Genomic DNA, 144,179 nt, shown 5'->3' with positions numbered 1-144,179 from the left:
CCAGGGCCTTCTGCACATACTATCTTGTGACTGCTCCATGTGGTGGTGTCCACAGATTCACACTTCCCCACACAAGGAATGCCATCACAGGGCTTCAGAGATGCTTGCCCTCTCCCTGAGCTGTTGAGGTAATCCAGGAAGCCAAAGGAGAGCTGCTCTCCTCCAAAAGCCATGTGGCAAGCTGTCTAGGACTGTCACTGTCACTGTCACTGCCACTGTCACTGTCACTACTCTGTCCACCTGCTCTTTTCAAATGAGAAGAGAACCAGTGTTGGCAACCACACAATGCTCATTTCCCTTCAACTAAGAATCCCCAAATATCCACTGTGGCTTGAATTACACACTTTCATCACCTACAGAAATGACACCAAACAGGAATTTCAGCCTCTTCTTATTTCCAAAGAAGCACAAGCAGAGAAAGGTGAGGCCATCTTCCTAAAGTCACAGACTTCACCACTGTTTCGAGTAAAGACCAGGGGCTTAAACATTTCTTTAGCTTCAGAGTTTCAGCACAGATGCTTCTGCCTGAAAGGCTGGTGTTTCAGTTCTTTTATGCTAAGCTCTATTTCAGCATTCCTCCTGATGTATGGCCCAAATTCTGCTTCAGTGGGTCTTGCTCAAAACTCATTTCTTTGGTGAACCATCCTCTAATCTCATATGACCACAGGCTCTCCTTAGACCAAAGCTTGCGGACATGGTCTTTGAAAAATGACATCATAATCCTAAAAAGAAATGAAGGAAATTGAAACCAATCTTTGCAACGTACTATTTTTATTTGGTTGCTTGTGCTATTTAGATGGAGAGGGCACTGGCTAAGGACTATATCTTTTCCATGTTTTAAACCATGCCTGATAAGTTCTCAGAATATAATAAATGTTTCACAGGCCAATGAAAAATTCCAAAGCACATAACCTACTGGGGAGGTTGTAAAATTATTCATGGCTGACAGTGAAGAGGGCACCAGAGCTTTACTCTACAGGGAAAAGACACCCAGACGCCTGGAGTCATTCTTGGGAAAGCCATAGTATAGAGTATTAAAAGAAACTTTCCCTAGGATGAATGTAAATAAGGCATTTAAAATGTATATATTGACAATGTCGTAATGTATGCCACTCTATAATAAAACTCATAGTTGGCACTGGTTATTTATCATCAGGTATATTGATTTTTAATATGGATCTTACAAGAAGGCCTTTAGAATTGCATATTGTTCATTGAGTGGGAGGCTATATACCCAGGAAATCATATGTGTATTAAGTATTATACATCTAAATTATCATTCTGAATCATGGAATTGTCAGCTGTCTAGACACAAAAAATGGGTTTGCAGAATTCTTAGAAAATAAAAATGCAAAGTTGTTGGACATATAAAATTTGAAATCTCACAATGTACATTGTAACTGTATGGCAGTTACATGGGCTATTGGAGAAAGATGGTCTGAGACTGGGAGGGGAGAAAGTTCTTTAGAAATGTACATATAAATTCACACCAACCATTTTTGGGCAGTTGCTTCTTACTTTTTTTCTTTTCTTTTGATGGTTTTGAATAAATCTGGGCTACACTCAGGGCTGGTATAAGTGTTCTGCAACCAGCATGATCCCAGTCTGACCTTTGCTTCTTTAGCTTTTGAGTTGTAGTGCCCACAAACATATCAATTTCCATTGTGATGAGACCACTTATTAATTTGTACATGTGGAAGCAAGCATATCTATCAAATCAAAGTGAGTACAAGGAGCTTTTTGGGTCAGATGAAGATGAAATTTCCAAGATCCCCAAGACAGAGCCGTGGAATGTGCTTTGAGTTGCGATCTGTGAACACAGGTGACCTGGGAGGTGGCAGGAGAGTGCCCACTTGCACTCTATTCTCATGTGTTCTCTGGACCATCATGTGTGTAACTCCTGTGATCTGAGAAGAATAGCCACACCCAGTGTGAAGGCATTCCGTGGGGCTATCCTGGCCTATTGCAGGAATTCTGCATGAGAAGTAATGTCCACTCTGAGAAGCCATACATTTTTGGGGTTGTTTATGTGAGGGAAGGGACAGATGTAATTGCATCGTATCATTGCGTATTGTTTTACCTTGGACTCCATTGGAAAATATTTTCATTATTAGATTCCCATCCTACTGTTACAGCCCTTATCTCACATTTACTGTAAATTTCCTCTGAACATCCGTACAAAGTACTAGAATGAAATGACTTTGGACAATAAATTACTACTGCTTACAAACCGAGTGGGGGATTTCAGGTGAGAGTTGGAGACGAAAACAGATGATTCTATTAAACTACTGTATGGTTAATACTTTGTATGACATACCCAAGGTGCTATTTCTCCCCATGGCTTGCAATTTGTCCATCTCTTTTAACTAGCTATGATATACTCTACACTTTTCTTAACATCACTAATTTATGACCCTAATTTTCAAGCAACATGGCACATTCATATTCATTAGGAATAAGCTTCGTAAAAAGTGACACGTGGGTTAAAACCATGAACCTTCTGGAATTGCTCCTCTTTTTAAAGGGAGTGTTTCCACAGCACTGCTAGACCTCACAGTTTGCATTCATTAAAATGTGCATTAACACACTTCACTGAAACTAGAATTTCAATGTCACACAGTTTTGGATGGTATAAGAAGGTTGGACCAAGACTTGCAAATTTGGATCTGTTTCTTGCTTAGAATCTGCTGTCAGTTTAGTTTCTCAAAAAGACATCTCTAGAATTCAGGGGGCAGATGCGTCATCAGTTACCTGGTGACTGAGATGAGAAGCTGGCCTGGACCAGGGACTGAGTTTTCACAAGCTTCTGTTCATTGTGTGATTTAGAAAGCATGAGGGTCGGGTGTTTGCTGATTTGCGGGTCATTTTCATTTGACCTAGAGGAATGCAATAATATGCTAATTTTTTCATATGAGAAAGCTCCTCTCCCGTGAAACAGAAAAGGTTGTCACAGGTATTCTGAGTCTTTGCCAAGGCCGCTTTTGCTCTGTAACGTGATTCAAGGGTGCTGGGCTCTGCACAAAGCCATGCACATACATCTTGTGATTACCCAAAAAGGCAAAGGCATGGTTGCCTCCCACAGTCACAGTGGCTGCAAGAGCAGCCTGGGTCTGACTCCCTCTGTGCTCTCTTCTTCAGATTTGCTCAGTTCCTTGCACTGAGACCTCCTTTCGCTTAGCCTCTTATTCTTTTTTCCTTCCTTCTGCTGCACTCAGCTTGACTTCCATTTCCAGGCTATCCCTGCCCTGTAGTTCTTGGGGAAGAGAAACAGGGTACATGTTATAAACTTTTCCGGGCAGAGAGATACTCTCTGAGTGTCCTTTCGCAGCACTCTGACTGAGTGGTTTGCTTAGGCTTGTTTGAATATTTCCACTGTGGCTATGCAGGTCCTATAACCTTGCTTCAGTAAGCAACTCTCTCAAAAGAAGAGGTAAAAACAAATGCGAATGGTACGGCTTATCCTGACAAAACAATTTAGCACCAGGCTCTTTTGTCTAATGTATATCTTACAGCAATATACAAAGGTCTAAATTATATAGTAAGATAATTATAGATTAAATATTGCTCCTCGGAGATAATACATGCAAAGCAAAGTGGAATAAAGAGCGATTCACTTGAGAGGGGAATCACACCATTACCGGAAAAATGGAATTCTGAGTGTTAGGTTTAGGTTTCCCTTGTGGGGTTCATCCTGCGTGCACTTTTTGTTGTCTGGTTGGTTTTCCTTCCCTGCTCTCTGTCTTCTGAGAAATCAGCATCTTCAGGTAACTGCTGGCAGAGGCACTGGTGGAAGCGGGAAGTCACAGGCAGACACAGAAACTTGGGTACCAAACATGGAGCTGGTCAGTGGTGACTTTAGAGCCACCTTCAGTCAGCTTTCTTTCAGTTATGTAGATACATTTCTTGTCTATAACACTGTATTTTTCTCTTCATTTCCCTAGTTTCTGTCCTAGTCCTAGTCTCAGGTGTGTGTCACCATCTTCAAGGTGGTTCTAAATCCAGTCAAAATGACGATCCAAACCAGCCATCATGTTTGCGAAGTCACCATCTTTACCAGTTTAGTGTGTACCAGGACAACAGAATTACATATTCTTTTAAATAACTTGTACATGTTTTCCTTTCCATTCTATGTTTTGGTCATGATTTGTATTTACTGAGCACAACCTACCTGAAGTTGGGCCAACGTGGGTCAGGGTTGTGTGGATATAATAAGAAAAAAATTTTCTGGAGGCTGGAGAGACTGCTCAGTGGTTAAAGTACTTGCTGCAAAAACATAAGATCCAGACTCAGGGTCTCCAGTAAATTCCATATAAATGCCGAAGGGATATTACAGCCTTCCTGTCACTCCAGTCTTGGAAGACTAAAACAAGATCCCCAAGCAAACTGGTCAGCAAGACTTTCCACATCAGTGACCTCTAGGTTTGATTGAGAGACGCTGCCTCAGTGAACAAAGTGGGAGATTGGTGGAAGATGGTTCCTGAAGTCTATATCACATCTCCACATGCACACATATACACATGCACACGCACCCACACACAAATGTGTCCATATACAAGCAAAAACATGCTGTCACAGGAAAAATGCGTTTGAACAGAGACTTACTTGTTAATCTTTTTTTTTTTTAATGTGTATCACAGGCTGGCCTCGAACTCCAGATCCTGCTGCCTCTGCCTCCTTCAGCAAATTCTACCGGTCTGCACCACCACAGCTGGCTTACTCTTTTTTCTTTATGGTAGTCAAAAGTGAACCAAGGTACAGTACTGTGGGCCCACTGATAGCTTCTTTTTTTTTTTTTTTTAAATATGTATTCACCTTGTATCTCAATTTTTAAAAAATTGGCAAATCATGGAATTACTTTTCTGGTTTTACTATGAGAACATTCACAATTCATTTTCAGCAACCTTCTTTTTCCTATAAAAATAACCTACACATCCCAAAACTTACTTCAGTTTAGAAACACTAGAAAAGACGCTGTGTCATGCATTACGTGTAGCTATCCAGTGGGAGGGACCACCAATGCAGTAATTTTATCTTATGATTCCTTCAGAGAAAAGCAACAGTTGCATTTTTAAAAAATGTGGTTTCATTAGGTCTAGTGAGAGGAAACTGTAAGATGCTTGCAAATGAAGTAAACAACTCTCTGAGAAATCTAGAAAGGAAACGCCCCCTCGTGTCTCACGCTCTCTTTTCTTTTTAAAGGACCAAGCTGAAAATGGTACATACATTGATCAACTCAAAAGGCTGCCCTAGAGTTTGATTGTATAAGAAGAGCCGTCGAGCTTACAGCAGAGAATTATGAAAGATGTGTGCACTGATGAATTTTTTCTTTTAACTTTAATCACCTGTTTTGACAGTGCATCCTTAACTTTCTTACCGCCCATTTTCATTTAATGATAGATAGCCATAATTTAGATATTTCTGAAAAAAAAAACCCACTTTGTTGCTTCTGTCCATATCCTGGACTTTGAATTTTTTTAAAATAAAAAGTAAACATTTTGCTGTGAGGAGGTACGTGAAGATTCACACCCAGAGGGGAGAGATAGCAGGCAAGGATCCCTTCTTGAGCCTGTCTTCTGGTTTCTCATAACAGACAACTGTCCTGAGCCTTCCAGGGATGTGTGGTGAAATCTCAGGGCCGGGATGTGGTCTGTAGGGCAGAGACAACTTTCATCTCACAGAAGTGCTCCCATGTCGTCTTCCAGTCATACCCACAGCCTTCACGCTTCTCTCCTCCCTAACATGAGCTAAGCTCTGATCTCTCCTCACTCCTTACCATTTTAAGAACATTCTATAAGTGCAGCAATACAGCACGCAACCTTTTGGGATTGGCTTTTTGTATTCAGCATAGTTTCTCATGTGCTCTTTACATAACAGAATAATAATAGAAAATAAAGAAAAATGATGTTTTGTTTCTCTCTCTGTTTCTGTCTCTGTCTCTCTTTCTGTCTTGTCTCTCTGTCTGTCTCTGTCTGTCTGTCTGTCTCTGTCTGTCTCTGTCTATCTCTGTCTGTCTGTCTGTCTGTCTGTCTGTCTGTCTGTCTGTCTCTGTCTGTCTGTCTGTCTGTCTGTCTGTCTCTGTCTGTCTGTCTCTGTCTGTCTGTCTGTCTGTCTCTCTCTCGTACCCCATGGTTTGAATATGCTCCAGTATCACTCATCTATTGATGGAAGTGGTTACGATTTCAGTACTAGGTTATTACGAATAAAGCTGGTATAAAATGTACATACAGGTGTCATGTGAAGGTACGTTTTCTCCACCTCCTCTCGTGTTTGTTTTCTTGAGACAAGACTCTCTATGTGTCCCAGGCTGGTCTGATCTTGCCATTCTCCTGCCTCAGATCCCCAAGAGCTGAGGTCGAATAGCCATGTTCGTTTCCCTACAATAGATGGTCAAGAGTGTATATGTTGGAGTAAATTGTTTCATACTTAGATTTTGAATAAAATTCCCAACTTTTCCAGGATGTATTAATTTATAATCTTACCAACAGTGTGGGTCTAACTCACAGTCTTACTATTCACATTCCATTTTAGCTGCTGCGAAAGGTGTGTAGTGTTGGCTTAGCATGATTTAAATTTAATTTTTCTAATGGATAGTAAGATTGAGTCTCTTTCAATTTGCTTATTGATACCTTATATTTTCTTCAAGTAACTGTCTTTTTCTTATTTTTTAGCTATGTTATCTGTGTTTCTATTATTGACTCTTGATAGTTCTTTAATGTAGATTCCACTTCTGTATTTGATATGGGATCTGCAAATATTTCCTCCTGGTCTATAGCTCTCTTTTTAAACAATATTAAAGTTTGCTTATTTTTATTTTATGCGTATGCATGTTTTATCTGCATATTGTGTCTGTGCAACACATGCATGCAGTGACTGTGGAGGCCAGAAGAGGGCATCAGATCCCCTGGAACTGGAATTATAGATGTGGGGCGCAGAGAACTGAACCCAGGTCCTCCAGAAGGGGAGTCACTGTCCTCCAGAAGAGGAGCCAGTGTCCTCCAGAAGAAGAGCCAGTGTCCTCCAAAAGAGGAGCCAGTGTCCTCCAGAAAAGGAGCCAGTATCCTCCAGAAGAGGAGCCAGTGTCCTCTAGAAGAGGAGCCAGTGTCCTCCAGAAGAGGAGCCAGTGCTCAACCTCCGAACCGTCTCTCTAGCCTGCTCCGTAGCTCTCTTGTCCATCTTAGCAGAGATACTCACAGAGCAGAAAGGTTTTGCTTTTCTGATGTAGAGACAATCCACTCCTGAGTGTATCTCATTTAAGGCCATGAACAAATTCTGAGTTAATATTTGGATAAGCCGTGACTTTGAGCTCGTTTTCTTGTTAACCTCTAGTGTTAGGTAACTCCAGCTTTCAGTCTCTCTGCAAGGTGACTGAGCATGTATGCCATTCCTACAAGTCCCCTAGTTTGCTTCCTTGACCCGTGTTTATTTTTCTGTGTTCATTACTGTGGAAATATAACAAATCAGGTGAAACTGTGGCTTGGATGTAATACATGAAATGGGAACAAGCAATCATCGACAATAAAAATTCCCAAATCAGGCGGCTTGACCCTCCTGGTTTGTTCTTTCCTGTAAATTAGTCTGTTATTCTACCTCATTTGTCTATTATGTAATGTTTACAATCATCTTATCTATGCCTATAATCAATGCTGGGATTCTAAAAACTCGTCTTTCTCATTAAGTATTTGAGAGTTTCATGTAATGTATTTTGATCACATTCACCCCCATATTCTCTGTCCTAATCCTGGGATTTTGATAGGAATTGTGATCAACTGATATGTTATTTGGGGAATGAATTGCTGTTTGTACCACCTAGAGGTTATTGACCCAAGAATATACTATTTATTTAATGTTTAGGTAATTGATTTCTTTCACTTGTATTTTGTAGTTTTTAAGCCTGTATGTGCTTTATTTTGTTTTGTTTTGCTTTTTTCAAGACAAGGTTTCTCTGTGTAGCCTTGGCTGTCCTGGAATCGCTTTGTAGACCAGGCTGATCTCAAACTCACAGAGATCCACCTGCCTCTGACTCCTGAGTGATGGGATTAAAGGCGTGCGCTGCCATTGCCCAGACTCCATTTTATTTTTTAAGTATATGAGTATATACTTATAGGTATAAGTATATAATTTCTAGAAGTACATTAACAGTAGTCAGAGTGTGTAGCAAGCATGCTGTACAAGCTAGACTTTCAAGTGAAGGCTCTTTTTTCTTTGGATTGTATGTCTAAATTGGTCAAATAGAATATTATGGGTCTCAATGGGAATCTTTTTTACAAATTAAAGATGTGCCATTGGGTTTAATTTTAAATATTCACTCAACCTGTAAATTTCAATGCAAATGTATGGATGAGAACCTGTGTATTGCGACAATTGGACTTGCTACCAGTTTACAGAATGCTCAAAAGAAATTCTATAACAGTTGGGCACGGTGGCGCACACCTGTAATTCCAGCACTTAGAGGGGCAGAGGCAGGCGGATCTCTGTAAATTCAAGGTCAGCCTGGTCTACAAAGCATGTCCAGCATAGCCACAGCTACACAGAAAAACCCTGTCCCAAAACACCAACTAAATAAACAAAAACCAAAAAACCAAACCAACCAACCAAAGGAAAAAAACAACAACAACAAATTTTGTAGCATTCCTGAAGATCCATTTCAAGATCAATTTTCTGTGTGGGAATTGCTTACTAATTTCCAGCAATAGTTTTTTTTTTTAATGTTTTTTTCATGATAACCCATTTTATTTATTTATTTTTTCTTTTTTATTGTAATTTATTTGCATCATTACATCTCAATTGTAATCCCCTCGCTCTTCCTGTGCCTCTTCGGCCCTATTCCCCTCCCTTAGACTTCTGACCAGTGGGGTTCTCCTCCCCCGCCGTCTGACCATAGGATCCAGTGACAGGCAACGGAGTCAGAGACAGCTCCTACTCTGGTCTTTAGGCAACCCACATGTTGACCACACAGCACATCTGCTATATACGTGTAGGGGGTGTCTAGATTCAGCCCATGCATACTCTTTGGTTGGTGGTTCAGTCTCTGTGTACCCCCATTGGCACAGGTTAGCTGACTCTGTAGGTCTTTTTATGGTGTCCTTGACCTCTCCACCTCCCTCTCTAGTTCCCCACTCTTCCAGAGAACTCCCCCAGCTCAGCCTACTGTTTGTCTATGGGTCTCTGCACCTGTTTCCATCAGCTGCAGGGTGAAGCCTCTCAAAGACAGTTGTGCTAGGTTCCTGTCCCCAGTCATAGCACAGTATCATTAATAGTGACAGGTGTTGGCTCTCTCCTATGGGGTGGTTCTCAATTGAGCCAGTCATTGGTTTGCCGTCCCCTCAATCTCTGCTCCATCTTTACCCCTAAACTTCTTGTAGGCAAGATACATTTTGGGTTGAAGGTTTTATGAGTGGGTTGGTGTCCCCCTCCTCCACTGGAAGTCCCACCTAGCTACAGGAGGTGGCCACTTCAGGCTCCTTAGCTAGAAGTCTGAACCAGGGTCATCTCCATAGATTCACAGGAGCCTCCCCTGTCCCAGAGATTTCCTCCCACCAGTTTTAGTTCTCCCTCCAGATCCTTCCCCCATCCCTGTTCTCCACACACCCGATCCCCATGTCATTACCCTCTCCACCTCCCTTCCCACCCAGTTCTCTCACTCCATCTATAATACATTTTTAAAAGTAAAATTGAATTACACCACTTTATCTTTTTTCCTTTTCATCCTCCATAACCTCCTGGTTACCTTCTCTCCAAGCCTCTAATGCCCACCCCAAATTGATATTCTCTTTTTCTTTTATTATTACTGTTTTATACATACAACACACACACACACACACTCACACATGAACAAATATATAAATACAACATGATGAGTCCATTTTTTTTCATTTGTATGTGTATGGTATTAAGACTGACCACTTGGTACCACTTGGTGACCAACAAAGGGCTCAACCCTTGAGAGGTTAAATCTCCCCCTTTCAGCGGTCATTAGTTGCCAATTGTTTTTTGTCTGGGCATGGGAACCCACGAAATTTTCTCTTTTCTATTTGTACCATTGTTCCAGTTTTGTTTATGCAGTTATTTCTAGGAAATATTTTCTTTTTTCTTTCTTTCTTTCTTTCTTTCTTTTTTCTTTCCTTCTCCTCCTCCTCCTCCTCCTTCTTCTTCCTTCTGTCTGTCTCTGTCTCTGTCTCTCTGTCTCTCTCTCTCTTTTTCGGATACAATGTTTCTCTGTGTAGCCCTGGCTGTCCTGTACTCACTTTGTATACCAGGCTGGCCTTGAACTCACAGTAATCCACCTACCCCTGCCTCCTGAGTGCTGGGATTAAAGGCGTGTGCCACAATGCCTGGCTACTCTGGGGAATATTTTCACACAGACTACCTAGTGTTCTAGTTCCTACAGCTCCTTCCTCATTTTTCACCAATGTTCCCTGAGCCTTCGATTGCAGGAGTTACGCTGTAGATGTATTCATTGTGGCTGGCTCCCCTCAATCCTTTGATCTCTGCACTGTGTCCAGTTGGGGTTTTCTGTGATAGTCTCTGTTTTCTGTAAAGAGAGCCTCCCTTGATGAAGGGTGACAGCTACCCTTACCGATGGGCATAAGGAGGAGATTTAGACCGTAGTAAGTAACTATGCTGGTCCAGCAACATGATGACGTAGATTCTTTTCTAAGGTCCCTGGTCTCACTAGCCCCAGGAAGGTGGTTAGGTTTCTAGTACCAGGCCTGATGTCCCTCCTGTTCAGCGGGCCTTAAGTCCATCAGACAGCTACTGCTGCCACCCACATATGAGTGACACTTCTTGTACCTTGTTGTATATGTTGCCATGCTGGTAGCTGTGGTTCCTAGGTGTGGCTGCTGAGCACGGCTGTTTAGTTGCTTCCCTCCCTTGGCAGCTTCTGTGGTATTTTCTGGAACCAGTAAAGAGCCTTTCAGGTCATATCCATCTTAGGACATCTGAATCATGTGTCTTAAATGTGTGATATCTTCAGTGATAGTGGTGTACCCTTAACCCTGGAGAGGCAACCAAGGGCTAGATTGATAATCTATATTGCTTTATAAATCACTTGCACTTCCTTGACCAAACCTTCAAGAGGACATTCTTGTGTCTGATACTAATAACCATGAGTTACTTATGAGTTATCATGAGTTATTACGAGTTATTGTTAGTCTATGATTCTTGTGGGGGAATGCTGTCAGCCCAAGTGGCTTAACTTCCTTCAAGATATTATACATGTTTATATGTGTGTATGTGTACACATGTATGGACACACTCTTATCTTTTGTGTATAATTTTAGGTACATATAAAATAATATGATTTTGGGGGCTTTATCAAATAATCTTGTTTTGTTGTTTGTCCCTCCTCCCCAGTTGGAACCCTTTCCCCATTTTTCTGTTTCTTTTGTTGTAACACCTGTACCTTTCTTTTCTCCCAAACCCCAACCACACCTATGATCCTTTTGTATTTACCTGGTTTCTGTGGATATTGACATCGGAGGGTTTTGGAGCTAGGAACCACAGATGACAGAGCACGTTCAGCATTTGTCTTTTTGGGTCTGGGTAACCTCACTCAGTGTAATCTTTTCTAGGTCCATGCATTCACCTGCAAATTTTGATTTCACTTTTGTTTATGAGTAGTACGCCACTGTATATGTTTACTACATTTTCACTATTAATCTGTTAAATGACGCCTCCTTGGTTCAGGTTGTTTATCTTTACCAGCTATTGTGAAAGAATATAGCTGAACAGGCACCCGTGGAGCAGGATGTCCAGTCCTTTGGGCGTATGCCAAGTGGTGGTGCGACTGGGTCATACTATAAATTTATTCTTTAGATCTTTACGGATTCCCTTAAAATATTCTGTGGTTATTTGGTGTCTGTTGTACTGTTTCCCCGCTCATTTCTGACTCTGTTAATTAGGGTCATCTCTTCCTTTTGTTTGGTTAGCTGGTCCAAGTGTCTGCCCACCGTATTCATCTTATTAAAGAAACAGCTCCACGAATCACTGGCTCTTTGTGCTGTTTGTTTTGCTTCTATTTCATTAATTTCTGCTTAGATTTTTGTTGTTTCTTGCCACATACTTGGTTTAACTTTTGTTTGTGTTTATTTTTCCAAATTCTTGATATGCATCATTAAATAATTTATTTGCACTCTTTTTAAACTTATAATGTACCACTTAAGTCTGTAACTGTTTTTAATGTGTTCCTGAGGTCTTTTGTGTTATGTTTTCATTTTCATTTAGTTCCATATATATTTTCATTTGTTTTTTTTTCTGATTTCTTCTCTGACTCATTTATCATTCAATAATGAGCTGTTTAATTTCCATAAGTTTGCACACTATTGAAGTTTTGTTTGCTATAGGATATAAATTTTAGTGCATAACAATTGAACAGGATACATGGACTTATTTACATATTCCTTTGTTTATAACATTTGCCTTGTCACACAGCATGTGGTCTATTTTAGAGAAGCTTCCATGTACTACTGATAGAATGTATGTGCTTTGGTGTTTGGGTGGAATATTCTGTAGGTACCACTAAATGTAGGATGTCATTTAGCTCTGAGTTTCCTGTTAACTCTTCTGTCCAGATGACTTATTTATCGAAAAAAGTTGGGTGTTGAAACCACCTACAATGCGTATGGAGAGTGGGTTCAGGACCTCTGTGGTCTGTTGCTTAACCCTGGGCCAGGCCTGCTGGTGGTCTGCGCTGTGTGGGACCCCACTCACCTAAAGTTCTCTAGATTGGGCAGTCTGTGGCTCCATTCAAGTCCCTGGACTCCGTGCTACAGTGCTTGCTGGGCACTGAAGAATATTATGACAGACGTTTCTGGGCCCAGGGGTCTTGGTCAAACTATGGCACCAGCCAAGGCCTATACATGCAGTAAACATCGAACCCCTACCCAGAACTAGCCAATGGACAAGACATTCTCCACAGTTGAGTGGAGAGTGAGGACTGACTTGCACACGAACTCTGATGCCCCATATTTGACCATGTCCCCTTGATGGGGAGGCCTGGTGGCACTCAGAGGAAGGTTAGCAAGCTACCAAGAAGAGTCTTGATACCCTATGAGCATATACAGGGAGAGGAGGTCCCCCTCAGTCACACATAGGGGAGGGGAGTAAGGGGGAAGTGGGAGGGAGGAATGGGAGGATACAACAGATGGGATAACTATTGACATGAAATATGAATGAATTAATAAAAAATAAATTAAAAAATAAAGAAATTACCTACAATGATTAAGTTTGTATTGATCTGTCTTTAATTTCTTCAGTATGCCTTTAATGTAATTGAGTGCACAAGAATTTGGTGCATATATGTTTAGTATTGTGATATAAATGGTTAATTTATTTCTTGCTTAGCATGAAGTATTTTTTTTAGTCTCTTCTGATTAGTCTTAGTTTGAAGTACACTTTGTCAGATATCAATAAGGCAAGGCCTGTTTGCTTCTTGATCATGTTTGCTTAGAATATTTTTTCCATTCTTTTCACTTTAATGCCACCTCTATCTTCAAAGCTAAAGTGAGTTTCTTGTAGACAACAGATGGCTGGATTTTGTTTCTTAATTCTTTCAACTAGCCTGTGTCTTTTAGTTAGAGAGTTGATGCCATTAATATTAACATTATTTTTGGTTGTGAACCTAGCCTTTAACGGCTGAGCCATCTCTCCAGCCAGGCCACAGGCAAAAAGTACAAACTCAGTCCTGATGTGACTTGATGAGCCAGGGTGGGTAGGTGGGTAGGGGGTTCCTCTCTTTTGAGGAATAGGGGAGCGAGGTTGGGGGTGGGAAGGTAGAACTGTGAGTAGAGGAAGGAGGGGGCTATGTCTGGGATGTAAGATAAATAAATAAATAAATTTTAAAAATATTCTTTAAAAAATTCAGTATTTAGACAAATATTGAAAGGTGTGTGTAGCTTTCAGTCATTTTGATATCTTTGTTTGTGCTTTGTATTTCATTAAATTGGCTGTATTCTTAGTTGTGCAGTGTATTTCATTAAACTATAATTTCATTTGTTTTCTTTATAGAGCCTCTCGTATGTGCTTACTCCTTTCTTGAGATTGAAGTATTTTTTCAAGTGTCTTTTTCTTGTTATTTGTTAGGATACGGATTTTTTTTAGGTGGTGTGTATCATAGAACAATTTTCTTTCTCCTTCAACTGCGGTGGATATGTTGCTGGGTATAGTAGGCTGGGTTAGCAGTTATGGTCTTTTAAAACTGAAGGTGTATTATTCCTGGCTCTTCGGGCTTTCAGAGTTTCTGCTGAAAAATCAGATGCCATTCTGATGGGTTTTCCTTTGTATATCACTTGTATTTTTTCTCTTGCATCTTTCAATATTTTTATTTAGTATGTATACTTAAAGTTTAACTGTAATATGCTGTGGAATGTTTCTCTTTAGGTCTTGTCTAGTTGGAGTTCTGTCTGCAGTTTCAAATACTGAACAAATTTTAATTTGGGATGATAGAAAAACTTCACCTAACATTCTGGTATATAGGCTGTAGATTCGCATTTTGCAACATTTAATACAATGCTAGATTCTTAAAACCAAAACATCATCACCATCACTGTCATCACCATCATCATCATCATCATTGTTACCATCATCATTTTTGTGTGTGTGTAGGCTTGAAGCAACAAAACATTTGAAAACAAATTATTTTGGTTTTGACTCCTGGGGGAATTCCCTAGCTTTGTAGCTTACCTTACTTGAATAAATAGAAACAGCACAACACTAGAAAAGGATTTATTTGAGACCGGGAGGCCAGCTTTACAATTCATAGATTTATTTTTTTTTCCTTTACTAACAATGGCCTTGAAAGCTTCCCTTCATCTCCCCACATGTGAAAAATACAAAACGATTTGATTAGACCAAGAGCAAAGCCCTGCCATTCCCGTTTTGTAAGTGATGACACCGAGGTTGAGAAAGAAGACTTTATCTAGGCCAAGTCAACCCATCGAGGGCACGACTGGATCAAAGCTGGAGAGAAATATTGGTGGCTGTGAACTCTTTGTTCTTTCCTTCTGTTTAGAGCCATATCTGGTAATCTTTACAGCATTTCTAATAATTAATTTTATGGACCTATACTCTTGGAATTAAAAAATAACACTTTGTCTAAACCCATATTTTAACCATGCCTAGATATTTTCTATTAGAGATTGCAATCACCTTATTGGACAATCTTGGTTTATTTTTCATTGGCTGCTTTACTGAGCCTCATCAAATGTATTTGCTTTGCAGAGCTACAGTGGATTAATCCTGAATAAGTAATTTGGAAATGTTTTTATTCATTTCTATGGAAACCATCTATTTGGATTTTCAAATATCAAGATCATGGAGATTTGTTGCAGTCCAATAGCAATCCTAGTTACAGCAGTGTCGGCTTACATATTAAGGGCACAGTCTTGCTTGGGTGACCCTTCAGAAATCCGTAATTGGTGTGGAACACTGACACTCAGAGAATGAACGGGGCCGCTGCAGATTAACAGCGTCCTGGTGCAACGGGCCCCTTGGAGCTTGTTAGCACTCTCTGCTTCCGCATTAACCTCTCATATCACCGCTTACCCCCTTCGATCTGCCTCTGCTGGCACTGAAAGGGTCAACGTTGAATGTGAAGGGCTCATAGATAGACCAACTGATATGTTTCTTGACCTTTCCCCCATGACCAACCCTCTTTTTAATTTTAAAAAAGAAACCACGCTTGTTTTCCTACAGCCAAACCTTCATCTTTTCATTCTGAGAGCGCACGCTTGTGTCTCCAACATCTCTTCACTCTCACTCTGGCGACTTCTGGAGTTCTTTGGATTGTGGTTGCTTTTCTCAAGGTGGATGAGAGAGTTGCATGTGTGTGAAAGGTGGGCACTGGGACTTATGTGGTATTTATGTCCTGGGTGCTTTAAACATGTTTGTAAAAAAAAAAGTACCATGAACATAGTCTAAAAGGCGAAGAAAACACACACACACACACACACACACACACACACACACACACACACACTGCATCTGTTTTTCTTCGTTTTCGCATTCCAATCCATAATCTCTTTTAATATTATGCATTTTATGTCAATCTTACGTATGTGTGGGTATTTGGGTGTCAGTGAAGGTGCTGGTGGAGGTTGGAGGAAGGTGTCGGATTCTGTGCGGCTAGACTAGCAGGTGGATTCTCAAACTGTAGGTGTTGTGTAAGATCAGTATGTGCTTTTGACTGCTGAGCTATCGCTATCCCCATAGTCAAATGATGTTTGATCCAAAGTAGTTTCTGAAAACATCAGTTAAGTACAAGTGATGCATAATATGTAAAACAGCATCTAGTAACACTGACGTATTATGCCATTGCCCTGTGAGGGTCATAGTGTATTTAAAATGTCAACCTCAAGGCTATCGAAAAAGGACAGAGTCACACTCGTTGTGAAGAACTCTTTATGTTGACTTCACGCTGTGGCTGATGATATGTCTACAGGAGCTGTCGTTGGCATGTCACTGTCTGTCCCCTGTGAGCAACAGATAAAGAGCTTTTACTTGGAAAACTTAATCCATTTGTCTTTAATGAGATTAGTACTGTACACTTCCATCATATGACTTCCTTCCTATTTAAGGTATTTCATGTTTTCTATTCTTTCTTTTTCTTGAGTAATTAATTACATTTTCCATTTTATTACTTATTTATTAATTTTTCATGTTATTACTCTATTAGTGGTTAACCTAAAAACCACAATGTATATCTTTGACATTACAAATGATCATTTTAGGCCTTTTCTTAAAACTTAACAAATCACTAGTTTAGTGTTTCTAGAAACGTATCCACCTGTATTGTTCTTTCTGGCTTTGAGGATGACTCATACATTTTAGCTGTTGATCCATTTTAAGTGCTGCAAAGACTCATAACTACAGACCCCAAACTCACGTTTGGTCATGCACGCATTGTTTCTTCCTTTGTTCTTCATCCCCTGGCATTCTTTTCCTTCTGTGATTATTTTGGTTTGTCTGAAAGTCTCCCTTTGCTGTTTCTTGGAGTGTAGGCCAGCTGCTAAGGAAGCATCTTTCTTTTTGTTTCTCTGTCTTTTGTTTGGTTTTAGTTAGAAGAATAGATGATCACCAGATACAGAATTCTGGGATGCCCTTTTTTTTTTCTTTCAGCATTTTAATAATATTATTCTGACATGTCTGGCTTCTATTATTTCCTTCAAGAAATAAATTAAGAGTCACATTGTTTCTCCTTTGACAATGCTGTAATTTTTTTCTCTTTCTATTTTTAAGACTCATTTCTTCTGTTTTCGGGAATTTAACTACTTTTAGCACATTGCCTCTCAGGACAGCGCTATGTGGCTTTGTCTTAATCCTGCTTTGAACTTCTTTAATCAGTCTTGGTACCCTTTAATAGATTTGGCAAACTCTTGTCATTCTTTTTTCCTTTTATATATTTTTTTATTGTTTTGCATATACATTTATATTAACACACACACATATAATAAACTACGTATAGCAAGAAGAATCATGAAACAATCAGGAATTATATTAATGTTCCATTCGTTGTTTTGGCTATTTGTAAGCTGTTGCCATTCTAAGAGTACCTTTTTCCTATCGCTTCTCCGTCTTTTGGCTTGGGCCAGAAGTGGAATACGCCTTTCCTAGGACCTGTCTTCTCATTCAAAGTAGAATGACACATTTTGAGCAGGTTTCCTCAGTCCCTTTCACTTTAACACACTTACCTGGTTGTTCCTCTCTCAGCGTATCAGTTTCCATCTCTTCTGTTAGTCTCTCCTCCAGCTTGCCAGCTCAGGTTCCTCTGCTGGATCTAGTTTGTAGTTAATGCCATTGATGATTGTTCATCTCGGTTGTCAACTTGACGTGATGTAGACTCATGCAGGAGACATGTCCCTGGGCACCCCTGTCAGGCACCCTGAATGTGGATGGTACCATTCCAAGGCCTGAGGTCCCAAACCAAAGGAAAAGGAGGAAGTAAGCTAAGCACCAACATTGGTTGTTCTGCTTCCTGGCTGTCGATGCGATGCGACCAGATGCCTTGGGCTCCTTCGTGACTCCCCTACCGTCAGGCTATAAGCACAAACACCCACTTCCTCTATGCATTCATTGCCTTGTCAGATATTTCATTGCAGCAGCAAGGAATGTGATTAATTCGGGGTCTTAGGCTGACAGTTTAAGAGGTTACATTATTAGCTGTAGGATCCTAATCATTTTAAAAAGGAGATTCTAATGCCACAGCACAATTCTACTCTCTTTTATTTTGCTCATTTCCCCTGTGTTTTCTAATGCGTTTATTATGCTTATATACTTCTTTCCTTCAAAGTCTGTATCAGAAGTTAGTCTTCTTCTATATTCTGCTTTATTCTGTTGGCTCTAAATCATGAAATTAATTTTTCTAAACTTTAATAAATTCTGTCTGGAGTGATGCTCTGGGTTTTATGACTTGATTTTCTGTGACGCAGGCTGAGTGAAGAGGCAAGCATCTCACTTCGTGAGCTACCAAGGGCTGAGTCTGGTAGGTCCACTCAGCCTGTTTCTGGGTTGACCCTGCCCTGAGGGCAAGTGCTTAGCTTTCGGCTGAGTTTGACCCTCATCACCTCAGCCCTCAAGCAGGTGCTATCCTGCTTGTGTACTGGAGAAAGATTTCACAGCAGAGTTAAAACTCTCGCTATCAGGACCGTTAAATAGTGGAAAACCATTGAGTATGACAAAGGCATTAGGTTTTAGCTAGCTACATACCTTTGTATGAAAAACTATTGTAGGAATTGTGGCAGATTTTTCCCTTCAGTAATGTTTAGCTCAATCTTTTATCTCCCCAATTACATGGCTTTAAAATACTCATTGTCTTTGTTTGCTTGGCTGGTTTGGGGCGTAGCTGGGCTTGAACTCATAATGTCATATTTGACAGGCAAGTGTGCGGCCACGGAGCCATAGCTTCAGCCCCAGATTTATGCGTCTTGAGGTGATGAGCAGCTGTGCTCACCCAAAATGCTGCACCACCGCGACACTGTAGTTCTCTCTCTTCTGCTTTCTAAACATTTTTGGTGTAGCCCTTCATCTTTTTACAGATCTCTGTACCCCCAAACTCCAGGTTTCTTTTGAGAAGATTGGTTATGTGGCCCAGGCTCTCGAAGACTTGATTCTTCCGCTGTGTTTCTCAGTGGCAGCTCCCAGGCTCCTGCTTTTCCTTTCCCATATCATTGGTCTTTGTCCTGAAACAAAGTTCGTCCACCTGGAAGGAAAACTGGACAACGACCTCAGGTTAAAAGATTAGCTCATGCTGGAATTTGTTCTTATGAAGAATTTTAATAAACCTAATTCTAATTTATTTTCACAACTCTCTAGGAAGGCCGTGTGGTTTTGTTGGCCCGCTGTGGGCCGTATGAGCTCATGTAGAGTTGGAACCCCTGGTCCTCATGCTCTCTTTACCAGTTATGCTACCATTTAGTACACTAATCTGGAGTTGATGGTAATAATATATCTTTGACCTCATGCTTTCATATATGAACATGCCTTGGTTGTGCTTATTTCATGTATTTTCAAGGACTAGATTGCAAACATTAATAGAAAGAAAAAAGTCAATGTTTTCCTATGTATTTTCTGAAGTGATGTCACATGAACCCCCGATCCTCTCTCTTCTAAAGCCTTTCTGTTTGGAGCACCCACAATACCCATTTGTATGTTTTTATGCACATGGACCATGTATATGGTTACTTATGCATATTCATATTCTATATAATATACATCAGAGAGATTTGGGCAGTGGGCAGAAGGAATAAATAAAAGCTTGTCAGTGTCATACTGGGGATCCCAAGAGAGTAAGCTCAGACTCATCCTCACTGTTTGCAAAGAAAGCATCTCGAACAGTACTTTCTGAGGTGGGACCAGAACTACCCTGGTGCTATCCCGTTTGTCTACTGGAGAAAAATTTCACAGCAGGGTTAAAACTCTCGCTATCAGGACCATTAAATAGCAGAAAACTATTAACTGTGACATAGGCAATTAGGCTGCAGCTAGTTACATACCTTTGTATCAAAAACTATTGTAGGAATGGTGACAGTCACAACTGAGAAATTCTGTGTATATCTTATGAGTTCAAAATAGTAGGTATAACATGTTTTTAGTCAGAAAATAGTCTACTGTAACAAGTATCCTCATACCTCAGCTGCTCCCCTGTATTTGGTGGTACTATTAAGACCCTGTGAGAAGACGTATTTCAGGCATTGCCTATTCTATATGATGAAGCTTGACTGAAACAAGGCATATATACATACATGTATATGTAATACATATATAATAAAGATATATCTTACCATCAACATAAGAAAGTACCTTCCAGAAGTTATGTGAATAATACAGATAGTAGATATTCTAATGTTTTGAGAAGATGTCCATTCCGAGAGTGGTCTAGCTAAAGGCCTAGATTCTATCTTGTCTTTGGACCACACGTAGGTCATGCCTTTGGACTTAATTTATCCCCCAGGGAATTTTGACTTCAATGTCTTTTCTTTCTTTTCTCTGTGTTAGATTAATATGGCCATTCATACTGAATGAGACACGGATTAATTTAACAAGGCATCTCATTTCCGATGGCTTTAACAGTCGAGTTGCTTTTAGGGAACACTTGTAAGACAAGTAAAGAATTTCCTGTGAGAAGCAGAAAGAGACAAAAGGTCTCACTTATATCTGGGCACTAGCCCAAGGGGCATGTCCCATTAATGTCTTCACTTATTAGGAAAGTGAGACAGAGGGGAGGACATTCTATTGGGACTCTAGGTGAGAGAAGCATGGGAGAATGGGGAAATAGAAAGATCCAAAGAGTCCTAGAAACCAACAAGAAGAACATTATGACGGGAGGATCTGGGCCCAGGGGTTCTGCTCAAACTATGGCACCAGCCAAGGACAATACATGCAGTAAACTTCGAATCCCTACCCACATTTACCCAACGGACAGGACATTCTCCACCGTTGAGTGGAGAGTGGGGTCTGACTTTCACACGAACTCTAGTGCCCCATATTTGACCAAGCCCCCTTGATGGGGAGGCCTGGTGGCACTCAGAGGAAGGAAAGCAGGCTACCAAGAAGAGTCTTGATACCCTATGAGCATATACAGGGGGAGGAAATCCCCCTCAGTCACAGTCATAGGGGAAGGGAGTAAGGGGAAAATGGGAGGGAGGAGGAATGGGAGGATACAAGGGATGGGATAACAACTGAAATGTAATATGAATAAATTAATAAAATATATTTAAAAAAGAATTTCCTGTGAACTGTATGGGTGTCATCTGGCTTCAAGTGGGGTCTTGGTCTAGGTCCATTCACGAGGAAAGCATAGTTTACCACAACAGCTCTGGAGAGGCCTGGAAGCAGGGAAGGGCTGCAGCCTGTCTCACCAGAAATGCTAAATGAGGAAAAGAGTCAGAGATGAGCTGAATGAGCCATGCCAGTTTCCCAGCAGAGTAATTTCCTATTGGTTCCTAGTTATGTAGTTTCTTATAAGTAACTGGTAGTAGTAAACTGGTGGGAATCACAAATCACCCTGGTGCCAGGGTACTGTTTGAAAACTCTGACGTGACCATATCCATAAGAGTTTGCTAGTGTTAATTCATTCTGTATGGTAGGGAACGGTTAAAAATCACCATACGTACCACCTCATGACATGGAGACGTGTGGTAAAATGCCAAAAACTTAGGCTATAAAAGTACATGTTCACAGCTAGTAGGGCAGCTGTTTGATGCTCTCCTTTGGGGTTTTGTATGGCATCTTCTGGTACTATGAATGCTAGTCCTCAGGGAAGAGATTTTCAGGTCAGATCTGGCTCAGGGCCTCTGGGTTCTGGGTCAGAAAGGCATGGTGTCTTCAGCAATAGGACTTACCTCCCACCTCTGGGTGGAACAGCAACAGCCTGCAGTGTTTTATGAGTCTCTTGGAAAACTCTGGCCAAGAACTCAAAAACAATTCTCATTCCTGGTGTTGGGGCCTATGAACAACAGCAGTGACCAGCATGATATGATAACGCTAAGGGTTTAGTAGTGGCATGCATACCTTGGTGGTACCCAACACCTCTCTAATTGGACTTAAGGCCCACTCAACCTGATGGGACTATGCTTGGTACTAGAAACCTAGCCAAGTACCCAGGGATAATGAAATCATGCATTCTGGAAGAGAACCTACATTATAAATGTTTCTTCTTATACCTACAGGTAAGGGTGGCTTTCACCCCTCACCAAAGAAACGTTGCAACAGATGTGAGCCATTTCAGAAAACCACAACACAGCAAAATGCAGGTAAGGAGAGAGTGTGTGGTGCTCAGTCCAATATGACAGATTTACAACACAACTCTTGCATCTAAAGGCCAGGGATAATCGCAGAAGAGGGAGCAGAAAGACTGTCAGAGCTAGGGCAACAGGAAGTTGGCTGTGAGATTGTGTCTTTTAGAAATGTCATAAAAGCTACACCTATCGTCTTAGTTTGGGTTTTATTGCTGTGACGATACATCATGACCACAGCATTTATTCAAACCACCACACCTGCAAAGTCTGATCAACATGACTACCTAAGTAAGACCTGTACAAGGATGACAGCAATGGACATGCTAACATGGAAGGGGAATGATCATGGGGCCTCAATTCTAGAAAAAGAACTATAAAAAAAAAAACTATGCAATATTTAGAGTGGGAAAAGTTGTCCTTTTCAGTGAAGATCCTCTCAATGGGTTATTCAGTACCAATTGTTCAGCCCTAAGATTGTATATATATAAGTAACATTATATGAAATTAGCAGGTTGTATTTATGTATTTGGCAATATATATTTATGCACATGTATATATGATGTATGTAACAACAGTTAAAGTAAAAGAGGCCATTGTTTTGAGAGAGAGCCAAAGAGTTGCATGGGAGAAGTTTGAAGGAGGAAAGGAAAGTGGGTAATGATGTAATTATAATTAAAAAATATAGAATTCTTAGTTGGGTATAGTGGCACATGCCTTTAATCCCAGCACTTGGGGAGGCAGAGGCAGACAACTTGCTGTGAATTCAAGGCCAGCCTGGTCTCCAGAGTGAGTCCAGGCCAGCCCAGGCTACACTGAGAAACCCTACCTTAAAAGAAAAAAAGAAAAAAAAAAGGAAAAAGAAAAGAAAAAAATAAAAAATAAAATTCTTATAAAAAGTATATATTTGGTTGTTATAGACTGCATAAACGTATAAACCTTTTGTAAAAAGGCCAAGGAGAGCTCAGATTCCAAAAGATAAGAGCTATCTTGGATCATGCATTAAAAGTAATTTAATTTCTTTCCCTTGTCCTTGCCAACATTTCCACAATTAAAACATATTAATAATTGCTAGGATTTTACTTTTATTTAACAAATATCTTGTGGCTCAGTGGAATGGCTCACACACAATTACACTTCATCACTAACTTCAGAGAACCCGAAATCTAGTAAAGGGGTCAGATGTATTAGCCCTTGCAAATTGCATAGAGTGAAAAAAGTTAGAGAAGCTTTTGGTTAGAAGAAAGTGTGATGGAAAGATCACAAAAGCTTATTGAAAAGGTAGACTTTGAACTGGTCCTTGAAGGACAGGCCTTTCCTATATCATATTAGGCATGGAATGATGTTCTTTTGGAGAAAAATCACAAGTAAGGGAAAAGATGGAGGAACAGAGCTGTATGTGTAGAACATCCAAAATTCACATTGCTCAATGAACTAATAAAAGAAAAAGGAACGTGAGAGCGAGGCTGAGGGGCAGGCAGGAAGGTGCCTTGCATGCTAGGCTGACCGTTGTGCTTGGTCACTGCACTGAAGAGCTGGTGTGTGCATTCTACAAGGTACTTACATCTCTTTCTCATAGCTGTGTGTCCAGGAACAGATTATTACTTGTATGTGAACAGTATAACTGAGGCTGAGAAAATACAGCCTTCCAAGGCCATGAAGATCGCATCCTCTCTGCCCTGATATACTTCCCAGCATTGCACTCACACCACAATAGCCCTTGCCATGTGGATCATAGTTGCCCACTTTATTCAACAGCACTTAGTACTTATGTGGGAAAAAAAACCAGTCCCCATGAAATTCCATGATAGCCAAGGTACTGGTAGAAGACATTTCTTGTAGGCAGTTGGGCATGGTGGTTAGGAAACGACCTCAAGGTCTTGCTTTGAGTGCAAGCTCTGCTCTTGACCAGGTGTCAAACCTTATCAAGCTGCGTGAGCATAAGTGTCCTCACTTTCAATATATAGGATGATAGAACAAGGCTCTTTTATTTATTATTTTTTTGTAGCCAGATGTCACCTCTTTGATATTAGACGTCTTAAACTCTAGATCTATGAGCCACTGCGTTAAAATATTTGTCTCATGGCTTTGACAAAATACCTGACAAATCAACTTAGGGAAAGAAGGGTTTATTTTGGGCCATGGTCTCCGTGGACGCAGTCCATCGTGATGGGAATGGCATTGAGGAGGTTATTATATTATAATGTGCTCATAGTCGGTAAACAGAGGGACATCAATGCTCCTGCTCGTGTGACTCTCTTCATCCTTTTCATTCAGTCTTGGACCAAGGCAATGGGATGGCGCTGCTCACATGCCAGGTAGGTCTTCTTTCCTCAGTTAAACCTCTCTGGAGAAACATTCACAGACACGCCTATAAGTGTGTCTCCTAGGTGATTCTCAGTGTCAGTTTGAGAATTAACCATCACAGCCACTGATTCTGTTCGCTGTATGCCAACATACTCTGTTATGGAGACACTAAGTGGACTAAATATCAACAAAGGGACTCAACTAGTAATGAGTAACTCTTTGTTGTGCTGTTCAGACCAGCACTCTCTAGCTATGGCTGTATAAACCAGCACTCTCTAGCTATGGCTGTATAAACCAGCACTCTCTAGCTATGGCTGTATAAACCAGCACTCTCTAGCTATGGCTGTATAAACCAGCACTCTCTAGCTATGGCTGTATAAACCAGCACTCTCTAGCTATGGCTGTACAAACCAGCACTCTCTAGCTATGGCTGTATAAACCAGCACTCTCTAGCTATGGCTGTATAAACCAGCACTCTCTAGCTATGGCTGTATAAACCAGCACTCTCTAGCTATGACTGTATAAACCAGCACTCTCTAGCTATGTCTGTACAAACCAGCACTCTCTAGCTATGTCTGTATAAACCAGCACTCTCTAGCTATGGCTGTACAAACCAGCACTCTCTAGCTATGGCTGTACAAACCAGCACTCTCTAGCTATGGCTGTACAAACCAGCACTCTGCAGCTATAGCTATATATAGCAGCACTCTATATGTATGGCTATATAAACCAGCACATTCTAAATCTATGGCTGTACAAACCAGCACTCTGCAGCCATGGCTATATAAACCAGCATTCTCTATAGCTATGGCTATATAAATCAGCACTCTACAGCCATGGCTATGTAAACCAGCATTCTACAGCTATGGCTATGTAAACCAGCATTCTACAGCTATGGCTATGTAAACCAGCACTCTACAGCCATGGCTATGTAAACCAGCATTCTACAGCTATGGCTATGTAAGCCAGCACTCTGCAGCTATGGCTATGTAAACCAGCATTCTACAGCCATGGCTATGTAAACCAGCATTCTACAGCCATGGCTATGTAAACCAGCACTCTACAGCCATGGCTATGTAAACCAGCACTCTACAGCTATGGCTGTATAAACCAGCACTCTACAGCTATGGCTGTGTAAACCAGCACTCTGCAGCTATGGCTGTGTAAACCAGCACTCTGCAGCTATGGCTGTGTAAACCAGCACTCTGCAGCTATGGCTGTATAAACCAGCACTCTGCAGCTATGGCTGTATAAACCAGCACTCTACAGCTACGGCTGTAACCATGCTGCTGAGGTGAGTTGCTTCTCATACACACTTTTATCCTTCTCTCATTTCATTCTCTACCAAACTTTCAAGGTATTATTGTGTTGGGAGTTGTGTGAGTGAGTGAGTGTGTGTGTGTGTGTGTGTGTGTGTGTGTGTGTGTAGTTTTAAGTACACATGTCCCTGGATTTTGATTTGAGATAGTGTAAAGACAAGATGTATTCAGAAAAACCCTTATACTTCAAATTTTTAATTTTGATCTTTTTTTTTCAGATTAGTGACACATGGTATAATATTTAAAAATGAGCCATGGCTACCAGACAGCCCACTGACATTAGAGTGATTTTCTACAGTGAATTATATTGCTAGGATATTTCAGTAAGGTGAGTGAGGCACACTTTCAAGTTACAATATTTTCAACCTACAATTCTCTGCCAGGGCATAAATGTGTCATCAGCTGAGAACACCTACAATTTAATTAAACAGGGGCTGCTGTTATTCCTTAGGAAGCATGCAGCTTTTTAAAATACACATCTGTGTGCCCTGTTTGTTCCAAAGGTGTTTATAAGAATGCCCATAAACATCTAGTTACTAAATCTTGGATAAACTCTGTCTTACTGTAATGTACTTGTGCTAGAAAACTTAGATTCACTCACACAATTTTCATTTCATAACAGCTTTCTAGAAGCACTGCCTAATTTTTTTCTGTTGTCTATGCCGAATACTTTTACATTCCACAAGGATGTGAAATACAACTGTAAGGCATATCTGCAGGATGAAAGCACTTAGGCATTTGTATATTATAAATCTTGAAACAATCCAGTCTATACATATGCTTCAGAAGGAGGCATGTGAGAGACAGATGCATTAGTACATAAAGTTTTTATTTAAACTCCTCCCCTTCCAGGCAAGCTGCATTTACATTCTAGTGCTGTACAAAATTTACATTCTCTGTGACTTTTTATTCATTTTTCACTCCCTAAAAGCTTGTACCTCTCTGAAATACAGAAAGCTTTACTTAGAGTTTTCATAAATGCTTTTACTTAATTTGGCTAGTGATAAAAAATAAAGTGAAGAAAACAAAAATCTAAGGAAAGCTGATACCCTTGTATAAACAGCAACTTTCAGAAGAAACAGTGACAGCTGAGAATACAGTTTCTGAAATAGTAGGTGCTCCCCAGGATGTTCTTACTTCTATATATCTGTATGTTTTCAAGGAAAAGGAAATGAAAGCTGATCGCACTTGTTATGTATATATATTCACATATATATTTTTTTTACAACGGGTCCTTTGGATCTGAACATACAAATAAATACAAAAACAACAAAGATTGCACTTTTCTGTAGAAACATTGTTGGCTTCTGGTGTGTATGCCCAGCCATTCCGAGTGCCCGCGAAAGCTTCCCATGAAGGCATTTGTCCTCATCTGTGGCTTCCCCTACTTGGTATTTTGAATATCACATTTGTTGAAGGGGTCAACATTTCTTGGTTATTAAAAAATTACTTAGGCTCTTATAAGTGCCTAGCAGTTGTTAGTCAAACAACCCAGATGACCTTGACAGTCAAGTTCATGTTTCTGATAGTTTTGGATTTCTGATTGGCCATAGAGAGACTATGTCACGCTCTCCTGATCTTTTCTCAGCTCCTAAAAGCAAGGACCAGTTGCTCATTTAACCCAGTTCAGGCATCTCCGGGGATAACAAACATTGGGATGAGTGGAGGAATAACGAGGATCGAGTTTGTAGAGCCAGCTAAAGGTGATCAAGCAAGTGTGCTGCCAGGTACTGTGAGCTTGTTAAATCCTTAAAAAAAATAATTACTTTAAAAGATTTATGTATTTTATTTTACTTGTTCAAGACTTTTGTTTACACGTATGTAAGTGCCTTGCATGCATACCTGGTGTGATGCATGCCCTGGAACGGGAGTTAGGGATGGTTGTAAGCTGCCATGTAAGTGCTGAGAACCAGACCCAGGTCCTCTGCCTGAGACAAAGTGCTTTTACCCACCGAGCCATCTCTTAAGCTGGAAATCATGTGTTTTAAGAGTCCGAAAGACAATTGGGTTGTACTTGAGTGCAAGTTTTCCTTGTGTAGCTGAATTTCTGTAAGTAATTTCTCAGGTTTTTGTTATGGATTGAATTTGGAACAAGTTGCTATCCAATGGAATTTCTGAGATATTCTGTGATGGGGTAGTTGGTCTTATCCTGTGAGGCAAATTGTCTTTATGTTCGCTACTTAAAATGCTATAAGAAATGAGGAAGCATAAGCCCCTGGGAGCTGAAAAGTGACAGGGTGCACTTGGCTGTAATTTTCAAGGAGAATCAAAGACACACAATTAGGACTGTGGCAGAGAACAACTTCTGAAGAGGCAGACAACTTACATTCCCCCCGAGCTCATGGGAAGCTGTAAGGGATAGAAAGTATGATTGTGTAGAAACAAAGATGCCTGTCTTCCCTCTTCTGTGGTTTTCCGTTGCTGTGCTACCTATGGAGTTGGTGAAGAAGCCAAGCATTTACCAACACAGAGTCAAGTGGCGATTTCTGGAATGCAGGGTAAGCATTTTGGTAGGTTGGATTTTGAATCATTCATGTACAAAATATCCTCCAAATGTCCACATCTATCACATGCAGTTAGGAAACAATGCACAATACAGATCTTAGGTCTCTGGGGCCAGGCTTCGGACGTTTAGCTTTCCCTTTTTTGAAAGTTTGTCTCCATGTGAGTTTGTGTAAAAGTGGAACAAGTTCAAACCAGCCTGATACGGAAGAATCTGTCACCACAGCAGGTTGGGTGTGACCTGGGTTGCAGACAACAGTCTCTGCTCAAGGCCACGCCTTCTTCTGCAGTTACTTCTAAGTCATCAGAAACCAAAGGTGGATTTGGGCAATTATACCATTGGAATGCGTGGTCCATGCAGGACAGCATGTCACCTGTCACTGCGTCCTAGATGTGGCACTGTGCCGGGGGTTCCTGCTGTCATTTGTTGTAGGGCACACAGGCTGGCAGGATGACTGTTGCACAGGCTGGGCCTGCCAGAGGTTCAGCCACATCGCCTTCAAGTTCTGTCCAGGTTCCTTTCTCTGGACAATAGCAGATGGTAGATGACTTGTAGGCACCCTGGAATGGTAGAACAGTACTTAGGATAGGGACTCAGAGCAGCCACAGCTACGTCACTCCTCACAGCTACACTGGGAAGACCTCTGCTCAGCGGAAAACTCTTCGAGTGAACTCGATGGCCTTTCAGCTGTTGTATTCTACAGACATATGTGAAACTGACATTTCAAAGTCTTGTTGGTGTGTGTGTGTGTGTGTGTGTGTGTGTGTGTGTGTGTGTGTGTGTGTAAGTGAGCATGCTTGCATGCATGTATTTGTGGAGGACAGTAGACAACCTCTACTGTTGCCCCTCACAAGTGTCCAAGACAGTATCACTCTTGGGCTTGGGACTTGCCAAACAGGCTAGTGTCTGCCTTGTCTGCCTCCCCAACACTTACATTCAAATTATGAGCCATCACATCTAGTGTTTTTTTTTCTTTAATTTTTACAAAGGTCTAGAGATTAAACTGAGGTTCTCATGCTAGTAAAACAGGATTTTAAAGACCAACCCACCTCCCCGGCCCTTGTGTTGTATTTTTGATGGCTAGCGATCAAACTCAAATAAATACCTAGGAAGTCCACAGTGCTCAGCAGTCACTTTCAAACAATTAGCCCCAAGTGGGAATTTTCCAGTAGGTTTAAATTAAGGGAAAAAAGAGAGACAAATTTACATTTCTATTTAAATATTTGAATTAAAGTGGATGCTAGATTGTTGCCTCATTTCTTTGCCTTTATTTTTATTTTTTATTTTTACTGTGGAGAAGGGAGCCAAGATAGCAAGGCATTTTAAAATAGACTGAAACATGTCCACATATTGATTTATTCGTTTTCAAGAGGCCACACAGCAAATGAAAAAGGGTTTTAATTTTAGTGTCTTTGTCAACTTTAAGGCTAATGCTTGAGTAAAATTCTCCTTTCCAAATCAAAGCACAGGAAACAAAGGCCCCAACAGGACTTACTGCATTTTCTGAATGTATATTCTTGATTTCTCCTTGGATGCATCTACTCTGTAGTGAACAGTCTGCTCCAGATAGCAGACACATGTGTGAAAATTTAGGTTTATATGCCAACTTATATTTGCCTTTATATAACTAACTTTTAAAAGTTCCTCCCAAATTTATATCATACTCTTGCTTGATGCAAAATAAATGAACTAATGTTATTAGAATTCTAAATTGACCTCATAAAACTAAAAGAGATAAGTAAATCAATATAAATAGTCATCACTGTGAGAGAAGTGAATTGGCCCCGAGGCCTGAGACCTGTCCTGATCTGATATAACACATTGTCACCCACTTTTTTCAGATATTGAGTTTTTCTTTTATTTTATTTTTTACAGAAACATAGCATAAACAAAACATAAAAATATAAATAAATATTAAAAAGCTTAAACCTAATCAATTCCTGACTAGCCATTCCCACAATGTGAGGTATTTCTGGGTGACAAATGAAGTTATTTTGTCAGCAAGTTAGGGAACAAAAAGTGGGGCAGAGGTAACTTTCTAGACTTCAGGAGGCCTATGACACATGATAACCAAATATGTGTGCGCCTGACTGCCTAATTTGACTGCAACTTTTTCTTTCTTTCTTTCTTTCTTTCTTTCTTTCTTTCTTTCTTTCTTTCTTTCTTTTTTCTGGAAGCCAGTAAAAAAAAATTGAGTTTGGATTGGTCATAAAGCAAGTATTGTAACTTTTTGTGTGTGATCAATTATAGTGTGTTTATATAAGTGAATAACTTTTTAATAAGATAAACACAAAAAAATTTGGTTCACATTTTTTCAGTCAAACTATTGAAGAATGGTGTCGCTGGATGATTGGGGAGAGGAAAGTCGCTGCCATTTTAAGTTTTGTTTATGTTTGGGAATTTTTAATATGGAAGGTAGGGTGAAAAGCAAATCTCATGCCTTAAATAGCATCCACTGACATTGAAGAATTAACATGTTTTCCCCCTTCTGGTCAGAAACTTTTTCAGATTTTCCTATTCAATCTCTACAGAATGCTTGGAAAATCATTCTGTTTTGGCGTTGAGTAGGAAAACTAGATTGACAAACATGCGGATATAGGAACAAGCTGGAGCTGTGACACCTGCTGTGGGGTGGGTGGTGGGTTAACAGGCCGTGTGCACTGTACCCTTACCTGTTCTGTCTCCCTGCTCACTGTGCATGCACCCAGTAGTCTTTTTTTGGGGGGGAAGGGGTTCAAGACAGGGCTTCTTTGTGTAGTCCTGGGTGTCCTGGACTTTGTAGACCAGGTTGGCTTTGAACTCACAGAGATTTGCTTGCCTCTGCCTCCCCAGTGCTGGGATTACAGTCATGCCCAGCTGAACCCAGTATGCTACACCTGTGGAAGCAAACATAAGTGAGCGCGCGCAGGAAGAGGGTGGAGAAACAGGAACACATACCATACTCCAGCTGTAGCCCCCCACTAGATAAATGCTGTCGTCAAGCACCGCACAGCCAGGGCCACTTCGACCCTCCAGGATGGGAGTTTGCAGAATATTCCACTGGTCGCCTTTTGGGTCATAGCACTCCACAAGCATGACATCAAGGTGGGAGAAACCTAAGCGACAAGGAAGGCAAGCATGGAGAAAAGAGTGACTTTCAGTCCAGTTAAGGCTACTTCTTTTTATAAACAGTGTTGGAGTTAAGAAGTCATTTGGAAGACAACGCAATTGTGTTTCTGAAGTCACAAATGCACGAGTTCATGAGTGAAATTGGGAGATGTCAAAATTTCTTAAAGCAAATATAAATGAATGAACAAACAAACAAACAAATAAAAAACTCAATGGAATTTGGGTGCTTTGGATGAACACAAACCAAGAATTCCTGAACAGGTGTCATAAGGTTGACTACACAGGGGCCAGACCTCTTATCATAACATTATTTTAAAATATTTGAGACAATAGCGGTCAACACAACTAGCTAAATAGGGGCTGAGCTTGTGTTTTTATAAAAGCAACATCTGCATGTATGTGAATGGGCATCGGTGCTCTGAGTTCTGCAGACTAAACTATACTGCTTTTCCTGAATATTTAACTCTCTCAAGATAGTTTACTCAATTAAAATTCATTGATCAGGATCATAAGCCTTTCATAGAATCTGAATATATATATACACACACACACATATATATAGTCGGCTTTTTTATATATATAAACGGCTTTAATGATGAGTGGAGTATTTCTCAAGGATCAATGTTTGGACTTGAGGCTGTAGCTCTCAGGGTCTTATTTCCCTCCACTGCGCCCCCTCACCCCACCCCACGTGTGCATGGGTGTATCTATGATATACATATCATATCTATGATATATGTGATATGTATATATGTGTGTGTGTGTATGAGTATATGTGAGTGTATGTGAGTATGAGTGAACGTGTATATGAGTGTCTGCGTGTGTATATTTGCATCTTTGTGTATATATGTGTGTATGTGTAAATGAGTATATGTGAATGTGTGTGTGACTGTGAGTGTATGTGTGTGTGAGTGCGTATATGAATATATGTGAGTGTGTGTATGTATATGGGGTGTGTGTGTATGTGTGAGTATGTGTAAGAGTGTGTGTGTGTGTGTGTGTGAGTATGTGTAAGAGTGTGTGTGTGTGTGTGAGTATGTGTAAGAGTGTGTGTGTGTGTGTGTGTGTGTGAATATGTGTAAGAGTGTGTGTGAGTATGTGTAAGAGTGTGTGTGTGTGTGAGTATGTGTAAGAGTGTGTGTGTGTGTGTGTGTGTGTGTGAGTATGTGTAAGAGTGCGTGTGTATGTGAGTATGTGTAAGAGAGTGTGTGTGTGTGAGTATGTGTAAGAGTGTGTGTGTGTGTGTGTGTGTGTGAGTATGTGTAAGAGTATGTGTGTGTGTGTGAGTATGTGTAAGAGAGTGTGTGTGTGTGTGTGTATGTGTAAGAGTGTGTGTGTGTGTGTGTGTGTGAGTATGTGTAAGAGTGTGTGTGTGTGTGTGAGTATGTGTAAGAGTGTGTGTGTGTGTGTGTGTGTGTGAGTATGTGTAAGAGTGCGTGTGTGTGAGTATGTGTAAGAGAGTGTGTGCGTGTGTATGTGTAAGAGTGTGTGTGTGTGAGTATGTGTAAGAGTGTGTGTGTGTGTGTGTGTGAGTATGTGTAAGAGTGTGTATGTGTGAGTATGTGTAAGAGTGTGTGTGTGTGTGTGAGTATGTATAAGAGAGTGTGTGTGTGTGTGTGTGTGTGTGTGTGTGTGTGTGTGTGTAAAGGTTAGAGCGTAACCTCCAATATCATTTTTCAAGTGCTATTCACTCTATTTTTTGAGACGGGCTCTGCCAGGCGACCGTGAAGATTCCACCAGGGCCCAGAATCTACATTGTTCTTGGTGACCTTGTCACTACCTCAGCTATGGAAAAAAAATCTAAGAAGTAGAAGGCAGAGCACAAGGATGTATCTTATCACTGAGGAAACTGAGGCAGGGGGATCATGGTTTCAGGGCAAATTTTTGACTACATAGAAAGAGGGGGCAATAAAAATGATATTTTGTTCACTTAAATGCATGCTATGAATTTTTAGCTGACAATCTACATGCATAATTGATGTCCTGATTCTTCAAACCTGGCTAAAAAGGCAAATTCAAAGGAATCATTTTCATTCCTGAGAAATCAGACAGGCATTTCAGGCCACTAATTTATAATACAAAATAGATCAGATAGGTGGTATTACAATAGAGCAATGTGCCCACTCCAAATTTTGTATCTACTTAAAATGAGCATAAGGGAAAAATGTAGATCCTGAGGTTCTCAGGCATTGTTTAGGGGCACATGAACCTTCTCTATGCCTAGTTCCATATGCACGATAGATGTTGAGCACAAGGCTCACAAAAGGACACTGTCATTGTCTCTCTTTTATAGATAAGGCTGCAATATAGTTCTTGAATGGGATGACATATAATTTAATTTATTTCAAATTAGGATTCCAACAACAACTTTCCTTTGTCATTACACCTATATGTATATCTCTCTATATCTATCTATCTATCTATCTATCTATCTATCTATCTATCATCTATCTATCTATCATCTATCTATCTAATCTCTCTATATTTATCTATCTCTATCTCTATATCTATATAGAAAGACAGGGTCTCCTGTAGCCCATCCTGGCCACAAACTTGTTATGTAGCCAAGGATGGTGCTAAACTTTTTATTCTTTTGCCTCCACCTCCTCAGTGCTGGGGTTACAGATGCACACCATCATGTCCATTTTCTATAGTGCTGGGCTTTGAGTTCAGGGCTTTATGCATCATAGCTGGACAAACACCAGCACCTGAGCTATGTCCTCAGCCCTCTCCTTTGACGTATGCATGTCCATGCTCATGTGTGTGCATTCAGATTTCTTACTTAGTCTATTATTTTGCAATCTTTCTGTCCAACCATAACTTTGAATATAAAAGTCACTAAGAAATATAGATAACAGCTTATGAAAATGAAATGGGAAGAAATCACACTTTATTTCAGAAGCCACAAAATTAATATAAAACGTTGAGGTGAGGGGATTAAGTGTGCATTGAAATGGAAAGGATCAACAACAATTCTTTCCCATTGTGAGGACGAAGGGCACAGGATTAGCAGCAGGCACACACTAGGGCTTCAGATTTTCTGGGTGAACATGAACTCAAAATACAGACATAAAAGTTAACCTGTGCATTTTAAAATTCTATTTATGGGTAACTATGCATTAGAAACCTTTCCACGTCTACCCTTCTCTTAGGTTTATGTCTAGTGGGATTAGTAAGCCCATTGGCTTCACTATTAACAACACAGGCTTGCCTGTTTCTGTTGAGCTCAGGAGCTGGAAGAGATTTGAGAGTTCAATTTAGACTGGTGTCCTTGTTTTTGAAAGGATTGGAAACTGAGGCCCCAAAGTAGGTCAGGCAAATTTCAGCATCATAAATCTGTTTCTTAGCACATGTAGTGTTAGACACACTTACTATTTTATAAAGTGACATAAACTACAAAAGGTTGCAGTTACAAATGTGTTTAGAGAAGGAAAATAGCCAGTGATGGCTCTACAAATACTGTGCTTTTGTTTTAAATCCAAAATAGCAATTCAATTTGAGAATCATAGATCATTTGATATTCAATACTTAAAAGAAGTGATTCTAAATTTAGATACCAAGTTATTGCTTTAAGAAAAAATCCAAACATTAGCTCTGTGAGCCTTTGAGTACAGTTCTTTATGATCACAGCAGAAAACAATTTTCTGGAGGACAATTCATTACTACAACTTTGGAGATAAGGAATAATTTATTTCACTGGCTTCACTGTTAGGACAAATTGTGCTTTTTCAGTTATTAATACTCCAGTTTTTCCCCTTAGACATCATTATTCATTTCTTTAATGTGTATGGTAACTTAAACATAATCCTATCTGCAGAATTAAAACACAAAAAATGCTTGCTCCAGGGTACTGCTAATTCACACACAGTAGATTGTATTTAGTCAACATGGTTTTTTTCCCACATAATTAACTATGATTATATAACAAGAAACCCCTTAGCAAGAAGCATGTGACACAAATGTTACCAGCATAGGAAAAAACAAACAAACAAACAAAAAAACCAAAATGACCACAAGCAAGCAAGCAAGCAAACAAACAAACAAACAAACAAGAAAACACCTTTCAAATGGTTCCCTCCAATTGCATACAAGCGATCGTTCATCACAGCCAAAGTGTGGATGGCACGTTTTGTGTTCATGTCTTGTTTGCGGGCCCAGACATCCATGACCGGGTCATAGCAATACAACCATGGGACATATTCTCCATTGTGCACGCCCCCTGTGAAGGGCAGACACAGCTGGGTCAAGTAAGTGCCTTGGACAGTGAACTTTGCAAAGGAAAAAAAAACAACAGAGGAATGGCTTGCCTGAAATGTATATTTTTCCATTGTGCACTGCTCCTGCGTGGGCTGCCAGAGGCTGAGGCAAAGAGGACACGTAGCGCCACTCATTTGTGTCCAGGTTGTAGCACTCCACACTGGACAGGTAGCCGGCTTCGTTCCTCCCTCCAATCACATAGAGATGCTTGTCCAAGCGGCATGCATAGAAACTGGCTCTTCTACAATCAAAACAACAGCTCTCAGTTAACCTGTGGACTGTCACATTTGAAATGTGGTAAGGGGTACTTGATCAGCCGGTTAAAGTGGGGAGGGTATGTCTTCAGAGAGGGCTGTGAACCTCTGGCCATTACTCATCTGACTTCTACATCCAAGACCGTGCATAGCAATCTTGTGCACTGCTCACCCCAGTTAACACTTTTGGTGTTCAAATGCTACGAGAGAGGAAAGGCACCAAAGCTTTGTGTCTGCTCTTTTCTTCTTGCCTTCTACACACTGATAAAATGTTCATTAATGTTAGGGATGTTTGGTACTTTCTAAGGATACCGTAGTTCAATAAGACAAAGTGAAAAATGAGGTAGATAATGTAACAATAATAAATTATCTTGACATTCACTTTCTTTATGGTCCTTCAAGGGTCATTGTTCCCAATTTATTAGAAAACTGCATCATCAAAATTTCTCTTCAATTATCATTTTCCCCTCCTAGTACAACTGCAAATAGAATAACTTTTGTGAACTTTGTGTTGTGGTTCTATATATTTGGCTTCTAACATTATATATATATATATTCTTCTAATACCAGTTACATGAAATTTTGCCTAGGGAGCCTTTGGTATTGATTCTAATGAGGCTTCTGAATGACTTTAGTTCTTGGTTCAAGAGAGGCTACTGACAGTATTTGCCAGCTACCCTTTGAAAGGTTAAATGTATGAAATTTGTAGAAAAGATAGGTGACCAATTGTGAGGTAAACTACGATTTAGGAAGGAGATATTGAGAAGCTGGATTTAGACGTTCAGTGGAAGAAATGGAAAGAAGTAATATGAAAACTCTGCTGATGGATGAAGATGGAAGGCATAAGTAGTAAGACCTGAGAAGTAGTAAGACAAGAAAGATGGAAGGCTCAGAGGTCTAAGACCTTCAGAGTTATGATGGCTGGGCCTATGATGACCAGAATGGCAAGGGCCAAGGCCCGGAAGGACATGATTTACACTGGATTAATTAATAGACTGTATAAAACTTGACGATGAGATTTTTGTGTAGCGTCAGCTGCCATATGGAGAGTGCTAGAAATGTTTATCAGGTAACCTATATTATTTGGGGATTTCCCAAGTTGTGTGTATGAAATACTGAAACATCTGGGAGTGAGTGGGTGAAACCTTGATGAACCACGTGACTTACAAAATGAGACTATTATCTGGTGTGCTTTACTAGGCATGTGACCTTTGGCCTGGCACACAACTTCTGTCAGGCTCAGAGTGCTCTCCAGGGACATGGGGACAGTAAGAGAGCATTCCCATGGCATGTGTGCAGATGATTCCATGTGCTTGTATCACTGTTCACCATCAATTTATTCTCAGAAACTGTCAGTCAGGTCATCTTTACCTGGATAAAAAGTTTTTTAAAGTTGGCTCTTATGAACTCTTTCTAGTGTAGTCCAAGGCTCTCATATTAATGCTCAGGGCCAAAAATGTTTTAGATTTCAGGAGTTTTTGTATTTAGAAATACTTATTTAGATAAAATGGGGGAAGGGATCCAAATCTAAACATAAAATACATTTCAGCTTTACTTGAACTTTATGCACTTACTCTTCATTCAATCTTTAGTTACATGCACAAAATATTGTTTCTTATAGTATCCACTGGATCTAATTAGTGCTGTCCTTATGTGCATGAGTATGAGCCCCATGCACTTGAATGTGGGCCACATGCCTAAAAATGTGACAGCTACCAATAGCTCTTTAGCTAGGGTTGGGGTTTTGAAAACCCTCTCCATCCATGCTTGAGTTTTAACTGGCTTGATCTTGCTCAGCTTTTCAGTAGATACCTACAGCTACTGAGAGCTGGTACATGACAGTCACACCACGTTCAGATAACATTCACAACATTCTTCCCCATGCTCCAGTTCTTACAACCCCCAGCCCTGCCCACACCTGTAGCAACATTTCCTGAGCTTTTGTGGAAGGGAGGTTGATATAGATGTCATTTATATGGCTGGGTACTTATTTATTCTCAGCACTTTACCAGTTATGATTGTCCATATAGGTGATTTTTATACAATACTTGCAGTGTGCTTGTGTTTCACTGTAAGTATGTCACCTGTAAATCACAGCGGCTGAATTTCAGATCACAGAGGCTCAGCTTGTGATACTGAAGAGAAGGCCAAAGTGTCATGTTTGCTCAGATGATTTCTCACTACTTAGGTGTAAGACTGTTTGGGGATGACACTGTGTTCAGCTTTTGTGATAGTCCTACATTGTCCTGATAGCTATTATTGATCATTTTAGGATGATATTTTTTACTGTGTTATCTTTTCTATATCTCATTGATGTTTTTGAAAGAAGTGTATGCTCTGGAGGGTTTGGAACTTGATAAAGAACAATAACAATAGAAATAATTAGAAGGAGAAAATGTGACAAAATTAAAAGGTGAGTCATATTTCTTAAAGTGAAGGCTACTTTTTGGCTTCTGAAACTTTAATATTGGTGTGTGTGTGTATGTGTGTGTGTGTGTGTGTGTGTGTGTGAGAGAGAGAGAGACAGACAGAGAGAGAGAGAGAGAGAGAGAGAGAGAGAGAGAGAGAGAGAGAGAGAGAGAGAGAGAGACTCTCATCTGAACATAAAAATTTTAAAGTTGCAAAATAAGGTTCAAAGACCTGGTCCACTGACTTCTTCCACTTGAATAGACAAATTCCAATTGCTTTCTAATGAATACGACCTGTCAAAATTATTTAATGCTCTTCTCTTTTCCAGTTAAAAATGTTGACGATAGCGACACAGGTCTTCGAAAGACACACATCTCATTGCATCATGGACACAAGACAGGCAGGTCAGTGTAGTTCTTCCAGATGATTCTGTGATGAGTGCAGAGGTCTCTGAAAGGATACATTTACTGATTGCACTACGAGTCATTAGTGTGTAATTGGACTACTGATTGTAAGCTGGGAACAGTGAGTTTGTCTCAGGACTGATCCAGGAGATGACGATTCACTCTGATGGGTGTGGAGATCCCTTTGGCAGTTTTCTCATTTTGCTTTGACTGGTGTCTTGCCCCTCTGGCACCAAGTCAGCCTGTTAGAACTGGTTTGATGATCCAACTGTATTCCCAGCCCTATGTACACAGTGGATTTAGGATCTAAACAGGAAACTATCGCAGGCTTTACTTCCTGACTCAGAGTGAAATTTTTGTGTAGAAAGTCCTACAGTGATGGTGCTGAGTCCCCTGGTCTCCTCTCATGGCTCACCTGTGTATTCCTGAAATGCTTTATAGAAACAAGGACTTGGTGCTCTGGTGACACTCAGTTCTTGCTCCAGACCCAGATATGAGTCTGCTTTTCCCTCTTCTCCGTGGAAGGAACACAGTTGGCTTGTGTTATTTATTTATTTTTAAAGTAAGTTCAAGACTGTTAAATAGTCCATAGTGGACTCACACTGTCATAAGTTCAAATTGTTTGTTTCTTCCTCCTCTCACTTCTCATTCCTCTCACTGCCAGAAGCAACATTTAGCAATGTTTCTGAGATAAGATTTGAAAGGCTAACAAATAACATTTACAAATATACTTTAAAATTGCTTATTTTTAGATCTTTAAAATTCCTTACTAACCCTCAGAGTGAACTATTAATGTACTCTATCTATCTATCTATCTATCTATCTATCTATCTATCTATTTATCTACCACCTACCTATCATTTATATATCTATTATCTACCTACTCATCTGTCATCTTTAATTTTTAAATACTTTATCTGCCCAAGTACAGCCTATTTATGTATTTATATGTTGATCATCTAGCTGTAGTAAATTATATTTATCCTGAAGCATGAGACTGAATTTCTGTAATCTTAACCTAGATTAAATTGTTGACTTGCATCAACAAGTTAGAAACAACAGATTTTCATGTGGAATACTGTCTCCCACAGTTTCTCCAATAATATTTAAGTTTGGGAATGTTTTGGGCATGTTAGCATCTAGTTTCTTACTCAGTCAAACAAAGAGCGTATATTGCTTCCCAAACACTTTTACACACATATTTTAGACTATATAGGGATGAACAATTCTGCTTTATTACTAAATATAAAATGTCTATTTTATCTTAAAAAAGAAATAGAAGCTACCGAAGCATTTCTCTTGTTCTAAGCGTTCACTTTTTCCCTCTCTTGAGACAGAATCAAATCTTAAATCTAAGACTCAAATAGTTCATCAGCACCCATTTTTGTTATTACGATTTTTATTAAATGTATCCAATGACAATTTAATGCATGTATATGATACATTCTGGTTACTCTCACCTCCAACCTTTCCCTTTCTCCCTCCCCACCCCTTCCTCCTCCTTTTAAATCCCTTTTCAAATTCCCACCCTTTTGTTGTATTTTGTGGCCCTCTGTATTTAACCAGGGCACTCCGTGTGAGGATGAATTTGGAACTGTCCATTGGAGTCTGGTGGGTGCACATGAGGGTACACCACTGGACCTGCCACCATCATAACACAATGCGGCTCCTGGGCTTTAGCCTTTCTTGTTGAACTCTTGGCTACTGGAGGATGCTGGGTGGAGTAGTCATTGACTTCCACTGTGTAAATCTAAAATTGTATTTCCATTTAATCGTTTGCTTATAAATTCATAGTTAGAAACAAACATAGTCTGTGAGCTCACCCACTGTTGAGTAAGCCTAGAGGCCATATGTCTAACTCCCTGCTGAACAGGGAGGCTACTGAACAGTTTTATTCGACCCCACAGGAATATCTGACTAGGTGAAATAGGCTAGGAATCTGTTCCCAGCTCTGTAAAGGCGATTTGCCCCTGGGAGGACTTAAAACACAGTTCTCTTATCTGGTAACATCTCAGCACGTTGGCAGAAGAATGCAAGAAACAGGCAGGTGAGGAACTTCTGGTTTGATTCACGATCTACGTCTTGTAAAATTAACTTAAATGTCTCAATAAGTATCTCTGAGCCAGAGCTTCTTATCTATCTTGGGTTTCTTCCTCCTATGTTTAACCATCATGCAGAGCACCAGTGGCCATTGCTGTTTTGAATAGAAGCCTGGAAATGGCAGAAGACACATTTCATTTGAAGTGATGAGTTGCTGCCTGGGCCAACCAGCCTACAGGAGAGATGATGCTAGAAGGCTCCTGGGCTAGAGGGCCATGTTTTCCTACTCAGCTCTGGAAGGAGTAATTTGTTCTATCAGGTTGATTGTTCTAAATCTTGAAACAAAAGAAAGAAAAGGAAAAAAAAAAGGAAAGAAAGAAAACTTCTTTTACTGAGGACCTGACATGATATACCATAATGACTTCGAAAGAGATGCTAAACAGTCCATTCTGTCAACGGTGGCTGCCGGGTGCTGACAGACCGTAGCAGGTCTTTTTGTCAGGTCAATGAGCTGCTAAAAACTGTCTAAGTAGGACCTTGCCATGATAGGCCACCCTGCCTCAGAGGAAGTCATTACAGACTATTAAGTCAACAATACAGAGTCTAAAAAAATTACTAATTAGGTTTTGTAGCAATACTTTCCATCCTTAGGGGCTCTATAGTGAGATAATTGACCACGACGTGAGTTATGCCTCCCACGCTGAAGGCATGAAGGTTAATTATCATGGTGTACAGCCCCCAGCAAAGGGGATAGTGGTGATGAGAGAATGACATTTCAAACAAGTGTTGATGATGCTTTTGTAGATAGAACTTTCTAGAATGGTCTTGATTAAAGGGCAACGTGAGACAGTTACTATAACAGGCACCAGGAACTCAACCCTCCCGCAAAAAGCGATGGAGTGTGCTGGAGAAAGACAGCAGGAAAACCCGTGGCTCATGAAGTTTGTCAGAATAGTGATTGATTTGGAAGTATTTCTTGATATACAGTAGAGAGGCTGAGAGAGGTTTTCCTAAGTGAGCTCATGGCGCTTAACATACTGTCTGGATATTGTTGGCTGATAGTGTGTAGTTCCTCAAAGAGTCTCATCTTTTCTCTTATTATTGTGGATAACTGTTTATGTAATTGAGACAGGGTCTCATAGTTCAGCCCAGGCTGGTCTCCAAGTCATAACCCTTCTGCGTGCTGAGATTGTAGACATGTGCTGCTGTGCACATCTAAGAGAGCTTTAATTCCCTTATACAGGGTGGCAAGATACCGAGTATCTTAATACACTTAAATAGATTCATAGTGTCTTTCTGCAGAAACATCCATTTTGGAATAAATGCTATTTCATGAAGATTACCTTTAACGTGAAATTTATGCTAAGGATCTAATTTGATCTCAGTGCAATCTACTTGAATGATGAAATAGATGTGAAGGGAGTTCATTTTTGAAAAAGGAAAGAAAAAGGATGCAGCCGATCACTACTTCCCTAATTCTTAATGATGAGGAGGAAGTAAGTTGTAGTTTATTGTCATTTATCTTATTGTACGGTTTACTTAAAAGGTTGTAAAAAGAGTTAAGTCCTTGAAATCTAACATGCATCTACATTATCATATGCATACAAAGATATGACATCATGATTGAACATAGCCAGGAGAAATAAAATATCCATATATAGTACCAATGCTATCCCATGGTAGCTAAGGGACTAGGGCGAGATAAATATTCTGTGTATGACAAAATAGGATGGCATTTTTTTTTTGTCTTGTTTTGGGATACAGGGTCTCATATAACCAGACTGCAGCTTGCTGTGTCCTTGAGCCCAGCCTTTTAAAATTTGGATTATTGGGCTGGAGAGATGGCTCAGTGGTTAAGAGCACTGTCTGCTCTTCCAAAGGACCCGGGTTCAATTCCCAGCACCCATATGGCAGCTGGCGACTGTCTGTAACTCCAAGATCTGATACACTCTCACACCAATGCACATAAATTAAACTAAATTAAAAAGATACTATTAAAAAAATTTTGGATTATCTTTTCTCCAGCTTCCAAGTGCTGGGATTATAGGAATGTGTCAGCACGGCCAGCTAGAGCTATTTTTAAAAGCTAATACATGAACTATTCTTGAAGAGGCACATACAAATGACCCAAGTTCTTGCAATATTAAACTTATACAGTTTTAAATGTTAAATTCCAAGTTTTGATGGTAAATATTAAACCAAATATCAAATACCTCAATATTTAATACAGAAGCTTTTGCCTTGGCATGGAGACTGTTGTGAGGGTTGCAGTCTATGTTTTGAGGACTTAGATACATTACTGATAAGAACCATAGAACCAGTGGCTACACAGTATGTTCCAAGATGTCATCACTATGGTCAAAGAAGATATGCTGCATAATTTTTTTATCTTCACATTAGGACAAATAATTGCCAATAATTAGCAAGCTAGCTCGGGTAAGCCAAGGTTAGTACTTTGTCTTGTGTGCCTGTCGTGGACTCTGCCCAGCAGTCCTTATGATGTATCACCTACGGTTCTGTGCAGCATTCCTACATGTCTTAGATAAATAGAAATAAACACTTACCTTTCTTGCATGGGTGGAAGCTGGATCCAACTATTAAATCGGGGATCATACCGGCTGACAAAATTTGTACTATGTTTTCCTGTAAAAATACATTTGAGACATTTAGAACTTCGATCCCTTTGCTGATTTGCACATTTATCAGTTTTTTAAAATCTCTGTTGTCACATTTAACAAGCATGAATTCACTTAAGGGAGCCTCCAGCACCGCATGGGAGGCAGGGAGGCACTTCCTCAAATGGGCTTCCCTCTTGCTCGTTCTCTTTATTGTTGTGGAATGACACAACCCAATCAACCATACCAAAAGCAAGCATGTTTGCTAAACTATCAGCACATTTGGATACTTTTTTTTCTGTGTTTTGATATTTTCATGTTTTAAAAAGAAGTTATTGCCCCCAGATTCTCCATTTTAGAGAATTCCTTGTATGATATTTCTGGGCAGTCTTTTTTAGTAATACGTTTTTATCCTACAAACATTAAAGTCTATTTTCTAGAGAAGTAATAATAACAGCAAACTTAAGAAAAAAGTAAAATACTTTCCATATATTCAAGCCCCATGCATGCCTAATTCCCCATTAGAAGCATTTATTTTTAGTAACCCAAGAACCCTATTTGTAGAAAAGACTTTTGTCTCCCCATGGAAATAGCAGCAGTCATGACAATCAGTCTTGTATCACGCTTATCACAGAAAGTCTGTGTGTGTGTTTGGGAGATGCACCATGGCCATGACGTAAACACAAGTGCATTTGCTGAATCGGGAAGCAAGCATGAGTCTGCTGAGCTGCTTAGCCAGCTTATCCCCTCTGTTGAGCTTAAAAAGCACATTAGCGCTTCCAAGGTATTAAAATGAATCTTATTTTGCATACATATTGACATCAAAGTGAGAAATACAAGTTGAAAGAGCACACTAAGCTTTCCATGTAGCACTAGAGGTGGCATACCCAAAGGCTCAACCCTAAGCACTGCCTTTGTTCGTGATTTGTATCTAGGCAATGGGTACCAGATTTCACCCTAGGAATAAATAGAATGTGCACACATGTGTGCTCAGATGGCTGAGACATGGCCAGGTTTGAAATCCATCATACAGGTTCAGCCAAACATCTCTTTTTGTACAAGAGAAAGTGCATCATTAAGGATGACTGTCCGGTTTTTAGCCTGAGTGACTGACTGGAAGGTCACACAGTTTGTTGGATTAACAAAGTCTAAGTAGGAATTGAGTAGAAACTAATGAGAGAAATTATGGGCTTAGTCTTGTGCTTAACCCAGAGAAACCTACAGGATATCAGAAGGAGGTGGCTGCTAAGCCTGTGGCTGAATAATTGTTACCACTACAGATTTGGAAGGCATGAGTTCAGAGTTACTATTTACATGTATAGTGGATGAAGCCACTTAAGAAAAAGAGGTTGGAGTGGGAAGATGAAGGGTCTAAAGACTGGTCTCTGGGATAGGAAAAAAATGAAAACAACAAAGGAAAAATGATATTTTGAAAGCCAATTTAGTGTTTGTGAAAGAAAGGAGGAAGCAGCTGAGACTCTGAAGAGCATGGGCGGCCCTGACAAGTGCTGCCTCAGTGAACTGAGGTGAGGAAAAGCCAATGGGGACAACTCAGGGGAATCTAAGATATAAAGACACAGAGGTGAGAGGCAGCACAAGGCATCCCAGGACTTCTGAAACCAATAGAAGACTAAACTAGAAGACACGGCATGTGCGGAGTGTTTTGTGGTCATTTTAAAAATTTTAAGTTCAAGAACATTGCAATTGGGACCAAGGAACAGACCTTAGATCTGTAAATAGAAAGAGCAACAAGAAGAAAATATGTAGTATTACTGAGAGAATCTGAATTGTCCTCAGAAGTCTATGTGATGAGTTGAAGGCTTAGTCCCTAGCGCTGTTGGGAGAAGATTGGATCTTGAGTGTGTTGATGTCATCAGTGGGTTAATCTAGTGACACATTCATCACTGAGGAGCTAGTAGTATATGGAAGGGAGAAGCCAGACCCTTACTAGAAATGGTGTCTGTGAAAGTGGTCTTCTCAAAAGATGTCCTAGTTTTGAGTAGATGGGAAATTGATGAAACCACTCAAAGGAGATGTCAAGTGATCTTAGGGATTGTGTTGATGTGACGTCAGGAGTTTCTTCCCATGTGGAAGTGTTGGCCATTCATGACAGGTGATGATAAGTTGAATTATGTCTGGTGATCCACAGGAAGATATAAAAAATAAGGATGACCCAGAAAATTCAAATAGGGGGGCTCCAATTACAGTAAGGACTATGTCCACAGCAGGTCTTTTGAGTGATTTTTTTGGAGGGTAAATTTCTCAGTAGGAAAATATATTGTCTTTGGTGCTCAAATTTCGAGGCTAATTCCCAACTGCATCTGAAGACTAGCAATTCCCACATAAGTCAGAACCTATCCACCATGGGTAAGATTGTTTCTCTATGAAGTTTAGTTCAAAGTTTCTGTTTGGAAGAAGGAACCTGCCACTTCTGCTAATGGGATGGAGAGTGGTTTCATGTGCTGAGCAGTAGTGGTACAAGCCAGAAATTGTCATTTCTTGTAGAATGGAAGTGGAGTTGACTCAGAGAAAAGGCTTAGCAGAGCCTGGTTTGAAAAAGTTTGAGATTAGAGGCTATATCGAGATGCAGGGATAGTGGTGTACAAGAGGAACAGGTGGGAGCCTGGGAAGATAAAAAGGATGGAGCTCTGGGGTAGCAGGGGAGAAGCAGGGGAGAAAATGAGCCCTGGAAGAAATGAAAGTGAGTTAAGGTGGCCTTATTATTTGCTGTCCTAGGGCTAACTTACTATTGAGACTCTTCCAGGGACTTGAGGGTGGTGCCCAAATATGACAGAACTTTGGAGAATAGTTTCCATTTCTCACATTTTCCTTCCCCTCTTCTCTACCCTCTACCCATCTTTCTCCTCTCCTCTTCCATCTTTTCCTATAATTACTCATCTCTCTCCTCTGCTCTTCTCTCCTCTCTCCCCCCTTCTCCTCCCCTTGACTCTCCTCTCTTTTCCTTCCCTCCTCCCCCTTCCCCTTCCCTCTCATCCTCTAACCCATTTCCCCTTCTCTACTGTTTTCTTCTATAATTTCCAGTTTCCTTTCCTTCCCCACTTATTTCCACTTTATTTTCTCTTCTCACTCTTTACTTGGGATTAATTGAAATTTCAGCAATTTTTTTCTGCCTGAAACAGTGAGTTCTCACCAACTATTATTGCTAATACTACCAGAGTCCACTGTGGTTGACCAGATGAACAGAAGTTGTAGATAATTTCAATTTATGGTGTTGTGGTAGATAGTTATGGCACATACATCAGTTCTCTTAGAAATAGATGCAGCCCATTTCTTAACTGTAATGTTGGCTGATCATGGCCACAGATACAGCCCTCATTGAAGAGAAGATAAGGCCTTCTGCTCTTATCTTCCACCTGGAGAAGATGCCAGTCCACAACTTTTTAGAGTGTTTTTAATTAACATACAATTGTAATTGGCAGAGGGAACCAAAGGCTAACTTACTTGCCTCTGATATAACCAGCTCCCTCTGTTTAAAGATTGTAAATTTTCATATGGAGGTTTCCAAGAGTTTAAAATGAAATTTTTAAAGAAAGGGAGAGCTGCTAGGCTTGTAACTGAGGGTAATAGTGAAGTTAACAGACAATACATAAAGCTTTATAAAAACTTTGCTCTGGGCTTCCTAGCAGCAAAAACAGAGAAGAGATGTTGATAGGCATGCTCAGCGATGCTGATCACATGCACACAGGCACATCATGCCGTGGCACTCTTGGAGGACAAGAAACTGCCATGTGAGTCTCTGTATGATGTGCACTGAGCTTCCAGTGAAGTGACTCTAGCACTAAGTGTGATTGTGGATTGATAGCCAGAGTGTGTTCATGCATGGCTTTAATCCTGGTTGCTCTTTGCTTCAGGTGTAGGGAGAGAGAACTCAAGATAGTCAAATGGTGTAGTATGGGTCTCAGAATTAATTCAAAGAAAAAAAAACCTCGATCCTCTTGACTAGAGGTAGGAAAGTCTTCCAAGTTCTCCCCAACTTCCTGTCTTGTTCTCTGGGATTCATTTTTTTTTTAATTTGAAGTTGAAAAGGAAGCAGATAAGAATTATATTTTCCATGGGAGGATACAAGGGATGGGCTAACCATTGAGATGCAACAAGAATAAATTAATTTTAAAAACAGGAAAAAACATTTTCCACAGAAGGTTTGTGCATGTGTGCATGTGTACGTGTGTGTGTGTGTGTTCAGGTGTGCCGAAGCCAGAAGTGAAGCTTAGGTATTGTTACCAGGTGCCCTTCATCTTGTGACAGGCTGGTGACAGGCTTGAACAAGCTAGGCTGGCTGACTGGAGAGCCCCAGAGATCCACCTGTCCCCAACCCAACCTCAGCACTAGAATCAAAAGCATATACCATCAGGCCTAGCCTTTTTTTGTGTGTCCTGAGGACCAAACTCAGGTCTTCCTACTTGTTCGACAAGCAGTTTATCATCCCAGTCCCTAGGAGCTGATTTTATCAGTGGCTGCCTAGGCTAACACTCGGACTGTGATTGTACTCTGGTAAAGTGCTTCCACGGCACAAGCAAGGCCTGGGTTTAATCCCCAGCACTGCAAATACAAAATAAATCAGGTGCCATGGCTCACGCCTGCCATCCCAGCATTTGGCAAACCGAGGCAGGACAACCACCAGTTTGAGGATAGCCTGCACTACATTGTGAAAATGTTTTGTTTTTTTTTTAAAGGGAAGGCTCATATGTGTGGAAAGTTTTACTTTTTGTTTCGTTTTTGAAAGCTGAGCTGTGTGGGAGATTGATCATTTTAACAGAGGCCTGCCGAAGAGTGGCCAGGAAGTGCACTGCAGTCTGAAATAGGACTTCCTAAGCTTTTCTCTTCATGCTTTAGGTTTTTTTTATTCAACATTTATTTATTTGTGTGTGGGGGGTGTATTTGTATTTATTTGTGTGTGTATGTGTGTGTGTTTGTACATGTGGTTCTATGTGTTTGTATGTGTGTATCTGTGTGTTTGTGTGTAGGTGTGTATGTGTTTGTGTGCATGTGTATGTTTGTGTGTATTTGTGTATATGTGTGTATGTGTGTGTTTACATGTATTTGTGTGTGGGTATGTATGTGTGTATGTGTATACACTTGCATGTGGATGTCAAAGGACAAGCTCCACTGTTATTCCTCTGGCACTGTCCACCTTAATCTTTCAAGTGGAATCTCACTGGGCTAGAACTTACCAGGCAGGCTAGGCTGACTGTCCAAGGACCCCACCTGTCTCCTTATCCTCAGTGCTTGGGTTGCAGGAACACCCCACCCTCCCTACCCTTAAAGGAATTTTTTGTTTTTTAATTTTTTAAATCTGGTTTCTGGGGATTGAATCTGGTTCTCATGCTTGCAAGGCAAAATCTTTATTGAACAAGGTGTCTTCCCCAGCCTTCTGCCTTTCTCATGAGTGGGCAGCTTGGCTTGTTTTCCTTTACAGTTTTAGAGGGAGCAGATGTTGTGATTTGTACACAATTTGACTTGGTGCATTCACAAGGAAATATGTGCAGTACATGTGATTTCAGCGGGATGTTCTGAGTTTTTTTAAAAAGTAAAAATGTGTACCTGCAGGCTGTTTTATGGCTTCTCAGTCATAATTATCTTTGAAACACAAAGGCTACAAACGTGACTCCCCCCCCCCCTTAACTAGCAAGCTTTCTAAAAACACCATGATCAGTTTTGCATATTCTGTAAGCCACTTCTCTTGTGTTTGGTTTGGGATGTGTGTCAAAAGGTTTCATTTCACTTAGGAAGGAATCACACTTAGGGGGAAGATGGCAGACCACCTATGGAAGACACACTTAAAAAGGCTGAGGACAGTGCGTGTGCTGGGTCTGAGGTCCTACCTGCTGCAAAGGAGCTTGAACTGGAGTTCCACGCTGCGTGAGTGAGGGAATGCTTATCCCAACCTTGTTCTCATATAGACAGAATGGAAGGAGTAGTGGGTGAAGATCTGAACAGCTGCAGCTGACTCTACTTTCCCCTGGGGAGTCCTTCCTTCCGCTTGTGGCATTTCTCAGGGGATGGATAAGGACAAGGGCCGGGCATCACTGTGAGGCTAAGTCCCTAGAGAACTGATGCTTGAATGCTCTGTTACACATGTCCTCAGCTGGCTCCACGAGCATCCTCCCCCCTCCTTCAGCCAACCCCATGCATGACCTCCTCACTGGCCTGTGTTACTCAGAAGTGTATTTTCAGCACTAAGAATAAAAGGGATGGGCAGACATCCTTTTCACAGTGTGTGCGCTTGTTCTATGCATGGGTGGTTCCACCCAAAACTCTTCTGCATGGTAAAGGTTTGGTTCACAAGATGACAGTGTTAGCGGATGGGAAGTCTGGGAGGTAGACCTTATGGGAGGTCCTAAGTTCACCATGTCCTCAGAAGGTACCTGTGGGACCCTGTGGCTCCACTGATGGCATAACCTTTCTTTGTTCATTCTTTTCATGGTGGGCCACCATCCACTGACCCCATCAAACCTGGACAGTTGTGTACCTTGAAAACTATGAGCCCGATGAATCTTTTCTCTTCAAAGTCACTTGCCTCTGGTATTTTGTTGTAGTAACAGAAAGCTGAATTGTACAAAGGAGCCACAGTTGAAGCTATTCAATAGTTACCATTTGGATTCCATTGGTCCTCTCCACCCAACACGAACAGGAAGTTTTCCACCTCTACAACGCAGTGGTGGGCGCTGTTGTAAGGCATAACTGGAATCAAGAAGAAGAAAAAAGAAAAGGACATATGAAAGTTTCTAATACCTCAGCTTACCAGGTATGTACTTCACCAGAGTGTGTACAAAACACGAGCCTCCATCAACAAGCAGCAGCATGGCGACCCGAGGCTCCCGTGATCCACACACCCTGGCTCAGTGGTGCGTTCCCAGCAGTTTCAAGCCCGACCCCTTTTGATTCGTTTTGCCTCATGTTGTTCTGGGCATTAGCCAAGAATGACCTGCGCGCTGCTGCTTTCCATCCCTGAGTTCTCCTCATCAGCCCGATGGTGGGGGGTGCAGTGTCTATGGCAATGAGTGACACTCCCAGAGGGTCAGAGCTGGCAGCTACTTCCTGAGAGAAGCAACTCTGAGTAACGTGGAACCGTTTGCTGGCAATCTTTCTACAATCAGACCGGGATGCTGGTTGGCTTTCTACTCCACAGCATTGAGCAGGCTGAATTTCCATACAGTTTTAAGTTTTTAAATTAGGGTCCTGCCGATTTAATGCCTCCTCCAAATGTATACACTTAATTTCCTGTACAATGTCATTAGCAGCACAATCACACATTTCCCATCTATCTGCATCAGAGCTCTTCTGTAACAGAGATGAAAACCGTTAGGGATGTCATAGATTTCCATTCTCCTCCACTTGCTTTTCTCTGCACCCAGCTGCAGATGCTGCTCAGAGGGGTGTTATTCACAAACCCACCAAAGCCAGGTTTCTCTGCCATTTGCATCTCCTGTGTAAAATCAGGATGTACCAAGTGTCACCGCTGGTGTTGTGCAGTGTTGGTCCCTGCTGGTGTAATACCATCGGGTGATTGTAGATGCATGAGGCATTAGCTATCATATGACAAGCAGTGGCTTGGGCCCAGTGACACCAGTAGGAAAAATGATGTCCTTGTTCAGCTCATCATATGGGCACCTTAAATCTAGGTGAGGACAAACGGGGAGGTGATGTGCCTGTTCAGGCAGGGAACTTATTGCTTGACACGGATCAACAGAGCACTTAAGAAACCAGTGCAGTGGGAAATCAATATGAATCCTAGCCAATTCTTACTCTGAGCTCCTTTGCCAATGCAGAGAGAGAGAGAGAGAGAGAGAGAGAGAGAGAGAGAGAGAGAGAGAGAGAGAGAGAGAGAGAGAATGCTTATTACATATCTATCTTATACCTGACTTACTTTTTTTTGAGGGATATACATACATCTCTGATTTCACTGTGGCTTAATTATCTCCTAGCTTTCTCAGAGATGACTTATACTGCTAATATATAAAAATAAAAGTAGAAAGAACCAGGCATGGCTTTGAGAAAGAAATCTCAGTATATAGCTCTATAAGTGCATCCTTTAAGCTCTTACTAAAGTGCCAAAAGGTGGTAAGAATTCTGATTCATTAACTGCTGTGACTATTCATTTCTTTTGAAGATATAGCAACTAGAGGAAAGATATTCATATGTATATGCCTGATTTAGGGGGTGAAGAAAGCAGTCTAAAATGGCGTGGGCACTGTATGAATTACATTAAGGGTCTTTGTCCTCTTAAGAACATCCTTAAACTCCCAATCCTCACTTTAATCTTTGGAGAACGCTCTTAACTGATAAGTCTTGTTGAGCCATGACTCTGAATTCCTTGGTGTAGGTCTCTCTGCTAGCTTCATTGAGCAACTAACTCTGATTATGTTTTGAAGCTGTATTTTAAAAATCAAACCAATTAAATCACTGCAGTCTGAATGATGATACCTTTTTCCAAACTACTGAGAAGAAAACTTAGGCTGCCCCATCATTGGCTGTGACTGGCTGCTTCCGGCTGATGTGCTGTCCTGTGTGGACCTGCACAGCCTTAGCTGCCATTGCATACAACTAGCTACCTGTGACACTGGGCAGAAGCCAAAGCCAGCAGCTCAGTTAGTTCACTCCACAGCCAGCCGTCATGCGTCGCAGTCTTATTTTAAAATGTTGATGAGCTCAGTGTCCAAATCGTTTTTAAAACATGAAGAGTTTGTATTTTCTTCCCCTCTGACTTGAGTCCAGTCTCATAATCAAACAAGATCTCTGGAAGTGTATCAACCCTTGTGTTTGCTCCTGCTGCGCTTTTCCTCCAATGCAGGCAAAAATAGAGTGAAGGAAACAATATGCGGTTTATTCCTAAGCCTTGTCTCATTCGACTACCCCTGTTGTTATGCTTTGTGCAGACAAATGAAGCTATCGCTCTAAGCTAACTGCCGAACTCTTCAAAGTCAGGGCAAAGAAGTTCTTCAACATCCTGATGCAACCGGTTTGTGGGGGGTATTCTTATTTCTCCACATTTTTTTTTTGCTTACAGTCTTGTATATTATATTTCTTGGTTGGGCAATTCCAGCATTCACATTCTTGAAGTTTTATCCTTTCTGATTTCTTACCATGAAGTGAAAGGCTATAAGTACACGCAAATGACAGTTTGAGATTATTGCTGACTATAAAACGCTCCCAAATTTATTACAAATATTATAACATATTTGATCAATGTTTATATGTGCATAAGGGCTCTAATTCCTTTGACTTCTGATCAAACCTGAAGGAAAGCGAAGGTAAGTAGGGCCAGGAACAAGAGCCCCAATCCATTTAAAAGGGCACTCCCCCCTGCACACACCCTTTCTCTTTGAAGTCACCCCAAGGCCACCCCTTCTCCTTTGCAGACTTCTCTAGCGGGGGACACCTGTGCGTGTGCACGAGCAGGTGGTGGAGGAGGTTGGCCCTCACGTCACGCACAGCCTGCTCAGAGTTTTTAGCGTGTCAGTCAGTGAGTTAGAGGGAAAGGGGACAGAGAAGCTAATCAGGATGAAATGAGATTAAAGGCTGTCTAATTTTACAGCAACTGTGATCCATCAGCCACTGTGAAAATGACAGTGGAAATGAATGATGGAAACAGACAGGTGGGGCTGTACATTTCACTGATTTATCCTCAAATGCACTGGGCCTTATTTTATTGAGTGAGCACGACCGCATTTATCAAGTCTGTCATCCAAAGCCACTTCCTCCATTTAAAAAGGTCACTTTACTCGGAGGGAGCAGGCGAGAGGCACTTTCAAATCAGATTTAAAATCGAATAACACATGTTTATAAGGCCCTTTGTGAGGAGCCTCAACTTCATCTCACACAAATGAGTTGTGCTAGAAGGAAAAATGGGGTAGAAGTTAGAAAAAAAAATCACAGAAGAAAATGCTCTGGTCACCTGAGGGGAGCACTTCAGTGGGCCTCTAAATCTGACGCAGTTTATGCCACTTTTTTTTTAGTTTTTCCACCCCATGCGCTTGAGGCTTTATTCCGATCTGAGGAATTCAATCAAACATTTGCTAATAGTTAATATTTTAAATTAAATAAGCAGAAAGCAGTAGGGTGATGCTATGAACTTGTAAACCCGGAAAGAACTAATCAGAGTATTGACCCTGCTGATCATCACACGTAAAACAGCTGTCAGCAACTGCTACAAGCTGGCTCTCTGCTACGATGAGCTCTTATACCTGTTAATTGTTTTCCCACGATTTTAAAGCCATATAAATCGCAGACACACAGCCTTTCACCCTCCCTGCACCACTGCAATAAAATGCTTCAGGACGCTGTGCACAAAACCGCACTTGGTTGAGAAGCGAGCTTTGAATCCTTATTGTGTAATGTGTTGCTTTTTGTGGTAATAACCACCATTTACCGCTGACCATGTGCTGCATGTTAAATTGAATACGTAATAGTGCTTATGTGATTATCAGCATTGTATCTCTGAAAATACATGCACTTAGCCCTTGCTATTAATTTGCCCATGTTTGGAAAAAAAATAACAGAAAAAAGAAAAAAACATTCATATGAATTGACTAATTCATGGTAGTAAAATTACAGTATATGGTAAAAATATATGGTAAAATAGATAATGTCTCTACCTATATTTATTTACATGTTTCATTTTATACATTTAACTGGGGATCAGATATAGCTCAACCGCTTTATTTCTAGGAGACATTCTGAGGCCTTGGGAGGTTAAGTCACTTGTTGAAGGTCATACTCAGCTAATGAATACTGTGGCTCTACTGCAAACATGGGACTGTCCGGACCCCGACCCACGCTCTTATGCATTTCACTCTGCTGACTTCCAATAGGTATGTTCAGCCAACCAGAAAATAATTGCTAAGTACCTGAGTGTTCAATGATAGTGTCCCTGAAATCCATATATAATTCTTATACTGCATCATACTTTAAATGTTCTTATTACTTCGATATTTAAGATGCAAGTGCTATTTCAAACGCTTTGCTGTACATACAAATATTAAAGTGACTTGTTTTCTTAGAGCAAGATGCATTTTGGTTAGCATTCACTGATGGTGCAAAGTAAAGGGTTTCATTATGATGTGTAATAAATGCACATAGTATATTGTGATCCTATTTGTGCCCTGTATTATGTGTTCTTTCCTACCCTCCCTCCTCCCCTTTCTGTTTCCATATCCTAAATATCCCTTCTGTTACTGTAATGTCAATTCTTCCGTACCCTTCCAGGATTCCACATATGAAAGAAAACACTTGATAGTTGTTTTATACGTCTAGCCCCTTTCCCTTAACGTGGTGATTCCCAGTTCTATGGGTTTTTTTCTTGCAAGTTACACAATTTGTCTTTTTGAATGAATAATACTCCACTGTGTATATACACTATATCTTCTTTGTCCATTGTCTACTGTTGGGTGCATGGGAGATTCCATGTTTTGGCTACCATTGCTTTAGTAAATATGGCTGGTACTGGTATCTCAAGCTCATGGGGCCTTTGATTATTTGAGGGTGAGTATCTGGATCTTATGGACATACTATTTCGTGGAAGGAGACGGAGTTCCATAGTGGCTAGACTAAGTCACATCCTTATAGGGGGTGTATAATTATTCCTCCCACATCCCCATTCCTTACCCCTAGCACCCTCAGGACATTTGTTGCCTCTTGTTTAGTTATGAAAGGCAATCTGACTGGAGGGAGAAAGAATCCCAATTTCATCCTAACTTGTATTTGCCTGATGGCCAAGCATTGAACATTTTTTAAAAATATGTTTATTGGCTGCTGTATTTCTTCATGCAAAGAGACAATTCAATTAATTTGCCTACTAAAATGGAGTACACTTGCTTTATGGAGTCAGAAAAAAATATACCGGTCCATTAAGATATGTACAATCTACTGACAATGGGTTATGACTATTTTTAAATAGGGAATGCCTGTTTCAACTCTGGATGTAGAGGCATAGGGATCCTATGCTGGCATAGCACAGGTCCAGATGGCTCGCTTCTGTCTATGAAGGCCTGAGTCTCCTAGAGGTGCACATGATTAGTCCCCTCCCATATTCTATCTACAGGAAATATTATTATTTTCTAATGGAAAGTAGAGACATCTTAGAACTGACAACATTCATGAGCATGTGTGTGTGTGTGTGTGTGTGTGTGTGTGTGTGTGTGTGTGTGTATCATGTGTTCCTGAGCCTTAGGCAGTCAGTTTTCTGTCATGGAGGGCATTACTGGAACTGTTTGCTTGGCTTTTCCTTTCAGAAAGATTACACCTATTGGGTTTACTTATTTATATATTTATTTAATGGTCATTGAACCTAGGACAGATTGCATGCCAGGCAAGCATTCTGCCACTAGGCTATGTCCAGGCCATTTTCCAGTTCTTACCTTTTGTTTTTAGGCAGGGTTTCACTAAGTTTCCTGAAGTGGCCCTAAATGTGTTAACTTCCCGCCATGGTCTGTCCAGTAGCTGGGGTCACATGTCTGTGTCTGGGAGCATTTACTCTAGCACAAACAGAAGCATTATCCTAAAGATGCACTCGTTCACATTTTGGCATTTTGTACTAAGGAGTGTGTCTACACAGACTTCATTCGCTGTGTGTCTCCTCCACAAGGTACAGACCTGTACCTGCTGGGAGTCTTGGGAACAGTGTCAGGAAGATGTCTATCCAGAAAACACGTGTGATAACAAGGACCTTTTGTCTCAAAAGTTAAGTGCAGTGAAGATATGGAAAGCAAGGCTGAGGAGAGTGGATGACGAAGGTAGGGAGTTCTGACAAAGGCTGGAAAATGGCCTCCTTCTGAATGGCCTCCAAGGTGAGAAGTAACCGTGTAGGAAGCAGTAACGGGAACAGCAAGGGCAGAGGTCTCAGGGCACTGGCCGGGGATGCCTTCACAGGAATAGGAGAGCAGCATGGTGGAATGCGAGGCCAGGCAGAGGAAGGGGACACAGAGCAGACCCCTGGACATTGGAAAGCACTATCAGGAGATGACTCTGCGCCCGCCTTCCCTGCAACATACAGATCCAAGCTTTATTAATGATTTTGCTCGTTACTGGTAGCTGTTTATTAATGTTTTCAACAAGCTTTTACTACATAGTCTTTATGTGCAGATGCTTTTCTACTGGAAATGTGGCAATGAATGAAGCCCCGAATGCCCCTCCTTTCAGAGTACATCCTGCCTTACAGGGAGAACGGACACAAACAAATATAGAAATGAAGACAAGCAGGCCGGGCGATGACTCCAGTGATGGCCCTAATTGGGTTGTCAGGGAAGGTCTTTCTAAGGGAGTGATAGTTAAAGAGTGGGAAGAAGCTATCTGCCAAAATGCAATGGGGAAAGGACCAGATATGGGGTGAGATGAACGGTGAGAACACAGGGAGAAAACCATGTGTAGGGACTACCTAGAATAATGTCAGCCAGAGACCAAGCACGGGGGAGGGGAGGCACTGGGGAGGAGGGCGGTCATGATGAGCTAGGGAAAACTCTATAGATCTTGTTCTAAGAATGACGGAATGATCTCTGAGGAATTCAGGGGGAAGGGTGACACACTCCTTTAGTTTCTAAAACGTCGCATAGGCTATTATGGGTTAGAAAGAATAGAAGAAGAAAATCTCCCAAGGACCATCCGAACGATGATGCAGACACATCCATGGAGGGGGAGGGAGGACGTGTGTTGATAATGCTGAAAATAGATGAAGAGACAAGGACAACTGGGAGCCATGACTTCATAGGCCTAGGACAGAAGGCCGAAAGCCAGCACAAGGAATTTAATCCTACCCTCTGCCATGATTTTCTAGCATTTTCATTCACCTAAAATTGCAAGGTCCATGAAGGCAAGGGCTATGGTGCTTTATATTAAAAAAAATAATAAAGTAATTGATCCTGGCTGAATGATGAAATCAGTGCAGTGTTATTGTGAATGTGTCAGAAAGAGAATAAGTTACAGAGAGGCCAAGAAAGGTGCAGGCCCTTTACTGATGGGGAATGGAGGAGGGAGGACGGGGGGGGGGGGCGGGGTAGAGGGAAGGACCGGTAAGAGAGGACGCCTTACCTAGTGAATCTGTGAGCCCCATGCCTCCGCTTTCCTGTTACTATACCATGTTAGCTTGGAAACCATTTTTATACTACCTGGCTTTCTTAAATAATTTCATAGTCTAGTACATTTGAATAAAACAACCACATAGCCAGCCTATGCTGGTTGTGATGTATACCACGTACGGCATATAAAGTATATATATAACGACATATAAGTATATATTATATGTTAATATAATATATAAATTTATATCAGCATTATATATATACATATATATGCATATATGTGTATATATATATATATATATATTAAGATTCATTGGGTCCTCCACGGAATAGGGTAGGGGCATGAGGGAGGGATGGAAGGAGTTACAGTCAAGATGTAAAGTGAATAGATAAATAAAAATTTCAAAAGATATTATTAAAATATTTGATGGTATTATTGTATGGTGTGTATACAGCACTGTGTTGAGGACCTTGCACACACACACACACACACACACACACACACGCTCACATACACAAGAACTTATGTGGAGGGATGAATTCCTCTAAATGGAACTTTGAGTGAAAGAATGTGTGCCGTTTTAATCTTGACAGACCTGTGACATTGTACTGCACTTTATAGGACTGGTTGGATGGTAGTGAATAGTTGGGATCTAGTTAAAATTCAAATCTGCATTCGTTTATTAAGGCTGAGAAAGAGAATATTGTCACACATTTAAAATCCATTTGTATTCTATACATTCTTCTATTGGGTTTATATTTCCTGATACAATTTTATATATATATATATATATATATATATATATATATATATATATATATATATATACACACACATGATTTTTGTTTTAAGGTGTTTTTCCCTAGGGAGTTATCTAAACAGGAAAAAATAAATGATATTTTGGAAGCACAGCATTGCAAAAATATGTATGTATTGCAAAATATTTATTCATTGAAGCAAACTCAAATAGCAATTACATGCTGCCGAAAACAACTGTAACTTGAAAGGAAGATGCCTCACCTTCACAATAGTGGATGAATAATCCTTGTCATCAGATCCTGAAGGGTGTAAAAAAAACCCTCAGTTCTTCAATTTTATGGTAAACACATTTGAAAAACAAGTGTTGTAAAGTTTGCTAGTTAGTTTCATCATGCAATTTAATCTATCTGAAAAGGTTTAGCAAGTTGGCCAATGTTTTTGGAAGTAGAATGTATACAAAGCAAAACATGTTACATTTTAGCAGGTACATCGTATGTTTTGTTGAATAATTAACATATACTTATTTACGTATTTTTAAAAAATGTTGTATGTGTTGTATGTGTCTATGTGTATGTGTATGTTGTATATGTGATGTGTGGTGTGTGTGTGTGTGTGTGTGTGTGTGTGTGTGTGTGGTGTGTGTGTGTGGTGTAGTGTGTGTGTGTGTGGTGTGGTGTGTGTGTGTGTGTGGTGTGGTGTGTGTGTGTGTGGTGTGTATGTGTGTGTGTGTGTGTGTGTGTGTGTGTGTGTAGGTCAGAGGTAGATGTTGGGATATGTTCCTCAAATGTTGTTTATTTTGTTCTTTGAGCCAAGGTTTCTTTCTTAGGACTTGGCACTCATGACTGGCTAGCCTGGCTGTCTGGGCAAGCCCCTTCATGCTCCGATCTATGCCTCCCAACTCCAGGATTACAGGCACACACCAACTAGACCATTTCTGGCTTTCTAAGCGGTGTTCAGAATCTGCACTCACGCCTGCACAAAACGTTCTTCACACACTGAGCCACCGCCCCAGCCATACTCTTCTACATTTTTTCTGTTATTTTAGTTTGTGCTACATCTGGAAACTACAAATAAATGGACGAATTTTGTATATCTGAAGGTACTTTAATTAGTATAAACAGTCTGAAGACCAACCTCTTAGAAGGTCCACATGGTCTGAACCTGGAGGATGCCTGGCATGGGGGAAGGTGTCTCTAAGCAGCCCAGTACGTTCCCACACCTTCTCTCTCAACCCCAGTTTGTTTTGCACTCAGTGAGCCAGGGTCTCCCTTACTACAGTTTTAGTTAAGTGGCTTCAAAATGCATAAATCCAAAAAAAAGCATACATTAGATTTAGGGGGCGTGTGAGAACTGAGAATAGTTTGTTCTCTTTCTCAGTTCAAGGCTATGTCTACAGGCATCTTCTTGACTATAGGGATTGCTTTATAGCCCCCATCCTCTGCGAGCATCAACATAAATGCATGCCATTACTGTGGCATTTCCTATAGGAAAAGACAGTATATGAAACATCTTTTGCTTGTCAAGGGATCTCTGGGCTCCTTGAAACAGGACTGTATCATCTTAGGAACTTCATGATTAGCTTGGAACCACAAGACATGGTACTCGACAAATCTCTGGAATCCCTCTAGCTGCTACACTTGACAAAATATTCAGAATATTAATGAATCTATAAATAGCAGTGGCATGAATGAGTGAATGTTTGTGATAAAGAAAGACTGTGTGATTTACTTCTTTGGAAATTATACAAAGTATGTGCTTGAGAGATGATGGCTTGGGAGTTAAGAATAGTTGCAGATCTCCTGAAAGATCTGAGACCTGTATGTGGTGACTTGTGGGCACTTGTAGCTACAGCTCCAAGGGATCAGATGCTCTCTATTGGTCTCCACTGGCACTGTACTCACATGTACAAACTCACACACACTGACACATGCACGTAATTCAAAATAAGATAAATAAAAAGGTGAGGTATATTAGAGGTCTTGAAGGGAGAGAAGAAGAAGAAAAAAAGGTGAGACATGTCTTAGAACAGAGTCCAGTGATTTCCAGTGATTACCCCAAGGAACACGAATGTCTGCTTTAAGCACAGAGGGCTCATCAGTTCTTCAAAGGATGGTCATAGATTTCTTCCAAGAATTATCATAGCACCTACTTGTGCCAAGATTGGATGTTTCCAATATATTCTTATTGGTGTAATTTTACTCTGATTGTTATTATAATTTTACAATAGTATTATATATAATAGCACAATCTAATATAGTATAGTATAGTATATATAATAGTATTATAATGTTATAGTATAATACTATTTTTACTGGCATTATTTATTTATTTATTTATTATAATTTATTCATCTTAATCCCGACTTTTATTCTCCCACTTGTGTCTTCTTGTTCCCACCCTCCTTCCCTCTTCTATTTTATTCCCCCCTAGATCTTACAGAGGAGGTCCTCCTCCCCCACTGCCTGACCACAGCCTATCAGGTCTCATCTGGATAGCCTGCTTCCCCTTCCTCTGTGTGCCTGCAGGGCCTCCCTGCCAAGAAGAAGTGACCAAATTGCAGGCAGCAGAGTTCATGTCAGAGGCAGTCCCCGCTCTAAACACAACCTTGGAGAATGAGCTGTGCATTGGCTGCATCTGTACAGGGGGTCTAGGTCCTTGGTTAGTACGTATATTATTATTATTATTATTATTATTATTATTATTATTATTATTATTATTACTATTACTACTACTTTGGAGAAGTGCTAATAACCACAAGACTAAAGCAACTTCAAATAGGAAAACAGGGCTTTTGTTTCGTTTTGTTACTACTGGAGACTGAACCTAGAATCTCATGCATGCAGAGCAAGTGCTCTATTGCTGAGCTACACTCATCAGTAGTTTCAAGTAGGATTTTGTTAGTCATTTAAAGGAAGCTGGCTTCCAGAGCCTTATTTTTATTTCAGTTACAGCACTTATATCAGCATGTTTCCAAATTTTAGTTGCATTATTACAATATCAGCTATTTTACTTTGGACACATCTTGCAGTGCTAGTTATAACATAAATATATTTAATAATTTCTTTTACTTTGTTTTTATGTGCATGATTGTTTTGCCTGTATGTGTCTGCACCTCGTATGTGTCTGTACAGGCCAGAGGAGGATGGCAGTTCCAGATGGCAGATCCCTGGGAACTGTAATTGCAGGTGGTTGTTAGCCATTATGTGGGTGCTGGGGGTTGAACCTGGGTCCTTTGTTAGAGTATCAAGTACTCTTAACTGTTGGACCAAATCTCCACCCCCCACAGGTGTTTTTTTGTTTTTGTTTTTGTTTTGTTTTGTTGCTTAGAGGGTTAAAAAAGTCTGAGAAGCAAAGCAGAAAAGCTTTTCAAAGATAAACTTTATTCTTGTCTTGCTGTGCATCTCTCTCATTACATGTTTCAGAGACATGTTGAAGAAGAGTGTTAGTGCTTGGCTGTCTGTGTTTTCCCACAGCATAATGGCTTGCTGGCCACATTTTCCTGGAGGAGTCAGAAATGGCAGGTATTTTTTCTCTACATAAATAAAATGACTAAGTGTCTCAATGAATTTAGTAGCAAACATATTGTTTAAACAAACCCCAAGAGAATAGGGTGAGTTTTCGCTGTGGATAGCTTGTCGGCAGGATAACAGAAGTGATTGTTAGGCAGTTTAAATTCTCTTGCTGAGACCAGAGGAGGGGGAGGGGCCAGCCCATGTGATAGACACCTTCTGATGCTCACGGGTCCTTAGCGTTGCAAAGTGAGCACCAGTGGTTTGCATGGAAACCCGTGAGGTATCAGATGGTCCATTCGTGCACTGTGCTCAAAAGCTTTATTAACTATTGGCTATTGGGCTGCACTCTGAGTGTTTACGTAGTAATTGGACACAACTCCTGTACTTTGCAGCTTATGGAGGGAGGGGAAGAGGAAGAAAGCGGGGGAGGGGGGAGGCGAATACAGACAGACAAACAGACACACAGAGTGAGAGACACAGAGAGAATGTAAATGAGAACACAAGCTAAGAGAAGGGCTCAGGGAAAGAAATGAAGAAATGTCCAGGGAGAAAGTGGCTTTAAGTCAAGTCATAGATATTTTTACAGACAGTGATAGGAGAAAAGAAATCATTATTAGAAAAGGCAACACTGCTTCGACAAAATATTCAACAAATATTAATTTGTTGACATTTATTTAATATTAATAACTGACACTATTATTAATATTAATGTATTGATACTCCTAGCATGTGCCAGGCTTGGGCTAAGCTATATAAATATTACTTTGATTTTAATTGGTTCACTTCTAAAAATGTTCACGGCTAAAGTGAAATTCATTAAAACACTCTCATATTGTAATCATATTTTTTCCTGCCATAGTAATAGCGTAATTATAATATTAATTTTTATGTGGGGGTGAGAAAATGTGTTTGGAGAGAGGAGCAAAATAAAGGGATGGATTTTGTGGTGTCTTTGAAGACAGAAGTTCTTCCTCCCTACTCATATTCTCTCCTAGAACAATCCAGTGGGCAGTGTCTCTGCACATTTCTCTTGTCATGGAGAGCCACCATGTTCTTCTAGAAGCAGTTGGTACCACTACAGAAACTGTAACACTTTTAATTCCTTTTGTTCTACCAGTCACTACATCTATCTCATCCTGACTTGGCGTATTAGTGGTGCCTTTGCATTTATTTGATTTTTTAAGAAATTTCACTGCGAGGCTTCCGGAGGATTGGTTCCACGGTCCTCTGTTGGCAATCTCAAGGCGCACACATGTGCATGTGTCTACAAGAAGGGCCAGGCCAGGAGATCAGGGTTATCCCAAGTCAACAGCTTGTCCACACAAGGCAGATGAGCTGCAGGTGCTGGTTGTGGCTGTGGTAGCAGCGAGACAACTGCCTTTTGAGTTTGTTCTGTGGTCTCTATGGCTCTGAAGGGATCAGATGGCAGAAATATGGAAGCAATGTGATGAATCCACGTTCTCATTTTTGGCATTGTTTTTCAGTGGCAAAACTAGATTCCATTGCATTTTACGTGATGCTTGTTTATGAATGTAGTCACGAAGGTGTACAAGTATGTGGCAATTTTCCAGCCTTAGAACATAAGTAAAAACCCTAATTCTTCAGGTATGTATCAAACTCTACGTCTTGCTAGAAGTGTCCCCCAGACTGGTCCTGATTGCATAGGTATTAAGCTTATATATTCAATGATGCGAAAGACAGTGAATTAGTTTTTCTTTAAGAGAATGGCTGTGTGAAATGGGAACACTGCTTTTTTTTTTTACTCCACAAGAAGAAAAAAGAATGCTGCTCCCACCCTCCACACAAAGGGACGAGGCAGATAATTCTTGTGCCAGATGGTCTCGTGCTTCCTGGAACTTGCGAGGCTGGTGTGAGGCACCACACGAGAGTGGTGGGGACTGACTGTGGGGGAGGGGAGTGTAAAAGGAGAGCAGGGGCAGAGGTGGCCTTTATGTCTGGATTCCAAAGAGTGATGGTACCCGGGACTTCTGGGGGCTAGGATTTTCATGGAACCTGGGAGCTGTCTTAGAGCTTTCAGGGCGGTAAGATTTATCAGCGTAAGTGACACCGCAGGCCACTTTGTTTCTTTGGGACACTTACTTCTCTGTTTGAAACACTCCTGTAGACATATATGAGAGCATTTGGATGTAGCATTTCAATGGCACAGGGTTTTATGTCAAAGAAATCTAGAGAAAAGAGAAGGCATTGGTGCGTGCCTTAGGTAGCTTGTGGCTTCTTCAGTCTGTCCCCAGCCATTACTTCTTTCTTCTGCCCTCACTGGGTCTATTGATTTATTTAAACAAAACAAAACGAAATGAAAAGCTTCTTCTTTCCTGCTGTCCTTTCTGCCAACCACTGGAGTGTCCCATTTTCTAGGACCCCAAACCGGACCCAAATACACAGCAGGAGACATGGCCCATTATCCAGCAGAGCTTTCCATGGGGCTGCCATGCCAGCCATGAAGGCTTTCTTTTCACATGTCCTGGATATATCGTGACAATGACCTGGACAAAGGAGGAGCTCATGGTGGGAGGAACAGTGGAGCCCACAGAGAGAGAAAGTCCAGGTGGGACTTTCAAATGTTCCTTTGTCATAAAGACCAGCACGGCCCCACACTCTCCTTTTATGCTTCCCTCTGACCTGGGCTGTAGCCCTTTCTGGCTCTCCTTGCTTTCAGGTTGGTTTGGGCTTATTCTTCACAAAGTGCTAAGAATAGCTCTTCTTATTTTTCCTTTTCATTCATTACAGATGCTGCTAGGCTACATAAGGACATTTTCACACTAGAATACAATATGCTTTGGGTCCTCCATGTTGCCTTCCTTTCTTTCTCTGCTTCATTCTCCTGTTAGCTCTCTTTGTTATCTTTAGGGTTAATGCAGTCCATGTGGATGTAAACTGCATCTTCTTTTGCTGACTGACGGACGCCTTAGCTGGGTTCCTTGATTTGCCTATGGTGGGTGCTGGTGCTGCAATAGACGTTGATGCACACATTTCTCTGTAATGTGCTCACCAGGAATCGCTCAGGTAAATATGCAAGAGTGGCACATGTGTGCCATGTGGTAGATTTATTCTTAGATTTCTGAGGAAACTCCTTGCTGTAGTTTCTGGACTCACCAGCGTTTCTACCAGCAGTGTGTGAGGGCTCACTTTTCTCTGCAGCCTCACTAGCATTTGTGCTCCTTGGTTTATACTGGAATTCCGACTAGCAGAATGTGGAATCTCAGTGTACTTTCACTTTGTATTCTTATGATGGCTAGTGAAATTGGACAGTTTTACATATGTTTATTAGCTATTTGTACTTTGTCTCTTGAGAAATTTCTGTTTATTTCATGATGCCATTTACTAACTGGATTGTGTGATTTCTTGTTATTTTATTTTATTTTTTGGTTCTTTGTATACTTAACCTGAGTCGGTTGGTGACAATCAATTCAATTCATGTCGTGCTTTACTTCTTGTTATTGTGGCATTCACTTTAAAGTTTTAGACTGCCCTGTGTAAGCCACATTGGTATCAACCTTCTGTGTACCAATTCCTTGCCTAATGGAGATCCAGTCACTCAGAGCTCTCTGTTTTTGACAACCCCGGATACCTTCCTCTTTCAGGCTTGCTAATTGCTTTTCTTATATATCCCAATGGTTTTCTCTATCTCTTATTCAAGTTTCTGCTAGAAGGAGCCTGGCCCTGACACTTCCACCTAGAAGGGTCTCTTCTGACATTGTCACTCTTTTACTTGCTTGGAGTTTTCTTAATAGCACTTGATAACACCTACAGTTATAAAGATGTTTCCTCTGCACTATCTATTTCTCTATTAGCCTATGAATTAACTACTTTTCTGTGACTGTCATAAAACACCCTGGCCAAATCAAGCTATAGAGGGAGGAGTTTATTTGAGCCTATGGTTTCAGAAGGTTAGAATCCATGAGCAAAGGCATGGTGGCAGGAGCAGGAAGCTGAAGGCTCACATGTTGAACTGTAAACACCAAGCAGGAGCAAACTGTGACAGATATGTAGCGTTGAAACCACAGAGCTCACCCCTAGTGATATACTTACTTGAACCAGACTATAGTCTAAAGCTACCCAAACCATGCAATCGACTGGGCATCGAGTGTTCCAACATTGGTGCTTATGGGGGCATCTCCATCAGACCACCACAACCTGTTGACAGAGTGAGTAGAATGGGTCTATCTTGCTCACTGCTCAATCTCTGGTGCCTAGAAAAAAACATGGTCTTGGATGGATACTAATTAGATATCTAATTAGAGTCTTATGTAGAACCAATCATTTAAAATTTCAAATAAAGTAAGCGGTTTAGTTAAGATGAAGTACTAATTTGATAAATACATGGTTTTAGTATTTGTGGCTCAATATTAGAGATGTGCGTATATCTTTATTTTAGTAGTGGGGTTTGTGTGTGTGTGTGTGTGTGCGTGCACGTGTGTGTGTCTGCATGAGTGCTGAATATTAAACTCAAGGCCTTAAACATGTTAAGCATATTCCGAGGTTCACCTTACTTCAAGATCATGTCTAACATAATTTAACTATGACTTAAGGATTCTTTATTCTCTTCATCAGTAAGATGTAGATTATAATATCCACCACATGAGGCTCTTGTGAGAAAACAATTAAACTAGGCAACTTAAAGCACAAGGCTCATTACAGACAAACCACAAAAGGTGGCTCTTCTGTTGCGCTCTGCCTCTAGTTCCTCCACCAAGTATTCTTATCTCGTTTAATTTTATAAGGGAAAGCATTTCCAAACAAACAAGAATATTTTACTTAAGACACTAAGTATGTGCTAACGATACACAAATACTCAACAGTGTATTGATATTCAGCCATGGGTTTTGGAGTAGAATTGAACAAAATGCAATATTTACTTATTGGAGCAGGAATAGAGTCTCCAGGAGATCATATCTGGATTCATGGTGTGTGTGTGTGTGTGTGTGTGTGTGTGTGTGTGTGTGTGTGTGTGTGTGAGAGAGAGAGAGAGAGAGAGAGAGAGAGAGAGAGAGAGAGAGTTTTAAATATTCAGGATTTACATAGACAGTGTCAGGGTGGTTTAAAGTCACCTCTTGCATTACAAAAGAAGGAAGGGTATTTCGTTTAACTAAATCTATTAGACACTGACTAAGTGCTGTATGTGAAACACTGCACATAACATTATCAAAGTCCAATGCGCAGAGAATGACGAAGGACAAGACTAACATTCTAGTTACTGTAGTGGCTCGGATAAGACAGCCTCATATTCTCCATCCCCATTGATGGTGCTGTTCATGGAGTCTTTGGAAGCATGATCGTGTTGGAGGAAGTATTTGGGGCCAGGGTTTGAGCTTTCAAAAACCTGTGCTGTTTCCAGTGGAGCTCTTTCTGCTTCCTGATTTAATGTTAATGATAAGCGCTCTCAGCCTGCTCCTCCACTCACCTGGCCTGCCTGCTGCCATGCTTCCCCACCATGACAGTGATGAACTCTCATTCCTCTAGAAGTGTAAGGCCACGTGAACCCTTCCTCTTGTAGATTGCCTTGGTCGTAGTGTTCTATTCCCGCAGTGGGTAAGCAGTCATTTTGGAAAACTATAGCTAAGGTGGATTTGTGCTGGGATTTGAAGGGAGAACAGCATATGACAGGCAGAGCCTTGAGAGATCTGGCTTCTGTCAGTGCACGTGAAGGCTTTGTGCCTGAGGAAGTGTTGGGGATCTTTTCAGGGCTGCAGTACAAATGAAGAGCAATGCAACGAAAGGTAAAAAGTGTCATGAGGCAAGCCGCGGAGGCTCCTGAGTACCATATGCCCCACTGCTCTCAGTAGATTGGTCTGGAAAGCAGAGAGGAGTTGGAAGTGGATAAAACACAGCCATGCCAACAGGGACTAGGAATGTCCCTTAGATCTTGCTAACACTCTTCTATCACTGGGGCATGCTTCCACAAAATAAAAGAGTCATCATTTTAAAATTCAGAAGTCCAGCAACAGAAAGAAAAGCCTCTGTGAGGAAAAAGAGGAAGAGTATCCAAACAAAACAAAACAAAACAAAACAAAACAAAACAAAACAGAACATAACAAAACCCTTAGATGTTGGCCCCAAGGAAAATATAGCCATATGCAAAGACTAAGTAAGTGGTGAAGAAATGAGAAGGTGAGATAGGCAGCAAGCAGGCAGGCAGACAGATGGACACGTAGTAGACAGATATATAACACACAACAATGGGTTTATATAATGTTTGAGGAGAAATATCAAGCAAACATTTCCATGCAATAAAAAGAAAAATGAGTGTTGTTGATAACTAAGCAACAGATATTACGGTAAACAATGCCAATTCAGATATCACTTCCAGCTCCATTCGGTGTCTCGCCCTGACAAATGAGGAGTCACACGGTATCTACTGTGCTACACGCATTGCCACCCGACGATGTAGGAATTGCTACTTAGCACTCAGTCTTTAATAAAACAGCTAATGAACTGTCCTTTTTCCTCTTGAGAAGGATCTCGGCATCAAGGCGGCAGCGAAGCTCAGGCCCATCAGGCCTGGCTCCTTTGCACTGTTGCTCACAGCTGATTACCCCCTCGTGCCCTTACTTGCCTCGTAACTCAGTTTAGACTCCATAGCTTTTCCTTAGAGTAATTTTCTGGTACACACACTTCACCCTCGTGTCCCTCCCCATACTCTACGTGGCTATACGATGAAGTGAAATGGCGCTCCTGCCCCCACACAGCTGGAGGCAGCTGGAGGAGGCTGCACCACTGGGGTTTGTGGACTTGGTTGTCAATTTGGTTGGGGTGAGAGGCTCCTAGGAGATTAGTAAAGCCTGGTGCTTGGTATGTCTGTGAGGGTGCTTCCAGAGAGGACTAAGTGACTGAACCATCCTATTGGCTGGGGGCTCTGGGTGGAAAAGAGAGGGGGGCACGAGGAAGCCCTTCAGCCCAAGCTCTCTGCCTCTGCTTCCTGTGTGCTAGAAGGACTTTACTCCATCGTGCCCGCATGCTAAATTAAAACTTCTGAAACTGTGAGCCTAAGTAAGCCTTTCCTATCCTAAGCCGTTTTCCCCCCTCAGGTCTGTAGTCACAGTGGTGAAAAAACAAAAGAAAAGAAAAGAAAGGAAAAGAAAAGAAAAGAAAAGAAAAGAAAACTGAACACTGTGTGAATGAACGACAGCTATGGTTCAGGCGACCCAACTCCCATTTTGTTCTCATAAGTTCTGCTAATAGCCACACTCAATAGCTTTTGTAGCCCATGTCTCCTTTTGTGCCACCATGGAAGAGCTGATTAACTTCCGTGCAGGCTTAATGTCTCACAAAGTCTAAAACATTTTCTACTGTTTGTTTTTCACACAAAAAGAAAACCACTGCCTTTGGTCTCCTTACTCTCACACCTTTGCTCTTTCCTCACCTTTGTAACATCTGCTCCCTGGCTTACTTCTGTTTGAAAGCCTGGCTTTCTGTCTCTCTACAGAGATAGACAGACACTGCCACAGGTTCCCAGCCTTAACAACGACACGCGGTCACTGCTATCGTTGTACAACACAGCCTTGTCTTTTGTTACTGTGGACGGGGCGTCCATGTTTACCCCACAGTCAAGCCTTCCACCGTGCGTCCGGCCCTATTTCTTCTCAGACACTCAAGGGTATTTTTTCCCACCAATTTTATCACGTCTTGCATCATTAACTTTCCCCTCTTTATCAGCTCCCTCCTGGCAGCACCGAAGCGCGCTGCTACACCTCACCTCAAAGAAGGACGAGTCTTCAGCCAGTTCTCTCTTCTTCCTACCTAGTTCATTGTTCCTCTTTTTGTTACTTAAATGACAAAAAGTTGCCTTTATTTAAGGCACCGAGCTTCCTGGGCCTCCTTTTCATTCTTTTCTGATTAGATGCTTAGCTCCATTATTCTACGGAAACAATCGCTGATACACTAATCTTCAGGTTTCTAAGCCTAGTGCATGTGGTGTGATCAGATCACATGATCATGATCTGAAACACCAGACATAGGAGATTATTTCTTTCACTTTCTCTGCATCTTTTTACCCGGCAGGTGTTCTCTGTGTTTATGTCTTTAAATCCCTTTACACTACAATTGGTTGTTTTCTTTTTTTTTTATTTATTGTGTACGTGTGTCTATCTATGTGGGTGGATATGCCATAATACATGCGTTGGAGGACAGAGCACAACCTGTGGGAGCTCTCTTTCAACCGTGGAGATCACAGGCTTGGCCCTATGCGCCTTTACCCATGGAGACATCTCACTGGCTCGCCATCTCCACTTCACATCTTACTGAGTGTTCCTTTTGTCCTTGGTTGGTGAGATCTGGCTTTCCCTTAAGATTTTGGTTGCCTCCATCTATACACCGGGGTCAGCACGGATACTCTTGTCTGACAGGTGATGTAGGGTTCTCCGACACACAGTACTCTCAAACATCCCCTGGCTTTCTCAGTGCTTTCAAATGCTCTTCTGGTAAAATAAATCACTTTAGACTTTTTATGTTTATTCACAAATGCCTGAAATAGACCATGTTATCTATGCTTTTGTTTTCTGTCACCATGGATACATGGTGAACTTTTATTTTAATAAATATAGATCTTTGTTAGCTTTGGAACAGCATGATGCTACCTTTTGTATGGCTAAACTTATTAGGCAGTCTCATGATAGGCAAATTAGGACTGAAATCTTGCTGCCACAAACAATTCCGAGAGGATTATCTTGTAACACGTGAATAATTATGTCCTTAGCGATACCTCAAAGTGAAGTTGTAGAAATCAAGACCACCAAAACTATTGCAAGCCTTAAAACACACCCTCACTGTATTTAAATATGCTTAAATATGGATAAATACATGTATGCACATTGCTGGATGAGTGGTGAAAATGATACAACAAATAACATATAGGTGGTTTAGAACTGCTCTGTTGCTAATGACACTGAAAACAGCGGTCAGGAGTTCAGCTTCTGTAGAGACATTGCATCGTCAGTCTATACAGCATGGACCTATCCCAAGCTTTCTGCTCTAAGGAAGTCTTCAGTGTTTACTCCATGGCCCGTAGGAGCTTATAGACTGACAGCCACCACTTTGGTGCTAAAGATCCCACTTAGCACGTGATCACAAAAGAAACCGTTGTCTCTTTCATCCAACTCCCTCGCTGCGTGATACGGCAACATACTACCCTGGCAGCATTAATGTTGGTGCTAGCAGAGCAATTATAGATCCGTGGTGGAAACGAAGTGGGATTCTTAACCTCATTCCCTGGATGCTGGGAATCATGACAAGTACCTCAGCTTTTCTCAGCTATCAGGAGAAATGCTGAAGGAAGAAATAAGCTTGTTCATCACCAGGGCTGCAGACAGACACCCATGTTGGTTTAGGCTCAAGTACACTTTCTCACTGCAGTTCTCCTCTGAGCCACTAGATGGTGGACACTCTTCTTCACTGGCCCCGCAGGAAACAGCATCCAGAACCATGCTCAGCCATGCAGTCCTAAAACCACAGCCAACAACAATGAAAGATGCGAAACTTCTCCAGGAAGGCAGGGCTTAAGGGGTGTAGTGGAAAGACTCCTGTTTACCTATTTTTATGTGTATTATGTTGAGTTGGGGATTGCTGTTAACAATTATTATCCCAAAAATTTCATTTGAGTAGAACCAAAAGCTACCTCTGATTCTTTAGGTCCCCACGGCAGCCTGATTTTAAATATCATAGTTCTGAAGTCAACGTAAGATAGTTATTTTTCTTTTTCTAAAGCTTATATGCACAGATCCTTAGCATGGGTGCCCTATGTTAAATTGTTAAGGATAGATTTTAAAAAGTAGGCTGCTTTTTCCAGTGTCTTGGAAGATCTTGAGATTAAGTCCTATGATACCTACATTGCCAAGATGAAACAAGGTAGAATGAAATCTGACATCCAGTCCACAAGCAACTGTAATCCATGTTTCAATATAAATCTGCCTTTCTGTGTTAGTATGTAATTGTGTGAGCAGTGATTCTTTGGTTGGCTTTAATTTGGTTGTTCGTTTACTTTCTTAGTCAATAATTTCATTCAGGAGCTAACTATTATTAAGTCCAGTTTTTAAAACGGCAATTTGATTTTACTTAAGAAACAAACATCTTAGAAAAGTTGGCAGAACAAAGTCCTATTATTTACCTTAAAAGTACCTTTTATAATTTTACACATGCACAGACATTTACCTGTAGATGCTATGCTTTTATTGACATTGGGATATCATTTATGTTTTACTGACTTCACGTCTTTATATGGCGAGTTACAGTTTTATGGCATTGAAAGTGGCCACGTTTCCATTTCCTTCTTTATCTAAAGACATCCTCTCACAGCTTTTTGCCAGTTCACATATTCTCTCTCTCTCCCCCCTCCCCCCCCCCCCCCCCCGCGTGTGCGTGTGTGTGTGTGTGTGTGTGTGTGTGTGTGTGTGTGTGTGTGTGTGTGTTGGAACTGGTAGAGGATGTCAGGTCTGCAGCAGGGTTCTAGGTGTCTCTGAGCCATGTGATGTGGGGGATGGGAGCTATACTCCAGTCCTCTGAAAGAGCAACAAATGCTCTTAACAATTTCACGATCTTTGCTACCCCAATATTTTTTGATCAAGTAACTTAAGTGTGCATTTTACTCTTTTCTTGCCACCTCAACCTAGATCTTTATGGATTGCATACATCTCCCATCTGAAGCCACAAGCAATTTTCTGAGCCTTTAATTGTCAGAGATGACTATGGCGAATCAGTGTACATGTTCTTCTTGGAGAAAACCTTCTTAAGCCAATCAGAGCACGTGGGCTGGCAAGAGATGCTCCAAGCCTGTCTTCAGTGTACATTGGTGAGAGGAGAGGTGATGCTTGTAGGTGGACCTTCAATTGCAAAGATCTGAAAAGTCAGCAAGATTACCAAAAAGGCCATAATGGGTCTCCTGAAAGCAGATGCTAATTGTATACTTTCACCCTCGGCAGTGCATTCATCTGACATTAGACATCCTTTTTAAGGGGACATTTTTATTAACTGAGAAACAAGATTTCTCACAGGATAATGATGAATGATGACTGTGTTTTAAAAATACAGTCAACTTATGAGGATTCGATGACCGGCCAGTGGTCAGCTTCATCTGTTCCTCATTCATTAGTGTTTCTTCTGCTGCCTTCTTCTGCCACACTCTTTGGTAATCTAATTCCTCAGAGAGTGGACAGAGGCAAAGGGCAATGGTTAATGTAAATATCTTGGACAGATAGCAGCTATGAATACTTTTGGTTTTTATTTTGTGTACAGAAAGAATGCTATGGCTAAGGTTAAAAGTCTCATAAATTATGGTTAGTTTTAAAACTTTTCGATTGACTTCACCTCTTTATCTACCTTTGAAAAATTGATATTCATTCATTCTTTCACTCATATGTTCACAGAATTTATGGATCCACTCTTTATGTCAGACAATGGACCTTCATAATCCTGATTTAAAGGTGAACCATTACCTCTCCTTTCTGCCCAACTCTTTTCCCCAGATATCGTCCACTTACATACTGACTTCTGAATTTGTGTCTCTAAGCCTTTTTTGCTGAATAAACATATTTTCTGAACCCATCTAGAAGGTACATAAACCAAATATTTATTGAATGGCTCCCAAAACTTCATGCACAAGGATGAATATATATATTCCACCCCTCTATGGGTTCAATATCAAACTCATTCTCCCTACCTTTAAACATGCTCTAGTTTTTGCTCTTTGCCTCAATGGTATCAGCTCCATCTGGTCAACCAAAGCTTCTCACCTTGTGTTGCCTAGCAGTTAACAAGTGGTGCTTTAACTCCACTTATGAAATTACCTTTAAATTCTCCAGTCTTAGCTTCTGAAGCCATCATTGTAAATCAGGCCCTCATTAGCCCCTGCCTGGGTTATGCAATAAATGGTTATCCTGGCTCCAATCTCTTCTCTTCCAATTCATCCCAAATTAGCTTCTTAAACACAAACTTAATTATGTTATTTTCCTGCTCAAAGATATTTGGTGGCTCCCTACTGACTGCAGTATAAGATCCAAATGTGCTTTCATATAATCCATTACACCTGATCTCAACTCACCTTTTAACAGTTCCCAACTCTGCCATTTCCTAAATTGAAAACGCAATGTCACAATCTGCCTGTGTTTAGGCGGTCCTCTCTTGCTGGATACAGTAAGACTGCATCACACTTGTGGGGCCCTTCACAGTGTAGAAAGAAGAAACTTCCTTCCTTGGAATTTAGAGCTGGTAAAACTTGAGGTTCTGAATATGCACATGGCCTCTCTAGATAGCTAATGATATTGATATTTAGCAGGAAAGTCCAGAGACTAAACACCAGTGGGCAGCGGAAACCAAACCAAGCACAAACTACCAACACTAGCACCCATCACCACCACCACCACCACCACCACTACCACGCCACCACCACTGTCACCACCACCACCACTGCCACCACGCAGATGGGGATGGAGAAAGTGAACTCAGAACACAGGTTTCCGTCAATATTTAACATCACACATTGTAATCTAAGGAATTCTTTCATATAGACAGACAACTTTTAAGTCACGTACTTTTGATTAAAAAGAGGTTTGAAACATAATTCCAACGTTTCATTCATAGCCTCTATGGTCTCTCCATCCTATTTTTACAAGTTCATAGTGATCTGCTGAAAATAGGGGTCCAATCTAGATTCCCAAACACTTCGTAAAAACAGTACCTTTCAAAATGCACCGTAATTTGATGCTGAGCGCATGGGCTTTCAACAGTTGTTTAATCCCTTCTCTGAGAAATGATGGTGGGAACCGACTGAAGGGTTCACAGGGACATTTCAGCTTTTACCTACAAGTTTCAAACGTCAACATTCAGTTTCTCCATATCTCATGAACCCCCGCAAAGCACCAAAGATCAGGATAAACTCCTGCTATTTCTCTCACTGCTGATAACATTTTGAACCTCCCTGGGTAACATTTCACGTAGATGGGACGGTTCGATGTAAGGCTCATCGACAGTCCCCACTGTGTAAGTAATATGTTGGGGTGAGATGACTTTGATGTCAGTTTATTGATTGCTGCAGTCACTGCTTAGGGACTGCTTGTTCTTTTTTTTTTTTTTTCAATAATTACTACATGCACCTGACACAGAATGGCTATAAGGGGTAAAACGCACAATACCCTCTCTTTCAGTATAGGAAGGAAGGCAGACACTTGAGTAACTGTGGCAGCAGACATTAATCTTTCCAAGCTAAGTACAGGCAGAACATATGGCAGAACCGAAGAGGTTGAAGTTATGTTGTTAGAGGTTAGGTAAGGAGTTCCCTGGCTCCTAGGTAGAATGAAATTTAATGCACATCCTTTCCTAACACCCTGCACCTACTTTTATCTTGGTGTTCTAGAAAGCAAGTTGTTTGTGAAGATTGTAGAGATCTTAATCTGAAGTTAAATAGACAAAATGCTCTACACAGAGAAGAAGCTGTGGACGGTGGCCTGGTACATTGGGAGGGCTCCCTTTCAGGAATCTGTAGGAATCAGAAAGCTGAAGGAAAGTACTCGAAGGAGCGGAGATATTCGAAAATGAATCTGAGGAAGTTGAGATGCCCTGAGAAGAAGGTGGATTTTTGTCACGAGTGAATGTCTTGCACGTTCATTGATAGCTTCCGCCTTTGGCCTTGGCAGTGTGAATGGAGCCGAAACGGTGGATCTGAACGGATATAGAGGGTAACAGTGACAGCACTTGTTGACAGGCCGTGGAAGGAGTTAGAGAAGAGGAGGCTTCAGGGATGACACAAGTTTTCAGGATGGGCAAAAGAAGACGCCATTTCCTTGATAGAGAGCAAGGGAAACAGAATGGATCTGAAGGCTTGCTACCAATATTAAGGCCAAATGGACATATTCAGGAACAACTAATGCAGCAGTATGTCTCAAGAGAGAAGGATTGGACAGAAAAAAATATTTTTCTGGCACTGGCTGAGTATGCAGAGGGAAGAGGGCTAGGGATGACATTTTGCTAAACACTAGAACTTTAAAGTAGGGAAGGATACCCAAGGAAGCATAGATTTCCCAAAGCCACCTTCTCATTAATGACTGTTACCAAGATGAAGGATGCACAGTCAGTCCTATAGAGTGCTGAATAGCTTCTCTCTGGACCAGAAGTCATGGCCACCTGACACCCTGTTCCACCTATCTTCCGTGCTACGCCTACCATGTTTCTCACATATGTTCAAAAGGGCTGTTACTCTCTTTTTCCTTACGTTCTTCAGCTCATCCTCTGGAAACATGAGGAATTCAAGACTGGACATATGGGCACCTGACAAGATGGAGGATCGGCAGGAGGGAAAGTGCCAGTGTGAGCAAAGCTGGTTCTAGATAGCGAGGCTCTTCTTTCCTTTAAGTGAGGGCACGCTGGAGTACCAAGGTTGGCTGCTTTTGAGCGTTTGACAATGATACCACTGTTTCTAAGTCTCTGGGCACTTAAATTACATGAGCAGGAAGAGGAGAACAATGTAACAAAATCCACTCTTGAAATCCTGCCCAGAGGAATCCTGGGCATGTATGGTTGTCTGTAGAGCAATACTTACCTGTGGACAGGGTGAGATCAGCTGGCAGCATATGAAAGGGTTTCCCTGGTGCCCTAGTGCCTGGCATCAGAAGAAAATGTTCTTGGCAAGGGTAAATGCATCTGAAAGGAGCCATCTATTTAAAGGGGAAGAGAATAACTTTCAGAAGCACGTGTGGTGTTGCATGCCTGTGTCTCAGCATGAAAGAGGCTGAGGCAGGAAAATGATGTATTTGAGACCAGCCTGGGCTACATAGTTTCATGCCATCTTGAGCTACATAGTGAGATGAAGCTTCAAATGATGACTTTGATGTTTTATTTTATTTATTTAGTGTGCATGCCAAAACAAATCCCATGTATATTGACACCCTTGAACATCAGTCATTTGTTTTCTGATTCCCCAAGGGAAGCAATCCTCATAACCTTAACACACTTCTTTTCTAAAGTCAAGCAAAGCCAAAGGTCATTCAAAGCGAAAGCAATATGAAAAGAAGGAGATTTCTCAGGATAGAGTGGGAAGATACAAACCTGTAGTCCCATTTTGGACACCAGATGATATGAGGAAAAAGTAGAATCCCCTTGGGGTTTTCAGCCTCATAATAAAATAACTTAAAAATGGAATTAAACAGAAATTGGAGGACAATTTTATTGGACCTTAGAAGAAAAACTCCAGGGCAGGGAACCTATAAATCATAGCAGCTGCCAGAGGAGGAGATCAGAGAAGAGAAGGGAAAAAATAGCTATGAATTTGAGTTAAAACAGCATGGATGTCAGCCACACAGAGACAGCCAGCCAGTGGGGGGAGGGGTGAGATCTAGAGTGTGTGCTGGTTGGAAGGACAATGGCGCCCATAGGATCATATATTTGAATCCTTAGTCATCAGGAAATTGATGTGTGTGAGAAGGATTAGAAGGATTAGAAGGTGTGGCCTTGTTGGAGGGAAGTGTGTCATTGAGGGTGGGCTTTGAAGTTCCAATTGGCCAGCCAGGCCCAGTGTCTTTTTTGTTGCCTGCAGACCAGGATGTAAAGCTAAGGCTCCGTTGTCATGCCTGTCTGCTTTGTCCCGTGGTGATCATGGACTAAGTCTCTAAAACTGTAACCAAGGCCCCAACTAAATAGTGTCTCTTCACAGCAGTAGAACAGTAATTAAGACAGAGAAAGAGAGTTTGAGGCCAGCCTGATCTACAAAGTGAGTCCAGGGCAGTCAAGGCAACACAGAGAAACCCTGTCTCAAACAAAACAAAACAAAACAAAACCCAAAAAACAAACAAACAAAAGACAGAGAAAGAGAAAGGAAGCCCAGAGTGCCAGAAAAGCATACTCATGCTTTGTCCAGATCAGAAAGAAAGTGAGAAAAAAGCAAAAGGGAAAGCTATGCATCCCCGAGTCACAAAAGTGAGCAGATCCTGCAAACCTCAAGGTGGCTTGTAGGGACTGTACTAGGGGGCAGGAAATTCTGGGACCTAAAAAGCCATTATGTCATTAAGTGGATAACTATTATGCCTTGGGTCAGTGTAAGCCCACTTTCCTAGCAGTGGCCCCTCCTTCCCGAAGGATAGTCCCTTAAGCAGCTGACTAATGAGCTCTACTGGGATGTGCCAATTAGAAAGTTAGGTTTCCATCCAGGCCAGAGATTCGTGCCCAGAACAAAGTAGTTTCCCTTTACTGGGCCTTCACTGATACTACTGTAATTATTGTAATACCTAATTTATCAACTTTTCTTTAAGCCCTTTCTTTTCACATGACCGAGTTTCCTCAGTTACCAATGGGAAAAAAATATCTCCGTGGGAAAGGAGTTCCTCAATTCTCAGTTCTCTATGTAAAAAAGTTTGGGGCAGTGTTGTCCCAAACCTCCCTGCCTTCAGATCACAACCTAGGAACTACCTACCTGTTGATATCCGCAAATACTCATGTGACCAAAAATGAAGGCACCGTGTCTCTCCCTGGGAGTGTTCCAATGCCCTGACTTTTCCTTCAGTATTTGATAGTTCTCACAAGCTCTCTGCTCCAGCTTGTACCATCCCTCAGATATGCTGCCTTTTCTTTGGTCAGCAACTGCCTGGAGTCTAATATGAGCAACAGTGTGAGCAGAGAGAAGAGAACTTGAATCAATGGAGCTGTATCCTGGGCAGGCCGTGCTCTGCAAAATAAAAGATAAGAGGCCAACCAGCAACTTCTGGCCCCTGCTGTAGACCCAGGGGCATCAGATGCACTGCTCACGCCATGACGGATTCTGTAAAAGCGAATGCTGTGTGTGGACTCGGTAAAGCAGAAGCGAACCACTGAGTTTTCAGTTGGATGGGGGAGGGCCACCGCACCCTCCTTGCTGCAGCCCTCTCAGTAAGTAGCTCTATTGCCACTACAGGATATTGTCTGCTTCCTGCTAGAACCTAAGTTATAAACCACTGGGGTGCCTGAATTTTGAAAGAACACTACTCATGTTCACCTCTGCATTTGCAAGCTGGGGGTCATTTTCCATTCACAATGGCTATGGTGATAATTTTATTTTATGATGTTTTGGGGACACGGTCCCATTGTGCAGCTGTGGCTAGACTAGAACTCACTACCTTAGTAAACCAATCTGGCCTTGAGCTTGCAGCTATCCACCTGCCTCTGCCTCCCCAGTGCTATACCAGTGTGTACCACAGTACCTGACTTAGCTATGGTGATTTAAAAAGTTCTGATATAGAAATAGTTTTCTAAATAATCTGGTTGGAAAAAAATTTCATGTTAGAGAGAGATCAAATGGTGTCAGTTCCAGGTCACAGAATTCCTAATAAGGTTTTACAGAACTTGGCTTAATAGAAAGAACACTGAACCAAATTAGGTCAGAAGCCAAGGGCTTGAGCCACAGATTCATCAATTATTGTGTGACCTTGACAAGTCACTTAACCACTCTGAACTTTAGTTTCCACAAATGTCAAATAAGGGTAACAAATGGTGACCTGTTTATCTCATGGGATATTAAGGGGTGCCCATGAAATAATAGCCCTGGAAGAGCTTTGTTACTGAGAAGTTAAAGCAACATCACCTGCCAGAGTTATTAGAAAGATTAACTTCATGCAATAAATAAACATGCACACCTCCAGGGGGCCCATAATACCTGTCCACCTGGCGAGAAGGTTCAATGAACAAAGCCGCTAGTGGCCAAGTCTGATGATATGATGTGGTCATTCTAATCCAAAGGACCCACATGGTAGAGGTAACGAGGCCACGCCCCCAAGTTGTCCTCTGACCTCTACCCAGTCACTGCGGCGTGTGAGCGCACAAGCGTGTACACATGTGCGCACATAGGCACAAGCATTACGTAAATAAACAATAATTGCAAGTTTTAAAGTCTTGAAAAAAATCCTAAATTTGATGTAAGAGTGATGGTGTAGAGGACAGAGGCAGGCTCTGCACTCGGTCACCTGAGCTGCTCAGCTAGCTCACCAGAAAACAGTGATGGCCACATTACTAATTTTCTCATCAGTAAGATGGAAGGGTAGAGACTGGACCTCACAGTTGCTCAGTACTCAGTGAGATAACATACAGAGGTAGCGAGCTGCAGTTAAAGGTTCTCGATCTGCATTGCTTTGAGGCACTGGAAAAAGAGGGCGCCCAGGAAGCATATTGTGCAGGTCTAAGCATGGGTTTTATGCCATCTTAGAACATAAATCACACTTGTGCTAGGTTTGGGCAGTTTATGGGGTGTCCCTATGCGTATGTTTTTCTCATACACATCTTCTTATGAGAAGTAAATAGGAAGAGAAGATGTTTGTAATGAGTTTAACACAATGCCAGACATGTAACTGTTCGATTAACTGTTCCTTACCCATTTTGGCACTGCAAAAATAAAAATTCCCCTTCTTTGATTTTTCACCCCTTACTTCTTTTTCACATTTAACCCTCCAATAGGCCTGGGTTCATGTAATAGACATTGGCAAGTTCAAGCGTGGAATGATAATTCATGTAAGCATGAAGTAACTTCATCTATTGAGATGCTGGACTTACTGTCAGAAGGCTGGAGCCGCAGTACAACCTCCCTTTGGCCTCCTGGGAGCTCCATGCCTTCGGAAGCTCCCTTTGCTTGCTTCCGGTATTTCAGCATGAGACCTAATCCTCTGATTCAACTGCCGGGTGTGTATGAGCCAGGCATGGGGAAGTGAAGTCAGCCAGTGAGAGACTCAGTATCTGTCCTCACGTTGCTGGCAAAGAAATCATTTTGTTTGCACTCACAACGGTTTCTGCCTCTGATGCTGAAAACGAAGGTCAGCAAATTCGTTGAGAGTCACTAGCGCGTGTGGTTTATGGACGGAACTCGGGAACATTACCTGAACTCAGAATATGCCTGTGCTTCGGGCTTGTGTCCACCAGGGTCCTCGCCTGACCTTTGCTCTGGAGTTTCCCTCCTTCTAGAAAACGGGAGTCATTGAACTGACACCCAACTGTGGTGTGAGCATGAAATGAATTAATACATGCACAGGACTTGGGCACTGTAATAAGCATTGGTTATTAATGTATTACAATAACCATTGTTTCGTTACCAAGTGGTATGATTTGTGAACAAATTAATAGCTGTTTTGGCTAGGACAGTGGTTCTCAACCTTCCTAACCCTTTCAGACAGTTCCTCATGTTGTGGTGACCCACCCCGCAACCAGAAAGTTATTTTTGTTGCTGCTTTCTAACTGCAATTTTGCTACTGTTATGAATCGTAATGTATATATCTGTGTTTTCCAATGGTCTTAGGCGACCCCTGTGAAAGGGTTGTTCTACCCCCAGGGGAGTCAAGGCAGAGGCTGAGAACTGCTGGTCTAGAGAGTAGGAGCATGCCACACCCTGCTAGCCAAATCCTGCCCCATGCGCTACATTGCTGATGAAGTTCTAGTGGAACACAGCTCTGCTTACCCACTGATTGTTTGCGTCGGCTTTTATGCTACAAGGACAAAGTTGAGTGGCTGCTACAGGGACCTTATGGCTGCAAAGCCCCAAATATTTACTAGCTGGCTCTTTACAGACAATCTTTGCTGACAACTGAATAAACAATGACTGCTAACACATTTTTTTTTTCCCCTCAGAAGGAAAAGTTGGCGGTGGAATTAGTTTTCCTGGGAAATATGTTTATACGCATGCGTTTGCTATTCGCATTCTTTCAAGTGACACGCTGTATTCTGCAAACGAGGAAAACAGACACCGTGGCAGAGCCCTGGACTCTCTCTGTCCCCATCAGTTCTGCTTAACCAATTAGCATGCATGAGGACGATGCTAGGGAGCCACTGTCAGCAGAAGAGGTGTCCTGTTATTTTCCAGTGGCATCAATGGATTTGTGCCGTTCTTCCTGTCTTTCAGTAGACTACCACTATCAACAGCCTCATTTACTCATAAGGGGCTGGTTGGAGTGCACACAGCCTATGGCTTGCAGTTCTGTTTTTTCCTGTGGAGGAAGCCAGCTGAGCTGAAAAAGGAATTGAACTCTCATCACTGGCTTTATGCAGTCCATCAGCTCCCATATTTATAAATGACTGAATCATAGTCAGTATTAGGAACAAAAGCAACTTCTTTAAAATACGCATTTTGTTCCTGTTTTTATAATATATTCCATCAGCTTTCATAAATTGATTTTTGTGCATGCACACGATGTACTTGGAACACATCCCCCCAAAACCCTTTATCTTCTTCCATCTCAACTTTGACCTGCAAGTGATAGAAAACATGCAATATTGCTCTTTCTGAGACTGATTTAATTTCCTTAAAATGATTATTTCATCACACCCTGCTTTAGCTTCATTTAAAAAAAAAATTAAGAGAGAATAGGAAACCTAACTATTTCTAAAGGTCAACAAAAGTTATTCAGTGTAGCGACAGGGTTTGGTGGCCCAGTCGGCTGGCTCTGTATTGTACGTGTGTCTACTGATACTTTGAGTTTAGGGCTGAAGCCAACTAGAGGAAGGAGGCATGGATGATGGAGCTGCAGTGGGATTCACAACCGAGCTGGACATTAGCGATTCAAGTCAATTATGAGAGCCAGCCGGGATTGTTGCCTGGGTTATATTTAGAAACCTATTTGCATGTATTTGTGACAGTCACAATATGGCATATCAAACCTCTGTAAATCTCATGATATAATTGAAAGCAAACAACCATTGCACAGCTCCTTAATTCACCTGCTCCTATCTTTTGATTATTGCTCAGGTGAGGAGAATGACTCAGGTTTTTGACAAGAATAAAGACTAAAGGGATGTCTTATTATTTAAAAAACCCTGAAGACTCTAAAGTGGAAGAAGGCATTCTATCCCATGGAATATTTATGCACACATAAGAGCAGGTCCTGATACGTGGCGAAGTTAATGGCTATAGTAATGAAAAACTTCAAACAAACTCTTGAAGGGACAGAAAGCAAAGGTCTGAAGTCTGGTAGCCTGTCACTGACAACACATGCCTTTGTGTCATTAATACATCCTGAGATAGATTGTCTTTTCCTTTCTTTTTTACGACACAGGACATCACCATATAACCTGGCTGGCCTGCAGCTCATCTGCCTGCCTCTGCTTCCCAGGTGCTGAGCTTAAAGGTAGTCACCATCACCCAGGCTGAGGCATATTTTCCTTAAAGGTCTTGGCACATAGACCTTGCAGTTAGGAGTTTTGAATGGGAAGAAGTCCACAAAGAAAACGATGGTGGAAACCTTCAGTGTTTTGGGATAAAGAACATATTATGATAAAATAACTTTCACCAGAAAATAACACAAAAGCCCCTCTTTTCCTTCCTTCCTTCCTTCCTTCCTTCCTTCCTTCCTTCCCTCCTTCCTTCATTTTAAAACTACTTTATGATTTAATTTATTCTAGGGAAGCAATGAAATTATAACATGTACAACTAAGCTGAAAAAAAAAAAAACCTCATAACATTAGCAGAATAATTCAGAAAACGATACAATACATATGACCAAATCAAAAGAGATGGAAAAGGCGTTTGCCAGAATTCGTTGCTGTATTCTTTTTTCAGTCTTCAATTAAAACACACAGGAGAGCAGGGGATGGCTCAGCAGGTCAGCATGTCCGCGATGCAGCGTGCTCTGCCTGTGCGGGGCATCCTCGGTTTTCTTCCACAGGCACCCATGGAGGAGCTCATCGACTGTTGTTCTAGCTCTCACTTCTCCTACAGCATGTGCTCTGCTATTACCAGAGTAATGAGGAGCAGCAAGGGTGCAGGCTCTGGGGCTTTATTTGGTGTACATTCTGGCTTTGCCATTTACCATCTGTGTGACCTTGAGTAAACCAGTCCACGTCCCCATGCCTCCATATAGACATCCGAAACATAAATAAAATTAATGCCTATTGCTGCAGAGGGCTGTTGTGACTACTAAATGGATAAATATGAGTGAAGCGAGTAGAATTTTGGGTTTTTCCTTTCATATGTGTCGTTATTTTGGTGCAAAGAAGTTGATTGTGCCCCCAAGAAAAGAAAGGTCAAATTCTTATACCTAGGACCAGCAAAGGTGACCTGATTTGGAAACAGCATCTTTAGAGATGAAAATCAAGGGAAGATGAGGGCATACTGGGCTAGGGTTGTCCCTAAACAACGGGCATTCATGTGTATAAAGAGGTGAGGAAAGCCTCAGTTATTGAGGAGTGATGGGGGGAAATGCCATGACGGAAGCAGACGCGGTGGAAGGCAAGGCTGCAAGCTGTAGCCCACCACTGCTTGTAGCGGATGTGCTCCCAAATGTGGGATGGGAAACAGACTTGTGAGAGGTCAGGTGATACTTATCCATTAGAAGATGAACCACCTCATGCGTGGGCTTGGTTTTTGCCAGATGAAACACATCTTAGTACAGACTTTAAGAGGATATATATGAGCCCAAAACAAGAGGCTGGGACTTTTTAGGGTCTTGGTATTATTTGGCTGTTCATCACTCCACTTCAAGATGCTCCTAAAGGGAACCATGCCAGAGAACGCTTCGGGGCTCCGGGTTCCAGCTACTGGTACGGGTTCCAGCAGCAACTTTGGTTGAATTGCTGGTCTGCTGAAATCCTGCTGACTACGCCAGGGGAATCTCTCCCAGGAACTGAGTCCAAAAAGGTCTACTTCTCCTGTTCCCATTAACCACTTTTCTTTCCTATCTAGGGTAGGAGGGTTGGAAGTGAGGTATAAACATTAATAAAGTTCATTAATAAAAAACCTCTACACAGTTTAGTGGAGAGTGGGGTCTGACTTTCACACGTACTCTGGTGTTCCATATTTGACCACGTCCCCTGGATGGGGAGGCCTAGTGGCACTCAGAGGAAGGATAGCAGGTTACCAAGAAGAGACTTGATACCCTATGAGCATATACAGGGGAAGGTGGTCCCCCTCAGTCACAGTCATAGGGGAGGGGAGTAAGGGGAAAATGGGAGGGAAGGAGGAATGGGAGGATACAAAGGATGGGATAACAATTGAGATGTAATAAGAATAAATTAATAAAATATATTAAAATATAAAATTAAAAACCCCTAATAAAGTCTGTTAGGAAATGGTCAAAGCCTACAAAGGGTTGCTGGGAATCACTAGGAGATAGTGCATATCAGATATTTACTTCATGATTCATAACAATAACCTAATTACAGTCGAGAAATGGCAACTAAAATAGTTTTATGGTTGCAGGTCTTCACCACATGAATGTATTACTGCAACATTAGGAAGGTTGAGAACCACTGATCTAAGGTAAAATCAGATTCCCCTTTACCGTTTGGCTTGTCAGTCTATTTTTTGTGAACTCCTGTGAACTTGCCTATAGCCTTTTTGGTGTTGTCTTTTAAAAAAGCTAGTATATACTCAGGATAGCTCTTGGCAATGAATGGATCAGGTAATGCAGATGAAAACACGAGGGTTCATGAAATTAGCACGAGAAACCAAAAGGCGAAGTCCTAGAACAGGACCATGGAGCAAACAGGTTATTCATGCTTTTTAGTTTAGATTATATACATGGAGCTCACGGGGATGGTGAGTTTTAAACGGTCAGTGTTCCACAACCCACAATCACCCAAGCAGAGAGCATTGATTGAAGGTTGTCTAGGTCAGGTTGGCCTGTGGACTGTGAGGGTGGCAGTCTTGAGTGTTAATGACCTGATCCAGCCCACCGTGGGCAGAACCATCTTGTGGTCTTGGCCCTGATCTGTATATGAGTAAAGAAAGCTGGATGAGAGCAAGCAAGCAAGCAAACAAGCAAGCAAGCAAGCAAGCAAGCATGCATGCATCCGATCTTGACTGAGGATGTGATGTTTCTGCATTGACACCCCCAAAACAATGATCTGTAACCTGGAAGCCGGATAAACCCTAGGTTGTTCTCTGTCTGGACATTTCCTCATAGCAACAGAGATAAAACTACAGCAATCACTTTCCCGCCCTCAGTGCCTTCAAGGGGAATGGATTGGGGTGAGCTTGTGGGTAGTCGCACCACCCAGCTGCCCCTACCTAGAACTGTGCTATTGATAGAGGAGCCCCTTGCTATAAGAGAGTGGCTTAAACCTAAATTCATTATGGTAAAGTGAAAATAATAAAGGAGATTTTTCAGTCATAATAGCCTCAGTAAAGTGTCCAGAAGCCACTTGTAGCCAGTAGTGCTCGTGTAAGATTACACAGATGATAGATATCTCCATGACTGCACCAAGTGCTTTTGGGCTGTGCTGGGAGGTGATCCTACTGGAAAAGGATTTACTTGGGATACAAGTAAATCAAGCACACAGGCTGTGGGAAGGAAGGAAGGAAGGAAGGAAGGAAGGAAGGAAGGAAGGAAGGAAGGGCGGACCATTCCTTGATATTACAGACCCATCTCTACCATTTATCAGGTAGAGAGGAAAACATGACTGTGGTGGAACCAGTTCTCCAGTGGCTGTTCACAAGGGTGGTCTCTCATGCTGAACGCTCTATTGTTTCCTTCTTCAAATGATCTATCCTCACTTTTATGCAAATGGGACAACTGGTATCTAGCTTATACAATTGTCTTAGGTTGCAAATTGATATGAGGAAACATTAGCCTGTATCTAAGTCCAAGCATCAACTGGGTATGCTGTCACCTGCTGTCTCTGACCTGGTGGGCATATGCTCCTGGGATAGAACTGGTTAATATTTCGGTCTCTTTACACTGTGAAGGAGGTGAATGCTTCCGAGCAACAAATGCGATCAAGAAATCCACGCACTCCAATCTCTCTCCTCCTCCTCAGATCTCATCATACAGATGAATAAATTGCTATAAAAATACCCAAAATAAAACTAAAAACAATGACTGAATCATTTTTTTTTAATCTCATGCACTGTGTGTTCAGGTAGCAAGAAATTTAATTCCAGTCGGACCAGTCTCCTGTGATTTTTTTTCCCTTTCATCTAAGATATTTTTAATGCTCAGAGGCATTATAATGGAAAAGCATGTATTTGTGCCTGGTTTATACCCATCATCCCTACCATTACAACAAGACAAAAGCATTAAAGTAAAATTAATCATGTCAGAAGATTTTAGCAAAAACAAGTGAGCCCATGCATAAAGCATCGCTTTGTCTAGTGTGAAGTCACGCTCTGATTAAAAACATATAATGAAAGTAGAAGTGATACATCATTGCCTTAGCAGTAGGGTTTTCCGAAAGTGCTTTAGCAGTTCTCAACATAGGAATGTGGCAGCATTTTCATCTTTGAAGCCCACGGTGATTTTCATTCTCGTTAAATAACTGGAATTCAATCTTAATTTTCTTCTGTAACAAATTAAGACTTTAATGACTGAACAAGGATTAAGAATTAGAGGGCCCTGATGAGAAACAGGTATTCTGCCTTGTTTGCTAGGCATAAATGTGAAGACATGTCTGTTCCCCTTTTCATAAAAATAACCTTTATGTCAGCTAAGTCCGATCTTCTCATATCTGTTTTACGTGCAAACAATGTGTATTGCCATAAATACAAATTATACAGACGCGCATGATTCCTGTGGCTCTTAGAGCATCACAGCAGCTCATAGCATTCAAAACAGTTAATGAGAATGGAGGCATGGTGATGTAATGGCCGTGCGTTCTCAGGAATGAGAGTCAGTATGCCTATGATACAGAAAACCTCAAATTCTAAACAGCTAGATTTTTCAACTGGATTTTCAAAAGATATGTTTGATAACCGGCATCACCATAGGGTCATCTTATGGATTTGAAAAGCAGCTGTATCCCTCGGAGAACTTTGCTTTTGTTATTTCTCACTGGGCAGCCCAGGCTGTCCTCAAGCATATGCAATCCTCCTGCCTCAGCCTGCCAAGGGGATTAGAGGCATGATTAACCTTGTGTGGAACTTCTACTTCTTCTTACTCAGACAATTGAAAATAATATTCACTTATCATCAAAACCATCTTTTTTTTTTAAAAAAATCATTCTTGGTGGTTGTTGTTAAAGTTAGTTCTATTGTCATCTTATATTGGGGGTAGAGGATCTCACTTTGTAGCCCAGGCTTGTTTCAAGCTCACTCTGTAGCCTATGCTGGCCACAAACTCTTAATCTTCAAGCCTTAGCCTATTGAGTGCTGTGGTTACCATGTCCACCGCCATGCCTGGCTCCGGTTAGTTTAAATAAGACCTTTCTGATTCTAAAGAATTGTGCATATCTGTGTATTTTGTATCTACAGCATATATATATATATATATATATATATATATATATATGTGTGTGTGTGTGTGTGTGTGTGTGTGTGTGTGTATACATACATACATACATACATACATACATGTGTGTGTGACTATAGTATACATGAACATTTAGACATAATAAATGGTAAAAATGGGGACAGATATAAACTTAAGCACATTTAGATTGTTTGAAAATGTATATCTGCAAACCATTATAATATAAAAAGAATACTTGGAATGTACTGCTAAACTTCTTCTTTGCTAGAGAGGCATTTGGGGCCAATCAGCACCAGCCCTGACAACAGTCGTTCTGAGCCAGGAAATGCAGAAATCATACAAGACAGGTATCTGTCTTTACTAGAATATTTCATTGAATGAGTGATGTTATTTTGCATGTTACAAGAGTGAGCCCAATGTATGCAGAATATAAGATGCTGTTTTGTATTGGCTTGGGTTTGAAGATGGCTTGCTTCCTCCAACGTTTACACTGAAAGTTAATACCCACTGTGGGACATCAAGAGTATAGGACCTTAGTCTCTCCATGGAACATGAAGAGGGGACCATTGGAAAGGAATGGGTTGGGATAAGGCTGTCAGAGATGGAGCTCCATGGTACTCTACAGAGGATGAAGGGGCAGAGCACATTGTGATGCTTTGTGCTACTTTGGGACTCTGCCAAGAAGAAGCCCCCCAGCACGATCGGTCTTCTGATTTCGGACAGGAATTTGAGCTACAGTAAACTCTACAGAACTTACCCGGTGTCTAGTATCAAGTTATTAGCCATTAAAAATAGATAAGACAGGGTAGTAAATATTATGGGATTGCAGATATATCCCCGGAATGGTGTCCTTGCTAGAGTATGTAAAGCACGATGTTTATTCTCTAGTGCCGCAGAACAAGCAAACATTGCAACCCCCCATATTAGATAAAACTTGTGTAGTGGGGCTGGTGCGAATGATGGTCAGTTTGATGAGACCTAGGATCAGCTAGGAGAAACAGCTCTGGGGACACCTGTGAGAGACTACCTTGATTAGACTAACTGAGATGGAAAGATCACCCCCACGTGGGCAGTGCTGACCCTGAGCTTTGAACTTGGACTGCATAAAAAGTTGTCTAGTGAACACCAGCTCACATCACTTTCTGTATCCGAGTGTGAATTCAATAGAAACCAGAGAGACTAAAGCATGGTATAGAGGAAAGTAGACTAAAAACAAAACAGAACAAAACATATTTTGATTCTTCTCTGACATCTTGGGAGAACAGTCCTTCTTGAGGCATGTCGGAATTAGGTGTGGCCTTGTAATTTGGGGGGGGGAGGAGGGGGCGGGGGACTGTGATACCGTAGGGATGAGGAGCTTTACCCTGTGAGCATATACAGGGGGAGGAGGTCACCCTCAGTCACAGTCATAGGGGAGGGGAGTAGGGGGAAAGCGGGAGGGAGGGAGGAATGGGAGGATACAAGGGATGGGATAACAATTGAGATGTAATATGAATAAATTTTAAAAAAAGGAATCAATGTGAAATTCTCCTCTCCCCTGACATGGGGGCGGGATGGCAGGATCCTGCATCTGCTTTCCTAGTGCTGGGATTAAAGGCTTGCGCCACCTTGCCTGCCCCCTTAATTAGTTATTGATGTTAAATGTATCCAGGAGATTATTTTGCTCCCAGAAAAAGTGCATCCCAGAAGCACCTTCCTCAGCCGCACTTCAGGCCAAAGAGGGGAATGGGGAAAAAAATGATCTGTGTGGAGTTGAACCTATGGCTGCAAAGAACAAGGGTCTAAAGCCGAGTTGAAGGGGGCCCAGAAGGGCGGATACAGCCTTCCCTTGACATGTCTCCCACCAAGCCTTTCATTTTGTGTCCAAGTCAAAAAGAATCTCAAAGAAGCTGGATGGTGAGACGATGCACCATCGCTCAGAGCTCTCCACATGAGGAGACTGGAGGGCTGCGGTGACGTCTCTTGGGGATACGGCTTAGGCTACTCTGAGCATAAGCTAAGGAGCATGAGCGATTGTAGGAAAGGTCACAGCAGGAGCAGTGCCTGCTTTGTCCAGGTGGTTGTTTCTTCTGACCCCTATGAAGTGATGTGTCGTCATGTGATAGAGAAGAACTGAAACTCTAGCTCGGCTCCAGCACAAATCCTGGCGCCACATCCTTCCCTCTGTGTGTCTGAAGCCCATGGGCCTGGACCCTGAATGACCCCTTGGGGTAGAGGCTCCCGGCCCACCTGCGTCCACTGTGCAGCTGGAGTGAGGAACTGACCTTTTGTTATTCTTGGTTTCTGAAATGTTAGCTCTTTATTGCCAGAGTGTAGCCAAACCCCCAATGAGGGAAGCACTGAAACTTCATGGATCGATTATGGTGCATCTTATTTCCCAAACCTTTGTGAGCACTTTTAATTTCTTCTATTTGGTTATGAAAGAATATAAACTGTGTTAGAGAGATGGCTCAGTGGTTAAGAGTCCTGGATGCTCTTCCAAAAGACCTGTGTTTGATTCCTGGACCACATATGAAGTCTCACATCTGTATCTCTCCTCTCAGGGGATCTAACGCTTTATTCTGACATCCAGGGACCTCAGGCACACACATAGTGCACAGACATACATACAGGGCAAGCAAAACATTCATATACAAAAAGCTCATTTTTAATTTAAAGAATATAAATTACACTAAAACAGGATAAAAATTGATTGAGAACAACTCCAGTCTACATATTGAACCTGGAGATTTATTTGAATTGTTTGATTCCAGTAAGAATCCTGTGAAGTGAGTATAATTGGCTTCAATTTGCAAATGAGAGACAGGAAAAAAAAAAAAAGACCTGAGAGTAAGAAACTCACAGCACAGGCAATAAATGTCTGGAGATATGTTTCAACTTAGATTTACCTGTTTCTAAAGATGGTTAGTCTCTGTGTATGTATGTGTGCACATGTTCAAGTGTTCACATGTGTGCATAGCTTCCGAGATACAGGTAAATTGCATTGAATTACAACTTGCCAGAAATCATGTATGTAAACCCCGCAGCTCACACATCAGGATGTGCACTTTACTCCATAAACCTAGATAATATTCTTGACCCCTAGGCGTCAGTTGCTTTGGTTCATTTAACCTGTATTTGCTCTATTTTGTGAATATGGTGCTACACCAGGAACATTGGACCCACATAGATTTTCATGGCTACAGTGGGTCAGCACAGATTAAATCTCATGTGCTTGGACTTGGGTGACTAATAGCACTTTGCGGTCAGATGGACTGACATACCATGGTTTGATGGAGACCCAGAGGCCATTGTGCTCATTTCTGCTCTGCAGGGAAAACGTGACTCTCTGCATGTGAAGGCTGAAACTGTGGGCTTGCCACAGGAGCCCCTGTGTGGCTGGATTCTTTCCTACCTCTTTGAGTTTAGCCATGCATCTTACTTTCCAAATGTTGTGTGTGTGTGTGTGTGTGTGTGTGTGTGTGTGTGTGTGTGTATGCGTGCACATGTGCATGTGGATGCAGATGTGCATGTGTGGTTTTGCTGGTAAGTGTTCACATGTATGTGAGTGCATGTGGCCAGAGATTAACCTTAGGTGCCTTTCCTCCTGTCCATCTTTCTTTCTGAAGCAGGCTATCTCACTGGGACTTGGGCCTTACTACTTTCAGGTTGGGCTGGCTGCTCAGTGAGCCCAGGGATCTTCCTGCCTTGTTGCTGAACTAACAATGTGTACCACTTGTGTGTCTTCTTTAGGCACGAGCTTGGATAGAACTCTGATCTTTCTGGCTGCACAGTGAGCACTGTCCTGACCACGCCATCTCCCCAGCCCCAGAATCTTTTTTCTGAAGGATCTTTGTACTTACTCTTAATGACTTGAGCCACGTCCCTTCCCAGCTCTACCAGAATCTCTACCTGCCTCTAATTCTCAGCTCCAATACTTCTTTCCTTGGTGATATTCTCCACAACTCCTAAACTGAACTGTGTCCCTCTATTCTGAGATTTTCTATACTATCCATCTTCTAAGGCACGCCAGGCTTTGATACCTTGGTTAATGCTGAACTTGTTAAGGGCACAGCAATCTCTGTTTTAGCTTCAGTGTAACAGAGGAGATGTCAATTATATTTGGTAAGGGAATAAAGTTGGTTAGATGAGGACTTCAATAAGTCAGTGCTTTTATTTAAGAGATTCCCAGACTCATTTATACTTTACCTTCAAATAGTACAGGTCATGTTTAAGGAGCCCTCATGACTCGCACCTCCAAGCCACACTCAATAGCAAAGCGTTGAAATTATTTGTACACATGCTACTCTCTGGAGGAAAAGCAATTACTATATTTAAGGGAAGTATAAGCCAGAAATAAGAAAGAGAGAGTCAAAACAAGTCTCCCGGCTTCCCGAGGCACCCCACTTACTTGAAACGCAGGACTGGGAGTGACCACCACACATACATTTTAAAAAATCTATGAGAAATCCACTAATGCATTGGTGCGTGAATCTTCAGCAGCAAATAATTCAAGATACATAGCAATGCGCAGCCGTGCATTTCAAATTAGAATGAGCTCATTGAAGGTAAAATTAGATGGTAACATATTTAAAAAGTCAAGACACAATTTCTCCTCCTCTCGTCCCCGCCCCCCGCCCAAGCTATGGGAACAATTGCTTCATGATCTAAAATCCCAAGCTGTGAGACAACTACCACACTGAGATATAAATTCCTTAGATCACTATGTTTCCACTAACCCATAAATCAAAATTTTAGAAAGGTAGCCATAATCAAAGAACTGGCTTGTTTTCATTCCTCCTTGTGTATCCGGGGACCCAGTGGCCTTGCACATGCTAGGTGCGTACCCTTCTAGTGAACCAACTCCAGTCCTCAAGTCTTAATTCTTGAACCAGTCTGGATAATTCCTCGATGGAATACTAATGTGATCTACTTCTTAGCCTCCTCAGGTCTGTCACACACTACCTAGACGAAGCTCAGACTCTCCTATAACATTAAGTTCATTTTGGTGCCCAAAACTGCTCCCTTTTCCACTTCCTCCAAATTAAGGGTCACTTTAAGAGACCTCCCATAATGCCTCTGTTTAGGTGAGGGGCCTCCCACTTTGTATTCCCATGGCAATGTGGTGTTTTCTAATCCACTCTGTAGCGCACAGTATATTGTAGTGACTCCCTTAAGTTACTGAGAGGAGAAGGTGCTTTCATGGTTCACCTGGTCATCCAACAAGGTGGGTATTACTATGTGCATGGGGGAGGGCTGCTAGTCAGCCTAAATTCTTCCTGGGCATTTCCCAAATGATTCTGGAAGCGTCTCACTATTTTCTCAGTTTCTCCTGAAGTGCGATATTCATTATCTATGGATTATCTTCCTGTCTAGTGGTTTGATTATTTTAAATAATTTTTAGTTTGGGCTCTCTAATAAGAAAGATAATACGAATAAAAGGAACCACAGATACAAAAGCCAAACCACAACACAACAACTGGCCTTACTTCTTTTCTTGAAAATAGGTAATCATAAGAATCGATTATTGGGCAGGTAAAGATGTTTGCTGCCAAGCCTGCCACCCTGAGTGGATCCTTGGGACCCACAAAATACAAGAGAACTGACACCCACAAGATGTACTCTGAGCACACTGTACACTATACACAGGTGAAAACACACACACACACACACACACACACACACACACACACACACACTCACTCACTCATATACAATAAACAAATAATTAAAATCTAAAATTTTTATGATTATTAGCTTTTTAACTAACTTTATTCGCAATAGACTCAAAGGACATAAGCTGACTGGGCACAAGAAATAAAAGAATCAGAGAAGATGCCCTACTAGATGTGTTGGTGCAGAGTTAGTGCTGCTCCAACAGAGCAGCGTGTGCACTATTCTCCATCATTACAGAGTGTGATCAAACCTGCATCTATCTGTGGGAACCAAAGTTCAGCGCCATATATAGTTATTTAGGTTCTTTTCCTTATGGACATTCATTTGCTACTTACATAAAAGTGCGCACGCGCGCGCGAGCGTGTGTGTGTGTGTGTGTGTGTGTGTGTGTGTGTGTGTGTGTGTGATGAAAATGGAGAGAGAACCATTTCATAGAGAAGATAGAGAGAAAAGGAGGAAAAAAGGGTAATGAACTGCCTATGACATGAGATCAGAAGTGGCTGTTTGAAGGAGGGAAGGGTTCAGCAAAAAGAGGCGGGAGGGGCCCAGTAGCACAGAGGGACAGAGGTAGATGGATAAGAACAAAGTGTAGTAGGATATATTATGAAAGTGCCATAATAAAATCCATTTCTTTGAATGCTAAAGTAAAAATTAACTTAAAAAATATAAAAAGAAGGCAGAAGCTCAGCTCTATTATTTTCATACTCATTTTAGAAAGGGGAGACCTCTTTCTTCACACTCAAACATAAATCTGTACTCTGACATCATTTTGTCTGTAGTTAAAAAAAAAAAAAGAAAAAGAAAAAAGAAAAAACCCACCACATAATAAAATTATTTATTTATTTTATGTGTATGCTTTGCCTGCCTGAATGTCTGTTCACCACATGCATGTATGGTGCCATGAAGGCCAGAAGACACCAGACCATCTGTAGCTGGAGTAATAGACAGTGTTTGCCCCCATGCGGGCACTGGAAGTCGAAACTGGGTCCTCTGGCAGTTAAGCGCTCTTACCTGCTGAACCTCTCTGGCCCCTCCTTTTTGTTCTTTTTTTTTTTTCTCGGTTTTTCAAGACAGGCTTTCTCTGTGTAGCCTTGACTGTCTTGGACTCACTTTGTAGACCAGGCTGGCCTTGAACTCACAGAGATCCGCCTGCCTCTACCTCCCAAGTGCTGGGATTATAGGCGTGCACCGCCACCACCTGGTCCTCATATTTGTTCTAAATGGGCAAAGGAACCAACAATGCCCAATTTTACTGCTATCACTCAACATCCCATAGTTACAAAAGAGCTGCATCGTCACTTTCAGATGTTATTTCTAATACTTCATGGACAGAGACTGGAGAGCTTCGTCAGTGTTGTTAGACACCAACTCCATAATTTTATAATTAATAATGGCTCCAAAAGGGATAAAAAGTGCAGTCTCTTTTAGCACAGTATCAAGGTAGTCTTGGGTGGGGGTGGGGGAGCAACTATCTCCTTTGCTATTTGGATCAAGATCCTAGTCCTCTATTTATTGACTGATTTTGTAATGCTGGGATTTGGATTTAGGAGTTTATGCATTCTAGGCAAGCGCTCTGTTGTTGGGATACATCCATAACATTTGAAGTTTTCTTTCGGTGTACACTGATGCTCTTTTCCTCCTGCAACTCATCTGTACTCTTCAGTTTATTATTTCTTAGGGATTAGTATCCCTAAGTCCGGTCATGTTCTCGCTGTTATGTAAAGTATGCAAATAATGTAGCTCCCACAAGGCTGTGTGTGTGTGTGTGTGTGTGTGTGTGTGTGTGTGTGTGTGTTGCTGCCTGGGTAGCAGTCTCTTTGGAGGAAGGATGAGTGTGTCTGCAAGACACATAGAGAAATGTTTGCTCCAGCTAAGTAAGAAAAATACTCTAAGGCTCAGAAACTCTAGCTAACCTCAGGAGCCTGGTGGCTGACTCCTTAGTTTGCATGAAGAGAGTCTTTCAATGAGCAAACAGACCCTGAGCTAGAAGACTGTTACCCACCCTGAGGGGTCATCCTGCCCTCTCTGAAAATTAGCTTAGTGCTTCTAGGTTGAAAGAATGGCCTTGGAAATTCTACAATCCCTAATGGATCAATGGATTTGGGGAGAATTTGGATATTTTTGTTTACTAGTGAGAGACTTTTTTTTCCCACTTATGGTTTCACATCCCAAGTAACATGGGACCCTGCAAAGGTTATGATTTATTTTTTTTTCAGATTTGGATAAAATTTAAATTTAGCTTAAAAAATACAAACTAACAGAAATCACCCATACTAAGTTACTATGATTTCTTTCACAAATGTGAAAGCTATACTGTCATTGGGGTCACTGGGCCCCAGCCTAGGCAGGAAATAAAGTATGTTTTTTAATGCACAAATCTCAGGGACATAAAGAGTATTAGGAAACCAGGATTTCATTTCAGAGCTCTGAGAGAGCCTCGGGATAGAAGGAAGGTTCAAAATCCTTAAGCACATTCTCACTGTAGGAACTTGTTTATGTCATGTGTGTACCTTTATCTCATTCCAAATGAGTTGTGTTGCTAGGCGGCCATCCAATAATATTTCTTGGTCTGTACTTCCATCTTATGTATGAAAACAATGGAGAATGGGCTCTCTGGAGGAGCAGGGTCAAGTGTTATTTTTCTACTCTTTGCATGGAGAAGTTGCAATGACTGACACACATCCAGTATAAAGACAAGACACAGCTCCTGTGCCGGTAGCAGCAGCAGCATTGACAATAGCGATAGCACTTGGACTTTATTGAGTACGTGGGCATGCTAGATGATGTATAAGTGCAATGGTATTTTAACACACTATCGTGACTGATAAGTAAGAACCTGGCCCAGAATATTTGTAGGACATGGTCAAAGTGAGAGACCTGTGTTCAAGTCCAGGACTGAAAGCCCATGCTTTACAGCCACGAGAGTAGACACCTGCAGGCAATACGAAAGTTTTAAATCCGTTGACTTTATGTCGCATAATTAACAGGTCCCCTTTCATACTCAGAACCATCCCAGCTTGGGCAACAAAACTAGTAATCTGTCTCTGAGTATGACTTAAAATGAAGATAAGGGGATGACGAAATGGTTCAGTGGATAAAGGCATTTGCTGCCAAGCCTGAAGATCTGTTTGAGTCAGCACCCACATGGTCAAAGGGGAAAACTGATTCCTTCCTGCTGTCTACTGACCTCCACATGCACACTGAGCCATGCCCCCAAACAAACAAACAAGCAAACAAGTAAACAACCAAACATACAGCCTTCTGGAGGTGCTGTTTGCAATCTTCTCCCTGGCTGGAGGGTCTCAAATCCCAAATTAGGTATGGTGTGGAGTCCTTGAGAAAGCAAGTGGGTTTGTCAATAATTACCTTTAGTAGTGGAGTTTAAAAATCCTTGCTGTGTCTTATACTCTATGTTTTTGTCTCTGAAAATCTTTTGTCCCCTTTCCATCTATCCACTGAGTTTGCGTATCATCTGTACAGTTCTCTGCTCATCATATGCTGTCAAAACATTGCTTCCCTGGTTTTGCTTTAGCTTTAAAATAACGATGGCTCGCTTACTAAGATGTGTAAACTGCTGTGAATGACATTTTCCATCCAAAAGAGAATCAAAAGCACTTTAAAGACACCATTGGCTTGTTGTCTTCTTCCTCTCCCTGCTTAATCTTGCTGTTTCTTGTCAGCCACTTCCTCACTACAGTATAGTGGTACCCAGGGAGCCTTCTCGATGCAGTGCCTGGACCATGCTACTGCAGGTTTTGCTAGGGGTAGGCCAGCTCCAAAGTGTATTGTTTCGAGCCCCACTTCAGAAGTCTTCACTCCTATTCTGCACATAAAGGAAACCTTTCTCTGCTTCTATTATCCTAAGGGGCTTTCAGGAAGAGCCAAGGAAATTATTTCACAAGAACAATGCGCTAAAATACACAAATGCTTTAAAGACATACACAGTAAGCAAGTTAGCTTTCACTTTTGTCGGTTTTAAATGTATGGCTTTGATTCATGGATCAAAATTGCTCATTTATTATTTTATCTATACAGCTCCAGGCAATTTTGACAGTTAAAATTTAGTTTTATTGACCAGTGCAGCCACTGTGCCCACCAGGGGACTGGTGTGAGCAGCCTACTGCACTCAAGAAACGATGGCTTGTGATTCCATGACCACATCAGATCAGACTCATAACCGATACAACAATCCGTTCCAAATCTCAGTGCCCAAGGCAAGAGTTCTGCTGTAAAACACAGTCACCCTTAGAGGAGAGGAGAGAAGAGGAGAGGAGGGCAGGGGAGGGAAGGGGAGGGGAAGGGAAGGGAAGGAAAGGGAAGGGAGGGGACAGGAGGGGAGGAGGGAAGGGGAGGGGTAGGGAGGGGAAGAGAGGGGAGGAGAGGAGAGCCTCGGCTGGACATTTGAGAGCACAGTTTAATGCAGCTGGGGGAAGCCATGAATATATCTGTCCATCCTGCTTTGGAATACCTGGGCTTCCAGATCAAAGGTGGGCAACGATGCTTAAAGGGCACATTGATGTTGGTAGCAGAGACAGTGAATTAAGCTACCTACCATTTTGGGCAAACTTATAAGTGTCACTAAACAACATTTCCCTTTTGTATCGATGACGACAAAAACTCAAACTGAAGTGCTTCTAGGGAAAGATCTGTGCTCCTTGCTCCACCACCCCATTCCAACACACACAGAAACTTATGCCAGGCCAGTTTTAATTTAGGCCTGTTCGGCTACTAAACTGGCCACCCCAACAACGTTAATTTAGTCTTTTCCTCTAAATCTCCCGTGATACATAAACAAAACTCCAAAGGGTAGCAGATTGATACCATGCCTGACTTGATTTAACTGTGTTTTTCTAATTCATCAAGACAACTCCAACCTGAAAGACACAGGCAAGGAAAGAGTAAGCGCACTCACTTGTGAGTATTTTCCATGTCTTCTTTTCGTCGTCATAATACTGAACCAGATTGCTGGGGAGCCGGTCCGGTCCTGGAGGCAACCCTCCAACCAACAGCAGCATTTTCTTGTTAGAGCGAATTCTTCACCCAAAACAAAAGAGATGAACAACCACATTACTGTAGAGCCTTTTTAGGTGGCAACGAAGCCATAACCATCAGAAAAACGTTCCTTGCTTGCACATTTCTGTTTAAATTTTTTTCCCTTCCTTCTTCTCCCACTCATGTCTCAACAATTCTTTTTTGAACCAAGCAGAAAAATGATCGGAAGAACTTCACATCCCTATACTCATGGAATAATAAGCTTCCTTTATGCAATTTGTTAAGAGGTTCAGTCTAGAACGACCTTTCCCTTATATTAGCCCTTTAAATCATCACTCTTTACAGCTGAGTACACATGAAATGCTCCAGAGTTGTACTCAGGCTAAGCATTAGAGTTGCATGTCAAAAAATGTATTAGTCAAAATCATTATTATAAGCCATTCTCCACTCAGAGAACCTTGAAAAAATTAAGGTTATGCAGAGAGTTTGGGAGTCTACCCTTTAATCACCCAGGGAACTTCAAGTACCAGTTTGGTACAATTAGCACAGGGCTAACTGGGGTGCAGGAACCTGTCTGAGCATGAATTTTTGTTTTGTTTGTTTAATTTAGCCTAGACTTCTGCCTCCATCCCCATTTGCACCCCCCCCCCACCTTCCCCACCCCGTTCGGCTAGCCCTCCCCTCTGCTCTCCCCCTGTGCTCCACTGGTAATACAGCAGCACCAATTGGTAAAAATGAGACTGTGATGTCGTTGTGAGCCTCCCCAGAGTGGAGCCCTGCCAATGCTTGCCACTGATCCAGCGGCATGAACCTGCTCAACTGTGCAAAGTCACTCTAATTCCTTCCCTCTGTTTTTCTACCTTCTCCCCCAGGGGGCAACCACTGAAAGGAGTGACTACCCACCCATCAAGAGCTGGCAATTCGCTGCTATTAACCGTGACTGTGATTCCCAGTCTGCCTGGCAGTTCCTGAGAACAGGCCTGCAACGTCTCATATGCAGTAAAAGCTATAAGATGCACCCTGGCCGGCCCACATGACCTGATGGATGTACAGTCCTCAGGAACAGTAATGGATCGAGCACACTTGCCACTGAAGCAGGGAGAGAAAGCCCAGACTCCCACAAGGGGCCTGCTGATTTAACACTCACTTTACATATAATTGAACTTTTCATCTACCTGAAAGACTCAAGGTGGTTGGCGGCGAGAAAGAGCCATGATGAAAGGGAAAAGTCAATAGATACAAGAGTTCCTCTTAAATCCAATTGCAACCCACGGTGTGACTCTGAATCTGCAGTGACAGATCCAGTCCGTTCGTTCTGACTCAAGGATGCCTGGTAACATAGGCCCCGAGGAGAAGCTTTGTGTGTTGGTTAGGAACCTAACACTCAGAGCTAACTCAATGCGGTTAATGGCATTTCCGTATGAAGGAAGGGAACAAGAGAATTCCTCTAATGAAACTCTGGCGCCCTTGGATGCATTGAGTAGGCAGCAGGAAGAAGAGTACCCTTTGGACAAACTACACTACTAGCCATCGATAGAGGGAGCTGTACCAATAGATAAATGGCACACACACTTAGCAGTTTGGAAACACTCATTTTTCCATCCTCTGGGTATAACTGAGTAAAATGAAAACCACACAGACCCAACTCCTTCAAAGTGAACGCACACACTCAAACTGCCACTAGTTGGCACCTACAAGCAGAAGACACTAACAAAGATCACCATATGTTGCGAGTTTCAGTCAGCGACTTGTGAGACAAATGAGTATCTGCATCAAGCTTTTCTTCTTCTTTATTTGGAAGCAATACACATGTAATTCATGTACCATGTAATTTTGTAAATGCACGGTCACAGAATTGATTATATGGGCTTTTGTCTTCTTTAAACTGTTGTCTGAGCCCCACATAATCAAGCATGTTATTTGTGTGAGAGAAGTCATGATGAAAGCAGTTTGGTGTGTGTACATTTGTGATGGTAGCCTGGCCAGTGGAAGCCACAATTTTGTGGCTGTCTTAACATCATAGGTATACATGTTGTCAGAGCCCAAGAGGGCCAGTCTACATGACTGCCATGGGGGAGAGGGCTCTAGGAAGTGGGGTTTGCTTAAAAAAAGTAATAAGGCTAAATATCTTATATTTATTTTTAAGTACTGCTTTAAAATATGTTTAATAATGACCAAATGAGATACATGCTTACCTCGTGTATGTTTGTTAAGGTCATCTTATTCCTTGGTAAGGCCAATTTCCCTGGACCAATCTTGCTAGTGTTTTTCCACAAAGGTGTTGATGGTCCACCATTGAGGATGAGAAGAGGACCTGGAGTCTTTGTGTCATTGACTCAAAATGTCCATGTGTTCTCTAAGAATTGGACTTCCTTTCAACACAGGGGGGTCCTGAAACGCTGGCAAATGGTTAAAGCCTCCAACCTTGTCAACAGTGACACAACCAAAGGCCTCGCTAGCTAATAACATTGAAAGGCTGTCTCTCAGTGAGATGAAGCCCCAGTGCACCCACGTCTCAATGGGAAATGTCGTAGAGAGCTACACAGGAGGAAAGGGAATCCCTCCTTCTTCATTGGCTGTGTGTTTTCCACCAGAGGGCAGGACTTGTCTTTGTCATACAGAGCTTTCCTGCATGAGGAAGACATGTTTCCAACCTTTTGTACTACTGTGTTTATTTGATTGTTCATTCATTTCACTTCTAAAGCTTGTAACTCAATTGTCCTACCCAGTATCAATCATTTTTAATCCTAAATAAAACTTAAAACTCGGCTTTGTCAACATACATGACATACTTGAAAGAAATTGTCTGTATTAACCACAACACATACTTCTCAGTGAATATGCACAATGTATAGATTAACAAATACATACATACATACCTATGTATATATATTATATACATATATATTGCAAAACTAAGATTTGAGGAATCTGAATTAACTGAGCTGAAGGAAGCTGAAATGACTTTTTAAAAAATAATTTTAAAATATTTTAAAAATTATTTTAAAAAAGTAAATTGAGCTTTCAAGCTCAAATCTAGATCAGGCAAAATCTATAAATGTTGTCTTATTGCAAGAACGAGAAATCTTTATTAAGGCAAGTTGTAACACATTTTGGAAGATCTTTATATAGAATAGCTTTCATTATCACACTGTTTATAACCTTTATTATTTAAAAGTATGCCTTTCTTTACTTTCTTTAATATCACCAGGACTAAAGTACAGTATTTAAAAAATAAGAATTGAGAGAAACATAAATCGAATGCTTGCGCGTCATGTCAACAGTGTTCGGATGCCTTTAATTTGAGTTCCTAGATTCTTGTATCCAAAAATATAAGGTGAGGAAAGTGATGGGATTTGAAGGTCCTTTTCATTCCGGCTCAGTGACCACCCAACATTTGCCATGTGTCACACTGGGGTGTATGTGCCTGTGTACTCTCCTGCAGACCTACCTGGGCTCAGGGGATGAATGATTGAAAGATGACCTAAAATCTCTCGGTGTAAACAAATTTTTCATCATACTGGGGCTCTGAGTGTGGAAAAGTCTCATTTATTTATATATCAGTGATTTGGAACATTCATAATTGGGAAACAGGGCAGATAAAGTGATCTGTTCCATGATACACGAAAAAAAGTTCCCATTCCTGGGATTACAAGAATTTTAATCCATTGCAAAATATTCAGCACAATTACAGGAATTTGCCCTAAATTTACATAATTTATATGTTTGTAGAACAAGGCATTCTGCAGTGTCATATAAACGATTAAATCATATAATTGGAAGATAACACTGAGATAATGAAGTTTAATGTTCTCCAAGTTTTCCTGGTTCCATGGGTCATCTGAGAGGTTTACACATTTTAGCTTCATAATAGAGATTCTCAGCTTCAAATTCTCAGAGATCTGAATCCATGGGATGAAGCCTTTTAGAAAACAAAATCAGTAATGTAGGGCTGGAGAGATGGCTCAGCAGCTGAGAGCGTTTGCTTCTCCTGCAGAAGACTCAGGATCAGTTCCCAGCTCTCACAGGTTGCCTTAGAACTGTAAGTCTGGAAGTCCAGTTGTAGGGGACCCAGTGTCCTCTTCTGGCCTTGCAGGGCACCATGAGTGCACGTGGTTGGTGCACACGCACATACAGGCAAACCGTCATACACATAAAATTAAAACAAAATGTTTCTCAGCTGTGGTGGTTTGAATGTGAACGGCCCCCATCAGCTAATGTACGGCAGTGCTTGGTCCCTAGCTGGTGGGGCAGTATGGGAAGGATAAGGAGGTGTGGCCTTTTTGAAAGAGGTTTGTCACTGAGGACAGCCTTCAGGGTTTCAAAAACCCAAACCGTTTCGTTTGGTTCTCTTTCTGCCGGGTGCTTGTTGTCTCTACATGTAAACGCTTACCTACTGCTCCAAGCACCATGCCTGCCTACATGTTGGCATGCTCCCCATCATGATGGCCATGGACCCATGCTCTGAAACTGTGTTCGTGGTCTCAGTACACTCTTTCTTTCTTGATCATGGTGTCTCTTCACAGCAATAGCAAAATGGCTAAGACATCAGCCTTTGTAAGATGTTTGTAAACATCGTAACAGCTACACATCCAGACTCAGGGTTACTGACTTGGTTTGGCTCTCAACATGTTACAGGAAAGTTTTAATTTTTGTCAAGATTATTTATTTCTATGTTATATGTGTGGGATTGTTTTGCCTGAATGTATGCATGTGGTTCCCATGAGCTCCTGGTGCCTGAAGAAGGCAGAAGAGGCTGACATATTCATTAGAACTGCAGTTACTGGAAGTTGTGGTCTGTCCCATGTGTGTGTGGGCATACAACCCCTGGTCCTCTTCAAGAGCAGTAAGTGCTCTGAACTGCTGAGTCATCTCTCCAACACACACACACACACACACACACACACACACACGGCCTTTCTTAGCTATTTAGAAATTTGTGATGAAATAGAGCTTACTTTTTTTTCAAATCAATTACCTTGTTAAAAGTAGTGGGAGTATTACTTTCATCTTCTTATACGAAGTTGAATAACTCACATAGATCTTCTAGAGTATAGCTTCTTAAAAAAAGAATTGACAAAAATAAATAAAAATAAAAATATAAATTAAGGAAGAGATGACACAAACAGCTTTGTCTCTTCTCTCATGAGACTAAAATGGAAATTTTACTAATACAGATCAAGAAGAAAAAGAGGAGGAGGAGGAGGAGGAGGAGGAGGAGGAGGAGGAAGAAGAAGAAGAAGAAGAAGAAGAAGAAGAAGAAGAAGAAGAAGAAGAAGAAGAAAGAATTGACAACAGTAAAAGGCTTCCAAGCCCATAATGATGAAAAATTAGTTCAAAATCCAGTTTGTAAAGAATCTCGGGTGTTTTGAGCAGTGCTTGCCCACGTTGCCTGAGTGACGTCACTGCAGCCGTTGTTCTGACCTGGGATGTGTGCGCCCTGCACTGTGTGTGTGTTGTCTTGCCACACAACAGCAACAGCCTTGCCTGCATGCCTCAGCTCAGACTCAAGACACTAAGGCTAAGAACTGCAGCATTTGCTATATACACACATTCTTATGTTTTCATGGAAACATACGGCTTTGCTTATGGAAAACATAGACTTTCTCATTGATGTGCCTTTGGACTGTACTGTGTTAGGATGTTTAATGTTGAAATTTGCTGTTTGAGTTGCTGGCTTGAGTTTCATAAATATAAATGTTAAAGGAATTTTGTCTTGGAATTAGGACAGAAATTTTAACAATTTATGAAATGGCCCCAAATGTATTTCTACCATTTGTACTGAATATTTACTTATTTGGGCTTTTAAAGACAGTGTTTCCTTATCCCTCACTGTCTTGAAACTCACTATGTAGAATAGACTGGCCTCAAACTCACAGAGATCTGCCTGCCTCTGCTGGAATTAAAGGTGAGTGCCAGGACTCCAGGTTGTACTAAATATTTATGCAAAGCAGTGTTTCGTGTTTATTGTCATCATCAGTATCAACTATTCCTTTGTCTTATTGCAGTTTGACATCTCCATCCAAATTAGACTACTTAGAAATGACAAAGCGTCAAGTTCAATTATCAGTCCTCAGTTCTAGTCTTTTTGCTGTTTATTCCACCCCCTGCTTCCGGTTTTGCCATAGAGCCACTGGGATTGTACATTCACACTGCTGTACCCCTGCATGTGGCTGCTGGGGATTAGAACTCAGTTCATTATGTTTGCTCAGTGAGCTAGTTACCCACAGAGTCAGCTCCTCAGCTCTGTTTAGATTATTTAAATTATTATTAAACACCACTACTAATCATTATTATTATCAAATTATCCTGCTATACCTTCTGAAATGTTACATATTATTGAGAAGTTTGCTCTGTAATTCCTTGCATGTATTACTTAGGAGTATGTAATTTTTTCTTTTTTAGACAAAGACTTGACAGAAAAAGCAAGACAATTTGAAGGGGTAGTCTAAATGAGATGAAGTAGTTACTGTCCCATCTTTAAAGGGCTGAAGAGTCCAAGCTACATGTATATTCCCTTACTGCCCTGCCTAGGTTTCCATCCCTGAGCTGCTGCTTGGCAGTTAAATGAAGGTACACAGGTGCTATGAGACAGTAACTGTTGTTACTTATGACTAAAACCAGGCCCTCTGAGAATGACACCCTGAAAAACATGCCCTTGCCTTGTGAAGGGAGAAAACAAATTGATGCCTCCAACCTAATGCGGCAATGAGAGGTTGGGAAAGATATAAAGAACTTGTGACTTTTTCCCATGAACTTCAAACTTCAGTGGTCTTGACCATGCCAACTGGGGGCTGAGTTATCTTATCAAAACAGGTTTGTGTCTGTCACTATGGCTGCAGCAGTGTATGGGAAGGGCCTGGTAGGCGCCCAAGACTCCCAGATAAGAGGATGGTTGTCTGAGTCAGTTCGGGCTGTGTAACAAAATTGCCTCAGGATGAACAACAGACCTTTATGGCTCAGTTTGGAGGCTGAGAAGATGGAAGTCTCAACTGATTGAACTCATGGCCAACTTTTTGTTTATTCCTCCCGAGGTGAGAGGAATTAGGGGTGGGCGGAGAAAGTAATCTTTGCCCCATCTTCTAGTTAGAGTCCACTAATTCCATCACACATGTACACCCTTATGACTTGACTCATAGACCCCAGACCAAGAAACAAACAAACAGAACCAGTGTGGTGGGAGATAAAGTTTTACACAGACATTTTGAAGGCACAGAGACACAAACATTTAATCCAGCTAGTCCATCTCCACAACTCATGGAACTGGATGTGGTTTGTAGAAATCTTACCAGACCAAGAAAGTCCCTGAGCTGACATCTAGATTATATCTAAAAATATTGATGCAGTTCTCATAGTGATCAATTGATAAGTGTCATTATTATTATTATTATTATTATTATTATTATTATTATTATTCATAATTTTTAACCTTACCAAGCGCTCATGTGAAAATGACCTCAGGAATTCTGAAGTTTTTATTCCTTAGAGCCTTTCTGAGACTAAATGTTGCACTATTTACAAATAGCTAGAATAGTTAACTCTGTAATCAAGATTAACAAAAATATAAAACTAATAGGATTCTGGCAGTGATGTTCACACACACACACACACACACACACACACACACACACACACACACGACATATATATATCCAAGGTACCCACTTTCTTTGTGATCATGGTATCTCCCCTGCCAGGTAAGTATGTGTACCCACTCTGTATGAGCCCTCTCTGTATGGGCCCTCTCTGTATGGGCCCTCTCTGTATGGGCCCTCTCTGTATGAGCCCTCTCTGTATGGGCCCTCTCTGTATGGGCCCTCTCTGTATGAGCCCTCTCTGTATTGGTCCTCCTCTTCCACCGTATTTAGAACCGGGTCTCTTTGTTTCCTACCGGATGTGTTCAGCTAACTGCCTGGCCGACTTCTCATCTCAGCTTCCCATCTCACCATAGGAGTGCGAGCAGTACAAATAGTGCCGCTGTGCCTGGCTTTACACGGGTCTTTAGGATTAGAACTCAGGCCCTCATTTGAACTGCAAGTGTTTTACCAGTCAGCCACTGCTCCAATCCCCAATCCTCTTCAGTGCTATCAGAGATGCTTTTATTTAACCTGCCATCTATGAGGCGCACTATTTCCTTCAGACTGCAATGTCTATGTCCTCGCTCTCTCCCGTCCTGTAGATGGAAGTCTTGCTTAAAATCCATTTTCAATGCAAGAGATTTGGTGTGTTAAAAAAAAAATCAGAAATGAAAAGGCAATTTCAGATGGAAACAGTTAGACTATAGAAAACAGAGAGGAAGACCCTGAGTCCTTGGCAGGAAGAGGAGGCTTTGAGAGTCAGCTGGCTTTCCAGAAACGTAATGCCAGAACGCGACCCAGCACTTCCCAAAGACGAGCTGCTATCCTTTTCTTAAAAATTTCCAGAGAAGTAAACTCCCCTGAGAATTGGTTCCAGCTGATTCGCTGTTGTATTTAGGTTTCTTTATCATAGCTGTTCTTGGTAATTACACAGCAGCTTTCATGGGAAGAGCCTTTAAATAGAGCTGATAATGTCTCTCCAAGGTAGGTAAACACAGTGTCATTATCCCCATTTAACAGACCAAAGAATAGAGGAAGGGGTGTGGGCACCTTTTCCAGTCTCTGGGTGGTTCAATTTTCTCCATCTCACCTCCAGTGTGGGGTGGAGGGGGTTTGGGGGGGGCGGGGGTAGGTGCTGTTGGAGGCTTGTCCCCAGGCGTTTCTCCTAAGGCTCACCTGTGACTCTGAGGTGACATCACGAGTCAATTTACACCGTGACTAGAGAAGCATCAGCCCTATGTATGGTCTAGACTTCTTCAGATGGAAGGAAGCGTGAGAGTTTGTGGCTCCCACCATCACGACAGCACGGGCTGCACCCAAAGGTAAAAAAGGGTGGAGTACGCAGAAAGTGCTCAGGAAATGCTGCTGTGTGGCTGAAGCGGTGATCAACACGAGAAAGAGTGGGGTAAACCGAAGTCCCCTGTACAGGGCGAGTCAGAAACAAGTTAGGTTAGGAGTTGTTGGAAAGGTTTGGGATCTTCAAGAGGCGGGGCTAAGTGGGAGGTGTTAGGTCATTGTGGGTGTTTTGACTGGGAACACAGGACACTAGTTTCTTACTGTTTGATTAGGCGGTTACTTTGGACCTGTCCTTCTGACCATAGTGGGCAGCCTCTCAAGGAAGACAGCAGGCCTATGGATGACTGAATCCTACTGGGACCTCCAGTAAATGTGCCCCGGTTTTTAAGTTGACTGTCGAGTTAAGAACTAACAGTCATGTTGACGGACTCCATAAGCCATCCCCGTTATTTCTCACTGCCCGAAACGCTTCTGGATTTTATTCCTAATGGAGAAGGCTCAAACGATTAATTTGTCATGGGTTTGTTGTTTTCTTTTGAGCATTTGCTATTCTCTTTAACAATCTTTATTTTGGGGTTTTGGTGAGATTTTGATGTTGGTAGTGGTTTTTTTTTTTTTTTGATATTCAAAAATATAGCCTCAGACTCATTATTTAGACAAGAATGGCCTCGAATTCCTGATCCTCCATCCTTCACCTCCTGAGTGTTGGGATGACAGGCATGAACCATGCACCGTTATTCCTATAATTTCTCATGGTTACTTTGGTTCAGCTTTGTCTCACAGAATGGGAGCTACCCACAAGAGTGCAAGACTAAATAACCTTTAGTTTTCAGCATCATATAGGATGCAGTATTATGTATATTATGTATATATGTGTATATATATATATGTATATATATATCATATATACTATAAGTTGTTCATTTAAACAATACCTTAACAATCCTCTCAGCCTACCTCAGTGCTTCCCAGGGTAGGATAGAAATTTTGGAAACTGTCTAAGGTAGGGGAACCTCCTCCCTGGTGTAGAGTCTAGAGTATGACCCAGTATTGTTTTGTTGCTGTTGCTTGTTTGTTTTTACATAAAACTGTCTTCCTGGATGATCCTGCTATGTAGCCAGTACTAAGAAGTATTGTTTTGAGCAGTTATGTTTATAAGATCATGGGCTTTGTGGCAGCGTTGCATTCTCAGTACATGTTACACCTCAGCAATACATGATCTATTATTTTAAAAGGTCTCCCACATACCAGCCAGGATGATCTGACCTCTTACCAGCAGCACACTAAGAACTCACAGCCAGAACGTGAAGCGCTGGAGCTCTGAAGTCTGGCTACCATTCCGCCTCTGCATTTTCAACAGGTACAATCGTGACGACACCACCATCTTTAGGGTTCTGTTTTGGTTTGTTTTGAGTCGGGGTCTCATGTAGGCCAGGGTGGATTCAGAGTTGCTATCGATCGGAGGATGAATTTGATCTTCTGATCCTCCTGCTTCTGTAACCCTACTGCTGGGATTATGAGCTTGCACTATCACATTGAGTTTTGTGCAGTACTGGGGACTGAACTGCAAGGCAGGTGTTTTACTAACCCAGCCACAACTTTTGCCCTTGTTTTGTTTTTTTTTGAGATAGAATCTTACAATATAGCTTGGGCTTGTCCCAGATTCTATTTTTGCCTCAGCCCCCCCACCCCCACCCCATGCCCAAAGAGCTGGCTTTGATCAACTCCTTATTGGCCCTAGCTTTGTATATTGCATGTGTGGTTGAGCACCCTATCCTGTGTGTGCCTTGACTCTTTACTTCTGTCCCCTTTCGCTCACAGACTCATCCCAGAAGGACACTATGTCCCTCAGCATACAAGTGTATGTGTGTGTGTGTGTGTGGGGGGGGGGTTCTGCTTTTACCACTTTCTTTTTGTACACCCAATCTACATACCAGTTAATGACAGCTGAAGCAGGCAGGACAGGAAAGGCCTACTGCCTTCATCTCAGTCTGTGATGTGTAGTTCCTGCTCCTGACTTAAACCATAATCATCAAGGTCAGGGCAGACCCAACTGGATAGATCCTGAAACTCCATTCTTGGCTCAACTTCCTACAAACTGCGTACTTATTCATTTGTACCCTCCGCCTCCCTTTCCCAGAAAAAAATACTTGTGTTATTTACTGATTATTTTTAAGTGGGTGTGTATGTGTGTGTGTGTGTGTGTGTGTGTGTGTGTGTGTGTGTGTGTGTGTAGGCACATATGTGCATGTGTGGGCTCCCGACTATAGAGTCTGGAGTCTGGAAGACAACCTTGGGGGTGAGGACCATGGTTCAGCTTCTGTGAGTCAGGGCTTCTCACTGTCTTGAAGTTCACCCATTAAGCCAATTTCCTGGTCAGGGAGCCTCAGGGATCCTCCTGGCTCTACCTCCGCAGTGCTGTGATTACAAGCATGGCAGCAAATAGAGCATTCTTACATGGGTTCTGGGATCAAACACAGGTCCTCACATTTGTAAGGCAAGCTTTGACCAACCAAACCATTCCCTTAACTGTTTGTAAACCAGAAACACTTGGCTATCTCCTTTGCTTGATTACCTACATGACCTTAATTCCAATACCTAGTGCTTAAGGCCTCTCCTTTGAAGAGCATCAGCTGCAGCAGAAATAACATCACGCTAATCCTCCCCACATCCCTAGGAAGAAGCTGAGTGGCAAGTATTAGCTCTCAGCCCAAGCCTCCCATTTACAAGGCAGGGTCTCAGCACTCATTGGCGCACAGCTTGCTAACATTCAACGCCTATGTAAGAGGAGAACGGTCTTCTCCTTGAAGCCAAGAAAAGAGGTTCCATACAGCCTCATGAAAGAGCTGTGTGGCCTAGAGAGCAATGCACTCCCAAGTAATGCCTGGATTTAAAACTCAAAGTTCAACAATTAGAGCAAGTCTCACTACGGAGGCTTCTCTTTTGCTTTCTCCCTCCTGTCTGTCTGTCTGTCAGTCAGAAGAAACATGCATGACTTCGTAAGCTGAGGAACAGCTTGGCATCTGGTGCATGCGAAAAGCTGTGGGAAGACCCAAGCTCATGGACGAGCAAGGTCAAGTCAGGTTCAGGACCGAGCTTACCCCACTAACACGATGTCTCTCAGAGTCTGCGTCAAAATGAATGCTTTACCAAAGTGAAAGAGAGTCCACAGTTTGAAAGACCTTAAAGGAATAGAATGGTGGTTGGATCCCACTGTGTGATCTGAGCCCAGCTTCCTCCATGACTGCAACTCCAGAGAGAGAGATTCCTCCTGGGGGAAACTCTGAAGCTGGCTACGAAGTGCTGGCTCTTTCCAGTTGGAGAGTTGACTGCAGGAGTGGCCACACAAGGAGACAGCAAGGAGAGTTAGTTAGTACCTGTCTGTGTTGAGTCCAGGCTTTCCCTGGGATATTCATGGCAAGGCTGAGAGGTCTGTTTTACAGGAGATGGAGTTGGACTGACACTGTCTGTGTGTTTGTAGGATGGGGAGTTGATTCTGTGAAACCATCCTAGGGCTAAAGCAAAGGAAGATGATGTTCTTATTTGAGGCAGATCTGTCACTAGGGAGTGAGCAGAGCACAGGTGGGTGTGCTGCAGAGACAATGAGGTGTGGCTTGCGGGGATCCAGCTTAGGGACACCCCGCTGCTGTGAGAGAAATAGGAATCTCTTGTCTCCCTCTTCTCTTCCTTTCTCTCCCTATAGGGAGCCAGTTCTTTAGGTTCTTCGCTGCTTCACCAGCCCCTGGAGGGCTGGCAATGTTGCCAGAGAGAAACCCTAGCTGGAAGACAGTGACATCTTGGAGACCTTCCCATGGGTCCCTCTGGAAGGACATTCACAAGGAGGGCCTCTGAGAGCCAATCACTCAGTCCACTGGAAAAACCTTTCCAACCATCAGATCTCTGACTCGTTGAAACAAATTATTCTGACAAAGTTTACTGCATATCCTAAAACTGAATTGTGGACACTCCACTGTGAGGCTTGAATTATTCCCCAAATGCTTGAGGGCAGCAGGGACCCAAATTTTATCACTAGGCAGTAAATTCCCCTAAGGACTAATCATTTCAAAACTTTCCCTAGGATTTATTCCTCCTTTTCTCATGTTAATAAGTCGTAATTTAAAAATACAAATTCCATACAGATTTTCCTCATACTTACCTTTCGATAAATTGCTATTGTTATTTTCTTCTGTCTTCCCAGGTAGACGAAAAACAGAAACAAATTATTTCAGCACTGTGATTTTTCAGTGTGATTCAAAGCAAAAATATTTGAAGCTTTTACTAAAGGTCCCCACTCCTGGTGTCAATTTATTTAGACTCTGGGTTGGGTTGGAGAGGATATATTTTTATTATGGAATTTTCATTTGATTTTTAAGAGAATGACTGGTTTATGCTGGGTTTTCTGGGATGGGTGAAAGGGGGCCTGAATTTCCTCTTATTTCTAGTGTTGCACTAACGCACGTGATAGGACTTTGTGGGAATTGTTGCTGACTTGGGTTACTTTCTCTCCCATTTTCTACAGCTGTCTTAGTTTTGGCATTTGTGATTAACTGAACCATGTCTCTTCCAAATCCAGACATCTAAGTTGTAAACCTCAGTGTGACTCACTCATCTTTAAGGAATCAATTAGGTCAAATCGCTTCTCAATCCGGAAGCCCTGATCTAACAGGACTAGTTTCCTTGTAAGAAGAGAAGAGGACTTGAGACTGCAAAAAACACGGAGGAAAGACCACATATGGGATGGAGAAGGCCTTCCATTTAGGGAGAGAGGCTCACCCTCAAAGTACCTGCTAGGACTTGGCTGTGAACATGCAGCTTCCAGCTTCCACTTGCCCGATGTGTGATGTTAAGCTATGACAGACCAACCCTCCCTGGCAGAACTGTCACATCCACACAAAGGGCTGACAAGGACCATGGAGTCTCATGTTCAGTTCTGGGAAAAGACATCTGAGATGGGCCCTTCTGTTGAAATGTGTATGCTGCTTTAAGAAAATCTCTTGGTTTCACATACAATCATTCCATCCATGGCCCTGTGCTGTGTCACCTGCACTGTATAGGGAGTGCCTAGAATATGTGAAGGCCGGGTCCTTATTACTTCTTTGGTCTCCTGAAGCTGTGTGTATGGTAAGTCTTCACCATAGTGTTGCGATGACAAAGAGGAAAGCTGAGGAAACAGATAAAGCTTTTGTGGTAGAATTTAGTATCTATAAAAGTATACACCTGCATTTCTATGAGCTTTCAGAATTTTTAATTGATTCTCGTACCCTAACTATGCCTGAAATTTCCTTAAAATAAAAGAAAAAAGAAATCAGATCACTCTCTTGAAAAATTCTTTCTAGAATATTCTAGTGGGTTCTTTATAGGACACTATTGTTTTCTGGAACTTGAACTATATATAGTTTTGCTGCACTGATGGAAGGCTCCAGGGCACTTTTCTGTTTTAAATTTGTCTCTAATGTAATACATCTTGACTTCAGGTTTCCCTTTCTGCACTCCTCCAAGTGTCCCCCCCCACACACACACCTTCCCCCTCCCCCAGATCCACTGCTCCTCTATTTCCTTTTAAAAAATGAGCAGTCCTCCCAAGGATATGAAGGGAACACAACATTATAAGTTACAACAAGACTAGACAAAACCTCACATTGAAGCTGGTTGAGGCAACCCAGAAAGAGGAAAAGAGTCCCAAGAGCCACAATCCCACTGTCAGGAGCCCCACAAAAACACCAAGCTAGCAAACGTAACCTATCTGCAGAGCACACCCAAGCAGGCTCACTCATTGCCGCTTCAGTCTCTGTGAGCTCCTGTGAGCAGGACACATTTCTGCATAGAGGATGCCCCCTTCCAGGGAATCCAGTTTCATTAATCTACCTGCTACCACCTCTGCTTGCCCCTCCCTCACTGCCGAGCTATCCCAGCCCCAGAATTTCTTTGAGTGCATTACAGGTGGCATCTAAGTATTTCAGTGTTGTAGCGTCTGCCTCTCCCTTCCTCTAGTTTCAGTCTGAGAAGGCCAGAGCAGCAGTTCAGGTTTTTCATAGTAATTCATAGTCAAAACAGAATTTTCTCTGTCTAGAAATATTAACATTAAACCTGCAAACTGATTAGCTGAGCTTTGTCCCTATGTGGCCATAGACTCCAATCACAGTGGCCTAACAGTGCCTAAGGAACCAGAGTAATAAAAGTCGCTTCTCTTCAAAACCCACCGATTCTTTGTCCCTCAAGGAAATCTGCAAGGAGACTGTAGGAAAGAGGGAGCTGATAAGCCATTCTGATAGTGAATTTAGCTTTTCCAGCTTAGAGTCTGCTTTGGCGGACTGTGGTGAAGCCTTCAGCCACGTCTCAAACACCACTAGAAGCCCACTGCTCTGCTCTTCCCTGCTGACACCTACAAGGAATGCTGCTGTGTCCCTCTGGAACTTTGAGCATCCGGGGTCCCTTCTGTTCTCTTTTGACATTATTTCTTCTCTTCCTGGAGTGATTCTTATGAGTCACCACCTGTCTCAGCAGCCAAAAACTACCATTTCATTTCTCTAGAATACTTACCATGCAAACATTGTCTAAATAAATACTCATGTTCCTTTAAGGGCATTTACATAAATGGTTTGTGTGATAAATAATTTTTTCTAATTAAAGACTTACTTAGTTAAGTCTAGACTACCATTTAAGAAATACAATGACTGAATCAACAAAGCCAAAATAGTCACACAGAGATGAAAACAAACAACACCAACATCAATAATGGACACTTTTTTTGGTCACACCCAAACACCATGTATACCAAAGGGTAGTACACAGAACAACTTCCACAGTATTTGTACATGATTTTTTTTTGTTCAACTTTTGTCAGTAACAACACCCAGTTCCTGCAGAAAGCTGTCTGGCTGTGATTCAGAAGCTACAAAAGGCCCCCCTAAAAAGCTAAAAGGACATGCCAAGATCAGTATTAAAGAGAAAATTATCCCAGCCAAAAAAAAAGAAAAGTGACCAAAGGATTTGGCTAGACATTTCTCAAAAAGACTATGTCATCAATAAACAAATGAAAAGACATTTAATATGTTAGCCAGTAAGAAAATTCAAACCACCATGACACAGTATTCCACACTCACCAGGATAGCCATAACAAAAGAAGCAAGCATGATTAAAGTCGTGGGGAAACTGTAAGCTCGTGCAGAGCTGACCACATGCAAGCTGGTGCACAGTCCCTCCAAGGGCTCATTGGTTTAGGCCAGCTGAGTTATTCTATGGGACATCAGCAGATGTACTCATGGGGAATAAAACATAGGTCCAGGGCCTGGAGAGATGGCATAATGGTTAAGAGCATCCACTGTTCTTTGGGAGGGTCTGGGTTCCTCCACATGAAAGCTAAAAGTAGTCTGTTAATTCCATTTCCAGAGGACTCAATGCATCCTCAGGCAACCAGAGGCTCCTGCACTCATTTGGTACACAGGCATTCACTCATGCACACACATAAAGCAGAACAAATATTTAAAATAAAGTAAAATCCCCCAACAACATGGGCCCATTTAAAAAATGCACATGGGAACCTATAGCTGTGTAATTCATAATAGCAAAAAGCAGAGAGAGCCCTAATGTCCATCAACTAGCCTAAAAACACAATTTGGCATATTCATGCAAATGAATTATTGAGATCACTGCTCAGCTGCAAAAGGACTAAAGTATTACAATTGTTCATTGCAACATACAAAGTTACAAAACTTTGTATTGTAAAGTTACAATACTTTGTATGTTACAATGTGGACACCTGTATGTGCTATGCCACATTAAAGGAGCTAATCAAAGGAGACTAAGTATTTTTCTGTTTTTCTTATTTGAAATGTCAGAACTGGCAAATCTATGAAAATGAATGTTTAGGCTGAGAGTTACTCATTAATTAAGTATTTATGGCCAGGTTTTTACAGGAGATGCGCACACAGTATTTGAATGCTCACATTGCTGTAAGTTGGGGAGAATGTGGAGGTGAGGGATGATGACTGATTGCCAATAGGGATGCTGAGAGAAGGAGGAAGGGAGAGGGAGAACTACTGAGATGTCTGGAAGTTAGTTGTGGTGATGCCCTCACAATTCTTCTAACAGAATCCACCCATTAAATGATATAATTTGGATAGGCAAATAGCACAGTGTGTAAATTACAATTTACCAGACCTATTACGTATGAAGCTATGGTGGTTTGTCCAGCTTTTCTGATAGCTGACATAGATCAAGAGGACAGAATTGACTACAGGATGAACCAGGGCACTGCTGGTAACTCAAAGATGGATAAAATAAACATAGTGTAAATCAGGAGACAGTAGGTAAACCAGGCAATGCTCAGCACAAGTATCTTGCTATCAGCATAGTGACAGGAGAGAGGCTGTGGGTTCTGCTCTAGATAAGGTCTATGTTCTACCTAAAAGTGAAAAGAAATGCATGTAAATACACACACTGCACAAATAGAAGTATTTCTGTAAGATAAAAACACACTGATGGCTCAAGACTTCTTGCTCAAGGTTCATAGGCCAAGATGCCTGTGTTGTGCATTCAGCCCCCAAACATTCAGAATTGAAACAAGGTGGATAGTATTATGTGTGTTATGCAGGTGGGGAATCTGAAAATAGGCTAAGTAAATTACCCAAGGTAATTATAAAAGACTGAGGTGGGATTTGAACCCGGATCTATCTGACTTCTAGGTCTCACAAAGTATGCAACAACGCTGTTTAGGATATTTACATTATAAACTTGACCTTCCAGGTGACTCTTCTGTGACATCCTTCTGTTTCTCTCTTTTGTCATTTTGGAACGGAAAGCCTTAAGAGAGGGAGATTACAGAAATTGCCACTGACAGTGATGGTACAGTTGCTATAGTAACCAATCCACCAAATTGGTCTGTGCTACTAGGCACACACTTCTGCCTCTGCAATCTCCCCTCTGTCCCCCCCCCCCCACACCTCCCACCCCCTCCAATGCTGACGAGGATGCTTCCCAGCCCCAGCAAAGCCCAGTGGTAGCACAGGAAATAGAACATGGTGCGGTCAACTGCGCGTGCGCAGCATGAAAGTGTTGCTTCCAAAGTTTTCCCTCCTGACTTCCGTATTTTATCTCCCCTCCTGCAGTCCTTTCATTTTACACAGTACATCCTATGGTCCTTGGTTGTAAGGGATGCTGAACATCAGGGCTAAATTGCAGTCTGTTGCTTTGTTCTAAGCGGGATTTTACAAACAAGACTATTTTCTTTTGGGCAACAACAAACTGACCCTCCCAAGCCAGTAATAACCGCCCCCACACTATGCTAGACTAAGTAAGAATGGACCACCACCTCATTTCCAACACGTAAACAAACGTTCATCCGAGTTTCTTAAAAACTCACAGAAGCCAACAAAGAACACGAGTTCTGGCCACAGACACATACATCCCCCCTCCCCCCCCCTCAAGTCACATTGTTCCCCAGTGTTTCAGTGTTCTCAAGGACTCCTTTCCCGCTGTTGACGCCGCCCTCTCGTGCTCCCCCCTCTCCGTTTCACTGGCCTTGCCTGTCTTCAGAGGCACCTGAAGGGACATCAGGCAGGGAAGTGAAACCGACTGTAATTCTTCAGTTCACTTCCCTGCAGCCTCCAGTGAGCCAGGCTCCATACGGCGGCCCAGCTGAGCTCTGAGAAGTTCAGAGTCCTCGCACAGGTGCCATTTACCAGCCCGGCCTGCTCACAGGCACTCTGGGAGGAGAGGAAACTAGAGGTGGGAATGAGGGGGGCGGGATTCTGGGTTTGAAGTGTAGAGACTAAAAGAAGACAACTCTTTCCTATAGAAACTGAAGCTCTGGTATCTTAGAAGGGCCCGTTCTCTCCAATAGATTGAATACAGCTGCTGAGAGCCACGAGGAGATTCCAATTCTCCTGCCTGCTCACGTCCTTGGTTTCACCTTTAGGCCTCTTTTACATCCACTGCTGATCTTAAAATATCATGCTGTGGATGAAATTACAAATATGTCCCAGAGTCTTCTTGTTGGGAAAATCTGGGTTCTTGTGGCTTTGAAAATTAATTATGAATAATACATTTTAGTAGCATTTTGTGTATATGTCTTCTTTTTTCCTTTCCTCCCTCCCCCCCCGCCTCCACACCCCTCATTTCTTTATCTGTTGCGGCTCTGTATTTTACTAACTCAGTTGGTCCAAACCAGAACTCTGGGAAATCAAACTGTATTAGCAAGCCCATTTTACTGATGCACGGCTCTGCTAAAGCCGAGCCAGGACAATCATTTAGGTTCTATGAATTCAAAGGCAACAGCATTTGCATAATTGTTCGCTTATTTTTCACAGCTCAACTAAAAAGCATGCTGATTTTCCACTGTAGAATGTGCCTCCGCGTGGCAGCTGCTCCTGCGGAAGGGCTGCATCCTTCTCTCTGTGACAAGACAGTCTCTATTGCAGCCTCTTAGAGACAGGCATTCTTCTTTGGTTCCTGGAAGGTGCCTGACTCTTTTCTGCCCGGGGACTATGTTTACCTTGTTTCACCCAGTGGCGTAGCCAGGCTTCCCCCAGACCTATTACCATGTTCCACATAAGAAGGTATTTGCTACCTTCTTTTGCTAATCCAACAGCCGTCTGATTAGCCTCCGTCTCCTCCCCTACCCTCTGCCACCTCTTTCTCTTTTTTTTTTTTCACTGTAAGCTATAAAAAGTTCAAGATGTGTCCATCTTGCCCAGCTCTGTATCTCAGAGCTCAGCATGGAGTTGGGCACCTGCATATGTCCACTGTTAAGTGCAAATATTTCAAAGCACGGCGTTTTGCTAGTGACAGACTGCAGAGTCTCACCCAAAATTCCCTTTGTGGGCGTGATCCACTCATGCATGTCGATCTAGAGAAGTCACCCAAGGTAGTGAATGTCACCTTGCTTTTCAGCTCAAAGGATGCTGGGAATTGAGACAGTAGCTTTGCATAGAATACAGATATATTTTCATCTTCTATATTTAACAAAGAAGGGTATCACCTTTGATCTCTGACACTTCTAAAATGACCGCATTATGAAACAGGTTTGGTTTTTTAAAATGATATGTCTTAGTCACGTAGTCTTTTAATGACATAACACCTGGTAGACAACTATAATTATTGAACGGAATCAAATCATGGAGGCTAAGATAGCATTGTAGACATTTCCTTGTAAACATTATCCTTTTTGCTGTTGTTTTGAGGAGCAGCAACTCTCGGCAATGGAGCATGGTGATAACTTTAAGGTATTGTAAGGTTGGGTGTGTGGAGACCCCAATGCTTCTTGAGTTATATTTTCCTGCTCAACTCCAAACCCTTAATAATCTCCAGAATTTCCTCACCCACCTTCCTGTATTAGTAATTATCATTTCTTTCTTCTTTGCATAATTCATCTCTTACTGTTTTCTCCCATCCCCTGTATTTTGTCATATTTTTCTTGCTACTTTCCCTCCCACCCTTTCCCATGATTTCTCTCCATCTCCTGTCTACTGTCGGCTTTCTACCATACTTACTGATTTCCTTTCGGCACTGCAAACTGCTCTAACCCATTTCCATTCTTATTATTGTGAACAGATAAAACCCTCTGATAGTTACAACAAAACCCATATTCTCTGTGTCATATATGTCATATGTAGTAAAACCAACAGCTTTTCCCCTACTTATTGAATACCAAAGTATCACTGCTTTCTTTTTCTTTCTTTTTTTAATATTATATGGAGGTTTATTATATGAGCATGGTGGAGGGGTACCCCAGAGAGAAAGGAAGACAGAGACAGGGGAAGAGAGGGGAGAAGAGAGAGAGATGAGACAGAAAGGGAGTTCTCTCTCTCTCTCTTTTTTTTTTAAAGAGAGTATCACTAGTAATTTAAGCATCCTGAAATATCTGAAATATCTTGGAAGTTAAGGCAAAGGACTTAGGAAATAAATAAGTTTCTTAAAATTATAGAATGACAGAAGGCATAAACAGTTACATCAAAAACAGTTAATAAAATGCTTTTCTTTCTTTCTTTTTTTTTTTTTTGGTTTTTTGAGACAGGGTTTCTCTGTGTACCCTTGACTGTCCTGGACTCACTTTATAGACCAGGCTAGCCTTGAACTCACAGTGATCCACCTGCTTCTGCCTCCCAAGCCCTGGGATAAAAGGCGTGCGCCACCACTGCTCAGCTTTAAAATGCTTTTCTTAAAACAAAATATAAATAGAAGGTATTTTCAAAGAGGGCATCTTGCTTTCCACTATTAAAGTATGTGGGCATTTTTGTAGTTGTGGCTTGTTGTACCTGTTGCCTGTAGCTTTTGAAGCATCAGTCACATGAATAGATTCCTGTTGTCCTCATGGACAGAGCTGCCACCCTAGTCACTGGTCCATAGTAGTCCTGAGAAAGTGGTGTTTGGCTCAAACTTGAATGGTGTAGTTTTGTTGTATTTTCATCATTACTTTTCATATTTAGACTGACAGTTCTCATATGTGTTTGAAATGTAATTGCTCATTTACTCTGTCAACACTCTTTAAGCTCCATACTCCCAGGACTATAGTTAAAATGTGGTAGACCAATAATCTGGAATTCTGGCTTTCTAGTGTATTTTCTTTCCTTTTCCATGACTGGATAGCTGCGAGGGTTAAAAGGTGGCAAATTTCGGCCACTGTTGTGAATAAAACCACTCACAAGAGAATAAATGGTATAGATTAGCATTTGATTTTAGGCATCTCTACAGATTCACAATGACTGGGTGTTCTCCCCATGTAGAACAATTCAAAATAAATGCTGTTCAAATGACTGGCAGATAACACTTGAGTTTCCTGGTCTCTAAAAGTCTGAAAGAGTTATCTATATGTGAACAACAGAAGTAGTCTGGGAAGTTCCTGGTAGGTATTCAATTAGTGGTGGTTACTATATTGACAAACCATATGTGGGTGGAGAGGAGAGACAGAGACAGACAGACAGACAGACAGACAGACAGACACACACACACACACACACACAGAGAGAGAGAGAGAGAGAGAGAGAGAGAGAGAGAGAGAGAGACAGACAGACAGACAGACAGACAGACAGACAGTGTAGGAGGGAAGGAGGAAGGGTTCCTTTTTTGTGGACTCTGGATCTCATGAGCTTGAAAAAGATGAGTTACCCCCTTCATCATATTATTTTGGACTGACCGTACTATAGGTGTTGACGACTGCTACTAAATCCTTAAGTCTTACCGTGGAAATGTGAAATTCTAACCTGACGTGGTAGCAGTAGTCATGAACCCTTTCTAAGTGGAAGCCAGAGGACTAATGGGGAATCCTTCCATTAGAATATGGTCATTTATTTCTCTGGGTGGCATTTGTTTTGTGTTGCCGAGACAGGGTTTTACTGTGTAGTCCTGCTTAGCCTGGTACTCTCTTCTCTCTCTCAGACTGGCCTAAAACTTGTAGCAATCCTCCTGCCTCAGCCTCCTGAATTCTGGGACCACAGGAGTGTGTCACCATGTCTGGTTAGTCTTCATCTGTTTTGTTCAGCGATACATCCTAAGTGCCTAGAACAGGTTGACAAACCAGGGCCCAGTGAGTACAGCAAGCCCACTTCCTAGCTTTGCACAGCTCCAAAATGGAGAATGGTTTGTATGCTTTTAAGTAGCCTTAAATAATGACATGAGTATGTCATGGAAGCTCGCTGTCTACAAAGGCAGCTTCCCTATAGACTACCCGTGCTTAGTCACAGATGCTGTCTATGGATGCCGTTCTTGTACTGGGAAGCTAGGATTGTTGCAATGGAGGGCTTGGGACCACAAAGCCAAAAATAATTATACTTTGGCTTTTTATAGAAAAAGAGTTGCTGACAACAGGAACAATACTTCTTTTTGAGTTTGAGTTTGTGTGTGTGTGTGTGTGTGTGTGTGTGTGTGTGTGTGTGTATGCTCTATGTAAACATTTGTGTTTTTGATCTCACATGTGTGCATGTGTGTGCATATTTGTGTACAGGCCAGAGGCTAATATCAGATGTTTTCCTTTATTTTTTAAAACAGGATCTCTCTCTCTCTCTCTCTCTCACTGAACTTGGAGCTCACCAAGTCACTTAACCTGGGTGGGCAGCAAATTCCACAGATCACACATACTGTCCCTTCCTGACATTGGGGTGTTGGTGTTAAAAGCACTCCCTGCCACCTTCAGCTTTTCTATGGGTGCTGGGGGGGGGGGGTCAAACTCAGATGAGGATGCTTGTGCTGCAAGCTAACTCTCCAATTCTCCCTAAGTGTTTTTAAAATCAGACACATTGACGTTTAACGCTTTCCAAAAGGGAAGCTTTAAGTCTACACGTGAGTCCAGGTTCAGTCACAGACTAGCAGCCTGGGGTAGAGGTGGTCATAGTAAGGAGTGCATAGTGTAAGGAAGTAGACAGACTCAGATGCCACACTGCCTGACCTCGCTGTGCAAGCCTGAGCACCAGACTTGCCTTCTCTGTGCATCATCTAATCAGGCTGATGATGAGAATATAAAACTTAGTGTTTTTAGTGTGTTTACAACAGCACTTAGTGTAAGTAGCTACAGATATTTCTGTATTTATTTATTATGTATTTATATTTATCAATGAAGTCTTGCTGTGCAGGTCAGACTGGCCTTAAATTCACCATCCCCCTGCCTCTGCCTCTGGCTCTTAAGTGTTTGTGATTGCACACTTAACTGGTTTTTTTGTTATTGTTGTTAGAAAATTTAAGATACCTAACAAATTAATCAAGTGAATGAGTGAATCTCAATATGTTTATACACAGGAAGAAAAACAAGCATGAAATAAAATTAGAAAATGTCCATTTTTTCTCAGTTAGTCATCTAGGTACAGAAAACACATCACTATGTCCTCTAATTGCCTTTGGGTTGTAGGAGAACGCTGCTGGCCTCCCTCCCCTATGACATAATTTTGTAATCAATGGCCCTGTTTCAGATAATAAACAAATTGTATTCTAAATGGTTGAATGACTTCTGATACAAAATCTAACTACCAGACAACTTCTAATCTGAGGGTATCAAATTGGCATAAAGGGAAGCAACAGTTTAGAGAATGCTGGTTGGCTTGCTTTCCTGAGGCTGTCACTCAGTTCTTAGGAAGAGAGCCAATGAAAGCCAGTGCCCTGCACTAAGGCTTGTAACATCAAGGCCAAGAACTGCACTTGCATATTTGCAAATATCACTGCTTCTTAACATTGCAAGGCATGTGGGACTAAATACTTATTGTCAGAGTAAATTTTAACATTAACATGTGTAATCTTTAAATAGACCATGCCAGTTAGAAAGTAAAAGCTTCATATGGTTGCTTTCTGCCCTTTATGTAATATAATTGCTTGAAGATAATACACTTAAATATGGGGCCCTATAAAGGACAAAATATTAGCTACATCATTATTTTCATGAATTTTTTCCACCCCAGGTGTTTCTGTAGTATCAACACTAACTGTAGTCTAGCCAACATATGGGTGAAGTGTGACACATCTCCTTTCTTATTTTGTAATCTTAGTTCGTTCACCCGTCAGTAAGCATCACATCTACTTAATTTAGATTGTAGAAGTTGCACTGAAAATATACACAAAAGTAAACTACTCCAGTCCAATTTGAGATCATTACTTAAACCATGCATTAGGATTAAAAAGATATGAAGGAAAAAAAGAGGAATGTTTAGTTACTTAAGCTAATTTAGACTGATGCCCTTAGAAAGTGGACACGTGACTCAGTTTATCCTTCACTCGTCTGCACATCTGCAGCTAGCTATTCTTCAATGCTAACGTCATTGCATTAGATGTTCACACCTTAGAAGACTTAGTAGTGACTTCCCAAGCACTTTTCCCAGAGCTTAATTTATACTTTTCTTCAAATGAAAATCTAAAGAAAATAGTCAAGAAATCAGATTTCAAGATGTTTTATGTGTGTTCAAGTCATGATAAGTATATATAATATACAAAGATTAGGTTAATTAACATAATATATTTATTATCTTACTGCCTCTCATTTTTCATGAGGATATTAAGGTTGCTAATCTATTTTAACAATATGTTACTCTTACTTATACTCACTATGCATTCTTCTTGTTTAAAATTTCATATCCTTTGTCAAATCTTGTCATTTTAAATTACTAATTCCTTGAAGATGGGGCAGCAAGCTTCAATTTTAGTTGTTCAACTGATGCTTACTTTATTAAAACAGAATATGAACCTGAGTTCAAATGAAATGATGAGAAAAACTGAGCAACTAGAGAAAAATATAAAATTGATTCCATTGCTCTATGAAGACTTTCTTGGCTGTTTATTTTTCTAGATAATACAAACTCAGAATTACTTAATCATCTTTAAAGTCATATTTTAAATTATTATATTAAAATCTTTACTTTCTACAGACACTATATATATATATATATATATATATATATATATATATATATATATATATTCTTAATCAAGTGAATTCTTTTAACTACTCTGGTTGTATTTCATGTTCATTATGACAAACTGACTGATTTTAATTCCCCCTTCCCTGTCTAAATTTGAAGCACATCTTCATGTTTGGGCTCTGAAAACTACAGGTAAAGGGAAAGTACTAAATAGAATGCCTTTCTATTCGGTTGTCTTCAGTAAAAGTGATGTAATCTCAAAAATAGTCCAGTGACATATCTAACCTCTTGTTGACCTCTGCGCAAGGCTGAGAAAACAGCTTTCTATCATACTGGCTATAACACAGGGCTCATTTCATACTAAAGGGTTTTAACGCAACATTTTTGTCTATACTCAACCTAAAATTTTGCATTCTTCTGTGATTTAAAATTAGAATAATGCGATTGGTCCCTAGAATTGAAAATGCTACAGTTACTAATAATGAAATGGAGTTGAAATTACATTACTGAGATCAGCAATAGGTTTTTGGTGAACTATTTTTCTTTCTATTATCTTCCTCTTTTGACGGAAAAAAGAATACAGTTTTCTCCTGCTGCAGAAGTATCAGATCCCTGCAGCATCCGTGACACTTGTAAGCATTCAGTGGTCAGACACCACTACATACCCTTCAAATGATGTGGCCCAGTGAAGCTGGGAGTTACTGTCACGCAGCCAGGCAGCCTGGTATCTTAGCCACCCACCAGGACAGAGCCAGCAGGCCCCAGTTGGTGTGCTGAATCCAGACTGAGGTAGAAATTTTTTTTTTCTTACTAAGAATTTGCATTTTGAAAGTGAACTCTCTTGACATTGAATCCTAGGACATACTTACTTCTAATGGTGCATTGAGCATGCCAGAAATTATTTACTAGATCCAATTTACAAATCTTGTCTGCCCAAATTACTCGTAGGGAAACAAGCTCAATCTTAAATTTATTATCCCCTTTGGGTTTCTTAATTTATTATATATATATATATATATATATATATATATATATATATATATATATATAAAGAATCTAACTATTATAGCCTGAATTCTTGACTGTGTAGGATAGGTGCTAAATCAATATAATTATAGGTCATTCTGCAATGAAAACATCTAACATAATGGACTGTTACTCGTCAATACTCTTTGGCATGGCAACATCTGTCCATCACAGTAAGCTTGTCATTTTGATCTTTAGACATATGAAAAACACATTTTCTATTTTGTTCTGACTTGGAGCCTTGTCCTCAAGGTTGAAATACAAGGGGGCTTTGTATTACTCTTCCTTTCTGGTACAGACATCTGACACCACAAAATACAAACTCATCTCCCACAGACATTCAAAAAGTCAATCTCCAGGATTTGTTACAAGTTCAAGATTTCTCATCCCTACTGTTGACCTAACTTAACAGTAGTGCTGCCCAAGCAACTGTAGATAATGTTAAATGCCTTTAAATTTCTGTTACCTCACATGAGTAGAAACATTATGGGGGAAAAAATCCAAGTATCTACTCTCCTACGGTTGCCTGGAGTGGTCCGCATGCTCCAGGCGTCATTCTGTATGGGACTATGCCTTGGCTGATTTTCAAGCCATGTCCTTTTGTCATGTAACACTTGGAAGTTTAGGCTGGTGTCAGTAGCCTGGCATCTGAAACCCAGATGCTTAATCATGGAAAGATGGAAAGGAGGGAATAGCATGCCTCTTCTTAAAAAAAAAAAAATTAGACAGGAACCCTTTGCTAGGGCCCCTTTAAAAGGGTTTCTACATTGGAGCCAATCAAACGTGATTGTCAGTTTCTGCAGCCTTTTCATCTCTGGGGCATTTTACAAAAGCATCATTTCTCTCTTCCTTTGGACATGAAATACTGTTTGCAACACAGACAGACACTTTGTAAACGGCAGCGGCAGACAGCATCAACAGTGCCCTAACTTCTCCCTGACTCCTTCTATGTTCACAGACCACCTGGAGGTACACGACTCTGCTTCCAGCCCTTCTGGACTCCCAACAGGCAGAAGTTAGCAGGCAAGATTCACCCCGCCACCCTGAAATGGGTAGCTTTTCTCTCCTTTAAAAAGTGAAAAGAAAGGGTTTTCTGCATGGTAGAAAAGTTTGATCGGCCACAGGATGCCCATCTTGTAGGATTAGACAAAGCCTTTTGGGAGTTCCAGGCTACAAAAAGAGCAGACCTCAGTTACAGAACAGAACCCAAACAATAAAAACTTGAGTGCATGACAGAAAAACTATGGAGTTCTTCTCTTCTGCTGGCACTGTATGACAGTCCCTCCTGGCCTACAACAGGAAAGAGAAAGGTTGGCACTACCACAGACTCATCTCCTTGAACAAGTCCTCCTTGAGGGGCGGAGTGAGATCTGACTGACAAAGGTGCCCAGAGGTGCTCTTCTAAACTGCCTAGGCCTTTGCCCCCCCACCCCCACCTACTTGTTCAGTTTCAACCTGAGTCTAAAATCATCAATATTTCCTGCCCTGAGGTTTTGGGAACCGGGGCATCCAAGCGCTCAGGGATGCTGTTAGGCCAGGTCCCTGTTGCCCCTTCTGACACTCTGATATCAACTTTCCCCACACCAGCTGAATTGTTTGAGATGATTTTTCAGTGTGCAGGAGCCTCCCGCCCAGCCCACCCAGTTCTCCCCTCCTCCCTGCCCCCTCCCCTCCCTCCGGCCTCTCCCCCACCCCACCCCCCAATCCCACCCCGCCTTCCTCTTTGTTGTCTCCTACCTGCTGGCCAGGCTCTGCCTGCAGTGCTGCCTGAAGGGCATCAGGTGGTAGTTCATGGCATCCAGCAGCAGCTTCTGGCAGACCGGGTCGGTGCGCATGAAATCCACCGACTGGACCCGCTCCACCAGCTCCGGGGCAGGGATGAGAGCGAAGCGGAGGCGCTTCATGAGGTCTGGAGCGTACTGCATGCGGGTCTCACGGTCGTGCTCCAGCCACAGCACGGACATTTGGAAAAGTGCCAGCTCCGACTCCACGGGGGGTGGCAGCGAGTCCAGCAGGGCGCGCATCTCCTCGAAGTTAAGCAACAGCACATCCTCTACCAGGTACTTGTTGGCCAGCTTCTTGGTCTCCTCCAGGCCGTGCAGTGCGGCGATCTTGCACACCTGCTTGTAGTTCTGCACCGAGATCTGGTCGTTGAGGAACTGAACGCAGAGCTTGGTGACCTGAGGGATGTGCAGGATCTTGCTGACCGAAAGCACCTCCTCCACGGTGTCCAGGGAGAGGGTCACGTTGGCCGTGTAGAGGTATTCAAGCACTAGGCGCAGCCCGATGGACGAGCAGCCCTGCAGCACTAGATTGTTGATGGCTCGGGGACTGGTCAGCAGCTTGTCGTCGGGGGAGGAGGAAGGAGTCCCGGGCTCCTCCTGTGGCGGCGGCTGCTGCTGCTGCTGCTGCTGTGTAGACTGCTGCTGTGGTTGCTGCTGCTGCTGGTCCTTGGGGGCCCCCAGGCCGTCCTGGCCGCCGACCCCTCCCCCGAGAGGGGGGTGGCTGGAGAAGAGTGATCGGAAGTACTGCGAGCAGGAGGCCAGCACGGCCTTGTGGCAGTGGAACTGTTGGCCTTGGGCCGTCAGGGTCACGTCGCAAAATAGCTGCTTCCTCCACAGCAGGTTGAGGCCGTGCAGCAGGTTGTCACTGTGGCTGGGGTCGAAGGTGGAGGTCCTGTCCCCGGATCTGGACATGGCGAGCTGACTCCGCGCACCTGGCTTTAAACCCTCCTCCAACCTGGCAGACAGGGGTGGGGGATGGGAGGGGGAGTGGGGTGGTGTAGGGGGGTGGGGTGTGACCGGGGTGGGGAAGGGTGTGGAGGGGAGAGAGGAACAACAATTAAGGCCCTGCTTGGCTCCCTCCCCTTGCGCTCAGGATCCGACCCAAAGAGGGAGGTGTGACGGCTCCGGGTCCCGAGCGTCCCCAGAAGGGTCCTTGTCTGTGGTCGGGACTCCGGTTCTGCCCCCTGCTACCTCTTACACACTTCGCCCCTCACTTTCCTAAAAGCACCCAGGCTCCTCTCTTAGCAGCGACAGCGGTGACAGCAGCAGCGGCAAAAGTGGAGGCTGAGGCCGTGACACCTCGTGGGCTCGTGTCCATGCCCGGCTGGATGAAGGGAAAGGCCCGGAGTGGGAAGTCAGGGGGTGCCCCGAGAGCTCTGAGGCGACCGACGGCGGCGATTCCAGGTCAACTGGTGCTGGAAGCTTTGCTTTTCTTAGTTGGCCCAGTTTGGGGGGGCGGCGGGGGTGAGAAAAGGAGGGTAGAACAGGCGTGCGGGTGGGCGATTCTTAGCTCTCTAAAAGCTAGGGGTTCCCTTCGATTATCCGCGTTGCCCCGAAAAAGTCCTAGGCTCACAGTCTGAGGGAGGAGATAAAGCCCTTTCTTCTCCCGGGGAAGTGCAGCGGAGCGCGATGGGGACCCGCTCAGTGGACTCGGCAGAGGCGGGAGCTGTCCTTATCAATTCTAGCTCATTTCCCTCACCCCGGCCCTGCCCGCTTCCCCGCTTCGCAAACTGTTGGCTTCCCTTGCCACCACCCCGTTTTGCTAATTTTCCAGAGACGCCTTTAAATCTGGCCAGAGAATCCTTCCACCCACCCTACTCACCCCACCCCTGGCCCCCTTCTTCCAGCACCTTTGCTATTTCAGAGCACGGAAGTTCAGTCATCTAGTTCCCCTTCCAGTGCGGGGAGGCACCGAGGATGACTGGGGGCAAGTTGGGGTGCCAGGCTGGATTTTGAGCAAGAGACTAGAGGCTAGGAGGGATTAGTGTGGACCGGACGCCCTCCCTTTAGAGTACGGGGAGCAGTCGCTTTAACAGGAGGAACTGTTAGAAGTTCAAGTTAGAAGGCAGGTGTTGGGGGAGGGGTAGCGGCCGGGGTGGGGGGGTGGGGGTGGAGGTGCGGTCCAGTCCGGGGGGGGTCTCTGCTCCGCACCCAGAACAATCCTGGGTAAGCACAGCATCCCTTCAACACCCGGGGTTCAGCTTCCAGAAGTCCCCCACTCGAAACCCCCACTCCCCCAGCCCTGGAAGTAGTTCTGTAAAAAGTCTGAGCTGCCCGCTTCTAGGTGCTAGGAGGCCGGGGAGGGGGATGCCAGGTGAAATCTATACGCCAAGTCCTTAATCTGTAATTGCACCTTTCAGGGCTAAACAGGAAGGGACCCTCTGCCCGCATCCCGTCGTCCGCGTCCCGCCCGCGCGCCCGCCTGGACCACGGCCGCCGCCGCCGCCCGGCTCCGAGGGACCCGCCGGACCTGCCCCTTCCGCTGCGGCGCACTCTGCCCTGCCCGGCGCTGCTCCAGGATTGCCGGCTTCTCATTCCTACGAGACTGGGCTCCTCTCCACTCACTTTCCCATCCGGTTCCAGGTGGACCCTGACCTCCCTCCCCCGCAACAAACCCCCTGCCTCCCAAAGCTTGTGTGTGTTGGGGGGGGGGGCATCTGAGTCCTCCCTGAAAGTGGCCCTGGCCAGCCTCTCTCTTGCTCTCCCCGCTTCGTTGTCTAGCCCCCCCCCATCTTTTCCTAGTCTTTTTCCTTCTTGTTCTCCCTCTTTCCTTCCACCCCCCAGTCTGCTTATTTTTTGCAATGGGAGTTTTATTCTTTATAAGCGTTTGCCACACGAGCCCCCCATAAGCCCCCCCCCAACAACCCAAAAGACAAGGAAAATATAGGCAAGGCAAACCCAAGGCCAGAAACTTACCTGCTGTCAGCCAGCTGCAAAGTCAGGGCTCACTTAAGCTCCCCCCAAAATCAATTGTCCTTCCTTTTTAAAGGTTTGCTCTCTCCTTGGGAGGGGAGCACACCTTCTGGATCCCAACTCCAGGCCGTCACTCTGTACAATTTATTTTGTCGTACATCATTTGATCACCATGAATTAGCAACGGCAAGAAAATATAGGAGAGGGAGAAAAGAGAGAAAGAGAGAGGGAGAGAGAGGAGAGAGGGAGAGAGAGAGAGAGAGAGAGAGAGAGAGAGAGGGAGCAGAGCTTTCTGCAAGAGAAGAAGAAGAAAAAATGTACGTGTGACAAATTATGCTACCAAGAAACAACACATCATTATCCTTGGGCCTGGGGCTCAGTGAGTCGTAACGAGAGTAATAGGAAATCCACGGTTGGGGAGAGAAATGGTCGTGCTTGGCCAGTAGAGAGAGACCATACAGGGGGATGGATGCTGGAGAGACTCGCAAAATTATGGCTCAAGGCTATTGTAAAAATTGTCGAGCGTAAATGACTGCGATTTCAAACATCTTTGGAAGAAAGAAGGGGAAAAAGCGAGCCCCCCCTCCCTCCCTCTCCCTCTCTCTCCCTCTCTCTTCTCTTCTCTCTATAAAGAACCGTCAAGTTTTAGTGCGCATTGCTAATTAGTCAATTTCTCTCTGCCTTCACAGGCTGGCGACTTCTCTGCTGAGCTGAAACTGCTAATTTCTGTGACCAGCTTTTTTCTTAGCTGTGATCTGGATGAATGAGTAGCTGTCTCACAGAGATGACAAAAATAAACTCTAATCCCCCCCAAAATTTCCACTACATCTTTCTCATGCATAGATTTATGATCTTCAAGCGCTCTGTGCAATATGCAAACTTTTTTTGTGTCTGTGTATATGCTGTTGTTTGCAGCTTCCACAACATCGGTATGCTGGGTTTTTCCTCCCCCACCCAAGCCCCCCTCACACTCTCAAATGCAGAAGCTGTCTGATTTCAAAGTATGCTAGGATACCATATTACCCTGTCTTGGTATCTAGGGTGTGGGGCTGACTTGGAAGATACCAGTCCTTGCCTAGGAGGGCTGAGGACAGGAGAACACACACCAGGGGGGGGGGGGGGAGAGGAGCTGGTAAAACAGAGGGCAGTTCCTTGCCTTTTCTCTCTGTGCTGTACAAGGTTTATGATCTGGTTACAAAACATATTTTTTTCTCTTATTATTTGTGTCTGGTTAAACAACCTTTTCTGAAGTTCTCTGTCAGCTTTTGACATAGAAGAGCACAGAAACCACATTTTTATTTAAACATTATCATATTGTCAGATTTGTATTTCAATTAAGAGTCTTTGGTTTGCAGGAGCTAGAATGAACTGTTAGGGGGGCCCAGCTGCGATGTCACAGATATAACCTTTCAACTCTGGAGTTCACTTGATAAATAAGGGCCATCTGATAGAGATCACATTGGTGACCCTGCTTAGCATTCAGAATGGACCTCAGCGTGATCTTAGGACTTTAGCTCCACCAGAAAGACATGTGCAGTTTGGTAGAGGACATGTTCTTCAGATGTATGATGCATGGTACCCTCATGTAGGCTGCCAATGGGAGTTGGAGGTGTCCACGGACTCCCTTCCCCTCTCTCCCTCCCTCCCCCCCCCCTCTCTCTCTCTCTCACACACACACACACACACACACACACACACACACACACTCACATACACACACACTATGGGGGTGGCAGAAACAGAAAGCTATGTCCTTGAATAAAATGACTATATAAGAAAGCTAGACATGAATTAACTTGAGTTTTGTTTGTCAATAAGTATAAGAGTATGATTCACTCTAATGTGCTTTGGTTAGTAAATTTACTAAAATCACCCAAGGGTTGTCTTTTTACAAGCCCCCCCCCATTTGATTTTTGAGAGATGGAAAGACACCTGCTTAAGGGGAGTGACGGAGGAGAAAGCTGAAAAATTTTGAGGTTTAGAAATAGGGAATTTCCCAGCTAGAATGATAACATTAACATGCACACGGGATATTTACTCAAATTAATGAAGGGGAATGAAACCAAAGCTCTTACAAGGGCCCTTTGCTGTCCAGGTTCCTGGGTTATTTGTGAGTAAGCCTCCTTTATTCATGTCCAATTGAGGTCCTCCATTCTCCTTGCACACTTACTAGCAAAACTGAATACATAGCAAGACACAAGACGGGTTCTTTTTGTTGTTGTTGTTGTTGTTGTTGTTGTTACTATTCCAAAAGAGCAAGGAAAGAATGAAAACAGATTCGAGTTACCTGGTCCTACTATTTCTAAAATTCTTTTCATTTTTGAACTTCCCTTATAGGGGTCTTGCAAGGGAAGACAGCATGACTGTAACACGGTGCCTTTTGTGGGTTCTATGTCATTAGGAGTTAAAGGTACTGAGTATGCAGAGTGTTAACCAAACTCTCATGCATGCAAAGTGCATGCTCACCTATGTAGCCTCAGGGTCTTTTATGGACTTCCAGTAGGCACTTGGAACCCAACCCAATGATGAATAGTGACAAGAGCACTTAAACCACGACCTTCTCTTTGTATCCCAATGGAGCCAACACATACTTTGTAGGGATTCAATTCTGTTCTGAATTTCCTTTCTTAATTCTTTTCTTTCTTTTTTGTTACTTTATACATGTCTCTAATTATGAATATTAGAGTTTTAGTGCTTCCCAACAATATAAAGAACACGTTTTAAGAATGTTCATCTACCTGTGATTTTTGTTACCTAACATCTAGCCGAAAGAGGGAAAAAGTAGAGGTGGGAACTTCTCATGGTGAAGTGTGTGTTGAGATGACGTGCTCGGTACATTTTCTTCTGCATCATAAAGTTACCAAATGCAATCATGTTTGAACTTTCAGAGGAAAAATGATGAGGACTATGGCTATTCTGCAAGCAATCAAGAATATCAAAACAAAAATCCCCTCAGAATCTGTGCACAAGTGAACATGTGTGTCATGTAGAGCTCGTACCTCTAATATCTTGCATAGGCTTTAACTGTAATGTTTGCTGGGCCCACAAATGTGATGACTCTATTTACAATAAATCCTGTTATGAAAGATTCAATTTACAGCAATCAGATGGTAGCTACTAAGCGATCGTAAGTATTTGAATTTTATCCTACTTCACTGTTCAACATACAGAAATTGCATCTGTGTGTTTGATCTATCCTGCTGAGCACTATCAGCAGCTTGCTACTCTGCCACTATTGTTTTTAAAATGGCAGGAAGGACGTGACTCTTCAAGAGCACTCAGCAGGGTAGATTTCGCATGGCAGAAGAGGAGCAAGGCTTGTCTGTGAAAAAACAACAATAACAACAACATACAATCATGTAGTCATATAATCTAAGCAGTCTTTATACTTTGGCAGAATTATCAAAAGTATTTATCAGAGAATGTGCATTAAAGTATGTACAGTGGGAAGATCCTGAAATAACCACACTGGCTGTCTAAGAGAGCAGTCATCAGCTCCGTGTGCTCTGGCCAGTTTTTGAAGTGGCCGAGATCCAGGCTTATGGGAGCTCCAGTTACCCATGGCCACTTTATTGGCCTGGATGGATTAGGAATATCTGTAAAGCGATTCTAGGCTTGCTCGGATGCCAAGATGAGGGGTTGCTATGCTGAAACTAGTTTCTGCCTCTTAACTTTTATAATTCAGATTTCCAAATTGTATAAACATCAGAGCCTGGCCTCTGTTTTCTTTTAGTAGTGAATACTTCTTCCTGAGATTTGATTCTTGAGATTGCTGCCATGTGGAATGGATGCCAAAATGGAGAAATGAAGATTCCACGATGCAGTTGGACTAAAATTCAGTAAAGGAAGGGCCACACGGTTCCCTCAAAATGACAGAATGGAGAAACCAAACACAACTCATAACTCTAGAGGCTTTTCCATTTTAAACCTTGGTTAGACATGGGCTGAGCTATCCCAAAGTCGCCAGCAGCATGAGGTTTGCTGGAGAACAAAGAGCTCCTGGAGACAGCAGTAAAAAACAAAGGTGCTGTCGGCTAGAATTTCATCAAAACCAAAGGCTTACTGTTGCTCCAAGGACTTGGACTTGGCTCTCAACATCCTAGGTTCCAGGTATGCATGCGGTTCTTGCTCCTCTGGGCACCCAGCTCACTGGTAGCTGCTCTTTGGACACACTAGACGCATGCATAAAGCACTTATGGTTAGGTTAGGTTTTGTTCTTAGAAAAGGTTTGAGTTCTACAAGCAAAACCCTCAGCCAGCTCCCTTTTGGAAGGCGGCTTCAAGCGGTAATAATCAGTATTGCTTATTGAGTTTGTGATCTGCGTGGTGAACCCTGTTATAAACCTTTCAGATGTTCTGGTTTCTTAGTTCTCTTGCTAATTCTGAGTTGTTTGGTAGATTGCTAAAGCATCCCCTGCCGTCTCCATCAGGACCGGACCTCTTTCCCACTCCTTGACGGTGAGCTACCTCCGCTAGTTGCTTAGAACAATGAAACGTGCCAGAAATGACTTCCTGCTGATTCTGAGGCTAGGCCTTAGGAGACATTATATGCTTTTAAGACTCACCGTAGTTCAACACTTCATCTCTAAAAAGATGCCGTGTGAAAAAGCCCAGGCTAGCCTGGCTGGGAGGTGAGACTCTACGCGGGTCAGGCATTCTTCAGCTTATGAGGTAACTGAACTCAAACGTGCAAAAGAGCCAGGGTAAGACAGCAAACTTAGGACAGGCTGGGTTGTTTATCCACATAACCCTCAGCTAAATAGACCCATGCTGTTTCAAGTCATTAGTGTTTGGGGTGATTGGTTCCTTAGTGAGATCAGCTGATAAGGACAGTTACCATTATCATTCTAATGATGATAATTTAAGATGGAGAAAGCAGAATCTTTCTGAAAGAACCTGACAAAAATTCAGTATCTTCTGTTTTCAAAGGTAGATTTGAGATTCCAGCCAATGCATCCTGATTTGGTAAGTTAGGCAATCTGCTACACTGGACATGACCTGCCATGAATATTCATTACTTATTCTTTCTTTTTGTCTTTCACCCATCAAAATACATATTGAGGTTTTTTACATACCAAATATTGAGTATAGAATAATGAGTAAAATTGATTCTTGATCTCAAGGGCCTAATATTCTAATGGAGGAAACATATAGGGAAGTGAGAGACATAAATGAATAACTAAAATTAATAATTAATGTACATATAAGAAACTGGTGTAGCAGAGAAAAGCAGGTCTCTAACTTCTTAATTCTTATTATCTATGTATTTTTATAAATTATTGTTTACTTACCTGTTAGTTTCTTACTTAGGGAAATTTATAGTACTATCATAGGTAAACTACAATTTTCAGAAGAGAGCACTGTGGTTGTCAAAAGCCTTCCAGAGTTCACAACTCTGTATTATATGCAAAATAGTTGTTCAATAAACATATTACTGGATTATTTAAAGTGAGTTTTCAAGTTTATTTAAAAAAAAAATAGCATGTCTGTAACATTTTACAGTTAAAGCGATTGCTTAGGGCATCTGACCAGAGAGGTGTTCGCCAAATGCTTGACTATATTGACCTGTTGTCTGACTGTTAAGGAAGGTCTAGGAGCTCATGAACCTTGAGCTTACAGCACATGGAGAGGAGCTGGGCGGGACATTCAAGGATGCTTCAGTCCCTCAGCAAGCTCTCTGTGGTTTGGGAGAGCAGTTATTTCTATGGAGATACTAAGATATAGCTCAGTGCTGAGCTCTGAGATGGTTTCTGGTAAGGGAACCCCAGGTTTGAGTTTTCGCTGCGCATTGTGTAATTTTAGCATTTAAACTCCCCCTAGAAGAGGACATCACAGTGCTACCTCACAAGCCTTCCTGGTGTTGGGCTTCTGCAGAGATGTGTTGTGTGGAACAGACGCTTTCTTACAGAGTGCCATATGAGTGATTGCCGAAGAAAACACCAGCAGCAGCAGCAGCAGCAACAACAACAACAACAACAACAACAACAAACAGGCACAGCTAAGGTGGCCTGTCTTAGTGTTCCCTTTATTTCATTTTTGCCCTGTGTTCAACAATTACTAGGTGGCAGATAACAGACATCCGCTTTTCCTTGAGCAGCAGTAGTTTATGATTCTATTCCAAGGGTGACCGATCACTTTAACAAATGTATCACTATTTCCCCTCTGTTCTTCAATACTATATGCTTTATATGTTTAGCACATGCTTTAAAACCACCTCTCCTTTGCCTTTGACAACAGAGATGGCTCATATTTGTCTTAGATAATCATGCTTTTTAAAAATTAAGAATATTTGTTATTAGTGGTGGGAAGCTGAGCTTGTTCCTGACCCTAAAAAGCACTCTGTTGTCATTCCACTGACCAAGGTGAGAGAGGATATGGCGCCTTCTGGCTCCTGACTCTCACACCTCTTGGAACTCTATACACATCATTTTTTTTCTGTTTCAGGCCTTGTCTCAGTTTCTCTTTATGTGAGACTATGTAGAGCATTACTTTCATCTAACTACTCTGTTGGGGTGAACTGAAGAGAAGTGGCTAAAACAAATAGTCCCCAATCATTAGTTGGGGACTTTCCTTGTAAAATAAGCTCGAAGTTTAGGCTGTGGGGGAGGGGAAAGTGCATCCATTCACTCCTGAAAATAACCTGGTAGCCTGAGGCCAGAGGGAATCCTGCAGTCCTCACTTTAGAAGTAAGCCATATGAAGACAGCAGATCAAGAATGTGCAAGTACTTTGAGTGTATTAAGAGAAATCATGGGAGAGCTTGGAGTCGGAGGGGCGGGAAGTGGGCAGAAAGTTGGAGTAAGCAGGAAGTGAAGCTATGGCTGCTTTGAGAGGCCCAAGTGCTCAGAGACATGGAGGAGGCCAGCGGGGGTGCTGGAAGTGACTGAGTCAGGAGCCTGCAGAGTGAGGTGGAGGGAGTCAAGGATATCATGACCCAGACTGTGGAGTGGATCTTGGCCCCAGGGGAAAACTTGGAACATCACCAAAACAAGACAGAGGACTTGGAAGCCATGTCTGAACACTTCAAGACAACATGGCAGAAGGTGGCCCGGAAGTTCTGATGGAAGAATGTGAAGATGACTGTCATCACCTGTGTAATTGTTTGTATCATCACTACCACAACCACCACCATGACATCATCATCATCATTATCATCATCATCATCATTATCTTTTTTTGCCACTAGCACCATCCCCACTTAAGGGTCCCTTTCATCCCACTCTACTCTTCAGGAGTGACCCTCCCTAATGTGTGCCAAGAGGGGCCCTCTCCTGTCCTCCTCCACAAGAATGATGCTCGGTCCCTGTGAGGGCCCTCTGCTGCATCATATGTCCCAGAAGCACCTGGACCCCCTGGGAGGAGAGATCTGGACTGTGGCTGTGTCTCATGTGTCCTTGGAGTGGGGTAGAGAGACCCTGAGGACCCTGCTTGTAGCTGGGAAACTGCTGGTGGCTGGTGGCCAATAAAGACCTTTCAGTATCGAGAGAGAGAGAGAGAGAGAGAGAGAGAGAGAGAGAGAGAGAGAGATCATGTATTTTCCAAAAAAGTTTCATATATATCAAAAGTTTTCAATGACTGTAGAGTATTTTACTGTAGGCATGATAAATTCTGAATTCTCATTAGGAAACATGGAACATTTCCGTCATAACCAGGACAACATACTTTTATCATAAAGACTTATCACCTGAAGTTGCAAATTATTCTAATCAACTTCTCCACCCTCGAATTTTTCTTTTTATTTGTGACAATATTTCCCCTCCTTTACTCATTCTTAAAAAATGAAGATGTGTATCTCTCTGTCAGAATATCCGCTAATAATTTTTATAGCTAATGGAAAGCAATCATCTAAGCTTTTTAGTGAGATAGTTATAAGGCTAATAATCAAATATTGTTCCATCACAGAAATCATCCTGTCCATGGGGACACTGGGTTGAAGGGGAACTGTTTATATCTTACATTCTTGTCTGTGCTCTTAGCTTCTTTCTTGTTAGCACAAAAATCTCACACTTTACATTTTCACAAAATCTGTTTACTTTTATTCTTTTTATTATGTCTTTCTTAGTTTTCTATTCCACCCAGACTCGACTGTTGGTTCCATAATGAAATACTCATAATATTTTATTTAAGCTATTGAAATTCTATATTGGATGGTGTTATGCTGTAGAAATATAATCTGAAAGCTTGTATACATTTTAGGTATTCAGTTAATAAGGAATTCTGTTGAGTATCTCATTTCATTTTTAAAAATGCAACCCATTAAGTAAATGTTAGTTGTTTTTTTTTTTTTAAATCAAAATCCTGTGGTAAAATTCAACTTTGGCTAGTACAATATGACAAATAAGAATTTGAATATTTTCATTTTGTCTTGATATTGTATGGAGCACGATTATAGAGATAAATATGGTTGTGATGTTGAAGACTGAGTGAAGTTCTCTGTGGCCATTTAACTCTAGCTGTTCAAATACTTATCTTAGTGTATCTCACTGTTTGTTACTTTCCTTGGTTTTTCTAACAGGCAAATGCAAGTGGATGCTTCCTTGCCTCTCTTCCTCTTCTTTCTTTAGCTTTTCTCCCCCTCCTCTTTCATCCCCTTTTTTCTCTCATATAAATGATGTATTCTAACTTCCCACTGTCACGACTTGTTGACACACACCATCAAGATAAGAAAGTGACCGTGTGTAGCTTTTGCAAAGTCCTTGAGGCACGTGTGTTCAAGATGCTTCCTTGCCCATGAAAATTTGATGTCTCACAGTTCACATGGGGAGAAAGTTAAAGAAGGTATTTTCAGATACATCAAGTTACTGATAGGAAGCTGAGAGGAACACTCCAGACTATTGATAGTAAAAATATTAAGAATACAAATAATAAAAAGAATGCTCCAAAGTATTAATAATGAAAATTGATGAATCATGCTGGAAGAAAAATAAACTTATTTGTGCTTTATTTTCTCCTGGGAAATGGTATGACAGAGCTTTGAGCAATCAAAGAGGACACAGTCAGAGAGGAGATTTTTGTTGATTTGTGTAGTTAATTAGTTTACTGTTTTATGCCCATGCTACCTTTAATATCCTATGCTATTTTCCCTTTCTTGTGATGCTTGCTCTAATGCTAGCTTTTTAATATTTTTAATTCATTAAGTACTGGAGAATATGTTATGTCCATGTGTCTATCCCACATTTACTTCTTTGAGAAGCCAATCAAGTCTCTAGAAAGTACCCATGGAAGTAAATGGTTTTTTTCTTTTCTTTTCTTTTCTTTCTTTCTTTTTTTTTTCTTTTTTTGAGGAATAAAGAATAGGACTGAATATAGGTTTCCTGAACTCTACAGTACAGGAACATTCTCTTGGGAAGTGTGAATTTGACTTTCTGGAAGGTGTACTTTCAGAGCGTTGCTCTTCTTTAGAGTCTTGCTTGGGTTCTTTCCATTTCCTTCTGTCTGCACATCTTCTACCCAGGCTGGCCTAGAAAATCTTGTCCTTTGCAAGGGTCTGACTTACTAGCTGGAGCCACTCGGAAAGTAAGCCTGTCACTGCTAGGGTAGGAGAATTAGATTTTCTTATTCCAACTGTACTGATGCATAAAGATTCTCCAACACATTCATTCATCATTCATTTGTCAAAAAAATATTCAATGGATATGGTATGCAATTCAGGCTACCTTAGATCAAGCCTTAGAAGGAATGCGTAGAGTGTTGTGCCCTGGAAGAGCATGCGATGTTATAAGACTTAATCACTGAGGCCCATAATTCAGTATGGCAAACTGATTTGTAGAAACCCAGAAACTCTTCCAGTATGAGAATTCCTAACCCGGCTCCAATATTCACAGATTCATCATGGCAGCGAGCCACCATCACTTCATCTCACTCTGTTCCAATGGCTCCATGACACCAACCCCCAGAGTGTGTCAGTGGATCTTGGTAACATAAATCTTCTGGTAAAAAGGGATTTATTTATTAGAAATATATGTATGTGTGTATATATATATATACATATATATATCTCACAAATATACATATTTAACCACTTTGTATGTTTTCTCATATAGGTGCTATATGTAGCTAATATGTACCTGAGGTTTGGAAAACTTGATTTACTTTACCTATCTTTGGTGAATGACATCAGTTAAAATGGCATTTTAGCACTGTGTAACAATTTTAGTAAGATAAATGATATTATATATCTCCTATGACCTGTGAGATTCTATTTAAGAATATACACCTATGCTTTTCCTTGGGATTCGTAACTTTCCACAAAGTGTAGCAGTTGGAGGAAGATGCCAGGACTCTAATGTGTGTGGTACCTTCTAAATATTTCAAAAAGAGCAGCAGCTGTGAGTGGACAGAATACACTGTAGCCAAAAGGGCTTTGAATCTGTCTCTACTGCCAGGCGAACAAGTCCCAAGCAGAGCTTGGCAGAATGGATGATTAGGTGATATGATATCTCACACTCTAATAATTGCAGACAGCACAAAGCCCTTATCACAGCAGCCCAATCAAAAACTAAGGATTCTGCAGTATCTATACTTGTACCCCTGTTATCCTCTATTTTCACGAAACCTACTTCTGGTGTCTCTATTTCTAGTGTCCTATAGAGGCTGCGGGTGGGGGAGGGTGCTCTCATCCCCCCAGACTCCGCTGAGAAGAGATGCGATTCCACTGTAAAGCGTAGTTTAAATGATTTCTGAAGTTATAGATTACTGTAAGCCTCATGCACTTTGCTGAAGAAATACATTTACTATATGGAACCATAGTCCTCTGAAAAATCTCCAAATCTCTCCAAACTACAGACATATAACAAACAGAAGGGTCCTTATTGAGGTTGATCTATTATGCCACTTTCTAAAATACCTACCATCCTTTGATATGAAACAGGAAAAAAGTCATTAAAGCTATGGTTTGCCGGACAATTACTTTGTCAAATCTCAAGAAATTGCATAATAAATTGTGAACATGCATCAAACATGAATGGCAGAGGACGATAACAAGCCATGTATTTCCAGTCCACTTACTCTTTCATCCAAACAGTAGCTTTTGTTTTTTTAAAAAAGTCTATATCTTTTTGCAAGCTTTTGTAAAAAAAAAAAATGACTGCGTATTTGTCTAAGCACAAATAATTGAAACACTTCATATGCACAGTAATAAGGATGTGCGTGAATAATCTTATTATTAATGTCTATTGATTATTTACATTTTTTGAGTAGATAAGTGTATCTGCTAGGATTCTTATTGTGCAAATCTATACGTGTGTTTTGCTTTTACCTGTTTATTGGAGAATTTACAGTCTACATTATGGGCATTTTTATTGCTTTCCACACTTATTTGATATGTGCATAACCCAGGTCAGCTTCCAGAGTGGCTGCTGTTTATTCAATTTGATTACTATGTTACATTTCTGGGCTTATTTTCCCTTTGGAAAATTAAGTGTACAAGGAAGCCCAGTAAATCTTTACTTAAAAATTCCAAACTTTAGATTGATTTCAGCAGCGAGTTTGTATTGATCTCAAAAGCTTTGCGTTCCTAACTAAAAACTAATCTTTATTTCACCCTTTAGTGACTGCAGCCATAAATATGTTCGCTTCTACCAGAAGAGAATGGATTAATGGTTATTGGAGATTGGGGCTTCCAACTGGGCCTGGGAACCCTAACCTTTGGAGGACAACGCAAAGGCTTTTTACCCCTTGTCAGCTATAATCCCTGGGTGCACTTTTGACATTTACCTGAGTGTTAAAGAGCAAGCAGAACAAGGGCTTGGAATAAAGCATTGGAGATTGCCCTGGGCTGTTAATCATTCACTGTTAGATTGACTGCGGTGGCTGACCCTGGCGTTTCTAGCCACTGGAGTCACAAAAGGCACACATCCAACCTGGGGCTCAGGTTAAGTCCTCCTCCCAGGGAGGTTTGCTGTGGCCTTCCTTCAAAGAAGGACTTAACTGCATTCCTAAAACCCACCTTTCATTGATCTGACTTTTCTGTAGCAATGGGACAAGCATTTGGGGGAGTGAGACGATGGCCATCTGCCAGATATAATTATGGGGAATAAAAGAGTTAAAGAGGAACAAGGCAAGTCAGTGTGTTGTTGTTGCTGCTGTTGTTGTTGTTCACTTGTTTTTAAATAGGAGATGATCCACCAAACGCCAATCAGTGGCACAGAGCTGGCTGACAAATAGCAAGGAAGCTTTTCAAAGCGTGGTCCCAGGCAACCCCCTCAATCACAAACACCACCTGGGGTGCTAAGTTGGAATCTGAGTGCCAGCGGCTGAGGCCGAATTGATCCTTTCTGGGTAGCTCTTGTGTCTCACAAAAAGTGAGATGCTGCTATGTGAGCACTTACTATGGTGGAAGGTCAGAATTGCAACTGCTTTGCATCTGATGGCACCAAATATCTGTCTTCCTTTGACTACCAGAACCTTGATTTTTACTCGGGTTCCTTGCTGACGTGTTACCGCTGCCAACCTTCCTGACAGCCAAGTGTGCAAGAGGGCCTTCGGTGGGAGTGTCCTTAAAGCAGGTCTGACTAGGAGCAAACCCTTCTTCCTGCCCTCCCCTTCACTCATCCTGAAGCCCCGCAGCACAGCCAAGACCACAAAGACAGGCTGGTCACATGTGTGATGGTCCCTAGCAGAGCTGGCAGCATCTGGTGTCCTGAGGAATTCAGAAACTACAGCGCTGGAGTTTGTGATTTTAGGAATCAGATTCATGTGTGGTATACAGTTTCAGGAAGAGATGTGTGCATCTGGCTCATACCTATAAGCAGCAGAGGAGTAGTCGTGTGCATGGGCAGCTGGACAAAGGATCTGGGGGGGTGGGGCTGTAGCCCTCCAAAGAGTTGTGCAGGCGAGAATCTAGACTATGCATTCTAGCAACTGATGATTTAGTGATGGCTTCCATGCTCTATGACGCTAACCTTTTCCGGTCTTAAGCCTAGGACTGTTACATATGGATGAAAGGCAGTGGTTTCAAGTTCTTCACAGCTTATCTAAAGTGTTCTTTTTACCCTGAGTCAGTCTCTCTCTCTCTCTCTCTCTCTCTCTCTCTCTCTCTCTCTCTCTCTCTCTCTCTGAGTATGTGTTTCTGTCTGTCTGTCTGTCTCTCTCTCTCTTTCTCTCTCTCTGTGTGTGTGTGTGTGTGTGTTTGTCTTTGTCTCTCTATATGTGTGCATGCATGTGTGTGTGTCTAGGCACATTTCCACATGCGTATACATGTAAGTGTGGCGGCTAGAGGTCAATGCCAGTGCCAGGTGTCATCCTCCGTCACACGTCTTTCTTGAGACAGAGCCTCCCATTGAATCTAGAGCTCACTGAATAGGTGAACACCAGGAGTCTGTTTGTCTCAGCCTCCATAGTGTTAGGATTACAAATGCCTGCTAAAGCATTCAGGTTTATATGTGGCTTCCTGGGGGAACTGAACTCAGGTCCTTATTTTTGTTCAACAAGCACTTTCACACATAGTTGTATCCTCAGCTCCTTCATTTCTTTTATTCTATTAGTTTTTTCCCCCGTTCACTTCCTCTATATCCAAATCTGACACCGTGAAGTCGTTGCGTTTGTGCAGGGATGGCACGTTTGAAAGTTATCACCATGGACAGATGGGATGGTGCGCACATACAATGAGCTGCTGAACATCTTTCATCTTCTTGTGTTTGCTCCATTATTTAAGGCATTTATCAGAGGTTTGGTCCTTATTTTCCTAACTCTGCTGTAGGTTCAGCTACACGTACCTTCACTGCTACACTAATTAACGTTTTGGCAACAGTTCACTTGACTATGTGATTCAGTACGAAGCTCTGCAACCCAACACCTAGTGTGATTTTGGCTATATGAGAATACAGATGCCCAAAGTGTTTCCCACACTGGACCATTAGTAATAGTATCATGCAGAAGCACATCTTCTGAAATAGGAACTCTGGAAACACTGGAGGAGTGCAGTTTCTGTCTTTAAAACCTTCTAGGTAGTTGTGGTGGCAGCTTACATGCGAGAACCAAGGTTCTGGGGGGGGAGGGAGGGAGATCTGGCCATAGCTTCACGTCAGCACACTGAGACGCTTCAAAGCTAATTTTCCTAAATGTACTCACCCAAGAGAAATCCTAGAAAGATGTCCAGATGTTGGCAATTGAACATTTAGTTATATTCTTCTTATCTCACATGTCTTTAGTCTGTAGATAACTGGGTCAGGTAATAGCATGACTCAGTCTTAGCATTACTAATCAGACCCATTTTCACCCTATGAAGCGCTGACACATAAAACCTGCTTTGATTATACGACAGGGTCAAAGTTCCCATCTGAGAGGATGCGAGGGACACAACACTTGTGAAACCAGGCTTTACTATTTTCTTCTCCTCTCCGTTGGTACTTATCTTGCATCAACAATTATAGTCGGCAAAAGAAATCCTTAATAAATGAGACTTAGGTGAATGATATTTTTAAATGTGACTTGCTAATGAGCTAGGAATGAAATCAGTGGGAGTTTTAAGCCAAATTCATTTCCACAGAGTCAGAAGTTTATTTTTTTTTTAAAGTTTCAAATTTCTGACTATAAATTTGACACTAATAATTTGACAAAGGCTAATACTGACTTACAGATACACTTCAAGAAAAATTGACTTGTCTTCATTTTAATAAAACACATGAACCCAGAGAGCTATTGGGTCACAATTACAGGGCCACGTTCTTCCTATGTCAATATTGAATATCAACAGGAGAATAGAATTTTCCAAGAATACAGATATAAC

The 144,179-nt window shown here is 41.8% G+C and overlaps 1 protein-coding gene across 1 annotated transcript; it reads right to left on the bottom strand.

Moving 5' to 3' along the window:
• Nucleotides 1-26,396: 26,396 nt before the first annotated feature.
• On the bottom strand, nucleotides 26,397-129,188 carry KLHL14 (kelch like family member 14). Its single transcript, XM_084780439.1, has 9 exons — nucleotides 128,894-129,188; nucleotides 126,494-127,495; nucleotides 98,444-98,565; nucleotides 50,058-50,147; nucleotides 43,395-43,473; nucleotides 35,774-35,964; nucleotides 35,527-35,685; nucleotides 31,296-31,453; nucleotides 26,397-28,918 (listed from the first exon to the last, which is right to left on the bottom strand). Exons 1-9 carry the CDS (start codon nucleotides 129,073-129,075, stop codon nucleotides 28,778-28,780), a joined length of 2,124 nt encoding a protein of 707 aa, XP_084636565.1. The 5' UTR covers nucleotides 129,076-129,188; the 3' UTR covers nucleotides 26,397-28,777.
• Nucleotides 129,189-144,179: the final 14,991 nt, after the last annotated feature.

The sequence above is a fragment of the Acomys minous genome (assembly GCF_964271855.1).
Source record: "Acomys minous genome assembly, chromosome: 4".
Lineage (NCBI taxonomy): Eukaryota > Metazoa > Chordata > Mammalia > Rodentia > Muridae > Acomys > Acomys minous.
The sequence above is the reverse complement of the archived record's forward strand: the minus strand, read 5'-3'. Positions and strand labels throughout refer to the sequence as shown.

Excerpts from the sequence above, each read along its gene's own strand:
- KLHL14 (XM_084780439.1), bottom strand. The coding sequence starts at position 129,075 with ATGAGAAGCCGGCAATCCTGGAGCAGCGCCGGGCAGGGCAGAGTGCGC. Across the intron at positions 35,965-43,394 it reads CTTCCACCCATGCAAGAAAG|AAGAGCCAGTTTCTATGCAT; the intron begins GTAAGTGTTTAT and ends TTTTGATTGTAG. Across the intron at positions 28,919-31,295 it reads GGGGCTACAGCTGGAGTATG|GGTGCCTACAAGTCATCTAC; the intron begins GTATGTGTTCCT and ends CTACCATTCCAG.